The 137824-nt window shown below is 52.0% G+C and overlaps 4 protein-coding genes across 13 annotated transcripts in view; all 4 read left to right on the forward strand.

The window, feature by feature from the left end:
* The first annotated feature begins 804 nt into the window (after window positions 1-804).
* IP6K2 (inositol hexakisphosphate kinase 2) lies at window positions 805-23920 on the forward strand. The gene is made up of 6 exons (XM_055708629.1): window positions 805-915; window positions 16500-16796; window positions 18926-19148; window positions 20025-20200; window positions 21546-21721; window positions 23135-23920. Exons 2-6 carry the CDS (start codon window positions 16595-16597, stop codon window positions 23630-23632), a joined length of 1275 nt encoding a protein of 424 aa, XP_055564604.1. The 5' UTR covers window positions 805-915; window positions 16500-16594; the 3' UTR covers window positions 23633-23920.
* A 6948-nt stretch (window positions 23921-30868) lies between these two features.
* NCKIPSD (NCK interacting protein with SH3 domain) lies at window positions 30869-84990 on the forward strand. 4 transcript variants are annotated; one of them, XM_055707576.1, is made up of 13 exons: window positions 30869-31257; window positions 54959-55071; window positions 55862-56063; window positions 60470-60557; window positions 62822-63450; window positions 68770-68940; window positions 70051-70137; window positions 71598-71736; window positions 77699-77779; window positions 78962-79090; window positions 80997-81089; window positions 82591-82763; window positions 83343-84990. In XM_055707576.1, exons 2-13 carry the CDS (start codon window positions 55025-55027, stop codon window positions 83544-83546), a joined length of 2043 nt encoding a protein of 680 aa, XP_055563551.1. In that variant the 5' UTR covers window positions 30869-31257; window positions 54959-55024; the 3' UTR covers window positions 83547-84990. The 4 variants fall into 4 exon arrangements, with proteins under 4 accessions (XP_055563551.1, XP_055563550.1, XP_055563552.1 ...); XM_055707575.1 differs by lacking the exon at window positions 30869-31257 and adding an exon at window positions 32298-32525; XM_055707577.1 differs by lacking the exon at window positions 30869-31257 and adding an exon at window positions 40973-41612.
* A 5159-nt stretch (window positions 84991-90149) lies between these two features.
* On the forward strand, window positions 90150-132241 carry CELSR3 (cadherin EGF LAG seven-pass G-type receptor 3). 7 transcript variants are annotated; one of them, XM_055708433.1, is made up of 36 exons: window positions 90150-93438; window positions 108728-109360; window positions 110986-111208; window positions 111668-111783; window positions 112582-112670; window positions 113097-113254; window positions 113466-113629; window positions 114099-114224; window positions 114403-114572; window positions 114783-114968; window positions 115116-115226; window positions 115477-115645; window positions 115896-116037; window positions 116216-116336; window positions 116647-116830; window positions 116923-117024; window positions 117647-117661; window positions 119309-119403; window positions 120132-120341; window positions 120825-121008; window positions 121475-121624; window positions 121868-122048; window positions 122354-122521; window positions 122850-122976; window positions 123152-123358; window positions 123466-123640; window positions 124202-124314; window positions 124622-124701; window positions 125347-125473; window positions 126139-126252; window positions 126432-126568; window positions 126663-126769; window positions 127446-127619; window positions 127763-127963; window positions 128141-129218; window positions 129887-132241. In XM_055708433.1, exons 1-36 carry the CDS (start codon window positions 90165-90167, stop codon window positions 129912-129914), a joined length of 9639 nt encoding a protein of 3212 aa, XP_055564408.1. In that variant the 5' UTR covers window positions 90150-90164; the 3' UTR covers window positions 129915-132241. The 7 variants fall into 7 exon arrangements, 3 of the variants coding, with proteins under 3 accessions (XP_055564408.1, XP_027662755.2, XP_055564409.1); XM_027806954.2 differs by lacking the exon at window positions 117647-117661; XR_008731943.1 differs by lacking the exons at window positions 125347-125473; window positions 126663-126769; window positions 127446-127619; ... (1 more) ...; window positions 128141-129218; window positions 129887-132241.
* Window positions 132242-135108: 2867 nt separating this feature from the next.
* The window catches only part of SLC26A6 (solute carrier family 26 member 6), a 5618-nt gene continuing 2902 nt past the window's right edge, over window positions 135109-137824 (forward strand). Inside the window, exons 1-10 of the mRNA XM_027805561.2 lie at window positions 135109-135260; window positions 135581-135720; window positions 135818-135928; window positions 136173-136345; window positions 136440-136604; window positions 136733-136885; window positions 137074-137156; window positions 137252-137399; window positions 137504-137617; window positions 137713-137790. Coding sequence (XP_027661362.1) covers window positions 135133-135260; window positions 135581-135720; window positions 135818-135928; window positions 136173-136345; window positions 136440-136604; window positions 136733-136885; window positions 137074-137156; window positions 137252-137399; window positions 137504-137617; window positions 137713-137790 — 1293 coding nt within the window. The 5' untranslated portion in view covers window positions 135109-135132. The remainder of the gene's footprint in view (window positions 135261-135580; window positions 135721-135817; window positions 135929-136172; window positions 136346-136439; window positions 136605-136732; window positions 136886-137073; window positions 137157-137251; window positions 137400-137503; window positions 137618-137712; window positions 137791-137824) is intronic.

The raw sequence follows: 137824 nt of genomic DNA on the forward strand, positions 1-137824 counted from the left end.
TCAGTTTTTTCCTTACAATGATGGTGGCTCTGTTGTTACAGGCACATTCACAGGCTTGCACGCAAACCCTGACAACTGTGATAGCATTGGAAACATCAGAGCACAGGCTTCGAGAAGTCATTCAAGGTAAAGCTGAGTAGGGGGAGCCTCTGGGACTTTCAGCTGTGTATGCCTGAATGAGGTTTTTGGTGGCATAGAAATAGAAACTCAGAACTAAGGGGTGACCTCAGGCATATGGCCCTGTGGGCCGCCGCTGCACCAAGGACTCGACAGACACTCTTCCTTGGCCTCCTCAGGGGGTGAGTGGCTGGGGCGCAGCGGCCACAGCCAAACTTAACTGTACATCTCACACACGAACGCAGATAAAAAACCCAAGCAGGCCCTGAGACAAACTGATGAGACCCCAACCTAGGGCTGCTGCGGGTCCCGGGGTGACCCCAAAGATTGCCAGGGCGCAGGGAGAGGAGCGCCAGCGTGCCTGCGCCCACAGGGCCGGCGCCAAGCGCAGGGCAGGGTAATGCCCTGTGTTTGTCTCGCAAAACCGAGGCAGGACCCGAGCAGCAGCTGGGAGCCACGGAGGGGCTGCTGGCCCAGGCCCGGGCCCGATGGAGCAGGCCAGCCCGCTGCTGCCGCGGAAGGGGCACAGACCGGCCGGGCTGCGAAGCGACGGCGCGTAGGCCCCGAGGGGCCGCGCGCAGCCCGCACCCCTGCCCCGCGCCCGCTGCGGCTCCCCTAGCAACAGCGGCGCTGGCGACCGCCCAATCAGCACGCGGCGGTGCGGCCCGAGCCAATAGGGAGGCGGGCGGGAGGGCGGGGCCCGTGGGGTGGGGGAGGGCCGGCCACGCGCCGCGCCGCCATTTTGACGTCTGAGGAACAAAAGAGGCGAAGCCGCCGCCGCTGCCGGCCTGACACCAGGTAACGGGCGCGTTCCGCCGCTCTCCCGGGTCGGCCGGCCGGCCCCCTCGGCGCTGCGGGCGCTCGGCGAGCCTGCCGCTGGTCCTCCTCTCCCCCGCGGCAGCTGGCTCTGAGGAGGTGGCCGGGGGCTGCCGCTGGCGTGTAAGGTGCGGCGGAGCCCTGCCTCTGCAGGCCCCAGCCCCGCCCGTCGTGGGAGGCCGGTGCCTGGCCTGAGGGGGGGGGGGGAGGCGGCTGCCCGGCTTCCCGCTAGGGATGCTCGGCGGCAGCCGCGGGCGGGTGGCGGCGGCAGGGGGAGGGACGTTGCCCGGGAAGTGGGGGAGCACTGCCCAGGTTTCCCCCCCGGGGGAGAGGGAGCAGGGTACTGGCCTAGCATCACCCCCGGGAATGCGCGTTCGGTCCGGGATGGAGATGGAGGGATGGAGAGGACGGGCAGAGCGCTCACGGAGCTTCCCCGCTCACACACCGTACCGGCTTCCTGCCCCGCCTCGCCCCCCCTGCGGGGCGGCGGTGGGGACTGCCGGGCGGGGGGCTGTCGGTAGCGGGGGGGCCGCGGTTGTGCGGTCTTACGTGGGTGGGTGACCCCGGCGCTGGTTGTCGCCCCTTGCTGTTACTCAGCAGTTCTCATCTGCCTGAATCATAGGACGTCGGTTTTCCGTTTTGCCTGGGTGAGGCATGTGCCGCAGGTTGGACGAGCGTTTCCTACACTCGGTAATATTACAAAATCAAAAAAGGGTGCTTCGGGATGTGTTGCATAATTGGATGCGCTGCTCACGAATACCCCTTTTTTATATGTAAAACGGAAATAGTGGGTACTGTCTTGTTGTGAGCTGGTTTGAGCATCACAGGTTTGTAATACATAATGTGGCTTGGGGCCCTTAGGCTCTTAAAAACACGGTTCAGAGTTTGGAAGTCGGCATTCAGCTTAAGAAAATAAATGTTATCGTTGATAGAATAACAGCCTGTTGGTAGTTACATCCTGATATGTCCTTGGCCTTAATTCCGCTGTGAAAGGTATGTGTGTTTAACACCAGTATCTTTCCTAGTGTATACTGGAATTTAATTGCCCTCTACTTCTAGCCTGTCTTTCTAATTTTTTGACACAGTGTCGCATATACTCAGGTATTCCAGAAATGCATCCAGTGCCCATGTGATTTTTTTTTTTTTAGACTCATGAACATCTAAGGGGGCAGTTCTGTGTCAAATATTGTTAAATTGGAATCTTGCCCTAATATTTACTTCTGGAGTGTTAAAGCTAACGTAAGCTTGTTTTTAACTTTTCAGTCAGAGTGTGTTATTGGTTGTTACTCAACACAAGGCTGAAGAGCATAACAGTTCAAATTTGATGCTCTAGGTCAGGGTTATTTTGGCTTTTAAGCATCTAAGAATTTGCATCTTTGTTCATAACTTTGCTTATATAAGATAAAAGCTACTTGTAAAATGTGAAATTGTTCTTAAATTGAAATTAATTTGCATATTTTCAGGACTTACGATAACATTAAGGAATGGAAACTGGGTTTCTATATATATGTGCCTACACACACAAATGTGTATTTTTAAAATGGACTGATTAATTTGTTTACATTTGGCCTATTTAGAATCTTTCAGCTTGTTATTATAATTTTTTCTTGGTTAAAGTATATTACTGAATGGGGAAGAATCCAATGATTTAACTGCCAGAATTCAGGAAAATTTCTTCAAAAATAGTAATATTAAGTGCTCAGAAGTGTCTCCTGGTTAAGGATCATGGGAAGGATTTCAGGGAAGGATTATAGCCATTCATATATACTAGTTTGTAGACATTTCAGACCTTAAACTTGACCAGGTAACTTCTAAAATTTATATTAATTGATTTAATTTAACAGTTGTTTTCTTACCTTTTCTGTTGACACCTTTCTGAAATAATTCTCTCTTATCTTGTCTGTGGTATTTTGGTCATAACAAGTAATGTAAGCTTCATGTTGCTGCTTCCTTTTGAGGAAAGGTAGATCAGAACAGAACCATCATAATCTTATGGTAACTTGGGAAGGAGCTGTAAAACTGGATAGTGGTCAGTCATATGAATGCTGGGCCTTGTGCCCTCAAAATTCTTTCCCCACCAGTTGCTTGCAAGGAAGAATTCAGATTTGTCAGGCATGTCATTTTGAAAAAATAGGGTGAGAAAAGATGTTAAAGAAACTCTTTGCTGCCTGTCAGTGGGTGGGCTTCTGGCCAGGTCGCTGGTATGGTCATACTTTAGTTGTTCTCTGATCAGCTGGAGACTGTCAGAGGGTATTTCAAGGATGTTTTTCCTTTTGAAGAGTAGAAGGATGTGAATCTTGAGGCACTAGGAGTGTCTTGTCTGTTGGCTATGGTGCTAAGGACACGTGTCTGCCCTTTTGGTTTAGGAATAGGTGGAGGCAGAGAAGCTTATGCTGTCAGGTTGATGGTGGAAGACATACCTCACTAGTGACATAAATTCCACAAGGATATTGTATCTAAAGGGATAAATAGAAGTCACTCTTAAAAGTCTGTAATTCTTTACTGTCTGAATACTTTCAGTGAATTGGGTTAGATAAAGTCTAGGGAAATTCTGGAGTAACTGGTATTAAATGTCGGTTACTTTCAACAATTCTTATCTGATGGTGTTTGGAAATTGGGAGACAGCTGAAGTGTTTTCTCTAGGTGGTCAGGAGTGCTGCTCCTGCAGCCCAAGTCAGTGCCTGCCCAAGGTCAGGAGCAGTTCCAGATCCAGAATAGGCAAAACAAGTATCTCCTTGGTAATGCTTTTGATGCTGTCCTGCCCCCGGGGAGCTGTGCTTTGGGTGGGGAAGGCTAGGGGCAGGGGTTTTGAAGTGAAGCATTGTTTAATGTGATTTTTAATGCTAAGTCAAGGTGTAGCTTCTTCCTTTTTGATATATTTCATTGGTTTCCTTAATATTTCTGCACTGATGCTTAAACACAGAACTTGTTTAATGGGTAGGAATGTATTCCAAAAGTTCAGATACTGTATCAAAAGATTGAAAGGGCAGAATTGAGTTGTGACTAAAAAAATTGACTTGAATGCATTCTACTGGTCTAGATTTATCCAGAAGTGTGGAGGTAAGTGCACAGTACAGTGGAGTTTGAAGTTTTATTAGGCTGACATTGTACATTCAAAACAATTCTTGTGTATCTCGTGAGCTTGGGCTAGAACCATTATCTGAAAGCTGTCAGGTTTTTACGATGGCGTGTGGAAAAACCTTACTGCCTCTCATTCAGTTCATCCACTTACCAGTTGTTGAATTTGCTGATGCTTAGCTCGTCCCTGTTGGCAAGAAGCTGCGGTTGGTCTCCAGGCAACGCAGGTCGGGCTCAGCATCTCCGTGCCTTGCTTGAAGAGATGAAAATTTTCCATTGCAGGGAGAGGATTTTTCCTCTTGCTAATTCTTTTATCTGGCTTTCTGTCTTGCCCAAGGTTATTGTATCTTTGAAACAATACAGGAATAGCTTTGAAGTATTAAGAGGCTCCATTTTAGAGTTTTGAGGTATAACTGCAGTTGTGCGTTTCTATAGCTTTTGTTAGAAATAGCTTTTTTTAGAAATACCTTATTAGAATGTTATTTTGGGCCTTTCAAAGTAACTATTTTCTTTCAAAATAATTCTTTCTTCCCCACCCCCCCCTTTTTTAAAAAGCTGTACGACACAGTAACATGCTGTAAGTAGCTAGAAATTTCTCCTCCTGCAGAGTCTGAAATACTGGAAGACGTAATGGAAGCAAAATTGCTTGGTCAAATGAAGGTCTAACATTGGTTGTGTTTAACTGAGTGTTTAGGAGCTTGAAATTGTCACTGAAATCTTTTTCAACTACTTGACTTGTGTAGCACTAAGTCTTTGAAGTCCTGATGGTGTTGCAGAAAGATGGGCTGTGTTAGAATAAGGTAATTACAAAGAATAACCTTTGTAATAGGTACAGAAAGTATGCTCTTCGCTCTCTGGTTATCAGATATTTAACCTGCAGTCTTTGACGACCCAGTGTCTGGATTGCTGGTGCATATGGAGGATTGTCTATTGGAGATGGTTGGTTAGTGCCCAATTTTGCATTATTTTACTGTAAAAAGAAAGGCTTGCTTGTAAAATGGTGTTGAGTACTGAGAGTCTTCCTTTATGAAGACAAACCCTGTGCATGTGCTGTGATGAGTGGTTGGGCAGGAGACCCCACAGTGGTGGCTGGTTTGGAGCTGTGTATGTGCTCATCAGCCAGTTAATAGCTGAAACAGAGCAGGAAAGTACTGAATTCATGCAGTAGCCTTTCAACTGTACTGTTTATCTTGGTCCCTGTCTTTTAGCCTGCTGTGTTGACATCTGAAAAGTTGGAAGGAATCTGGGGGGAAAAAAATAAATTTGGATGGCTTGCTGAAATGGTTACATATGCCTCAGGTTGTTGAGATCTATAACGGAGAAGATCAAGGGCAGAAGGTACAATTATTTGTAGCTATTTTTCCTCAGAAAATCAGACTTAGAAGCAGCAAGGGTTTGGGGGGTTTATGTCAGTATCTGCACTAGAGTGAGCACAGCAAAAACATCGATTTTATTTTCTTGGAGCAGAGGGCTTTGAGCATACTCAAATAGCTATGCAGTGCTGTGATGCAGAAATTCTCTACAGTGCCTTAAACGTTATCAGGAATTGTGGGTGCTGCCTGATTTCATGCTTATTGAAGATGACCTCTTTCTTTTAACATTTGCTCTTTTCCTTTTTCATCTCTTTTTCCAGAAGAACAGTAATCTATCTGCCTTGTGTTTTAGATATATGGGGGCAATGTCATGGCAATTGATTTATTTTTTTTTCATGGTGACATCAATTAGATTAGTGTAGTTCCTTGTTACAAAGTTGAGAAATGAAACTGCTGACATGATAGACATTATCTTGATGTCTCTGAGGTGTTAGCTCTTTCAAATGGTTGATTCAATTTAACTGGGATTGTGAGGTTAAATTGATGGGTGGAGGTGTTCATACTGACACAGCTAGCATTGTAACTGGGAATCTGTTCCAGCTAATTTAGGAAAAAATTTGGATCTGACTTAATAGAAGCAGTCAATTTTCTGAAGAGACATCTGAGTATTAAAGTTAAGGGTATACTTCTAGATGGGGAGAGAACAAAATGTTTTGGAGAATCACTTCAGAATTCATGGAAATAAGTAGTCCCTCAAGGATGAGGGTTAAGTGAAGTAAGTGCTGATGGAAGTGTAGTGAGAGGACTGATACAGTTCTGTTGAAACAAAACCTTTCATGTATTTAAATGTAAATGCTGAATGGTGATTTCTTCTTCTAAAGTGCAAATAATGATTTAATATCAGTAGTTCACTTCCAAAAAATAAAATGGTCTTTCATAAGCTTGACTTCTTGAATTTTATTTTTTTTTTCCTGACAGTATGCTGGCTTTTTTAGAAATACGTAATTGGAACATGAGCACAGTGCGGATGGTGATGCTATATTGCAGGGTTTTTTAAGAGGAAAATAGGTTTCTGGCAGTCATCCCGTCTGAGCCTTCCCTTTTTGGTTAGTGATGGTTTCTCGTTGAAAACAGTTGTGCAAACCACACTTGCTTGTGCTGTATGGTCACTGACCGCCATAAAAATTGCCTGTAAAGCAACAGATGTATTTTAAGGGAATAAGACTTGCTATAGTTGTGTCACATTACCTGGGCTAATAAAACTAGCTAGCTCTTTTGCATCACTAAATGTATTTCAGCTTGTGGGGGGAATGAGACCAATACAGCCAAGCTCTTGCAAAAGCTTCCTTTATAGGTTACTGAAATTGGTAAGATTTTTTTTCAGGTGTTTTTGCACTGCTGTTTGAATATGTAAACTGTGTGAGATTAAAATGTATTAATTCTTTGACAGTGATTATTACAGTGAGCCTAATTGGCTCAGATGGTGTACTATGAGATCAATGAAACATGTAATACATAAATGATTTTTTTTAAAAAAGCATTTTTGCAGTACCATCCAGGTGTCCTTGTCCCTTTTACTAGGGAGAAACTGCTTGAAATGATGTTTAAGATGCACGTCTGGGTTGTGTTATCAGATTTCAGATGCATTTTCAGTAGTTTTAAATGTTTTGAAACATCAATACAATATAAAAAGATAATGTTAAATGTACCTCATCAACCTGAGCTGTTCTGGAGCAAAAACTCCATCCTTCGTAATTTCAGAAGTGTGGTGTCTTGGAACATACACTTGAAGAATTACTGTTAAAAATGTGTGTGGGCGTTTCAAGTCTGTCTGTCTCCTGAGGTACTTTTTGACCTTTTTCTGCAAAAAAAGATAAACTTTTTCATTTGAAGTATGTTGATGGTAAAGACGAATATACACATAAATGGGATGCATGAAGCGTAATTGTATTCTGGCCACCATTCTTCCTGTAATAGTTTATTTATAAATGATGCTTGCTTTGTGCTTCTCTGGAAATTTTTGCTCAAGGAGTTGGACTGGTTTGTAGGATTTGGGCATCTTATCTTAAATTTGACAGTTATGTCCTGTGAGCTGCTAGTACTTGGGTTTAAAAAGTATTAGGGATCAGGATTTCTGAAGGGAGTACAGAGAAAAATCTTTGAATAGTTAAGTGAATGTGATCTTTGAGCAGGACTGGACAGTGGTCCTCTTGAGCAACTTCTCAGATGTGGTAAATTGGTCACAACTCAAAGGGCCGGTCACAAAGACACAATGTTCTTTTATTGAGTGTTAGAAATACAGTTCCCAGACTGCTAAATTCATGGTAAGGAGAAAGGCATAGCCTTGGACTTACTTTAATCTTAATGCTGGAATTTCTGGAGGTTTTTGTATCTTGAATAACACTTCCATGTGTGTAATCAGCACAATGTAACTCTTGCTGTCATATTTTCAGAAGATTAAAGGCTGAATGCTATTTTGGTTTCTCCACGACAAAGGGCAGTATTGTCTTTTTATAGCAACTGGTGGTTTTAGCTGCTGGTGCCAGAATACTGTTTTAAGATGGATCAGTTTTTAAATAGGAAGTTTTAAGTAGCTTAGTTTTGGTGGTTCAGGTTTCTTAGTTTCCATGGCATTTTTACTTGGAAAAGAGGCTAGTTCTTAAATTACACAATCCCTGAAAAAAACTGCATGGGTCAGAATTGCATACTCTTTTTCTGGATGAACGTGCTTAGTAACCTGTAACTTAGCTTTTTGTTCTGGGGAGATAAAATAGCTTTACTTGAGAGATAACACTCCGGCATTTCTCCAGAGCTTGGTGTATGTGGTTAAGATTACAGATTACAAACAGTGTGGGGAAAGCTGAAAGCTGTTGCTCTTGGGGATCTTGAAATGTTAGTTGTACTGAGGTTTAAGAAATTGCAGCTGAGGGGCTGCTGTGTATACTTCTCTTAACCAAGAGCTAGAAGCTTGGAGACTGCCTTGGGTACTTGTCTTGCTTTCCCAGACAGAAGGATTGAGGATCTAGTTTTCTCCTAGTGATATAGAGCTGGTTTAAGGAAAATGGGAATAATGATAGTGCATGAAGAACAATAATAGAACATTATGCAACTTCAGAAATTTTTTTTTGTTTGCTGCCTTAATATGTTATGCTTAATGTTCTGTAATTCTTAGTTTCATTTGTTAAGGTTGTATTCAAAAGCCTTTTTGGTATTTGCTGCAGGAGGTGGCTCTGCAGCTGTGGTGTTAAATTTACAGGTGTAAATACATGTCTTAACCTGTGTGGCAGTGTTCATTTCTCATAGTGACTACTGCTGTGTTTGGGTTATATTTAGAGGAAAGCAAAACTAGAACTCCATGTTTAGAGAATAAAAGGAGACAGCATAAATATGTTGCTAGTTTAGAAAAATGTTTTGTGCTGAAAGAGTGTGTCTTTGTATAAATTTTTCAACATCGCAATGCATCATTTTTCATTTCTATACTATAGCCAGAGAATTCTCTGACTATTAAAAAAAAAACCAAACTCTTAAGGGTGCTGGCTTTACCCCCTTCAGAAGTTCATAGCAGAACAGGATCTTGAATGCAGCACTTGGGAGTAACACTTTACTGTTACAGCCAGTGTTGGACTGTCCTCACACTTCTTTCGGTGGAGGGGGGAAAAAAGATCTAGAGGATTAGTACCTTTAGGTGTGACATAACTGACATGAGGTCCTCAGAAGAACCTAAGCCATTTCAGGATGTTTTTCTGCAGTTTTAAACTGCCTAGAGATTTTAAAATTATTTAGTGTTTCTTGAAGGTAGGTTAAACTTAAAACATTTACAAAGATGTTGGAACATGTTTTTTTAAAACTAAATACTATTTTAGCTGTTTGGCTTGTCATGTGCCAGTGATAGGTGAGCTCTGACATAGCGCATAGAATTTTCTTGAGATCTAATGCCAGCGGTTGTTACTCAATTTTATTGTTAAGTTCTTCCAGTAATACAGCAGGAAAAATGTATATAACTTGATACAGGGAGTACCTCTAATTTGTATGGAGGAGGGAAAGGGATGCTGCTTTAATATATTGAACTAATGAATAGATACTTTCCACCCAATAGTTAAGCATCCGTTCTTTTTTGGTGGGAATCTTTTGTTTGCGGCCTAATGCTAAGTATACGATTAGCTTTCTACCTTGATGGGCCAAGACTGCTATCCAGTTAGCTCTGTCATGATTCCAAAGGGTTTTGCAAACATAGCTTGTTGAAAGTTTATATATGAGTTCATGTATAATTCTGGGTTCCTAGATTCAGCACTTTTTGTGTGATTAACTAAAGGATTTTTTTTTTTCCTTTTTATCTGGAGGAGTTCCTTTATTTTTCCAAACTACAGCAATGTGGTGCTGCAGTTACCAGCTATTTAATATGGACAGATTAAAAAAAAAAGAAAACAAAATTAGATTATATCAGTGAGTCTAACAAAAAGGTGGTTTCTTTTACTGGTCTAGTCCAAGCACCCTATGTTGAAGAAGCAGCAGAATTTTCTCTTTTTTTGGCTTTTTGCGTCTGTAGGTGGTTACGATAGACTCATCACTATAGTGCCTGACTCCCATAGCCCTCATGATTTATCAGTGAGGGCTATAGCAAAAGTATTTCTGCTTGGAAATGGAATACACATGTAGTCTCAGTATGTAGGTGTGGAGGAGTTGCATTTTACTCTTGGATTTGCAAGTGTTCCTGCTGAGTATTTTTACAAAACCTCTTGCTTACTCATCTTTGAGCACTAAGTCATGTGGAGATAACTTGATGATTGTTACATTGATTGACTTGCTGCAGAAGAGCTTAAGTAACCTTACTTGCATAGAAATTTACAGCTCAGCATCTTTTTTTTGCTATCACAGCCACTTGGGTTTAAAGTTCTACTTAATGAAGAAGGAGGTTTTTTTTCCCCCTCACTCTAGTCCTTTAAAGTAAGCTCAATGGAGTGGTTTTCTGAAGTATCTTAGAGGTCTGGGTGTTTCCAGACAGTAGCCAAATATGTTAGCAAATGTTGCAAAGACCTACAGCACGTTGCTGCCTTGTGTCATGTTTTCTTCTTGCATTTAGAGAAAACAGAAAATGCCAGCTAAAAAGCAACGTGTTCACCTGTCCGATGTCTTCCACCCCCATGTACACACTTGTTACTGTGGCACTGCTCCTCTTCCCGCGTGAAGTTGAAGGATATTAAATCTGCTGTATTAAATTTGCATTGCTTGCTGTTTAGGGGACAGTGTTTTGGTTTGTTTTTTTTTAGAACAAAAATAAATCTGAGAATTGACAATGTCGATGCACGCTTGTATTGAAGATAAACTTTTTATTTAAAACTAAGTACCAGAATAAGTATTTGCTTCCTGTAATCATGCAGAATAGTTAAGGCTGTTATTAAGGCTTTTCCCAAAACCATAGGATTCATATGAGCACATCATTATGCAGGCTCTGCATTTCAACCCTAATGGGATAAAAGTTCAAAGTTGTAGCTTTTATTGCTTAAACTTGGTTATATTGTTACTATTGAAGATACAAAAGGCTTCAACAGCCATCCTGGTGTGGGACTTGCTTTGTATTTAGAGGTATAGTAAGTCTTCACAGCTAGGAATTTATTAACATTTCTGATGAATGCAGAGGTCTTTTTTTCCATTAAGAATGAAAACATGTATTATAGAGGGTTTGCTCCCTAATCTACATGCAGTTAATCTTTAAAACAGAATCAGAAATATAAAATTACATTTTAAGGCAGCTGACTGAATGCTAGAGGATTTGAGTATCTCCATTCTAATCTGGAGCAGAACACATCAGACAGTAACTTCAATTCCTGGGCCAAGTACAACTAAAGGGAATGTTAGAAGCACTTTCTTACCAGTGTTAGACTAGGCAAATTTGCTAATAAAATAGTGTTATGTGTAGAGGAATGGTATTGGTTTTCATCAAAATGAATCACAAGTTGTGCAAGAACTTTGAGTCTGAGCATGTTTAACATATCTAAGGTTTTTAATACTCTGGTGTTTGTATCTTGTGTTCTTTGATTCAAGGAATGTACCTTGCTATTTGGAATGTACCTTGCTATTTGTAAACGAGCAGAATACTTGGAATATGTAGTTTGGTGGCATAAGGACTTGTAAAATTCCTGTAACTATTCCTGTTTGCTAAGTGTATTGTAGGTTCTTAAAGTGTGTTTATTCTGCTTTAGTTGTGAGGGGCCTTTCTCTTTGAGCATTGTAATGGCTTACCAACTCAGACCTGAGGTAGGTACGTACCTTTTTGGTTTTGTGCATGAAACAATGGGTGCACACAAACCTACTGTACACTTTCCACATGATAGTTGCATTTTCCCATGTCCTTTCTCAGCTGGTACTCGTTTCTTCCTGAGTATTCTTTGAGTTGAAGCAGCTTTCTCTTTGGCTTCTCTAATGGGTCACTAATAACACCTGTCTTTAATAACACCTGTCTTTTTTTTTTTTTGCTTGTTTGCTGGCTGTGCCATTTCTGTTTTCTTGGAACCTTGGGAAGAAGCTTAGTTTTGTCTGGTTCAGTGGGGTTACAGCGTCCTACAGCAGCTCTGCTCTGAAGGTAGCTACCCGGTCAGCTTCCTTCTTTGTGTTACCCAGTGAACTGAGAAAAGGACAGGCAGAAAGCTTTGCTGCCTTGCTATTTCTGTCACTGTAAAGCTGACTTTACAGCTATTTGGATCTGCAGATATCACCCGAAGTAAAAAGTCAGCACTTGAGAGAAACCAGGTTTTAACAGACTGCTTAGGAGGGCAACTCTGCTATTACAAAGTTTTAGGAAGAGGTGTTATTTTTGAGATTGTTATGAAGGAAGGAACTGCTGCATAATTGAGAGCTGTGCTTTCCAGAGGATGTGTGTGTTAGTGCAGTTATGTACGGGACTAAGTCGAGTATCTGTAATGACATGAAATACCTTCCAAAGAATGCTGTCAATTGAGATTAATATTCAAAGCCTGAAAACATGAGTTCATTGCCGTATTCTTTCAGTGGTCATTGTCACAGATGTTTGAGAATAAGATGTGTATATGTCTTCTGTTTTCGAGATCGGGGTTTTAAACATCCTTTGCTGCTTACTGCAGTGACATTGCTCAAGCTATTGTTATTGTGTCTAGACAAGTTTTTATTTGCTTCCTTCAAGTTACGTCAGATTTCTCTTAAATGCTTGACACGTGAAGGAATAGTACATCTGCTTTTTTTGGCTTATGTGTCCTTTGAACAAAAGATCTTAGCCAAAGGCGTTTAAAAGCACATAGAAGGAAAAGGGCAGGGTACTACGCTGAGCCTGCATTTGGTATCTGGGAAAATTGCCTAAAACCAGCTGTTTTGTGCTCTTTCTTGCCCAAAGAGCATTGAAAACAGAGTGTGGAATCAGAGGAAAGGCAGTGAAGAACTATATTGTGCTTTTGCTGGTCAACATTGTTGTCACTTGAAGCTGTTGGTCTTCGCTCAAAGTTTTTATTTTGAAGGAAGTGCAATCAATTTAACATGTTTGTGAGGTTGTTTATGGAAGTAAGATGCTTTGCACTGCTTCATTTGTAAGTATTTCTGATGGGCATTGCAATTGTTCTGCAGGTTCTGTTGTTAATCTGAGTGATAAGATTCCCTATATGAGGTAGAGCCAAAATGACAAACAAATTCTGATTATTTGTAGTGGTAGTGTTAGAGCATGCAGCAGGAAAAAAAACCTTAAGATCTTACTCAAAGGTTTTTTTGCAAATGAATGAAAACAATTTTGGATGAAAACAAACTGAATTTGAGGTAAGCAATGCTTCTTATCTTGAAAGGTTAAAATATATTAGTTGTTCAAAGAGCACACTAAAACCTCTGGATTCATAAAATCTAAAATATGGACAAGATTGTGCGGGCTTGCTGCTGCCGCTTTGAGCACTATTGCTCTGTTCAAATCATACATGCGTTATAGGCTTATAAGAAGTCAGTAAATCGCTTTGTGCAAGTAAGGAGCTTGGTTAAAGTCTTTATAGCAAGGAACTCATTGCTGACACTGTTCAGCAGTCCTTGCATATAGGTTTATACTGCATAGCTCTATCAGTACAATTTTTTTTCAGCAGGGGCACATACTACAAACATCTTGTAGTGGAAACAATATATGGGAGTTGCACTGTGTTTTGGAAGGTAAAAACAGAAGGAGAGCTTACTAATACAGGCACAGTAAACTCATCTTTACTTGTGTGAGTTTACATCTTTGTCCTTTGTCTCTGGTAGATTCACATTTACCTTGTACTCATGCAGACCCGGTACACGGTGTTTGACTATGTATAGATAATTTTAACATATCCTTGGGGGGGGGGGGGGGGGGGGGGGAGAGAAAAAAATCCAAAATGCACAAACAAAAAAAACCCAACCAACAACCCAACCCAACAACCAAACCAGCCCTGCCTAAATATTTCATAACTGATATGCTATTGAAAAACCTTGCTGCTTTGTCCCTCGAATGGGAAGTTACACTGTGTGATGTGCTGCCAGATGTTACTTTTTCAGGAAACGGTGAAGTAGCATGAGTAGTCCTGTCCAATTCTGTGCTTGGCAATTCGTTGCAGAATGAATGTGGTGTGCCATGTGCAGGTTTTGTCCAGACCACTTGGGCATATATATGAAAGTAAACAAGTTGAGCTGGTGCTAATGAGCTCCCTGAAGATGTGCTGGGTAAACAAGGTGTTGTGCATTATTTGTGTTGGAGGTGCTTTTTGCTGGAGAGTGATTTCTGTAAACATCTGCAAGACTTAACTCCTGATGCAACTCTGATGCAGTAGAACTAGGACTAACCAGGTGTTTGAGGTTAAGGGATGTTGTGGGGTACTTTCTCAGTTTGAATCTCTGCAGCTGCCCATCAGTGTCTCTGCGTCGGGGTAATTAGGAAGGTTGCCACAGAATGGCAGTGCTGGCTTGGAAAGAGTGGCTTTTGTAACGCTGATGTACTGTGACACTGTTAAAAGTGGCTGTGCCAAGGTAAAGAAAGCTCTGTCACCGCAAGATCATGTACGTGTCTAACTGTGCTGCCCAGTGAAAACCAGCACTCTTATGGCTTTTCCTGGGAAATTCCAACAGACTGGAGGCATTGTTGGCTCTAGGAGGTCCTGATGAAAACTCTTGAGGCTTGTAAAATTACTGGTGCATTAGACAAACACAGACTGAGGCTTAAAATTTCTCTAATAGAAAATGGAAGTAACTCTCAGTCAGCGCTTACTCAGGAACTAATGTGGCTTGCTGAGTGTGGGTTTGGTGAAAGCTTGAAGTATGTTACACATCTGCTGGTAAGTCAACTTGCAGTCGAGTCTTACGTGAGGAGCAGCGTGGCCCTGCCTGCAGTGAGCGGTGCTGCGGGGAGCCATCGGGCAGGTCTGTGACTCTGAGGCACTAACAGTGCCATCTGACGGCGACAGCTGCCGGGGTGGGTCGGGCTGCCTGGTACTGGAGGTCACACCGGGGTACGCGGCTTTCCACACTGTCTGGGCACCGCGGTGTTGCTCAGCTTGGATGTAGTTAGATAGCTTTTTGGAAGTGGCTCGTGTCCGGTGTGAGACTGAGAGGATTTTACCTGTATGTCTCTAAGTTGTCAAATTGCTGATGCTGAGGTAGATGAGGAACTTCTCTGGGGATGCAGTAGCTGCATTATGGAAAAAAACCCCAAACCACTAGGAAATTAACAGCATACAAATAGAGATGGAAAGCTTACCGGTTTTGCTCTAATCTTAAAGTGTAGAGTGCCAGAGTATTGTTTCTGGTAAAAGATTAAATTTTGCATACTCTTGCAGAGGTGGCCTGAGTTTTGTTTTCTGTATTAAATAATAACATTTTTAAAAAGAAAAATTTTAAGAAATTAAAAAAAAAGTCTGTCAAATAAGGCTTTTGAAAGAAGTGGGGGGGAGCTAGCTGGTGCGTAGCAAGTAAAATTCTATTGATCTGTTTTGTTACCCTTAGGTGCAGGTAAACATTCCAGGAGCTGGGGTTCAATTGATTGATCTGTTGTTTCTTTAAGCGGTTTAGTTTAATTAATGCCCTTATGTACAGGGCATGCTGTAGGCATCTGTAGTTCTGTTGGTGACACTGCTTTAAGCCTGCAGGTCTCTGCTTTTCAAGTTAATGTAAAGCTGCTAAATATCTAAGGAGGACAAATAAAAATAGACCTGTGACCTAGAACACTTTGTAGTCTCTTTGAATTAAATGCATTATTGTTCGTGTAATGATCTTCACACAAAATAAGTAAGAGGCTGTTCTTAGCTGCAAAAAGTTAATCATTAAAGCTCAAGTCTAAAATTAGAGCAACTCGACTTAAAACATCACTGGAAGGTAGATACCAGGACAGTCATGTTTTGGTTTTTAGTTTTGCTCCTTTAATTGCATATTGAAATGCAAGTTGCGTGAAGCTGGGGGCTGGCGGAACGGAGCAGTGTGTGGTCACGGGCAGGGGTGGCAGCTTCTTGGGGTGCAGGTGGCACAGAACACCCTGCCATCCGCTGCGTTTGCGTAAAAATAAGTCATTGGAAAATTGCTTATTAGCATTATGGTTTTTAGCTGAAAAGTTAGCATCTGTGTAATATCTTAAATATCTGACATATTGTGAAATGTGTGTCCAGGCTGGACCTCGGAAGGTATCTGTGATTGCTGTCACTGTCTGGAAGGGAGGAATCGGAAATTTGGGTTTAATTACAAATTTCGGGCTGGCCTGGGGTGTGCGCTGCTAACGTTTGGCGGCGGGTGGGGGGGTGTGTGTGTGTCGTTGGGAGCGGTGATGCGTCTGGCTCTGAACGGGCGCTGGAAGGCTTTAGGCGTAACTTGAAGTAGGGCTCGCCGGGACTTCACATCAATATTTTTTTTTTTATTAAAACGGCAACAACAAAGAGGGCCGGGAGTTTTACCCGCCGCTCGCCCGCTGACGGGCTGCGCATGCGCGACCTGGGCGAGGGCGCCGTGGGGCTGTCCGCCCCGCCCCGCGGAGGCTCCCATTGGCTGCGCGCGCTGAGGGGCGTGCCCGCGGCGTGCCTGCCTGGCTGCGCCCCGCGCCGGCCTGCAGTCGGCCGCCTCCGTCGAGCGAGCGGCACGCGCAGCTCCGCTCCGCGGCGGCGCTCGGCCTTGCTTACCTGGCCTCAGCGTGCGGGGGACTGACGGACCGGCGCTCTCTTGTGCTTGTCTTAACAGACTTGTGAACCGGAATAAACCTTCAAGTCTCGGAGGCTTCTGGCTCTGAACTGCCTTTGCTACTGTCGCCTTCTTCTGTCTAATGTGCTACAAGGATGAGCCCAGCATTTGGAGCTATGGAAGTGGAGCACTATTCCAAGGGAGTTCTGCTCGAGCCTTTTGTCCACCAGGTTGGAGGACACTCCTGTGTCCTCCGGTTTAATGACAAGACCATCTGTAAACCCCTTATTCAGAGGGAACACCAGTTCTATGAGACTCTCCCAACAGAAATGCGTAAATTCACTCCGCAATATGAGGGTAAGTTATCAAACCTTGGGATGGGGTTGGGCTTTCTGTAAATACAAGCGTGCTGTGCTCTCTGTTATCTCTGAAATCTCTTCTGTGTGGAAGAGATTTTAGGGTTTTCTTTTCATGTATTTTGATGTTGTCTGAGGCAGGCTGTGGAGATGCAGGGTGGAAATGCTTGCCAAGTTGGTGTTTGGGCTGACTAACAGCATTAGAGTAGAGCAGCTCTGCTGGTGATAGCCCATATATCTCCCTTAGGCACAGGTAAGTAGCTAACAGCTTGTGAATGTTTTCAGTGATTCTCTGCTGCTTTTTGTGTGGATTTCTGATATTTTTTTTTGCCACTTGTTTCATGTTTGTTTACAGGGATTTTGTAAGATTGGTTGACAGTGTTTTGTGTAAGCTTAGCTGTGGTCTCTTGGTTTTGGATTTCTCCTCTGACTCTCATTATGATTGCAATAAATACATGTCAGTAAGGTGTCTTGTTGAATATTTGCAGTGTTGTTTCTGCCATTAAGGAAATGAAAATTCATGGCATTTAGGTAGGCAAGGATCAAGTAGCCGTGATGAGGCTGAGTCAGATGTTATGTAGGAGTGGAAATTCCAGTTCTCCTAAGAATTGTGCTAGTTAACAGAAACACTTTTCATTCTCTTTGCTATTCCGTCAACTGCTGCCTGGTGATTAATAGATAATGTCTGAAGCACTTTTTAAAATGGAGTTGCTTTTTAAAGCACATTTATTTTAACAACCGTAAGGGTGATCAAGTTTTGCATACTGTTTGTGAAACTGGCAGAAGACTTCAGAGGAGATGTTTCAAAGTTAATACACCCTGCACGCTTACAGAGACTTTTTGATGCATCAGACTACAAGTTCTGTTGGACTGAAAGAAAATGTGATCTTTGAATGACACTTCTCCAAATGTAATAGAAGAATTGTACTAGTGTGTATGGCATTTTGGGGAGCGTGGGGAGGGATTTAGGGGTAATGGGCCTCATTTGGTCCATCTCTGTGATTTTATTCTTTTTCCAGGATAAAGCCAAAGGCCATTTGCTAGCCAATTCCCCCCTTTTTTCCTGTTGTCCTTTCCTTTGTGGCAGCAGGACTGTCAGAGCTGTGCTCCTTGCCCCAGCCTACTGTAGGTCTCAGAGCCGCCTGCCCTGCTCAGAAGTGCTGAGACCTCTCCCCTAGCTAGCGATGAGCTGCAAGAACTGTGCAGACTGATTGATTTGAAAATAAAGAGAGAGGACTGAAGAATAAAATTAAAAGCAATTCAGAAATTGTGGCTTCTTCATTAACCACTGAAACTTGGTAATGTAGCACTGAGTGCATCTGCATCTGTCAGTGTTCCACTAAGGCTCTTAAAATGCAATGCAGTACTCTAGAGACTCTTGAGGGGAGGTTGAGAAAAAAACAATGCTTTCAAGTTTCACCATGTTTCTGTACCAAAAATTTGTTTTGTATTGCATTTTTGTTACTTATTTTACAAGATTTCTGCATACCCAGTATCAATAAAATATATTCCAAAAATGAGAAGAAAATGTGTAATTAAACGTAGTGATTCTAAGTGGAAGCTTTTGGACTAGTTTCTATTGTAATGTGATGTCTTCCTTGTTGTTTTGCTCTACTTGCAAATCTTTCCTTTCCCCTGGGAATCTATTAACCAAATCTTGTTTGGATAAGTGCTTTTTGCTTTGCTGTCATGCAAAACTGAAAGCTTTTGATGGGGGGGGGGTGGGGGGGTGGGTCGTGCAGGTCACTTTTCACAGCAAGATGTTAACAAATGTTCTAAATCTCATTTAGGGTCAGACCAGTCAGGTGTTTTAATAAAAACTTTTATTGATTGAAATTGTGTCCTGTTATTATTTGATTCTTGACTGCATCAGAGAGAGAAAAGAACCTTCTGTATCACTGTTTTGTCAATATGATAAATTGTCTTTTGTGAGGTGTCACTTTTGTCTAGGTCTTTTGATATTTGTTAGGTTGGCAGATGAGGTTTGTCCTGTGGCAAGATAGAAACTAAGGACTGGGGTAAGAGAAAAAACGCAAAAGTTGCTATATTTTTAGTGTAAAATCATGCATTCTAAAAGGCTTCCTTGTCACTTCAGCAATTCAAAGCTGTCTGTGTCCTTTCTCTCTTCAGGTGTGGTGTCGGTGAGCTTTGAAGAGGATGAAGATGGAAACTTGTGTCTAATAGCATATCCATTAAATGGGGACCATGATAACTTAGAAAACTTAGATAATTCTGACTGTGAACCCAAAAGTAAGCTGTTGCGATGGACTAACAAAAAGACAATGTTGTTAGAAAATGAGAAGATATCTAAGGAATGGGTCCGACAGCATAGGAAAGAGGAAAAAATGAAAAGGTAAGTTTGATGGGGGGAACTGGGATGCAGAGTGTTGAAGAGTAAATTTTTTTGCTGTCAGATGAGCATCTGGCCTCTAGAATTCCAGAGAATTCTCCAGAACTTTCTTTGCTTTGCTTGTTCTTTTTGGTTTTCCTGACCTCTTCAGTGCAGTTAGGTTCAGTAGTGAAACTAGTATGTCCTCAGCCCAGTAGTGTGTTGAGTCTTTTCTTCTTCCCCCTGTCACCGGTCAATTGAAAAAGTTTTCCTCAATGTTATTTTTGAAGCTTCCAGGGAAAACCAATGCCAGAACAAAAAAACCCAAAGACCACCAACCCCAAATTCACAAAAAACCAAACCAAAACTCATCTGCAAAAGCCCAGTAGTTGTAAAGAACAAACAAACAAAACCACAAACAACAAACCCCACACAGAAATTTCAGTGTTACTACACATGGCACACTTCCTGTAGGAATCTTGCTTTATCCCTGTTAGTGACACATAAATGAGCAAGGTGAAATGTTAATTGTGCCCACTGTAAACTGTGAGCCATGGTGTATTGTGCTAAAAATGGTGACCTTGGCAAAGGATAAATCTTAAAGCATATTGCTACTCCTTGCGTTACATGCATTGAAGGTCAGGAGTATGGAAGTAGAATTACTGCATGTTTTGTAATGTTTGGCTATATGCTAATTTATATTAATATACAAGTAGCTTTATAGAGGTTGAAATACTACTGATGGGCAGCTTGTCTTCTTGCACAGAGCAGAATAAAGCTCATGCTAGCTGTTAATGAAGGCGAGCAACATAGTTTGTAAAGTTAAATCCACTGACAACCCCTTTAAAGTGCTTATTTTTCTACTTGTCCTCTCATTTGCTGCTTCATTCTGTTTTCTAGTCACAAATTGGAGGAAGAATTTGAGTGGCTGAAGAAATCTGAAGTCTTGTATTACACTGTAGAGAAAAAAGGAAATGTCAGTTCACAGTTTAAACACCATAATCCTTGGAGCATGAAATGTCACCAGCAGCAGTTACAGCGGATGAAGGAAAACGCAAAACACCGGAATCAATATAGTATCCTTTCCTGAAAATACCTCATAACAATGGAATGAGTAGGGCTCTACTTTTTTTATTTCTTCGACATGCCAAATAAAGTACAGAGCAGGCTTAACTGCAGTCTGGAGGGACTCTCTGAAGCCATGAATTATTTGGTGACTTTGAAGGGATTGGCAGAACTTTCCAGAACACAGGCTTTTACAGCATGTAATAAAGTAGCTTTATTGGCTACTAGGAAATTCAGATAATCAATTATACTAACTGTAGATTAGTTAGTAGATGGGTTTTACAACATACTGGTTGGGTTCTTCTACGAAAACAGCTTACTAATGAGAGCTTTCAAAGGAGAAGAGTTCTGTCACTTTCTGTTACTGTTTTGGTATTGATGTTCTTAAAAACTAGGGTCATCTTTCCCTTTTCAGGAACTTCTTAAATATAGGAGATACTCCAGTGCTTGGAGTTGTCTGCTTCTAGTAGTCTCTTTTTAATAAGCCTTTTTGATAAAAGCTGAATAAACTGTCATGTAGGATTGGAACATGAGAAACTAAAAATAGTGACTGAATCCATGAATGCTGAAGCACACTGATTTTGTGCTGTGGAACCACAGGCAAACATCTCCAATCTGTGTGTTCTGTGGAAAAAAAATAGTGCTGTGTGCAGGGTTGGATGCAACTGACACATCCTGCAAAAATATGAATACCTGTGTACTTAGGTAAACAAATTCCTCTTATCTGAGGGCTTTCAGTGTGAATGCATTACCAGAACATCTCTGACTAATAAACTGTTCCAAATGATAGAAAGCATTTCGTGGCTGGTATCATCACTGTTTCACTGTAGATGATGATTAAATTACCAAAGTAGAGGAGTGATCTCTCTGGAGCAGCATTACTACAGATATGCTGTATTCTGAAGTGCTTTTTAATTTCTGTGTTTCAGAGGGTGTTGTGACAATGCCTGACTTGTAGGGTTTTTTTGTGGGTTTTTTTTTTTGGGGGGGGGGGGGGGCGGTGGTGAATGGTAACTGAAGCACACAGAATCTTATTTTTCCACAAAAAATGTCTTGCTAGACAGGAAATACTTCATAATTCTAAGTCAGCTGCCAGATTATATTTCTGTGTGACCCTGGTTACTTTTTTTTGCTCAATGTGGAAATTCACCTGTTTTTAGAGACGAGTGAAAGTGGAGCTGGATATCCCCTCTGCTTTATGCCAAGCTTATGTAACTATTTTATGATAGGCTAGGCTACTATGCACTGGGCATGTTTGGGGTGTGTGTAAAGTTAAGACTGTGGCACTGTAAAATCTGTGATAAGGGCTTTAAAACCTCTGTTCCTTATAGTGTGGATTGTTCCTTAACTAATCAGAATTCATTTTGCTGGAAAACCTAACATCTCGATATGAAGTACCGTGTGTGTTGGACCTTAAGATGGGAACCCGACAGCATGGAGATGATGCATCAGAAGAGAAGAAGGCTAATCAGATTCGCAAGTGTCAGCAGAGTACATCAGCTGTTATTGGAGTACGAGTTTGTGGCATGCAGGTGAGAAGAAAACTGATGATGTGTAGGGCAACAGACTCGCATCCATTTTTGTTAGTGGAGTTTTTGGCTTACGTAGTTGTCCCATGTGTCACTGTCCTTGAGTTGCTGCACTTTTCCTTCAGTGAGGGAATGAGGCCTTCCAGTGTCACTTACTAGTTGAAGGTGGCAGCATGTGCAAGAGCAGTCTGCAGCACGCGTTCCACATTAGTGAGTGCATTCTCTGAGTATAAAAAGTCTCCTGCACAGTAGCAGCAATTCAAAGCTGTGTAGTAAATCACTGGTTCAATTAATGTTTCAAGATAGCGTAGGAAACAGCTGAAAGGGGGTCTGCCAGTACATGCATTGTGAATAAAGCATGTGGAAATTTGGCAGAATGTTAAGTAATCTTCTGTCTTGTAGACTTCGCAAAGCCCCACAGATCTTTGACCACTTTAAGTAGACTTGTTGCAAAGTGCAGATGAGAAGTGGCTTGATAAATGTGATAAGACTCGTGGCCAAATAAGGAGGTAGAGTTCTGTGGACTTTCACCTCAGTTTTTTGTTTACTTGCTTCTGTATTCCTAGAGGGACAAATGGGAAACAACTTGTTTGTATTTGAGGATTTTTCCGAAGCCTCTCTCCTCCCAACCAGTAGATTCCAGGAATGCCAGCAGTGTTTGCTAGGACTTGTTCCACAGCATGACTGTTGGCACATTTGGTGTTCAGTTCACTGTTTAACTTTGGGGAAAAGCACAAGGCAGAAAGGGAAGTGTAGAGGCTGCATTTCTAACCGCAGCGTGCTGGGATTTGAGCGGGGCCTGCTCCTCGTTTGCCTTCCAGTATAGATCTGTGCTGGAAAACAAGAGGAACTTTGGAGGCAGCTGCAATCCTTACTTGACCCAGATGTTTAGGCATTATTGAGCCATGTGTTGTACAGACTGCTCTCCTGTAGGAAGGAATCTTCCTGCAGGAGCACCTCTGACTTTAAATACAGAGGATTATAGGGCACACCTTAGTCTTATATAGGAGTGTTTGCAGTCTCTTAGTTTGGGGTTCTGGGAATCAGCTGGTACGTCTGTGAGCAGAGGCGGGTAGTGAGCTTGGATGAGTGGCAGTGGTACAAGTTGTAGCTTGACTTTGGGAGATCTTGGCCACAGCTTTCCTAATCTCAGTTAATCTCCTCATTCTTACATCCCTGGTGGAGAAGCTCAAGTCTATACTGAAGGAATTTTCCATTTCCTCCGTGCCTCGAGTTTCACAGGCACTGCTGAATCTGCTGTAAGCAGTTTCTGTAACTGTGCAAGAGCAGTTTTGTGTGGTATGTCATCTTGTAAAAGTGTTCTGGAGCATGTCTTCCCTCCTCCCCTGGCTTTGAGTCAGTATTACCAGCAATTGTAACTATTTCTTTTCTCTTGTGTTGTGTTTGTATATGCAGGTCTACCAGGCAGGCACTGGCCAGCTAATGTTCATGAACAAATACCACGGAAGAAAACTCTCAGTCCAAGGATTTAAAGAAGCACTTTACCAGTTCTTTCATAACGGCAAATACCTGCGCAGGGAACTCTTTGAATCTGTCATTAAAAAACTGACTGAACTCAAGGCTGTCCTAGAGAAACAGGAGTCTTACCGCTTCTATTCGAGCTCCTTGCTGATAATTTATGATGGAAAGGAAAGGCAGGAGGTTGCTGTCGACTCAGACCCAGAGGACTTAGAGGACCTTTCAGAGGAGTCTTCAGATGAGTCAGCAGGAGCATATGCCTACAAACCAACTGCTAGTACTGTTGATGTCCGTATGATAGACTTTGCCCATACAACCTGCAAATACTATGGAGAAGATAGTGTGGTGCATGAGGGCCAAGATACGGGTTATGTTTTTGGACTTCAGAATTTAATAGATATTATTAAAGAAATAAGAGACGAAAGTAGCGAATAAACAGTGTTGAATGCACATCAGTAGAAAGCACTATTGCGACTCTTTGTATTCCAGAATTATTGGCCACTTTCTGGTGGTAGGAATCTTTACAGGCTCTGCAGGGATGGTCCTGCCAGAGTCAGACTTGTTCAGAGGGCATTTACTTATATTGGTGCTGGACCTAGCACTGGCAAAACTTGGTATCCTTATTTATTTTAACTTTCTTAAACATTCCATATTTGATTACTCAGATACCTCTGTTATCCCTGTGTGTATACGTTCCAATAAAATTCTTTTTGTTCGTTGTAAGTGATGCTTCTGTTGTTGCTGGTGACTGAGGAAGAGATGAAGCTCAGATCTTTCTGGTGGCGTAACGTGAAGGCAGGGTGTGTGACAGCAATGCTTACTTGCCTTGTGAGACCGTGTGTGGAATAGCACTTCTGTTCTGAGCCTCCTGTCAAGACCAATGAACAAGTCCAACAGAGAGCCACCAAACTGGCGGGGGCTGGAGCAGCTAACCTTTGAGGAGCGACAACAGAGGGCCTGCCTAGATAGGGGGAAAAGATGGCTCAGAGGGACCAAACGGTGGAAGGTTGGATGGGAGACCCCCAGGAGGTCCCTGCTGGCCAGAATGATACGTGAGAAGTTGTCTCCTAAAATCTCCAACAGCCTGTTTCCTGGTTTGGGATCTTGTAAACTAGATCTCATGCTGTGTGACCCCTTTCTAGAGAGCTATTGATGCTTTTGAATCTAAGCTGAGCCAAAATACATGTAGAACTGCAGGATTAGCTGCAATGGCAGCAGCTAGGGGAGAGCTACAGAGCCTGACAGGTATCCTAAGCTGCTTAAAAATCTTACTTGGGACAAATAGTCTGGGAGGGTCAGGGGAAGTGAGAGGACAGCTGACAGACCTGTTTTTAGACAAATGACTTCTCCCCTTGTGAAGCTTGTAAGTCACTGGGATACTGCAAAGGAAAATGGGTGTGGAAGCGCTGCATGCGGGGCTGTTGTTGCCTGTTAAAGTTGCCCAGGGTGAAGCAGCTGGTGTGTGTAGAAGTGAAGAGCCTGAGGCGGCAGGTGATGGCAACAGCATCTTGCTGGCCAATGCTTTGGCTGCTCGTAGGCGTGCTGAGGAGAGGTGGGATGTGACGGGAAAGCTGCGGATCTGCTGGTGGAAGGTCACCCTCTTAACCGGCTGTAGCCCTGCAGCTTTAGATTCATACTCCCCAGCCGTTGCTATCAAGTTTTCCTGATCAAAGTCTCTCTGATGGCTGTCCTGTGCTCTTTTGTACTTTTTCAAGAGTTTTTTTACCTTTGCTCTTACATTAGTTTGTGGTTGCTTGTTTTTTGTTTGTTCCATAGTGTTCAGGCACAAACTGATGTCAGTATGAACACAGGTTATAATTATTTTTAAATCTTACAGTCAGCTCACTATTTTATGCCTGCACATGGAGGATTTCCCTGTGAGGTAGGTTTGTTGATCCTTAACTTACCATTTTTTTTGCTCCTTCAGGAGTCGCCAGTGCTGGGTGCAGCTGACAAGAGCCCCCTGAGCTGCTCCTGGCATTGGCTGTAAAAAATCTTTGGGGAGGGAGGATGGGGCTGTTAATTCTTGGTACTTTCTATTGCAAAATGCTTTGGGCAGTGATCAGCAATGCTTCCTGCCTGCTGTCCCCAAGATGTGCTGTAGGTGTGAGTCAGAGTGGCTGGCACAGATTGATGTCAGGGTCAGGGCTGCAACTGTTCTGCTTGGGATGCGACGACCTCTGCAAAAGAGCTAATGATGATCCTCCTCTTGCTGGTGCTGCGTATGAGTAAGCCTGCCTGTGCAGATTCATCTGATGTACGATTTGACTTTGTAGTCTGAAATTAGCAGGGATAAAGTCCTCTAATGTACTTGTGTTACGTAGGAACTCTGGAGGGAATTCATAAAATCCGATGAGAACAATCGCATTTGCTCTGATGCAAGCTGCCTCCAGAACAAGTCCTCTTTGTGTTGCTGCCTGCGGGCAGGGCCCTGGGTACGGGCAGGGAGCTGCCCCTCTCACACCTGCTGCCAGCAGGGTGGGCTTGGGACCTGGGCTCAGACCAGTACGGTGTCAGCAGCCAGACCCGGAGCACTGGGGGGCACATATAATGATGAAACCCCAGGTGGAATGGGTGTTGCTGTAGGAAGGTAAGGGACAAACCTGTCCCCTGTCGCTTGCGGGCCTTGGCTGGCGCTGCTCAAATCCTTTTGCCAATATTGTCTGAGGATTAGTGGAGACCGTGCCAGCGCCGCGAGGCAGTGAGGGGGCTGGGAGCTTCCCGGGCCTGCAGCAGTGCGAGGCGGGGAGTGGGGGCAGAGATTATTATTTTTTTTTTTAATTACTATTATTGGTTGCTTTAAAAGATGAAAGAGCGAACTGTCAGGAGGAAAAATCTCCCTCACCTGCACTTTGCTCTAAATCACGGGCGTCCTGGTCCAGACTGTGTCCTCGAGGGTTAAAGAGGGGGCGACCCAGGCAGCCAGTCTCTCTTGAATGACATCTTGCAAAGTTCAAGAGCAGGTTTGTTTTCCTTCCATGCTGTGCTGCACAAATCCCTCGGAGCAATTCCTTGTGTTTGTGGAAAGGCGATTGCGTAACTGCCAGCCTGGGACACTGGAGCGGGAGCGGAGCTCCTGCGGCCCCCGCCTGCCAGCAGCCCTGCCGCCCGCCCGTCACCCCTGCGCCTGGGCTGCTCGGGGACAGGAGTGGGACGAGCAGGTTACGGGTCTGGGGAGGGCACGTGCGGGTGCCCGGGGGCTGCCTGCCCGTCAGGGCATGGTGAAGGAGTAACGGGAGAGCAGCAGCCAGGCTGGGAAAGAGGCTGGAAGGCTTTTCCGTCCCTGCTTTTCCTCCAGGCGGCACCAGGCTGACCTTGGAGCAGCAGCTCTGGGGATGTCCCTTCTGGGCCAGGGCTGGCAGTGGAGGGTGATGAAGCAGCCAGTGTCTGCGTTGCTGTGGGAGAGAACCTCCAGCAGGCTCTGGGGTGCGTGTGCCATGGGAAGTTGGTGCTTCTGCCTCTGCAGAAAGCGCTTTCCCCTCCGGGGACAAATCCTGCCCTCACTGCGTGTGCTTTGAGCGCTGCTCCCCGCAGCTCTGGGCCTGCTGGGCAGTAAGCTTCCTGCTGGCGCTGGCGGTGCCCGCAGCGACGCTGGGAGGGGGCAGGGGCTGGCTCCCCACTCTGTCCCAGGGAGCGCTGAGCCCCGGCAGAGGCACCTCCGTGGGGCAGCCCTGCGGGCGGGAGGACGGGGAGCTGGGGCACCCCACGCCCTGGCAGGGACACCCCACTCTGCGGTTGCCGCAGCCTGTGCTGGGTGGAGGATGATGCTGAGCGCACGTCCCTGTTCCTCACGGCTCCCCTGTGTCTGGTCTCCTCCCTGGCTGTTTCCTGATGCTCGGAGGGGACCCACCTTTTCCTGCCAGCCAGGCCCAGCGAGGCCAGCGCCCGGGCGGCTGCAACGCGCTGGCCCTGGCCCCGTGCCGGGGGCTTCACTGGGGCTGGTGAGTGGCAGCACCTGGTCCAGCCTGGCTGGGCCCTGCCCCCCCCAAGGCACCCACATCCCTGCTTCCCCACCCCCTCCCCTGCGTGATGCTGTGCCCTTGGGCTCGAGGGGAGCTCTCCTGATGTAAACAGGTCACTTCTAGCCCAAAACTGGGGTGGCTGTGGGGAATCGCCATGGGTCAGCTGGCCAGAGATGAAACACATTCCTGTGGTTGGTGCCGGCTGCGCCAGTGAATTGAGCTCCGCTTTGATGGTGAGGCACTGGGGACAGGGACGGGGGGCTGAGCGAGGTCCGTGGACCTGCCAGGGCATTTCAGTAGGTGGTCTCCTAAGCATTGGGCTGGGCAGGGCAGAAGCAAGAAGAGGCAAGGGACAGCCCATGCACCCCCAAAGAGGACACCTTCCTTCCTACACTGTCCTTGTCATCTGCTGCTGCCTCTTGAGTAGCTGCTGGACTTCTTCCCCCGAGCCGGGTCCCTGCCAGCAGGGAGGGACACACAAATGGCTTTTATGGAACAAGAGCAAAATATTTCCTTGTGGTCGGGCAGCAGCATCCCCACAGGGCAGCGGCCATATGTTGCTGTGACTCACGCCCAAGGGAGAGCAGCACGCTCACCCCATGGCCCCAGGGCTGTGAAGTGCTTGGGCCCCAGCAAGGCACAGGGCATGTTCCACGGCCCCAAGCCTTGCTGGGGATATGGTGGCTCCCGGCGCACAGGGGTGGAGGGACTCTGTGCCCTCGCGCCTCTATGGTGCCCACTGCCCCAGAGACAGCGGGTGCTGTGTGTGGCTCAGCAGCTGTGCCTGCACCATTTCTAGCGATGCTGAAGTCAAGTTTGTGTAACTGGACAGTAATAAAATGGGTTTTAAGTTATTGCTGTGGTGATGCCATGGCAGAACTGGGGGTGGGTGTCTGTCTGTCCTGCATTCTTGGTGCAGGGCACCGAGGGTCCCAGGCTGCCACTTGAGCAGCTGCAGTGGTGCCCAGCCTGGAGCCATCCAGGGCAGAGGGGACCAGGAATGGCTCGTGTCCCTGGCTGGGAGCTGCCAGGGTGAAGCCACCTTCCCTGAATTGTATGGAAATGAGGGTTGGCTGAGGGGCTCCTGCAGCTGCCTCTTGCCTGGCCTTCGCTTGCAGCCTGTGACTCAGCACGGGCAGAGCAAACCCCAGTGGGGTGCTCGGAGCCAGTCCATGCCATGCCATAGCACCCCGCTCCTCTAGTGGGGATCCCCATCCTAGCACCCCTCACCTGCCCGCCAGGGCACCCACCCACCTGCCCAGGGCTCCCCCTCAGGCAAGGGGTGCAAGCAGGGACACGGTCCCTGTCCCCCAGCCCTGTGGGCAGCAGAGGGTGATGTTGGTAGGCAGCCTCATGCAATTCGGGCTGGCACCCACCTTGCCAGGATGCCAGCTCCAGATGAGGCCACAGGCTTTGTCCTCTTTCTTTCTTTCTTGCACCATACCAATGTCCCCACCAGTCAAGCTGTGACAGGCTGTGCTGGCCCTACAGTATCTTTTCAATCTCTCCTTGAGACAGAAGCAGGGGAGCTCCTCTAGCCCGCAGGGCCAGTATCTGCCACTGCACCCCAGGCAATCCCTCGCTTTGTAGCTCTTCCCCGGCCAACATGTGTGCAACCAGGAAAAGAAGCAAGAAGGGTGGTGTTGGACAACGTGGCATTGGCTTGGTTAGGGATGTAAACCCGAAAGTGCGTCTCCACCCTGGCAGGCCCTGCGATGGGAAGGATGGTGCAGGGAGCCTGCGGTGTGGTGCCACACTGCCATGCACCCTGTGCTCCCACTACCAAGCACCTTAGCCCAGGTGTCCCCCTCTCTTCTCTCACCATGCTGATGCCTTCTGTCTGCACCCCCCAGGTTTATACTACAGGCAAGGTGGGGCAAGGTGCCTGGCTGCTGAGCTGGTGGCAGGAAAAGCAGTATTCCCCTGGCACTGCAGCCTGCAGAGCTGCCCCAGGGGGGAGAGCTGGGAAGGGGCCATGCCAGCAGGCAGTGTGCTGGGCGGCAAGGGGCTCATCGGGTCAGGATGTGAGCAGAGAGCTTAACAAAGAACATGGTGCTGCTTGTGCAGAGCCAAAGAGCTTGTTTTCCCGAAGCAGAGCTGCGGGGCAGGCTGGGCTATGTGCTCTTTGCCTTGCAACTTCCAGCACCTCAGTCCTTTCCCACAGCATTCCCCCAGTCCCCCCACCACCATCCCTCAACTCTCCCGACCTTCTGTCTTCTTCATTTCCAGGAAGCTCAGCTGTTGGCAGGAGCTGGCTGCTCCTTCCTCCCAGCCGCAGGAGGGGCCTGGGCCCCTGCCAGCCCCGCTGCTGGCTTCGTGCAGGACGGGTTGTGCCAGGAGTCCTGTGGACACCTCAGCCTGGTGGGCAGGTGGAGCAGAGCAGGTCCCAGAGCCACCCAACACCCCAACACCTTCAGCTCTTCTGTGCGTTGGACTCAGCCGGCAGAGCAGCTCCTGGCTGGTGTTTTTGGGCTTGGCACGGAGCACCGCGTCCCTGGCTCCTGCCTGGCAGAGCTGCCTCCTTCTGCGGCTGGCATCAGCGCTGGTTTTGGGGCTTCTCCCGTAAGGGACCAGATGTAGCTGAGGGGTGAGGTCTCCTGCAAGCAGTGCTGGTACATGCGCTGTGCAGGCTGGACGTGGGGCTGCGCTCCCCACCGCCAGCCACTCCGGCTTGCTCAGGGCTGTATACGTGGCATGGGGCACAGAGCTGCCCAAACCTGTCCCTGCCTCCCGTGTGCGAGCCCAGCTCCACGTCTCGCTGGGGAGCAGGGATGTGCACGTGTCCTGAGTGCCAGCCACCGTGGCGCAGCCACCCAGTCCTGCGCAGTGCCCAGCTGCCACATGCACTGGGGTCTGGGCTGGCCTGGCCGTGGGCGAGCAGGCAGAGCACAGCCCCATGCCTCATGCAGCTCGCCCTCCTGCTCTGCTGCAGCGGTGCCTCTGGTCCACAGCAGCCTTGGCAGCTCTCCCACCTGCAAACATCCTTCCCAAGAGCAGGTGGCCGGACCAGCTTCCAGCAGAGCTGCAGGAGCTGCTGGCAGTGTCCCTGGAGCAGGTGAGGGCACGTGGCACTGCGGAGGGGCTGGGGCTGCTCCCACCCTGCCAGTTGTGCCATGAGGCAGCAGGAGTGAGACTGGGCCCCTCCTGCCTGTAACGGGCTGGGCACTGTCCCCTCCCCAGGTGGTCCCACTCCACTCAGCACGGTGACAGGGTTGTTGCTGGCAGGGGGGGTGTCTCGACGCATCCTGTTGGAGGGGGGTTCCATCTACAGCCTTTTAATGAGGTTTTCCAGGAAGAAGGGCTGCCAAGGACATTGGGAAATTAGGGCATAGCCAAGAGACATCCCAGTGCCTCCCCATCCCGCTCACGGACACCCCCAGTCCCTGCAGGACATGCTGACGGTGTTGTTCCTGGAGCCACAGGCACAGGGTCCCCACAGCAACCCCTACCCCATATGACTTTTTGCCCAGATAGGGCTGGCGGGAGTACAATAGTATTTGTATACCTAAAAGTAGAACGATTGATCCCGCTGCTGTTTTGCAACATGTTGACAAGCAGGCAGTGCAGAATTATATAAGTCTACGTGGAGCTGGCAAGTTTGTGTTTCAATCATATGAGTGCTGTTGTGCAATGCTTCCCCTCTGCGGCCCCGGAGGAAAGCGGGTGCGTGGGGGGGCTGCCGGCGCTTCGGCAGAGGCTGCCATGCGTGTGCCGAGCCCCTCAAGCACTTACGGTGGTCCTGGTCCCCACGGCTCTGAAGGCAACGGATGCAAACATTATTATCTGAGGTCTCCAGTTCAGCTTTAAAAGTCACCCACAAATGACGCAGCGGGATCCTTGCTCCTTGCCCCTCCCTGTCCACGATAAAGCACCCAGCACTTGCAGTTTGGACCTGATTCCTCAGCAGCAGGAGTCTGTCCTGGGCTCCCAGCACCCTTGGAGACTCTTTGCCCCTGGTGCATCATACGTGGGTGCAGGAGGGTTTGCAGGAGCCCTTGCAGAGGAAATCCGGGCCCCTTCTCGGTCGCCAAGTGGCAGAGCCAGCACGCTGTGCCAGGCAGAGGGAGAGGCCAGGGTGCCACCACCGTTGTGTGGGAGGTAGGTGCCTGCATCCCCACCGCTGCCTCTGCCTGCTGGCACCGCCGGTGCTGAGCACTCCGTGGCATAAAGGGCCGTTATCCCGGCACAGAGAGGAGCTGGGCTGGCGCCGGGGAGCGGGGCTCACCTGGGCAGGGCTCACCTGGGCAGGGCTAGGGCTGCAAGCAGACCCTGAGGCCGGGCAGATGTTGCAGCCGAAGCCGGGGCAGGCTGCGATGCCGGGGGCAGGCGGCGGGGAGAACGCAGCCCCATGGGATCCCGGTAATACCGAGCGATAACCCCACAAGCGAGAGGTTTGCCCCCCGCAGTGCTGCTCCCGGCTGCCCGCCCCTTGCCCGCTGCGAAGCTCACCGTGTGCCGGGAGCGGAGCCTGGCACGGAGGGGCCGCTGGCACACAGGGGCGTTGGGGACGTAACGGCGCTGGCTGGTGACATACGGGACGCGCAGGGGCGGGGGCTGCCCCGGGGCACCCGGCCGGGCTGGGACAGCTTGGGGGCGGGGGCACCGCTGTTCGGCCCGAGCGCGGCGGCCGGGTGGGCCAGCGCCGGGGGGCGCGGCGGGCAGGGGGCGGGAGCGCTGACCCCCGGGAGCCGGCAGGGAGCCGGGCGAGGCCGTGATGGGGAGGAACGGCGGGACGCGGACAGGCGGGCGCTGGGGAGTCGGCGGCGCTCAACGCACCCTGCCGGCGGTCTGTCCCCGCGGGCCCGTCCCGGGGATCTGTCCCCGGGGGTCCCTCCCCGCAGTCCGCCCGGCCCCGGGCCGCCCCGGCCCCCCGCAGGACCCCGCCCCCCGCAGGACCCCGCCGCGGCCGCCCCGGCGACGCTCCGCGGGCCGCTGGTGCCCCCTGCCGCGCGGCTCGCGCGCTCCCGGGAGGCGGCGGGGGGCGGGGCGCGGCGGGGCGGGTCCGGGCCGTCGGGACGGCGGAGGCGACGGGAGCGGCGCCGCCGCTCCGCCAGGGGGCGGTAGGGGGCGGTAGGGGGCGGGGGGGCGCGGCGCGGCGGCGACGACGTCCCGGGGCGGGGTCCCGGCGGGGGCGGGGCTGGGGCTGTGCCGGGCCGTGCCGGGCCGCGGCGGTCGGAGGTGCCGGTGCCGCCGCCATGTACCGGGCCCTGTACAGTTTCCGCTCGGCCGAGCCCAACTCTCTGCCCTTCGCCGCCGGCGAGACCTTCCTGCTGCTGGAGCGCAGCAACCAGCACTGGTGGCTGGTCACCCGCGCCGGCTCCGGCGAGACGGGCTACGCGCCGGCCTCCTACCTCCAGCGGCTGCAGGTGGGCCGGGCCGGGCTGCGGGGCCCGCACCGAGCGGGCTGGCGAGGGGCGGCTGTGCCGGCCGCCGGGTGCGCCGCCGGGGCTGGGGGTCCGCGGGGGCTGGGGGTCCGCCGGGCCTGGGCAGTCAGACCACCCCCGGTGCCGCTCTGCGGGGCGTGATGAGGGGGACCCTCCCCCCGGGAGCCTGCGCGACTGCCGGTGACCCCGGAGTCTCCCCGCCAGCAGCCCCGGCTGGTGCCCGCAGGTGCTGTAGCCATCTCCCGCTGGCCGCGGGGGTTTCCGTTCGCCTGGCACCCCAGGACCGAGGGGGTGACCGTCCCCCCCGCACACCGTGACACCGCCAGCACGCCTGTACCGGCCCGGGCACAGCCGCTGTGGTGGCGGCAGTTACAGCCAACACGGGTAGCGACAGAGAGCCTGAGCCCAGGTGGTGCCAGGAAGCAATTCTGGGGCTGGCCCCCACCTAACGGGAGGCGGGGGGGGGGGGGTCCGGCCATGAGCTCGGGGGAGAGGGGCTGCTCCTGCCTTGTGCAGTGCAGGGGCTGCTCAGTGGAGGCTTCTGAGGGACAGTGTGGCTTCTGAAATTAAAACAGGCCTTTCATATATGGCTAATTCGTGGGGGTCTTATATCCATTCGGGCCTTGGGGTAGCCGTGGGAACAGCATCCTGAGGACTCTTTGCATCAGTGGGTGTGTAAGTGTGTGCAAACGTGGTGAGTGTTACAAACGGCCCTTTTGGACTCTGGCTGGAGATGGTGCTGAACCCCGTTATCCCAGCGTGCTGCCGGTGCTCCTTCCCGTGCCGCCGAACCCCGGCTGAGCAGTAACGGCCGGTAAGGGAGCGCGGGTGCGTGCGGCTCCGTGCGCCTGGCATCGCCTGGGCAGCGCCTGCGTGCCGGTGGCTCTGCCAGCTGCTGGGCTCTGAGCCGGCCTGCCCGCCGGGCTGGGGCTCTCCTGCCACCAGGATGGCCTGGCGGGAGGGGACATCTTGTGCATCACTAAGCCCTTAAGCTGTTTACAGGAGCTGTTTAGTTACAGACCAAAGACCTTATTAAATGACTAGATTTTAAAATGCCACGGTGGCGTCGCTCCAGGCTGCTGCTCATGGGGCTCCTCTCTGCAGTCCCCTGCTTCATTTGCTTGTGTGGCGTGACGTCTTCCCGCTGCTGTGGGTGCGGGAGCCTTCTCCCAGGCTGCTGGGAGACAGAGCAGCCTTCCTGCATCCCTCCACCTTGCTTGCTTGTACCAGTTTTGAGACCTTACAGGAAAAGCATTTCTTCACTGACTTTACATGCATTCCTCCGGTTATCTTTTGCTGCAGCCTGCCAGGCTGACTTTTGACAGTCTGTTAGTAAGGCACTAATATTAAAGCAGCATCGCTGGTGACTTTGTGAGCCCTCTCCTCTAGTTCAGCTGTAACTTTCCTAAATGCCCCTAGACCTCTTCACAGGAAACAGAAGAGCCTTCCCATCCGCTCATCTTTTTTTGGCCATTAGATTTCCGGCACCTGTACTTGCCTAATGATGCATGAGGCAGCAGGATCTAATTTGCTGCTCTGCGGTTGTGGTAATGCTGTGTCTGTGCCTGACTTTCTACTGTTGCGTCCTGCCAGCTCCAAAGAGCTGATCTGAAGTCAAAACCTGCCTTTATTCAAGGGAGGAGGCATCTGCTCACTGAAAGCTTGTTTAAGACCGTTTGCTGAATGTCCAGGATGAGTGCAAACAATGTGTCACCCAGTTTTGGTTTAATAAGGACACTGAGACTAATTAGTGATGGCAGTTTGGGAGGCAATTAATGCTGCCCCAATCACAACAGAGGGAAACCACAGCTAATGATTAGTGTTAGCGTGCTTAGCACGGAGAGAGAGTGGCCAACAGGAGTCACCATTGTAAAAGTAAGCCTTGGGCTTTGTTAGCAGTGCAGTCAGGTTCCAGGTGAGCAATAGGCTGCACAACAGTCGCAGCCAACAGCAGCAAATCTCCCAAAAGCCGCTTGCAGCAGCACTCTGAGAGGATGCTCACAGGAGAGGCTCGGACTGCTGTTGCTACTGCCATCCGCTATTAGGAGCTTCAGCTTTATTCTGAGCTCCTCTTGATTTTCAGGTTTTTTGCTCAGCTTTCATAGATATGGAAAATTCATGCCTTGGCTTTTCTAGAGGAAGAAATAATTCCCATTTATTATTTAAAGCTTATTCTTGGGTGATGGCTTTTTATTGCAGATGTGGCAGAATTTTGTACTGAAATCCTTGTGGCTCAGTGTTGCTACTAAAAGAGGGTTAGTTTGGGGGAGCACGGAGGGGGAACAACCACACAAACACATAATGCCTCTAAGAAACAAGTTAGGGCCAAGCCAGGGCACCGGAACGTGAAGCTGATGTGAAGTTAATTTGGGTCAATTAGAAACGCCTAACTTAAGCCGATTTTGCTCCTCTGTAGTTCCCTTTGAGCTCTGTTGTGGGTTATTAAGAGTGGTTTCAAGTCAAGTGCCATTCTGGGGATAGATGCTGAAGCCATGCAGCGGCGACAAGGAAGGATGGGGCTGCGTGCTGCTGAACGGGGGTAGCTCGTGCGCCGCAGGCAGTGACCTGCTCGCTGAAAAGCCAGCCTCGCACACGCTGGAACCCTGGCTTGGCACACCCGCGGTGGAGGTCTCTGGTGGCAGTGCCGGTAGGCATGGTGGTAGCAAGCAGAGCCGTAACAAACTTGAGGGCTGACAGGTGCTGCTGCTGAGACAAGTGAGAACATGTACCCAGCGCTGCACCGGCCGGTAACAGCACGGCGTGTAGGATAACTGCCTCCAGCTATTGACAGAGCAAGAGGCAAACGCTAATACCTAATGCGAGGCAAATAGTGCTGCAGCGCGGCGAAGCTGTCGGCATGAGCTCCATGGCTTCTGATTGAATGGAAAGGTGCCCATCAGCATGAGGTTGGTCTTTTGTCTCCGGCTGCGTGCTGATGCTTAAGCGATGTATGAGTGGCAGAAATATGTGAAGGTTAAATTGGAGCTAAGGCTGTCCTCTGGAGCCAGCCAGTCACGGAAGGCAGGCCTTTCAAAGCTCTGTGTGGAGCTGTGAAAGACTGAATTCAGAAAGCTGCCTTAGGAGCAGGAGGTTCACTCGGTGTCAGGAAGGGACAAACGCTGAGTCCAGCAAATAATATGGGTCCTTCCTCTGGGTGAGATAGCCTGTATGTTGCTGTCATTAGGATGGGACATGTAATTTTGTAATTGTGTCTGGAGTGATTCCACCTTTGGGTGAAGGTTTGGGGCTGTGCTGCGGCACCACAAGGAGCACGAAGCAAGTGACTATCCTGGAAGATGCCAAACTACAGGTGATGCTTGGCCTGCCAGAAAAGCTTATCTGCTCTGGTCCCAGTGGTTCAGGGATCAGGGCAGGGGCTGAGGTGGTGGTTTGCTTCTGGCTTTGGGACCCGTGTAAGGGAGCAGCAGTCTGCTTGACTGGTCTTGCCTTGTTTCTTGTTTGCGCTGACCCAGGCTGTATTCCCCATCGATGGAATTGTTAATATTACATGCCGAGGAGGGGAATGGCAGCCATAAAATGCTGTATTGGTAGGGGTGTGAAAATAAGTGCTAAGTTGCAGGGAGATGTTTCCTGGTGAAGTGGGAATGGTTTTGCATGCTGGCTGCTGCAAATCAGCTGCTCGGCTGTATTAAGCTGTTAGGATTTAGCTTTGAAATTACTATTAATAGCCTTTTCAAAATGACTTGAAATGTATTTGAAATAACTGAAAAAAAATGTTTGCAACATGGGTTTGGGTTCTCTGCTCTGCTGAGGCCTTTGGTAGGTCAGACTTTCACCTTGTACCTCTGGAGGAGCAGGAAGGGGGCTGTCTGTGTGGGAAGGTGTGTTTGCTGATGGCTGGGAAGCTTTGCACTGTCTGGTGAGAAAACGGACCCAGGTGAGAGTGTAACAAGCATTTTAAGGATGCCTTGGATTGCTGTTTGCTGTGGTTTTTTCTACAAGAATAAGCAGGCATGTGATAAAACTCAGGGACTGCTTTGTGCAGCCTAGCAACAACTTAAAATTCTCCTTCAGCATCACCAAGTGCAGAGTACAGGTAATCCTGGCCAGGCAGGCGCAGAAACGGTGTTTCACCTCCCGAGCTGCAACGAGAGTTTTCCGAAGGAGTGGAATTTGAGTGCTCTGTGTTTGCAGGAAACCCCTTTGTGCTGTAGCATTGACACGGGCTCAGGACTGGAAGTGCTTGGTGCAAGCAAGGTAGCGCAGGAGCTGCCTGTCCATGCAGACCAGGGCTCAAAGCACAGGTCTGGCAGCTTGCACCGTTCCTGGAGCCTGGTCCAGCATCCTACGCCTGGCCCCGTGGTCCAGCCTTTCCCTGTGCCGCCGCTGCTCTTGTCGTCCCTGCTCTCAATTCGTTCAGTTCACCGGCTTGCTGGAAAACTCTTTGTTTCTAACCTGGCTGCTTTTCTGCCAGGATAGCAAATGCGTTATTTCTGTGATGGAGCAGCCTGTGCTGAGGCTGCTGCCAGTGTGGGACCGCTGGGCAAGCAGCGACCTGTGGTAGCTCAGGTACTGTCAGACCTTTCCATGCTAGTGTGGAGATGACGATGATGATGTGGAGCACAAAATCGGTTGCATGGTGTCAGTCAAATGATCAGGTGTTCTGATAGCAAATCTCCAGTCACTGGAAAATGAGCTTTGGCAATTGTGCTTTGCTGTAAGAGTTTCTCCCTCCATCTACATAAAATCCAGCTTTAAGCAGGGTGCTCCTGACCCCTGGCAGAGTTCCTCCTGTTGCTCCAGAGCAGAAGGTGGTATTGTGCAGGCTGTTGTACAGACCATCTCCTGCAGATTTGACAGAGCTTTCAGTGGGCATCAGAGCTTAATCGCAATACTTGCAACAGATCCTGAATAAGTGCTTAGGCTAAAAATAAAGTTTTATTTTGGAGAATAAACAGCTGGTAGTGTTTTGCAGCTGAGGCTGCATTTCTCAACACATGCAAGAAAATGAAATAATGAAGCATTTTTCTCTGGGATGTTGCAGTAACAGAGATGCTATCATGTCAGAGCTGCTAATGCTTTGAGGTGAAGTTTTATTGTTGAGGCTAAATTACACAGTCAGGGGAATTATAACCATTTCTAATTACTGTAGCTGAAGACTTGAAATTTTAGCCAGAAGTTCTGCAGTCTTTCACAGATCAGAATGATTAAAGTAGAAATACGCTAACGATCTTTAGCCTCTATTTTTGCTTGGCTGTGAAGAAATGTTCTTCTCACTTCTACTCTGATTAAAAATAATTAGGCTTTTTGATATCACACAAAATTTGCCTTTGTGATCTGGATGTCCATGTATGGGCAATATTGGCAGCCTGGGCTTATTGCTCCTGCAGCCGCCTAATGGCTGAGCATGGCTGGAGTGACACCGGTGGACATGTGGATGGTCCTGGTGGGTGTGCTTTGGGCTGGAAACGTTAAGCCTGTTTCAGGGTTGAACAACGTGAAGGCTGTCTTGGTCAAAAGTGAGCAAGCAGTAGAGAGACATCTTGAGAGCCCATGTCCGCTTTTGAGCGATGTGTCTGTGGCTCTGCCTTGGAGAAAGCGCAAGGTGAGGGGCCAGACTGGAAAGAAGAAACGTGCCATTTTCTTCTAGGACTTTGGAGAGGCACTTGCCCGGAGCTGATAGACACAGTCTGGTTTCCAGCTTCTCTGTGGGGTTGCAGTGTCTGCCAAGTCATTTGCACCCCTGCTTTCTAGTGCTGGCCTTGCCGTGAGCATTTTGCTGTATTGCACAAACAATTACCTGCTGTTTTTTAATCTTGCAATTTTACTGATCAAATTTGTGACTTTTTTGGGGCTGCCTGCTGTAGTTTTTTTGAATGCTTTCCACCAGGAGAAGATGGCTAGACTTCCTTCCCTGGTTTACATCTGGAAGGTGATCAACTTCTCATTGCAAAGGGAAGAACTGCCAGTTTTGAACTAGAAGCATCTGTTCAAAAAGGCTGGCAAGGTGCTGATGCTGGAGGACAGCAAATGCAGACAGACACCCTTCCTCTTGCCCCATTTGCAGGAAAAAGGCTTTAGTAATAACTGCATTGTGTATTTATTGAGCAAGATGCTTCTGTGATTAACATATGGGCATCTGGATTCTGTTCAAATCTGCCACCAGCTCGCTATGGGACTTCATGTAACTGGCTTTCTTTGCTAGACCTTGTTCCCCTGCCCATAAGTGAGGATACGGGCAAGAGGCCCCACAGGGGGGTTGTGGCTCAGCAGAATTTCTCATTAATGGTGAAATTTAATTGATGCGAACTTAAGCTTATAAACACCAGTTGGCCCACGGGAAAGTAAGTGTTGATGGCTGTCCCGCAGCATCGGTGTGTATCTCTAAAATAACGGTGCTAATCAAGTCAAGCTGGTGGATGTGCAACACAACAGGTCTGCTGGAAGGTGTCCCAGCTTCAGCCATCACTGCATTCCCATCCTCAGAAGATCAGTCTTGTGCTGTCCTCGCCTTGAGCAGGGAGGGCATCAACAGCTCAGCCTCAGCTGCACTGTCGGAGCTGAAGGGGGTCGGCAGATGTGTTTGAACATCTCTGTGCTTGCCGAGCAGCACCTGCTCTGTGTTTGCGCACCTCTGCTCATGATCCCACTCTCGTGGTTCCTTCCAGGATTTCCAGCATCCCATCAGGTGAACTCTTAGTAGGAAAAAAAATAAACAACCCCAAACAAACAGAGGAGAGGCTTGTATTGAAACCAGTAAACCAGAAAGTTCATGGAAGTTAATTAATTTTTTTTTATTTCTTTTTTTGGTGATTGTTGCTCTGTGTGAAGTACAGAGGGAGCAAGACACTGAAGAGCAGGGAGGAATTTGTGTTGCTTGTCCCTGGAGAAAAATGTGCTGGTGTTACTAGTGGTGGGAAAATAATGTGAAGAGTCCTCCTCTGTGCAAGAGAAGGGTAACCTCCTGTACACTAGGGGAGGCTTTGACAAAAGTGTTTTTGAAAAAAAAAAAGCAACACACACCTATATCATGGTTTTGACAAAAGCCTTTTTGAAAAAACCAAGCAACTATATCGTGGTCACTGGCTGACCTAAGAAGATCCTTTGCGAGATCTGGGGCATATTAATGCCTGTGGGGAAGGTCAAACCCCATGGTGTAAACCTGGTATTTACATCTGTCAGTGGCTGAAACATGGAAAACAGCTGAACCCGTCTGTTGAAGTCATTAGGAGAGCTCCGGTTCTGGAACAGAAGCAACCTCCTCTTTTTCTTCCCTTACTTATGTACGTCTGAGCTATACATAAACAAACAGAATTTTTAAGAGCATCCAAGCCTCACTCCCTCATGAACGATTTAAACTTTGTCCTTCCCGGGCAGGGTATGTGTTCAGCATATGAGCTGTCAGTCTGGGCACTGGAAAAAGAATGAATTCCAGAATGGGTTTGTAAGGAGGGAAGTGCAAGCAGCCTTAGCGTGCAACTGTAGCATTAGATAGTCTGCAAGAAAATTAGACTTCACAGATACTGACATCCTACGTAGCCAATGCTATAACCAAAATTTTACAAGCCACAGGTTCTAATAGAGCTCTGTGCGCAGAGATTTTTACATGAAAATGCATGTGCATTGCATTTCTTCCAGAGAGAAAACCTTAAATGGAGGCTTTCTTCTCTGCCACGGCAGTAACGGTTGGCTCAATTTCTTTCACTAAAGAGGTGCATTTGTGTGTGGCCTTGCGAGGGCTGGGAGCATTTGCTGTTGGACCAGGAGATCAGCCCCAGTTCACAGGCTCTTGCAGACCTGCTCTTTTTCCCAGACCTGATCCCTTTCTCACAGTGCGCACCCGGTGCCGTGCTGAGGACGGGGTAGGGCTGCCTGTGCCGGACAGCGTTTGGTGATAGCAAACGTGGTGGGGGCTGCTGCGGTGCCACTGGGGGGAAGTGCTGGTCCCGCTGGGCTGGTGACATGCTGCCACCCAGCCTGGCTGGTGCCACCTTTGCTGAGGTGCTGCGTGCAGACTGCTGTGCTAGTGGGTGCTGACTTCTGGTGGGGAAGGAGATCCTGTTTCCAGGGCCTGTCTCGCGAGTGGAGATGACAAAGCTGTGTCACGAGACCCAGGAAAAATGATTGAGCTCGATGCTGGGGCTGTTCCTGAGTGCTTCTGCTAATGGGCTGCAAGAAGCAGTTTGGTTCCTGTGCTGAGGCAGGTAGAAATGGATGGTGGCACTATTGGAGGACCCCGGGTTGTGGTTTTCCTGTGAGTTGGCATCTGGAGCTGCAGCATGCTTGTTGTATTTAGAGGAAAAATTCTCATTTGAAAAATGAGTCTGTTGAGTTCTACTGGGAATTCTTTCTGTGGACCCTGACTGCCCTCACTGCCTTTGGTCTTGAGTTGCAGCAGGAATTGTGGTGTGACCCGGTCCTGCTTCTGGAGGAGCATCACTTTGCTTCCCCAGCCAGTGGCTCATGAGTAAACTTTTGACCTTTACACGAGGGGCTTGTCAAGCCTAATTTGTCTTTTTTTTTTATCGTGTGGCAAAATATTTGATTTTTTAAAAAAAGGATTTTGAAGCTTTCATGTGAAAAGTGGAACAGAGGACACTACTCATGACTGCGTCTGTTTCTGTCTGCTCCCCTTCACCCTGCATTGCTTTCTTGCCACGGGGATGCTGAGCCCTCTTCTGGTCAAAGCTCCGTTGATGCTAACAGGGAGATAGTGTTGTCCCAAAGTCAAGACCCACCACCCTGCAGCCGGAGAGGAGGGTTACCTTCGTTTTAGCCCTTCTGTGTTCACACCCTGCAAGGCAGAGCCGTTTGCTTGGCTTGCAAGGGAGCAAAGCATTAATACTTGTCCCGTTTTAGCATAAAGCTTAAGCGAGAAGGGGAAGTAAAATTTTGGCAGTGTGGGCTTTTTGGAATGGGGTGGGAAGTTCATGGGTTTGTTTTTCCTGGTTATTTGTTTGCCTGTTGAAGTTGTTAAGAAGCAGTAGTTGTCACTTCCTTCCTCCCTGGAAGCTGCATACTTCCTGATCACTGAGTTGTGGAGTCCGTGTCCTCCCTCCTGTCCATCTGGTACAGCTAAAGGGATGGTGTCACCCAGCTGCGAGTGTGGTGAGCCCGTTCCTCTGACTTGGACTGCCTTTTGTGCTAGCGAGATGTGCTTTTGGATGGGTGTCTGTGCTGTCACGCTGATGGGGTCCCATCTACACTGCTTTGGTCCCTCTTCCCTGCGCTGGCTGGGGTGGTGTGCGTGAAAGCGGGCTGTGAGATGTTGATTTTTGTGCCTGTGATCTGGAAATGCCACCGTAGGCTGATATTTTAGTTTGTTCAGCTGCTCAAGAGATTTAATTTTAAAAAAAAAATAAAAAATCAAGCTGTCATACTAAGCATGGTAGATAATTCCAGGCTGTGGGTCATTCCTTGCTAAATCACTGGCTCCAAATTCAGATTAGATCTCTTCTAATTAATAGCTATTATTTCTTGGATTTTTTTCTGGTACAAGTGGAGACAATGCCTTGTAGTATGGAAACCCGAGGGCAGGCCCCAGCTCCAAACCTGCTATTATATTGAATAAAAACAAAGGGATAACAGAGAAGATGAGGCAATAGCTGCAAAAATAGACCCTCGCCCACAAGGAGGAGGGTATCACCTAGAAGCTGGGATGATGCCTTGATGAAAAGGTCTTGAATGCCTTGTCCATGAGGTTTGTGCCAGGGGCGGTACCTCCACAACTGCTGATGTGGTTGGGGTGTCATCTCCCACTGTTCCTGCTCCAGCTCCACTGCCCTCAAGCTCGCTGGCTGGGGGAGGCTGAGCTCAGCCTCTGAGTTGCATCCTCCTTCTCTGGAGGTGGGAAGAAAGCCTTGATGGACCACCCAGGCAACTTTCACCCCTCGCATGTGGAAGGTGGAAATGGTGATGGACACATTGTCAGGGTGGAGGGCTTTCCATCGGTCGAGTTCAGTGCAGTGTGCTGTGACGGCTGTACAGGGAATGTGAAAGCTCCTGTAAAACCAGATGGCTGCCTAATGAGATCAAGTTGAAGCTCCCCACCAAGCAGACAAACGCAATCTTCCGTGGCCTCTCAGTCTGATGTGGTGACAATTCCTTTTTGTGTAAACTGGGTGAATTCTGTGATTTTCAGGCTGCTTGAAGATACCCTTTTGCCCTCTTTGCCTGAGGAAAGGATATGTGTTTGCAGGCGGATGGAGGGGGTACCATGGTTTGAACATCGAATGTGCTGTGCCCAGGTCATAATTGATCCCAACTGACATGCCAGAAGGCAGGTCCACGGTCCCTTTCCCTCTGTGTCTGGGCTTGGCTGTCCCTGATGAATATTTGGGGAGAAGCTAAAGTATCAGGGCAGCCCATGTTTTTAAGCGTGTAAAAAGAATAATTGTGTGAAAACCCAGTACCTCAAGAATAGTGATCATAAAAATTCATTACCTACTTAGTGCAGAGGCTTAGGGATTTGAGCCTGGCCGAATCAAAGTGTTTGTAGCTGAAGACTTTTTCCGTTTGACATCAAAAAAGCAATGTCCCCTGAAGTGCTGGGTTCTAAGTAATGAAGATTTTGTCTGCCCCAGAATCACCTTTATTGACTTCAACTGAAAAATGCACCCCCTTTAATTTGTTTTTTGAATTGATTTCATGTGTCTGTCTGTCTTTAGCTTGATGAGAAGACGTAGCAGCAGCATTGAAATAATAGTGCAGTTATTACCAAGGGCCTGTACACTAGAATTCTTTGCATCAGGGATGGAAAGAAACTCTTCCAGCATCTGGTTTTGGGAAGCATCATCTTGTCTGTGGTCTCGGGCTTCCTTAAAAGCATTGTCCAGTGATATGGGCTGGATCTGAGACACATGAACAGATGTGACCTGGCTGTATTATTGAGCTGTCATGCACAAGCTTAAGGTCTCAAAATGATGTCGAGCTGTGGTGACTTTAAAAGCTTTTAAACACTATTAGTATACTATAAATGGCTGGGCAAAAAAGTTCTCCCAACAAAACTGCTGTTGGCAATGTTTGGTCTCATGTGACTCTTCAGATGTGGAGGACCATGTAGGAGGAGCAACCCCACGCAGCAGCATGGGCTGGGGCTGACTTGCTGGGGGGCAGCTCTGCAGAGAAGGACCTGGGAGCTCTGGTGGGCAGCAGGTCGCCCATGGGCCAGCAGCGTGGCCTTGGGGGCAAGAAGGCCAGCGGGACCCTGGGGTGCATTGGGAGGAGCATGGCCAGCAGGTCGAGGGGGGTTATTGTCCCCCTCTGCTCTGCCCTGGTGAGGCTGTGTTTGGAGTGCTGTGCCCAGTGCTGGGCTCCCCAGTTCAGGAGAGATGGGGAGCTACTGGAGAGGGGCCAGCGGAGGCTATGGAGATGATGAGGAGGGCTATGGAGGCCATGGAGCATCTCCCTTGTGAGGAAAGGCTGAGAGGGCTGGGGCTGTTCAGCCTGGAGGAGAGAAGGCTGGGGGGGATCTCACCAGCACCTACAAGTGCCTCAAGGGCGAGTGTCAGGAGGACGGGGCCGGGATCCTTTCAGTGGTGCCCAGCGACAGGGCAAGGGGCAGCGGGCACAAGCTGAGACACAGGCAGTCCCATCTGACACAAGGAAGAACTTCTTCACTCCGAGGGTGACCGAGCACCGGCACAGGCTGCCCAGGGAGGCTGCGGGGTCTCCTTCTCTGAGACATTCAAATCCTGCCAGGCTGTGACCCTGAGCAGCCTGCTCTGGGTGAACCTGCTCTGGCAGGGGGCTGGACTAGATCAGCTCCAGCGGTCGCTTCCAACCCCGACCATTCTGTGATTCTGTGACCACCCAAACCTCTCCTAGTTGGGCTGCGGAGAGTTATGAGCAGTGAAGGGTGGTCAGCATCGACCTGGAAGAGTCTGGGGAGGGAAATGAATGTGGGAGCGGGACAGGGAGAGATGGCACACGTGGGCTGTGCAAACCACACAGCTCAAGGGTTACTGTAGCCCCTTACTGTCGGGCAGCTTCCACCCCAGGGTGGCCTTGTGCACTGGATGGGTCCTGCTACAGACCTCCTCCGTGGAGGGACCACCAGCTGGGTCAGGTGGAGGTGAGCTGAGTCAGGTCCATCTCCTTTCCCGTGGGATTTGTCCCACTGGAGATGGGCTGGGAAGTTTTCCTGAAGTGGACCAGTTCGCTCCCACTGATGCTGTTGAGCAAGGTGGGTGCTGGCACAGGTGCATGTGGCACGTGGAGAGGTGGGTGCAAGAAATCGGTACTGTAATAACGCACGTGAGCTGGGCACAAGTTTTGCGTGTGAGAAGTGAACACTTCAACAAATGCAGCTTTTCTCATTTACTGCCTCAGGGATGAGGAAAACAGGATTATGGCTGTTCTGCTGCCTGTAGCACAATGTCCGAAGAGGACATTCCCCTCCTGTTCCCATTTCTTTGTGTTTTCTGGAGGCTCTCTGCCACTCTAAGCTGCAGAGAGAGATGGGATTATAACTTGCAGCTAGAGCGGTAGGCTATTTCTTCCCTGCAGATAGTGCGGGACACTAATGGATTGCTTTTCTTCCATGACTCACCTCTTCCTTATAGGTGAAATGTCAGCAAATCCAGTTGAACCCTTTAATCTTTTCTTAAGGTAAAAAAAGCCCGCTAAACAAACCCCAGAATTTGTTCTTGAACTAAATCTGGAGACAACAGCCAGTTAGCCTCATTCCTCTGACAAACACAGCTAAACTGGCAATTCTCAAGGTACTTTTGTAGGTCAATGGAAACTGTCAGTCTGTCTAAGTTTTGTGGTACAGAAAAATTGTGTGTTGTCCGCTCCTGCTGTTTGCCAGTCAAAAAGCAACTTGGGAGGCTGCAGGGTCTTTAATTCAGTTTTCTGGGGTGGTTTTTTTTTTTTGGCTTGTGCTCTGTGATCACATGCGTAACAGTTGTAGTTGTAAGGCACTGCTGTAGATCTCAATGGTATCTTTATTTATTTTTGGGCATAAGTTAACATTAGCTTTACTGTTGTCCCGATAAAGCTTGGTTGCATTGACTCCCTGGATTTGGTGAGTGGCTGGGTGCTGATTGCTTCAGCAGAAAAATCCACTTTACCAGGAATAAATGTGCTTGCAGGAGCAGCTCCCAGCTAACAAGCACATTGGCATACTTGGATATTTTGTCTATGGGCAATTAGCACGATCTACCTCTTGACAGCACAGCCTGCATGGAGTATTTCAGCCCCTCTGATGCCTCCTGCCTTGCTGCCCTGCACCTGCATTCTCAACAGCAGTTAAATGGCTTTGCAATAATTAGCTGGCACACCTAACTTCATGTAATTTTTGTGTATACTACTAAGCCAAAAGCATGAGTCGCGTTGATAGCACTACTCTGAACGTGTCACAATATATAGCTACTAAAATCCATGGTAGGGGAGCAAGGGCAAAGCCTGTGTTCTTTCAGAAGGAGGTGTTCCTTCTTGCCTTAGCTTTACGACAGCCCACCTGAAAGCAAATGAGCGTTTGAGGGTTATCTTTCACCAGGAGCCTGGCTGTCGTAGTTTTTGTTTAAATCCCTTAATGAATATTTTGTACCTAGGTTAAGGTCATGAAGGCTGCTGGCAGCTGGAAGGAGGCTGCTGGGACTGGACATGCCGTTCTTCTTAGGTGGGAAACTTGTTTGGGATTCCCACGTTGGGAAGTACTTGCCCAGCACAAGGCAGCTCCTCTACACCGTTGGGAGCTGGTCTGTACAGCCTGAAGGCGTTGGGGAAGTGGTTGGGTATCCTGGGGTTTCCTGGTACTGGTATTTCAAATCCTTGTGCCTGTAGCAAAGCAGGGGCTGTGGACACAAGAGAAATTGCTGGTGAGATCCATATGATGGGAACATCGTATAGAAATGAGGTGTGTTTTTTGGGCACCTACTTTGAAGAAACTTCGTAAGTGTGCTTGGTCTCTTGGGTCCCTGGCCTGAAACACCATTAGCAGAAGTCCTCAAGGATCTTGGTCTACCTGATGTGCCTGGGAGTTGTGTGAAGGGATGATGGTAAAAGGACTGTTTGTAAGTGATCCCTCCACCTTGGAGTGAGGTTTGCTCTGTGGGAATGTGGAGTTACTTGAAGCAATTCTACTCCTGGTAACAAGTACTGGTTTTTCCATATGATGGTTTGGGGGTCCCTTTATTTTGGAGTAGACCGCAGATATGATCTGATCGCATCACTGTGATAGGCTGCATTTCAGGTAGGAGGCACAAGTAACTTGAGGAGGAATGCTCATTACAGAGGAAAGGGCTGGGTTTTCTGTACGAGTTAATGCGGTTCCTGGTCCAGCCCTGCTGGCTTTCTTCTTATTTTGGGGTTTGCAGGGGGAGTTGCATCCCTTTACGGCAGAAGGGGCAGCTTTCTCTCTGTACGCAGAGTCTAGGACACAGGAAAATTTTCTCGCCGGGCTGTTAACTGGTCCTGCAGCAAGCAAGCTGCCTTTGATCCTTCTAACTGGAATCATCCTTGTTTGGGGAGAACTTTCCAAGGCCTCTTTGCTCATGGTGATGCCAGGCAGGTTTTCATTGTCGCAGTGACAGCTTTGTGGAAAGGAGCACTAGCTGCACCGGGCCTGGCAGCTCTGATCCCAGTGCTGCTAAAAAGAGCCTGGGGATTTGTGGCTGGTTTACAATTTTGTGCAATTTACATCTGTCCAGGGATAAAACTAGCTGATGACTTGCCTGTGTTTGCCTCGTGAGGATGGAAGCTGTTTTCCCTCATTAATGGCTTAGTGAAGTACATGTGGCTATTCGTACGGCAGGTACCAGAGAGTGACACTTGTTCTCGAATTGCTCATGCTCATGGCCAAGCCCACAGAATCTGCACTGCCTTGGCTGGTGACCTGTCCACCTTCCTTGCCCCTTCTCCACGCCCGGCTGGCGTTCCTGGGTTGTGTGCCTCCCCCCTGCCAGGTCTGCTGTCCCGTGTTCCCTGGGGCTGAGGTGACAGGTCAGTCTTTTTTTCCAGTCTCCCCTTTCCTGTTAAGTCAGAAAGAGACACTTTTTAATTTCTCCATCGTTTTGGGTTTGGACAACACAGTAATTATGTCCAAAGAGCATCATAGCTGCAGTTTTGCCGCCTTCTGTCCCTTGCCAGAAGGTTGGTCACGGGAGAGGGAGGATTTTGGAAGAAAAGCTACTAAACCATAAATTCCCTTGCAAGATGAATCACAAGTTATTACCTCTCTCTCAAACATGCAACTGCATGCTGTTAAATCAGTGCGAGTCTGTGGCATGCAGGAGGAAAATCCCTTCCAGTTAACGCACACGTGCACTTCTCTTGCATCTGTCTGTGCATCAGTTGAATTGCCAACTTGTAGTTTTTCCTGCTTGACCCCTGGTGACTTGACTTACCTGATCCTCACGTGCTGGAAATGTACTCCAGGATGGAGGTGAATGAGAAGGGAGAGAATTCTCTTGAACGTGGCAGAAATTTGAATTGCTTGGTCCTGCCTCTTGTATGACTATCACCTTTCCAGCATTTTGCTACAGTTTCTGCTATGGAAATAGGTTTTGGGGGAAAACTGAACCTTCCTCTTGAATGCCAGAAGAGTTTCCCAGGTTTGTTTCTTCCTCTGGGCTCTGTCCTTTCCCCTCGTCCTGGCAACGTGTGGCAAACCTGATCAACTGCAAAGAGCATTTCTGCAGCTGGGTCTGCAGCCCACATCCATGTTTTTTGCCAATTCAATGAAAACAGAGATGGGCTGAGACTAGCACCTTGTAGTCTGCCCAGCACTTTGGGAGGTTAGAAACTAGTTGCATTTTTTGATCACACTCTAATATAGGGGCTTTCTTATGCCCTTGTGCTAATTGCATGCAAGTGACCTGGGAGCTGTACTGAATCTCAGTGAGTGAAGGGCATCTGCAGCAGTTTTTTTGGGCTACCAGACTGAAGACTGTGCAAAGACTGGCACGGCCCCTTCTGTTGGGCTTTTTTTACAAGTTTTGATGCTAATATGTCAAAAGTCGTAGAATAACTGCTAACACTTCGCTGCAGTGTCTTTCCTTCCATCTTGATATATCCTGGTTTATAATCCTGAGCTTTCATCGAAGTAGCAGCTCTCTGCAGTTTTCTTTTTTGGTGTAGATGGTAGCTCTATATATGTGTGTGTGTGTAATTTATATATACAAATATATAAATAGAAACACAAGTTTTCCCTGCACAGATGCAGTGTTGGATCATGTCTGATAATGACTTGGCTTGACAGTTGTGTGCCAAAAGGATGCTAAACAGGTAACCCTAAAGAGAGGGGCAGCTCTGTCGTCTGGTGGCTGTCCACCTGGGACAGGCTGAGCCAGGGGAGTGCCCTGAAGCACTGAGAGCTGTAAGAATTAAGGCAGCAGAGGATGGTAAGATATGTGAATATGTGTTGACTGCTTTATTTTAAAAACTTCTGTCTCTGCTTTTGTCCTCGTAGAGTGTTTTGGCTTAGAAGACATGATCTGGTTACTGGAGGATGCAGAATTACAAGGGGAAGGACTCGGTGGCTGATTCTGATCATAGTGGCCAGTAAATAGGGTCTGAGCGTGGCTGGAGAGACCCAGGGTGAAGCAGTTCCACCTCAAAGTACGAGTGTGCAGTGGTGGGTTGCGTGTATTTTGTTGTTCCTCAGTGTGTCTCTGCCCGCTTCTCTCTGACCCTGAAGCCACCTGCTCCTGGGAGAGAAATTGATTGAAATTTGGTTGCTGTGCATCCCTCTGCTGCCTTCAGGGTTTTGTTTATTCCAGATGCCACTCATGCCTGCACCATCCCTAGTTTTGCTTCTCTTTTGCCAGCAGCTCTGGGTTTTGCTTTAGCATGATTTGCACAACTTAAGCCCTTTCCCCGATTATCCTTTCTCTTCATTTCTCATTCGTGCAGGCTGTCCGCTCAAGCGGCTGCTGTCGGCACACAGTGGAAAAACACCAATCTGTTAGAAACTCACTATAGCATATCAGCAGGAATTCCAGATCTGTTTCAGGGCTGCCTCTTTGTCAGAAGAGCTCAGCCATGTCTTTGTTCGCTCGCTAGCGAGTCGGAGATGCTGCAGGTTTATTTGGAGCTTTTTCCTCATCTTATTTGCCAGTAACCAGGACAGTAGCCTATTGTTTCACTTGCGGTTTTATCGTGCGTTTTTAAGTGATGCAAGGCACAGTATCTTCATGCTGACAAGAACAAGTTAATGCATATCTCTTAGCCAACAGCCTAGGGACTAAAAATTTCTGATGGAGACTGCAAAAAGGGGAAGAGAAAGGAGCTGAATTTCCCACAACAACGCAAAACCAAAAACTCAGCCTGTGTGTCTGAGCTGTGGTTCAGAAGGGGGAACTCTTATCTGGTACATTACTTCGCCATGGACAAAGGCTGGTTGATTTTTGTAAATTGCTGCCATGATAATTTAAATCTGGAAGGAATACAGTGTGCAGACAGTCTGGTGGTGACTGGGGACGAACGGCATGTGACCTAAGAGGTGGCGTTCGTCTCCGATTTGAGTAACAAAGAACCAGCCTGTGCCTGTGTATGCCAGTGGGATAAATATCCTAATTTCAGCAGTGGTCCATGTCAGTGCAGCTGCGTGAAAACTGAACTGTCACTGGAGACAAAACTTTGTCTGTCTTTTGTTGTCGTGTTGCGAGATCTGGAGCAATGCCATGAGGGTGAAAATCAGCAGCCCCCTGGGCACCCCTATGGCTGCAAAAGCAGCTGCGGGAACGAGGGCACTGGTCCCTGCACACGCAGAAGAGCAAGTGCCTTTGATCACTAAAAACTGGGGAGGCAGGAGGAAAGAAATGCCATGTTTTCTTGGATCAGCCCCCTGCAGAGGCAAAGAAAAGCCTGCCATACATTAATGGGCCACTTTCATAAATGTGGGAGTCTCACACACGCAGAGTGGCTCAGCCTGTCTGTGCTGATGCAGCTGTCAGCCTGTTTGTGTAGAAAATGCTTTTCTGAAAGCTATGATTATTCTAGACTGTTGAGCAAGTTCTTCTGTGTGAGTGCGTTTGAACAACACCGGTGGTACGTGGGGAAGGACTCAAAACTAAGAGGGAGGGGGGCAACAGTTTCGATACCCCCAGGAGGGCGGGCGAGGAGCTCGTGCTGCCTGCATGGCGAGGACACCGATGTTTTGTGAAACACTGGAGTCTCTCCTCAGCCCCTACATGGGAAAGCAGAGGTGTGCAGCTCGTCCTGTGCATGTGTGCTCTGGGGAGACGGCTCTTGGGGCAGTGAGGATGAGAGCAGCGTGAGCTGTGGGGGTGAATGCATTCCTGCCTGTGCGGCTGTGCCCCATGTTGGCCATGCTTAGGTACCCATGGGACATCCTGGAAGGATGCTTCGTAAAAGCCTGACTTTGGCCCTGGGAAAGGCATCTTTCCCTGCCTGTCTTGGGGGCCAGGGGGACATGGAGAGCACCCCAGGACAGCGCAGGGGTCTGGCTTTGTCCTAAACAGGGCGGGAGCCCCCTCCTGCGGATGGGGGCAGGAGGAAATTGGCAGCAGGCTCTGGGGAAACCCTTTGTTTGCTCACGTTATTAGAAAGGAGAGAGGAAGTAATGGTTTATTGATGCTTCTGTGATTCTCCTGCACTGGGCTATAAAGGAAAAAATTCTGTTTCCTGGCTGATATTCCTGGCTCTAATTGAGCTGTAACTTGTCTCTGCAGGGCAGCTCACCTGCAGGGTGCTGATGGTGCCCCTGGTGCCCTGCCGGCCAGCCTAACCCGCGATTGTCAAGGGTCACTGCTCCACTCTTCCCCTGCCTCTTGGTGTAGCCAGGCTGATCGTGACAGGCTGTTGATGGAGCGCAGCATTTCTCCGCTGCAGCGTTTTATTTGATTAAACCAGAAATATCTGATAGAGGGGGTGGCAGCCACTCCTTTCTGGGGTGAGACGCTACGTGAATATGGATCAATACCTCGCCAAAATACCCCTCTCTTTTCACAGTACATTAGGCAGAAGGTGGCGTCTTGTCAATGCCTCTTGTCCACAGCCTGCTGGCTGTGCCACCCCACACCGACCGCGGAGACCCCTGTGCTCACCCCGTAAGGGTGGGAACGCACGGCCGGTACCTTCCACCACCATCATCCCTACTGCCTTCTCCACCTTTTGGGAGATGCTGGCACGGCTGTGCCACTGATGAGCTGCTAACTGGTGAAGGGTATAGCTAACGGCCAGCGTGCTGCAGTGGCTGCTCAGGGCTCTGCCAGCCCCCACCCATGCGGTTACCAGCACAGCTTCAGTAAATCCAGCTGAATTCCAGGGCTTTACTCCGTACGCCTCCTCTGACAGCACTCTGTACAGCAGTGCCCTTTTCATGCGCTCCCCTGCTTCCATGTGAGCCTTAGCTTAGCCTGCGATGAGCAGGGTTTCATCTCTGTATCCTGGAGCGTGGGAAGAGGCAGGATCCCAGTGCAGGGCCCTGCGGGGGCGAGAGCAGGCTGCTGAGCGCCGTCTCGGCTGCCTGAGCACAAAGGCTCTGCTCCCTTACCTTGCTGCTGGTTTGTGACCGCTCTCTTTTGCAGGCTTTAGAGCCGTGCATGGCCAGGATTGCCCACGAGCGTGTGAGAAGGTGTGGGCATGCGCCGCCTGGCCCTGCTGCCCAGGACCTCTGCCTGCCTGCATCCCGGCTGCGAGCATCCTTGGGAGCGGGTGCTGGATGCAGGGAGGATTCCCCTGCCAGTGCTGCGGAGTGACTGGTCTTCCTAAACTGAACGGGGAGAATGGCAAGACATGTGTGTTATCCTGAATTGCTGTGAGCAGGTAATCCCTTGAGTCCCAGAGCAGAGGAGATTGTAGGTGAGACCCTGGCAAACCTGACTTTTGCCCCCTTGCCGCCCATGCTCCTTTTAACTGCAGCATGCCTTTTTGTCCGTCCTTTTCAAACAAAACAATGCCATTTTGGTTAACCCAAGGAGCATGTGGATTGCTTCTAATCACATGATTTATCCAGGATACTGATTTCTACTTTTTACGTTTATAACTGTAGTGCAGGGGATGCCCAGTGCTGAGTGTCCTACAAACCCTGAACATGAAGTGGCCCCTGTGCTGAAGACCCTGCCCCCTGCCCAGCTCGGCTGAGCAAGGGAGATGGAGATGATTTATGAGCACCATCAACCATGTCATAAAGTGCAAGTGGCAAGTTAATGCTGCTTTTTTATTCCAGTCCTTTTGACGGGGCCCTGTTAATAGAGGGTTGGGGAGCGGAAACAAAGGAAAGAGCACAGCAGCTAAAAGCTGGCTGTCACAGCACCCCTGCATTACTGTGAAAATGCTGTGTTTTATCAGAAAAAAGCGCCCTCTCCGTAACAAACGGCATCACACAGTGAGTAGCAGCTCCAGCTTGTGGATTCCTGTGGGCTGTGGATGATGTCGATGTGCCCTCTGGAAGCGGGCAGAGATGTTGAGCCATGCAGTGGATTCAGTGCTCTGTACTGTGATCTTCCCTGGGGAGATGGGGCTGAGAAAGGGTTGAAGGTCGTGTGGGTGAAAGCCTGGTGGGCTGGGGAGGGTGAGGGAAGGCAGCGCCGAGGGGCACGTCTGGTGGAGGGAACAGTTTGGAAGGGGATGGTGGTGAATCTAGAGGGACTGCAAGCAGGGGACCAGGGAGCGTGCCAGTGTTTGGAGGATGTAGCAGGAGCGGTGTTGAATTTTGGGGTAGGAGCGGCACAAGGTGGGTGGGCTGTGCAGAGGGCAGAGGTCTCTGGCACTTGGAGCCGCGCTGGCATTCCCTTGGGAGCAGCAGTGCTGGAGGCTTCTGCACTGTTCGTCTTTCCCAGAGAAAGCATGCAGCTTGCCATAATTTTATCCTCTCAGAAAATGAGATGCGTTCTCTGAAATAACTTGCCTTGCCTTCCAACGCTCCTTTAAATATATTCCAATGCTCTTTGCTCCGTTTCCTTACTTAGATCTGTAGTTAGAGGTGGTGAAAGGCTCCCTAGGCCATATGGGGCTGCTTGGAGGCTTCATCCCAAAGTTGCGTTCTGAGTGTTGGTTTTGTCTTTGATCTGATACTTTAACAAATTTGGTAGATGTATTTTCACATAGCTGGTTTTATTGTTAAAGTTTTCCCCGCTTGCTTTCTTCCCCCTCTCTCTTTCTTGAGAAAACAAACCAACAAAAACCCACCCTCCTAAATTTTTCAAGGCGAGTAGTATTGCAGAGGGGGCCTCTCATCCCCACCTTGTTTGCAGGTGTTTTTTTTTTTCCCCCACAGTCTGTGCTAGCTGTTAATTCACATTTGGTTTAGTAATTAATCAGGATATAAATAATACATAGCATGTTATCAGAAAACTGCATGCCAGTGCTATGGAGGCAGGCACTTTCAGCCCCGGTGGGGAGGGCTTGCCGCCTTCTGCTCTGCAGCCCCCTAAGGCCAATTAAGGTGCATCCTTGATGAGATTCCAGCCGCTTCTTGGCTGCATAAATGGTTGCTCTGATGCAGGGAAGGGGGGTGCAAAGCAAGTGAAGATGAAGGGGGTTTTAGTGTTCAAACAGCTGCAAATGAGTGCTGGGTGCCAAGCACTCCCCTGCGTGCGTGGGCTGAGGCTGCCCGTGGTGGTACCCAGTGGATGGTGCAGGCGCCAGCAGCAGCTTGTGGGAGGCTTAACGGGGCTCTGCTGGATCCAGGGGAAGGCTCAGTAGCATGTCCTTTGCCTTCAGCCGTAGTCCTGTAAAGGTATTTTCTTCTGAAGGATGTCCTTCATCATTGGGATGTCCTAAAGCGTGGCAACCTGCTTTACCTTCCCGTGCCCCTTCACTACAGCTCTCCCAGCCTCTTGCGTAAGCCCAGGCAATGACATCTTTTGGTATTTCTTGTTTCAAGGCTGGTGTTTATTTCAGCTGCAGTAACGAGTGCTAAACTGGCTGGCAGGAGTAATAAATGTTGCTATGACAGTTTGGGTGGAGATTTGGAAAAGGCAATTCAAGTTGCAAAATCGGTATAAGAACCAGCAAGAAAAAAGCGAGCAAAAATGCAAACCCAGAGCCAGTGGACTCTGAAGGACACCAGATTTCGACTCTGTAACATTCACAGCTATGTATTTGCTCCATAGCAGGGCAGCAAGAGCAGAAACGGTTGAGTTTGGGGTAAGTTGGGCTTTGCAGTGGGGTCTCAAAAACTGCGTGCAGCAGGCTGAATAGTCAAGGCTGCTGCATGGCCCTGAAGCTCTGTCCCTGGTCTTCCTGTAGGGATCGTTGGACTTCAGTGCTTGTAACAGGGACTTTCTTCTTCCACCCGTAAACCTTGAATGGCCAGACTCAGTGTGAAGCATGACTTCAAATATGTTTTCCCTGGAGGAAGGAGGGAAAAGTGAGATGTTGCTGAGATGGGGTTCTGGCTCTGGGAGCTGTTTGTTGGCCATTTGGCGTGTGCGGTGCCTGCTCTGGGGGTTTCATATTGTGGTCTCTCCTGCCATAAGCTCTGGTGCAAAAGAACCTCAGCTGGAGTGGTGCAATATCATGTGGGATGTTGTGTTTCTAAGGTGCTGGAGCAAGATGTGGTTCTCCAGTCCATTGACCGTGCCATCGAGGCTGTGCACAACGCGGCCATGAAGAATGGGGGCAAGTACAACCTGGAGCAGAGAGATGTCCTCCAGTAAGTACAACAGATGTCTGGGAGAGCTGGTGGATGGAGGGTGGTCATTGTGTGATGCTTACATCTTTTCAGTTCTTGGGGGTCAAGTTAGACATCGTTGATTTGAGTCCCTGCGCTGCAAAGTGCTGATGCACCAAGAGGGCTTCCCAGCATTCGAGCCGGTAGCCAGTGCTGCTCCTGTCAACCGCGTCCAGCAAAGCAGTGCTTTGGTCTTGCCCCTCTATCCCTGTGTGTGTAAAGAAGAGAAGACTCCCAGCTGCATTGTAGGCTTGGATGAGAAATCAAACCCCTTCCAGATGCATTTTATCCTCTTTACCAGCCAGGAATTGTAGAGGTGGTTGGCACGTGGCACAAGGTCCTTAATATGTTCTCAAATAATTGCTTGCGAGGAGAAATTTTTGTTTTTCTCTGACACCTCGTGCTGCACTGAAGCACGCTGGTTTAATCTCAGTTGAACAGCGATTCTAAAGTGCAGGCAATTTCTGAAGCTTGCGATGCAATATGTGACTCTCCCCCGAGGAAGAGGCATTTTTCTCCAGCGAACTGATGAATAAATCATGGACTCTTACGGAGCCTCTTCCTTCCTCCCCCAGAAGTGCTTCCTTTAGTTGTTAATGAAACATGGAGTTGGAGTTAATGAAACATTCAGAATAATGTAACCCGTTCTGGTGTATATATAGCCCAAATGCAATAAATCATTAAAAAATACGGTATAAAAAAAAAAAAGTTGCAGCATGGTTGCTCCCTTCCTTTATTTAGCTCCGCTGTTTCTGATGTCATTCTCTTTCAGAAAACTGATCCATCACCGGAAGGAGACGGTCTCACGCAAAGGTCACTCTCCCACCCCGCAGGGGATGGTTATGACACAGTCCTCCAGCGATCACCATCTGGATGTGGCACGGCAGCCCAACGGGGTGTGCCGGACAGGGTACGAGCGACACCACAGTCTTCCGAACACTGAGTTTGAGGATGAGGATGAAGGTCTTTATCAGGTAACAGTGGCTCGACACTTTCTAGGTTCCTCCTGTTCAATAAAATGCCTTTGCAGCTGAAGTCACAAATCAAACGTTTGTGCTGCTTACCTGGGATCACTGCAGTGTAAATTGATGCTGTCTCTTCTCTATGTAAGAAGTCTGGAACAGTCCTTCCATTTACACTTGTGATGCTTTTTGGGATCCTTGAGGGTCCATGGTTTTATGGTGACGTGCGAGATCCACTCGTATGTTGTGTGACTATCTCTTGACAGCTTTCTAGAAGAGTTGCGAGTTCCCCAGAGAATACTGGGAAAAGCAGTTTTGACACGAGCAGCAGAACGTCTGAGTGCTCAGCACTGCTTTGTTACATCTGCACAACCAGGTCTTTGGTCCTTAAGAATTTTATCTGCTGTGGCTGCCTATTTTTACTACTTAAAACATAATAACATCCAAAGGCCCTGCTTTGTCTGAATGTTGCTTGTCATGATGAATTAAAGGTAAATTGCAGGAAATATGATTTAAAGCAGAGTTGGTTTTTTTTTTTTTATCTTGGTGGCACAGTTCCAAGGTTACTGTGTGGTGCCAGAGAGACTTCCAAGGAGTAGCTCAGGGTGGATGCAGCAGTTGTTGGGGATGGATGATGTGTCTGATTACACTGTGTAGGTATAGCTGGATGTTGGGGCTAAAGGCACCGTGCAAGGCTGAGCGTGGAGATTTTTTTTTTTCTCCTACAGATGAACATGTGCACTGTAGTTTTTCTTCATCTGTCTGGGATAAGTGTTCGGAGGCAGGCAGTGTTTATAAGGTACTGATACACTGTCATGCCTAGCAGATGAGGCTTGTTTTACACTTGAAGAACTGCGAGTCTGAGAGATGAGAGGTAGCTCTGGCTCATGCAGAACACAGCAACTCCTTCAAACCCCATTTTTCTCCTTGGTATTCATTTTCTGGGCAGCCAAATCAGCTCCATTCTCAAGCCTGTGCATTATGGGCTAGGCAAATGGAGCACCTTACGGCCCATTCTGCGTGCCAGTTCCCTGTCTTTATCTGGTCTGTGGTTTGGTCTCTTTCCAAAAAGGAGCAAGACAGATTCCTTGGCTGACAAAGAACTGTTTCTGTCTGGGTGGCATTGAGGATGCAGTCAAAGGGCTTCCAGCCTAGCCCTGTGCTGAAAGGGCTCCTTGAGATTTTAACAGCTCAGTTGGGGGGATTTCCTGTGTGCTTTGAAAGTACGAAACGGAGGAAGCAGCATGGCTTTCTTCCACTGGTTGTGCAGCTGCCTAAGAGGAGGCTTGCTGAAATCCTAACTTTCTCACTAACTCCAGAGAAGCAGAGGTCTTGGGATGTGCTTTTCACTGCTTGGGATTTTTGGGTGTGTTCTTGTTTGCATCTGGAAACTTAAGCAAAATTTGAGGTGCAAATTTCCTGTTGGTGGCTTTGCTCGCAGGGCTGAACTGGCTGGAGTTCTTGGTGATGACACCTGCGCTGAGCCTCTCCTCAGCTCCTCCATTCTTAGCACAAGGTGGGAAGCTGGAGCAGTTACATGCCAGCTTGCCCGAGGAGGAGGTTGGGCTCTCAGCATGTTTTAGTCAGTCTGCTGCTTTTGTGCATGCTCAGTGGGTTTGTGATGCTCATCTTCAGAACCCTTTGCTTCAGACCAGTGTGTCTGACTTGGCACAGTTTGCCTAGAGGAGGTGGTGGGTGGGGGATTGTTGGTTTATTTTTTTCGTCTTGGTTTTTGTTTGTTTGTTTGTTTAAAAGTTCCTACTATAATAGCGTTATTCCCAGGAGTTGAAGGAGCGGTGGTGCTCTCTGTCTGGCCAGCTGGGAAGGGGATGGAGTGCTGTGATTGAGTCAGCTCACAGGCAGCACAGCCTCTGCTAGCAGTCCCTACAGAATGCAAAAGGAAAGGAAGCACGTGTGTAAAATCCATCGATCTGAGGCAGTTCACAGCCCTCTTGTAGAGGCCTGGAGAAAGGGAGGCTTTTAACACATGTCCAGGTGCTTCTCTCTGGACCCTTGGTAAGGTCCCACCTCTTCTCCTACCCTCTGTCCAGGAGGGATCTGAGCTGCAGGGAGTCCTCCATGGTCACCTTCCCCATGGCAGCTGGACAGAGGATGTTTTCTCCCCTTTCCTTCCTTTCTCTAGGAGGGTTTTGGTGTTGTACATCCTTCTCTTGGCCCCACGCAGCAGCTGAGGTGTGGGGCAGAGGCAAAAGTTGTCCATTGATTATCTCTCGCAACTCCTGACCATGCCAGAGGCTCACAGCTTGGGCACGCGTCAGCACAGGGAAATTCATGTGATGCCTCACGTTCTCATCACAGCTCTTGGACTGTTGCGCGTGGCCATCTAAATGAGGCTGGCAGGGCTCTGAGCTAACATTAGCTGTACATCTATTAATTTAAGCACTAGTCTGTAATAGCTGTGTTAAACTTGCATGGTAAATTTGGAAGGGCTAATGAAGCCATGGAAATACTCTGGAATGACCCAGCCCTAGCTCTATCTCCAAATAATGTCATGTGTTGGCTCTAAGCTCTGAGCCTGCCTGTCTGCTAAATCCCACTGCTTCAGGAATCGTGGCCGTGCCGTGCCAAGCGGCCCCGACTCGTGCTGTTAGCTCCCTCGCTTTGCAGGGAGGGCTCTGCTTTTAGCACAGCTGAGCTTTCCGAATTTGGGACCAGCCTTCCAACCATGCAATGCTGAGACCCCTCCTGATCTGCTTGGCCTCTCAGCTGTGCAGTCTCTTTTTGGACCGACATGGATCATTTTTGAAGCTGTATGGAAGTATCATATAGCTTTTTAACCAGAGAACAATGTGGGATGGATTGACAAGGGCAGAAGAGCTCAGACTGGGTGTCTGCAGCAGTATCTCGGACTAGTCCACCAGCTGAAGGCACTTGTAAAGAAGCGACTTGCGCAGTTTCTTCTTTATGTCAAAACGGCATAGTAAAAGGATGGATGTATTAGGTGTTGGGTGGGAGAAAGGGACCGAGAGATCCCTTTCTAATAGTGTTTGTAAGCCGTGCAAACTGCTGTCTTCACTTGTCTGGTAGGGTCCAGACATGGGCTGTGAGCCCCATATTAACATTAACATGTGAGGTGGTCCCTGAAAGTGTGTCTTGTTTACAGGAATATCTTTGCTCCCATTTCAAAGGAGGCTTCTGCCCTTCCTGGATCCATTCTCCTTGTTCCAAGCTATTTAAGATAGAGACCTTTCAGGGGCCTGTCTCATTTTTTTGCTGCAGGGACTGGCAGTGCTGTGTGTCCTGTGTGGTGTTATAGGGCTGTTCAGCACTGGCAGGTCACAGAAAAACTTCTTTTCCTGTGCTGAACAAACATGGAAAATTGTCACTGTGTGATGGCCTAAATGTCACTGTATATTTCAGCTGGCTTTAGCCTGGGCTACCTGGGACATTCAGGCCATCACCTCCTTTCCCTTTCAATGCAGCCCTTTGGGGTTTTGCTGCAGGCAGTGATTGTAATATCCCATAAAAACAGTCATGCTTCAGGCAGCAGGCTCTGAATCACAGAATTCCTAAGGGACCACAAATCGAGTCTCCTGGCCCTGAGCCGCTGGGATGTGAGGATCAGAGTACTGATGCAATGTGCTCCCACCTAGCCTGGCTGCTGCGTTCAGCGGTGTCCTACTGATCGGGGGTGAACCCTGAGGTTGCACCTCACCGGAGTGATTCTGGGTGAAAGCTATGTCAGTGGTCATAGTGTTTGGATATGGCAGGAAAAGATGAGTGTAGGAATCTGGATCTGGGGCTCGTACGCTGCTGGCTCAGCATGCGTAGCAGAGGAGAATTACAGGAGACCCCAGAGGCAGAGAGTTAATGCAACTCCCTGGCAAAAGCTTTTCCCAGTGGGTCTTGCTATAGGTAGCGTAGGATTGCACAGAGGGTCTAGCCCTATTTTCTCCCTGCATGAGCAGAAATAGCTCTGAAAGCATGGAAAAGGCATTTACTTGTCTCCAGTCCTTGGCTTTGTCGTTCTGCAAGGGTATTTGTAGCTGATGTAATGGATCTCTCCAGAAGAGTGTCTAAATACACACCCTGTTTGCAGCCTCTGTGGAGCTGTTGAGAGTAATGTGGAGACACAGCGAGTGTGTGGGATTGCATTTGGAATAAAGGAGGAGTAAATGCTTGACAGGTCTACACGACGTGTGTGCTGTGTGCTGCTGAAGACAGCAATTAAACAAGGGCTGCTTTGCCTGTCACGGGGAGGGGATGAAGCCGGCTTGAGTCCTGCTTTGTTCTTCTAGGAAGCTGCCTATTAATATCTGTCCTCCTGAGAAAACTTCCCTGAATGATGAAAGAGATGTAAGGACAAATTTACACACGCACGCAAGAAAGAAGGTTTCATAACGGAGAATGTCTTCATTGTCAACCTCCTTTGATTGCTCTGAAATCTTTCCTTATAGATCCCACCACAGCCCCAGCGTGCTGCTCCTATCACCCCCCCACCTCCAGAGAAACGCAAGAACGCACAGATTGCTGCTCCTGTTAAAAGTAAGGACAAACCGCTTTCCAGATCTCGGGCACGAAACAGACACTGGGCGATGTAACAGTCATGGTTTCCGGATGCTCATGCTTTGTGCTTAGAAGATCATCCTTATATATCCTAAATTCCTATGGGTTTTATAGCCTTATAAATATATATATATTCTACATTCCTGTAGGTTTTATGTCTTTTATATATATATATATATATATATATATATATATATATATAAAACATAAATCCTAAATTAGTATAGGCTTTAATGCTAATGGTCATGAGCTGGTGGCCAGTACTCCTTCAAGCCCTCTCTGATCTGGGAGTCTGGGCAGCCTGGCACCTGTGGATGGGTGCCAGGTACAGCATCCTCCCGGTCCTCGGGTGCTGGTGGCTTTGGGAAACGTGGTGCTCTCTGAGGAGCAAACTCCCTGCCTGCCTGTGTGGCTAGTCTGGCCAGTGCACAGCTGCAGTGATTTTAAGATCCTTGTGGGTGTTTTTCTCCCGCAGACACCATGGCCATCTCCCAGCAAGGCAGAGGGAGCCTGCCCAGCAGCGCAGAATGTGGTAGTTGATCACGGGGAGCTCACTGGTAGCACTTTTAGGACAGGCTCAAGTCTTGCTTTTGGCTCCCAGTCTGTCAGGCACTAGAAAGAATTGTGCAGTGCTCAGATGGGATTTCCTTCAGACCACTGGCGGGTGCCTGTAAGGAGCAGTAATAATACCAGGGGCGCAGCTGCCCAAGTGCTGCCCACAGGCAGGGCAGCAGGTGGTCAGGAGCACTTCAAAGCAGGACCATGGGGCTGGGGCAGGAGCTTCTCCATCTCCAGTGCGGTTGGGCTGGCAGAGGCAGTGCTCATCCTGCTGCGTTGCTGTTAGCTTGCCCAAGTGTTCTCCTGTGTTGTGATGGCCATACCATTAGTGACAGGCAGCCCATCTCCAGCCTGCTCTCATCCCCTTGTGAGGAGCAGGGCAGAGCTGTTGACTTGCAGGTAGTTAATTGGAACCTGGGGCTGGCTGGCTTAATGGTGTTTAATGGTACTGAGCCATTTTTCAGTGTGGTAATGGGACTTTGCAAAGGTTAGTTTCCTTCGACTCATTATCTTGATTTAATGAAGCATGGTGGGAGCTATGATTCATGAATGCTCCTCTGTGAGGAGGAGGAGGAAAAAAGAGGGATGCTGAACCCCGGTGGGAAGGAAACTAGTACTAGCTCAGCCTTGGGGTGGAGTGGTGGATGGAGTAGTGGAGGGCTCCCAGGACCAACAGGGCAGGAAGGGTTGGAGTTGCCTGCAGAGGTGCAGTAAAGGTGATATATGTGTCTGTCCCACTGGTCTTTCCTTCGGCGTGGGTGAAAGGGCATTTCCTGGGAGCTGGGCTCCCCATGGGGTGTGCTCCTTCTCTTCCAGCGCTGACATCAGCTGCTCTCGTGAAGCTCTAATGAAGGTAACCCAGTGTTTGCCCAAGTAAATGTTTTCACAGTTGGGAAAGAACTCGGGTATGTAGCTGCCCCCTAGAAATTACTGGTTAAGGTTTCCCAAAACTATATTTTAGGCCAGGTTAAAGGAAAGAGAAATCTTGACATCTCTTTGCTTGTAGTGGATTTTTTTCCTTGGAAGGTGGGACAGCTACCACTGCTAGAGCTAGTCAAAACTAGAGGGGGCGGGGGAGGAGAAATACAGTAGAGCAGATATCGTGGAGGCTTGTGAAAGTGGTGGATGCTAGCAGGGCTGCAGGGCTCGTGATCAAATGGTAGAGAGTGCTGAAAGGAAGCGACTAGAGGTGTTGTCAGCCAAATGTTTCCTTTGCTGTCGATGCTAACCGTGGTTTGCGGTCGGTGAGGTGCATGCAAGGAGGCGGTGCAGGCTGGTGTGCGAAGCCTTTGGTGTCTTGCAGTTCTCAGGCACCGTCATCCAAAAGTGAGGGCTTAGATTCTGAATGCAGAAAAAGGGCCTTGCTAAGCCAGGGGGAGAAGACTTTTCTGTCGCTTAGTCCTGTCCCTCTCTCCCTCCCTTCCCCTGCATAAAACACTAAGCCCTTTGAAGGGTATTCATCTCAATAGAGTAGTTTTTCCCTTTCTAAAGAGGTGATTGTGCAGGAACGCTGTTCCAGAGAGAACTGGTACAATTTTGCTTTGAGATAAGCCAGGCAGGAAGAGGAGTTAAACTGCTCTGGTCGCATGCACAATGAGCCTTTTAATGGACTGCACTGTAGCAATTTGTTTGTTCTTTTTTCCTTTGATGCTGTTGCTAAGGCATTTTTAATTGTTCCCTTTCAGATGCTGTTGAAATTATCCCTGGGTCAGCTTCCAGTGCCTCCTCTATAAGCACGACATCCCTGGATACCTTGTACACTGCTGGTTCTGCATCAAAGACCACTCTCCCGACGGCCACCTCCAGTCCTGCCAACACCCCACCCCCTGTCCCAAGCCGCAGCGTCCACACCACGATAACACGCAATTTGGATGCCGGCTCTGTGGGCCACTCCCGCTACGGGACTTCTCCCAAGGATGGGGCCAGCAAATCGCCCCAGACCAAGAGGGCTGCCCCAGCACCACCAGCTGAAGGGGGGACCCAGAGGTCCCACACTGTGGATGGCGAGAAGACTTCTCAGGTGAAGAAAGGTGCCCCAGCCCCCACTACAAGTCTGGATGCCTTCAACTCCCTCTGCCTGGAGGATAAGAAGGTGGCCGCCGTGGAGCCAGTGCCACCAGAAGCCAGTGCTCTGGTGGCGTCTGTGCCTAAGACGATAGGTGCCGAACTGATCGAGCTGGTGCGCAGGAACACCCACCTCAGCTACGAGCTGTCCCGCGTGGCCATCGGTGTGGTCATCGGCCATATTCAGACCTCCGTCCCGGCAACCAGCAGCATCATGGAGCAGATTCTCATCTCTGTGGTGGAGAGTAAGGTAATGTGGTGCTGGGCCAGGGGGGCTGCTGCAGACCACCTCCTAACCTTGGGCAGGAGGTGTTCCAAGCTCAGTGAGCGCTCCTAACATTTGGTGTGAGAAGTGCAGTGAGATTGTAAAGGAAAGGGGAGAGGTGCAAGGTGGGGGTAGATATCTCACCAAGGGAACCAGGGGTTTGAACCAGAGTCAGAGTACTGGAAGCAGGGATGTGGGAAGCAGGTGAGTTTATTCCCCAAATGAACTGCTGATGTACAACATAACCTTGAATTTGGAGCTGGGGGTGAGAGGGGAAACCAGCTGAGAGGGCCCTTGGTGCTGGAAAGCACTGGTGGACTGCGGCAAAGGGGTGGGTGTCTCGGATAAGACTGTGGTTTGGGGAGAGGGAGGTGGGATGGATGGCAGCGCATTGTAGTGCATGAGCGCATCAGGTGGGAGATGACAACCTTCCAGGTCTCCGGGACGGTGCGGGTGACGAAGCAGCAGTGGGAATGGGTGCAGCAGGACTTGAGTCACACTGAGAAAGCTCTGGTAGGAGTTGTTGACCGCTGATTGTGAAAGCTCAGAGAGTCATTGTGGCAGCATAAAGTCAGAGAAAGAAATGAATAGTGACTTTTTAAAGAGGTGTTTTGTTATGAACATGGCAAATAGAAGCTCAGGAAACTGGAACTTCCGCAATAAGTGCTTCTGTGTAGAAGCCTTTTATAAAATAATACATAAGATTTTCTTCTATGGTGCTGCATGTCATCTGTGTAGATTCAGCATGCCTATGCGTACTGTAAATCTGCACAGATTCTTGTGTCTCTTGGTGGTGGAGCACCCAAAACTTCCTTACGCCTGGCCTGGTCTTTAATCAAAGTGATGAAAACTAGTTTTCCATAGATGCAAACCTCAGATATGCCTCAGCCCTGTTTTGTTACTGTTTTTAAAAGACCACAGAAGATTATTTTTTCAGCCACTGGAGGAAAAGCGTTATCTTGAGCTTGTTCTAAGTAAACCTTATGCCAAAAAGATCATGTATGCCTGCTTCCTCTGCTGCGGACGTGCAAGGAGGGAAATGAAATGATGTTTTTTGCAGCAGTCATTGAAATAGCAAAGTGCATCTGGGCAGCCCTCTGCTTAAGTTGGAGGGATAATAAATTTCAGCTCCCACTTGCTAAATACAACCCTGAGGAGTACACTTCATACAAACATCTAAGATTGGAGTTCCATTGCTAATGGCAAGATTATAATGAACTGTTCAGAGGCATTTGAATATGGAAAACTAATGGCATTCAAATTTTAGATCAAATTATAATCTGTTAACTGTCTGCACTGAATAGAGGGTCCTATAAGCAATCATCAAGGCTCAGTTTGTGGCCATAACCCAATAGTTAATTGCTTCCTACTTCAATAACAATACCGTGTCAATGTACGCTCTACATTCAGCAAAAAAATATAGCTGTTTCAAGCAAATATTCTGGCTCTGACTTGCACGTGAAGAAGTTCAGTTTTCTGTTATTTAGACCTTGGACAAGATTTGAATACTATTTTTATCTTTAATACCTGTTCTTGGGATACAATAAGCTTAATTTCTCAGCAGTCATTTAGTGCCAGGTTTCTGCAGAGGGGATTTGAAAACCTCGGATTCATGCCCATTGCTGCAGACCAGCCTGAAAAAGATGGGAAGAAATTCTGGTGCTGGTGCAGGGACAGGTATGGATCTAGTCGTAACTGATACGGTGTCTGTCATCTAGGACATCTGCGGGACTTTAAAAAATGCCCGGTACTGTATGGAGACACAGCAGAAAGTCCTGTCCCATCTTGTTAGTACCTCATCACACCTCTCCTGAGGGATACTGCTTTCAGAAGGGGAGCCTGGGTGGGCTTGTGCAGTGCTCAGGTGTAGGTGTTGTGGTGCAGCGTGTGTTCTTCCTCAAGGTCCCACACAGAAGATGCAGCTCTGCTGACACGTAGGGGCCCGGTTCCAGATGAGGTTATTCACCTGGTGCAGAAGACCAGCTCTAGCAGCTGGAAGGGCAGTTACGTGTAGTTGTGGGGTGGCTGTACTGTCACAGCATCACTAGCATATTTTAATGGTACAAATTATGCTCTATCTATAAAATTTATATATGTATATAAATTATGTGTGTGTATATATATACACAATAGTACAAATGGTACAAATCACTGACTTTTTATTCGTTATACCAAACAATTCCATGATCTCAGGGGATTCTGTGTAGAATTGTTGCTAAGTCGTCAGTTCAAGGTTTGAGGCTGCCTGTTGTAGTAGCTGCCAAGACGTTTTAGTAAGCAGAGACCTGACCCTGGTGGTGGGAGGGCTGAGAACAGTGCTGAGAGTGCACGGAGATGGTGTGTGGTGCAGTTACACTGGTCGGATTGAAGGCTTGTTAATGGATTGATCTCATCCGAGTCCATTAGGAGCTTGGTGGGGTTGTAAGGGCTGCAGATGAAGGATTAGAGGAAGCAGATTAGTGATAAGAAGCTGAATAGAGTGATCATTAAAACGAGTACTCATTAAAATGCTCATCCAAAAAGACATCCCAGCAGTGGACTGAGGCCGGACCAGCTCTGCCGTGCTCCGGCGAGGAGGATGTGAGTAGTGTACATAAATGGCGAATCCTCTCCCAAGCAGCTGGGGTGCAGGAGGACAGCCGGGTGATGTTGCAATATTGTAGGTCCTCTTAAAGAGAGGAAGAAATGGCAAGACCAAGTGAGTCTCTTAGCTAACATATTTGCCTCTGTAATCGCCATGCAGTGGGAGATTCTCTTGCATTTTGCTCAGCTCCTGAAAGCTGCCAGCCTCTCTCACGGCTGGTTACCTGGTTTTCTGCTAGGCCGTCCACAGCTTCCCAAAATTTTGAGAGTGTACAGAGGCTTGTGCTAAACCAGCACACTGCTTCCTTCGTTACCTGCCTGACAAAAAGTATGTGATGAGCAGTGAGAAGAGTAATTTTTGATTATATAGTTGAAGCGCTGAATTGGGGTTGTAATTAGTTCACACCCCAAATGCCCCAAAACAAATTGCTAAGAATTCTGTCTCTAATAAAGCAGGTGAGACGTTGCTGTTAAAGCTGGAGTGTTTTTTCCAGAAGGGGCTGGAGGGTGGAAGGTGGCCAGGAAGGGGGTGGCTGCTGCGCTTGGCAGTCTTGCATGCTGGTGGTGTGGGTCTGTGACCGCATGTGTGGCCACTGACGCAAAACATGGGCTCATGTCTCCATACAAAAACCCCCTTCTGCTCTACTTGTGGTGTAAAGCCTGCTTAAAGTCTTTCTGCCCCCGGCCTCATAGCCAGTCTGTTGGAAGGGGCTGTACCAAGACAGGACTAAGCCTTCTCTAGGTTTCCAGAAGACACCATGCAGTAGCAGGGTGTCCCGGCTGGTAGCAGTAAAGGCCTTTTCACACTGAACGATCATGACTTGTCGCTTCATGCTGCAAGACAGCTTCATCCAAAAATTGTAAAGGGTTTGGTCTCAGTGAGTGGGGTTTTCCTGTTTGAATTTCTCAGCTGGGTTCTCTTCCACTTCGCTGATCTCCTGCTGCTTGTTGTTGCTGCTGCCAAACCCCTGTGTATATCATTTAAGCTCTTCTGCAGATTAGTCCTTACCTCTCTTAATGGTGCCTGGGCTCATCACCTGTAATCAGCCCAGTTCCACGTGCTGGTCCCTCCTTCTTGCCCTGCTTTCAGGAAACCAGGTAGTTCATATGATATCCTTAGGTCCTAGAGGCTTATCGTAAATCACAGACCACGGCAGCTGTTGGGGCAGGGTAACTGCTGCCTGCCTACTCCTCCCTCTTTCTCAAAGGAGAGGAACATTGTAGGAAAAACAACTGAAGATTGAAGCCTTCGTGGCAAGGGTTATTGTGTGAGGTAGAAGTGGTGGGGGTGCAGGTGCCAGCAGTCCGAGAAAGGAGGACATGCAGTAAGATCTGCTGAGTTAGCCCGCGTCGTAGCTACAAGCTGCAGAGCTGCTGTGAATGGTGGTTGAGCTCTGTTGTTTGGAAGAAAGCAGAACCAAAGCAGCCCAAGATGAACTGGTTCCCACCCTTGTTGCAGAAGATGGCAGACGTAGTACTGAGCAGTTGGCACTTTGGGTACTGTGCAAGCGCTTGGTCAATCCTTGAGTCAAGGATTACAGGAAGATGTGTCTCTTTCAGGCTGGAGGGAGGGGGCAGTGAGGGGAACTTCTCCTTCAGGCAGTTGTGCAGCGGGTTGGTTTGGTGTCCGGGACACATCTGTTTTATTGGGATGAGCCTGGAGCTGTGCTCATCTGCCGCCTGGCAGCAATGCTGGCCCGTGCCACCCTGGTTTGGCTTTCCCCATTCTCAGGATGATTTTCAGTCTATGGCATGTCCCCTGAAGGGCTTCTGGGCACCTGCCTGAGGCCTGCACCTAGAAGGAAACCAGTGTTTTATTTGTTTTGTGCAAGGATAATAAACTGTTCTGGTTCAGTGGGGCTGGGTTGCCCCCTGCTCTTGACATGTGCTGTGCTGCTTTTGTGAAAGATGTGGCGGGTTTTGGCTGCCCCCTGGGAAGGGGGAGCGAGGGTTTAGCTGGCACTGAGCGTAGTACTCTGGCCAGCTTGGGTTTTCCGTGTAAGTGTTACAAAATGTGCAGAGGTCTCTGGTCATCTGAGTTGGCTTCTTGCCTTAAATTCCTCTCTTATAGGAAATGAGCAGGAAATATAGGAAAAAATAAGTAGTTATTTATAGGAAATAATACTTATAGGAAGTAATCCCCTTACTGCAGCATTAACCCTCCCCAGGGCAGGCAGGCAGCCGGTAGTGTTCTGCAGACACCCTGTGGTTTGCTGTGAAGAGAAGTGGGGAAGTTGTAATGCGTACGTGTGCTAAGAGGTTACAATTATGTGATCTAGGAGGGACTTGGGTACAAATTCCCGTGGCTTTGAGAACATTGGCTTTCCTGGATCAGCCTTAGGTTACTAAATGCAATAAGAAAACAGGGTGTAGCTTGCTTTGAGTTGAGGTTTCTTGGGTTCTTTAACATCCTCGGAAGACAGTTAATGCTCCAGCAGAATTGTGGCATCTTGGATTTAAAGATGTTCTGACCATGTACTGGTTCTGGCATCTATCTTGATTCACTCACTACATTAGCTGTGTAAGGAAAGGAGGTGGGTAGAGGCCCCAGAAGTATGAAAGCTGAAATAACACATGTCTGAAACTTGCTGGTTTTTTGCTGGCAGCTCTTGACTGAATGGGGTCAACTGCCAGTCCTTAGACAAAGATTAGAGGAAACAGGCACCCAGACAACAGCTAGCTGTCAGGGCCGCACTAACCAGTGGTTTTGCTATCGTGCAGAATCTGAGTGCGGGGCTGCCCTCAGGACAGATCTGCCACGATGAGCAGCGGCTGGAGGTGATCTTCGCAGATCTGGCCAGGCACAAGGATGATGCTCAGCAGCGCAGCTGGGCACTCTACGAGGATGAGAATGTCATCTGCTGCTACCTGGAGGAGCTGCTTCGCATCCTGGTGAGTCAATTTCTCTTTTCAGGCAGAGCAGACAGCCCTGGTGAAGTTCCTTTTTTTTTCCTGACCTCCTTCGCCCCTGTGTTGCCATCGCATCTGCACTGTTGATATGAAGCTGTGCCCTCCTGTGTGGGGTCTGCAGCGCTCTTGAGCTGCTTTCCACTCTACCTTACAAAGCTGTTCTGAAGATCATTATAGAGCTGTTCTTCATGGCAGCCACGGTATTTACCTATCACAGGAGAATATAAACCCTCACCTCAAAAACACCCCAATGTCCCACTGTGAGGGTTGTTGCACTCCTAGGGCCATGTAAAATATCTTCTGTTTAAAACATCCTGCGGGGTGAGGTCCATTAAATGCAAAGAAAATTCTTTCATTGCCTTGAAGGTGAGCTTTAAAGCTATTTTTGTGAGAAAGTATAAAGTATCTCACTACATCTGTGCGGACGGGAGAGGTGCGTCCCCACAGTGGGCAGCAGTGGGCAATACTGTCCCAGTGCTGTTGCTGCCATGAACAAGCCCACCTGCATACAGGGAGCGTGGTGATACGGGAGCTGCCACTCACTGCAGTGACATGGCCTGCTACGGGTGCCAGTGTGGGGTTTGCTCTGCCACCTATCTTGTACTCCTCTGAGGTTCTGACATAAGCAGAACAGGGGTTTTTTTTTGCGTCATAAATGCCAGTGTCTTTTTTACTCAACATACAGCCTGTGCCGCCTCGCTGTGGACCTGCAGGGCAAGGCAGAGGGTGATTTTGTGCAACTATTTCCTCATAATTTAGAGGCAGGAGGAGATGTACGATATTCTCGGGATGGGAATGGTACTGGAGCTGCCCTGTGTAACTGAGTGATGTGCTCATCAGGGTGCTGCTCGGGTCATGGGTTTTTTGGATTTCAGCTGTATGGCAGAGACGTTTCTCAGGAATTCACTTTGATGCAGAATCTGCAGGGTGGTGGTTCTTGAGCTGTCTTGATGCTCTGCTTTGAGTTTTTGTGAGATGGTTGGGCTGGGACTACTGAGATCTGAAAGCAGCTGGCCTCCCTTGAGGTCCCTGCAGCATGCACCTTGCTGCTTTGATGTGCCACTGGGCTGACCTGTTCATTCCTGCTTCCAGACAGATGCAGACCCAGAAGTTTGCAAGAAAATGTGCAAGAAGAATGAGTTTGAATCCGTCCTGTCCCTTGTGGCATATTATCAGATGGTAAGGTGGCAGAACGCATCAAATACCTCTTTGAGATTTCCCTGAAAATGCAAAAGAGCAGGTGGATCTGATGAGCTTATGTAAGATGTTCCCCCTGGATAGGGCAGTTGTGTGGACGAGGTGGAGTTCCAGCACATCCCTTCTGTGTGCTGGCTAATGTCAATGCTATGCATGCAGGTTGTATGGAAGAGCAGAGGATGCTATAGACTTCGAAGCAGTAGCCGGCACTGTGAAGGGTAAGCTCGCTGCTTTTATTAGCTCAATTGAGGGACAGAACCGACATTGCTAGTATCTAGAGGAAGGGTTTCTGAGGATGCCTTGGGAAAGCTGACAGGCTGTGACTGCTCCTCTTTTAATTGATGCACTCCTGTGCATCAGTAAATAGCTTTGCTTAGGAAAGCAGGTTGTGAGTAGAAGCCTTGGGAGTGAGGACAGAAATCAGTATTCAGAGGAAGAAATGAAAGTTTTGCCTTCAACGCCTGTGTGGTGTTGCTTTGCCCCTCTCCTTGGAACGTGCTGTTGTAGGACTCGGGAGGGTTGGAAACTTGTACCCGTCTTGTCCCCAAGTCCCCAGCTACAGCACATCAAGTCTTGTGGCACTTAGCTTTCATCTGGCACTTCTGTGTCTGAACCCAGAGCTCAGCATCAGGAGGCTGTAGCATATCTGAGAGCAGTGGGAAGGCAGGCAGGGCACACTGGAGCCTGCTGGCTTTCGCTGCCTGCTCTCCTCTGACCAGGATCTCAAGGAAGCCTGACAAGATTGAGAGAAATTGCCTCCTGTCCTGGCTGCTGTTGTGCCCTGTGCCAGGGCCTGGCTCGCTTCTGTTCTCTGAACCCTGGAGTTGCTGGCTGAGGCTGGAGTATGAGGGTTACCCCAGCACCAGAACTCCTGCGTGGGAGCTGCAGGTTGAGTGTCATCTTTGCTGGAATCCCTGCACGTCCCAGAACTTTCTGGTTATGTCCTCTGTTCCCAGCACAAGCCTGTCAGCTTCACAGTGGAGGAGCTGCTCCCATCCTGTTCACTAACCATCACATGCTGAAGAGGGTTTGCAAATATTGTGTTGTCCAGAAACCTCCTTCAGAGCAGCATTCGTGAAACCTCAGTGTGCCCAGAGAATCCTGGCTACTCAACAAATTAAATCCGTTTGCTGGGGTCTGGTTATCTGTTGCTGATTTGTGTCATATTTATTGGATGTAGTGGGACATTTCAGATCTGAGCTCTGGCTGTTGCATGCTCTCTGACCACACATGCCAACGATCTGTATCTAGCTCAGTTGTGAATGTTACTGTAAAATGACTCCCATGCTGCTGTTAAAATCCAGTAGAGCTTCTGGGTTCACTGTCACCCTGGAAGGGTCTGTGGCTTCCCAACAGTGGGAATTTCTAGCCAGTTATATGTCTCTGCCTTAGAGTGAGCTCTCATCTGGGACATCATTTCGTCTAATAAATTGTTTTTGCAGGAACACAGGGTGCCATTACGGCTGCTGCTGTTGAAGTGCTTTGGAGCCATGTGCAACTTGGATGCTGCAGTCATCTCAACACTTGTAAACTCTGTGCTGCCAATGGAGCTGGCCCGGGACATGCAGACTCACACACAAGGTGAGCTAGAGCTGGTGTACCCAGGTCCCCAGGAAAGTGTCTTTCTATTAAATGATTTACAGCAGCACTGGTGGCCCCCCTCTGCCTGACTGCTCTGGGTGCCCAGTGCTCTGGAGAGAATGGTGTCTTTTTTTTTAAAGTTGTTCAGGTTATTACAGCTGTAAGTGGAGAATGCACGGGAGGGGATGTTTCAGTCCAATAGTGCAAGGCCCTCTAGCTCTTGAACATGGCGTTAATGATCTGCATCACTTTTTGTAGGTGTCTTAAAGTTGCTCCGGTTTTGTTTCGTGATGCTGACAAGAGACACTTGCAGATCTCAAGGAAGATCTCTGCAGTTTCTTATAGGCAGTTTTTCTCAGCACTCTTCATCAGATCTTTGCAGAATTTCTTGCTGGTGAATGAGATGTGTGCCGGTTAAAGGAAAGGACCTTCTCTCCACCACTGGGCCAAGGGAGATGGTAGTACTGTTAACAAAGTTGTGGTCCTGGTCCTCTGCAGGATAGTGCCACAGCCCTGCTTTCCCCACCTCTTTGCTTTCCATCCCTAGGTTTTGCCCTCATGTTCCTTTTACTTCATGCTCCTACTCCCTTTGTTGGGATGACCTGTCCCTGCTACTAACAGGAACATCGTTCCTGCCCTCTGAGCTAGACATGCTCAAAAGCGTGGTGGTGGTGGTGGTGTGGTCAGATTTTGCTGATCTTGGTCCCTCAGAGTTCCTGATTAGCCCAGAGTCCTTTATTTCCCAGCAACCAGGAGCAGATGCTGAGGAAGAGCCTGAGAACAAGATGAGCATGTAGTAATACTCCTCTGACGTTACCTTCCAGCTCCCCACGTATGCCTGGCCCTGGGCGGTCACAGCTTTGCTCCCCATTTTGAAGTCAGCCTGTAGGCCACCTGTGCTGGTACTACTTTTTCCCTTGAAGGGATGTTGTAAATCCATTGTTTTGTGGTAATCATGATGCACAACTAAAGTAGCTATTGAGTGACCACAGATCAAATCAGAAGAGCCTCAGTGTCTGGAGCTGTGCTGCCCTGACTGCAGTCTGTAGCCTGTTGGTTTGCTGTGGGCATCATGGAGCTGTGGAGAAGTAGAATTCGGGGATGAGACTGTGTGGGGATTGACAAGTCCACGCAGAACAGGGACAGTCACATCCATTTCATGTGAGCCAAGTAAATGTCCAAGATGACTACCTTAGACATGCATAATAGATGCCACCGTCCCCAGCATCCCACCACGGACACTGCCAACACTGTGTGGTGGACAGGACTAACTGGGCTAATCTGATGTCTGAAAAGGGGTATGAGAGGTGAAAATCAAGCCGGTTGCAGAAGGCTTTGCACGTGTCTTTGCTTAGATGCTTTGAAGTGTGGGCATTTCAAGGGTGGGGAGTGCCTGAGAAATAGTGCTTCATCTCAGGGCAGGGCAAAGCACTGGTGGTGTGGTGCGGGACTGAGATCATTGCTCCTGTGCTGGCTACACTTTCTCAATATGCCACTGCAGCTTATCGACGCTATGCAGTGAACTTGCCGTGCTAGTGGTGGTTTATCTGGTTATGCATGAGAAGCTGCTTTTCTAGGCTGAGGTTCTACTGCCCAAGAAGTAAATAATAGTTGGTTGTGGGACTACGACTTTATTTCTGTGGCAACGTTATTCCTGATTTTGTGCTGCCAAAACCTTACTTTATCGTGCATCCATCACCAATTCATAAAGATTGTTTCCAAGTGAGTGTCTTCTGCACCATGCCCAAACAGGCTTCAGTCTCCTGCTCTGTTCCCCGAGCTGCTTTCGTGCAGGCAGGATGGACTGGTCGCCCTTTTTAGTCCTTGCCTGGTTGCAGCGTTGCTCTCCAGAGAGTTTTGCCAGGGGCTGCATCATCCCAGACAGCGTGGCTAAGCCAGCCTCTTGATATGATGGAGCATCAAGCTCTGACCCAGGTGACTTCTGCACACCTTTGCTGATCTGCACATAGGACTTCTGGTTGAAGCAGACCTGGCTCCCAGCAAGTGTTAGCTCTGCTTTGGGGACCTAAAAAGCCCTGCAGTGGAAGTGGGTGTGTATTGGGTCTGGTTGAGATGGTATTAATCTTCCCCATAGCAGCCTTCATAGTACTGTGCTTTGTGTTGGTAGCTAGAAAGGTGTTGATAACACACCGGTGTTTGGGATGCAGTGCTCACACAGCATCAGGGCTGTCTCTCCAACATTCCCCCCTCACCAGGAGGCTGGAGGTGGGCAAGATCTTGGGAGAGGACAGAGCCAGCACAGCTGACCCAAACTGACCAAAGGGATATTCCATACCATATGACATCTGCTCAGCAATAAAGCTAAGAGAAAGGACGAGGAAGGGGGAGGCATTTGTTATTTATGACGTTTGTCTTCTGCCTCCTGGGAAGTGGCTGGCTACTGCCTGCTGACGGGAAGTAACATCTTTTGTGTTCCTTTGCTTCTGCACTGAACCTTTGCTTTTGCTTTATTAAGCTGCCTCTATCTTGACCCATGAGGGTTTTTTTCCCCATCTTATTTTCTCCCTCTCATCCTGCTGAGGAACGGAGTGACAAAGAGGCTTGGCAGGCACCTGGTGTCCAGCCAAGGTCAATCCACCACAGAGTGCAAAGTGGCTCTGCTCTGTCCTCTGAACTGCCAAGCTGAAGCTCTGCAGCATCTCTTCTTTCCCTAGCTTCATCTCAAGGTGAGGGTTTTTTGTCTCCTCCGTGCTGTAATACGTAGGCAGTACAGTTGAAGGGTGGCAACTGCTCTTACTTTGCTAACAGGCTGCTTTTGGTTACAGGAGCCTCCCAAATCGGTCTCCTGATCCTGTGCTGCCTTGCTTGTGCTAAGCTTATGGCAGGCACTTGCACAGATGTCATCTGGGTGGCATCCAGTCCTCTTAGCCTTCACAGCAGGGCTGCAGAGAAGTAACCATCCTTGACCCAAATGTGTCCGTCCCTCACAGGTGTTTTAGGGCATTAGTAGTTCCCTCCTGCCATTCTGGTGCTTACTGCTCCATGTCCTGACAGCAAATGGCAAGCGGTACCTTGTATGAAAACATGACCTTGAATCCTGGGATGACTTGAGCTTATTTTGGTACTAAAAACTGGGGAATAGCAGCTGATCCGTGACATGCTGTGGAATAGCTAATCCCTTCTGCGGATGGCAGGGACCAGAGCAATCGATGCCAACAATAAGCAACTGGGGAGCATTGAACTGGCTGCAGCAGCACCGTGGGATCCCTCCTGGCTTGTTACAGCCGAGGCAGCAGCTCTGTGTTTGGATGCTGGGTGCCTTTGATGAGAAGGCACTCTACCCTGGGGCTGATACAAGTGTGTTGGCTGCTGGCCAGTTCTTCTGCCAGATGCTTGGGTCTTACTGCTTCTGGACAGCCCCTTCCCTCTGCTGCGCCTGGCCTGTACATCTATCAGTGTTAGAAAAGCTTATAATAAGCCGCAGCAAGATAGAATTAGCCAGAACAATTCCAAAGAAAAGACAGGGATAATGCCATTTGTAATGGGGACTTTCTCCCCTGTTGCAGCTCGGTGTACATGCAAGTGAGCTGTCAGGCTCCTTTCACATAAGTTTTAGACGGTTGTGTCTGCTCTCAGTGCCTGGATTTTGCACTGCTGTGTTTAGAGGTTGGAAGGAAGGTCTTTGAAGGCCTCTGAGAAACATCTTTCAAGCATCTTAGCAGCTTTCTTACTAGTACCTCAGCTGGCTTCAGAAATGCAGGCTGGTGAGCGAACAGGCACATCTCTCCTGCCCTTCACGGCCTCTGGAGTGATGCTTAATCAGTCTGTTGTTGGCAGTGTCCCTCTGCTTCAGGAGAGTTGCTGTTACTATGTATTGTAATGCTGTTTACTTTCTTGAAGCCACTGGTGCTGCTTTGGAAGAAAAAAAATAAAGCTGTGCTTTGACTGGCAGTTACTCTGTTCTTCAGCATGGAAGAGTCTTGGATGACTCTTGCTGCAGCTGGGACACTCCAAAAACTTCTCGAGTCTGTGCTGAGCAAGTGCACCAGGTTGATGTGGATTTGCCCCAAGTTCACCTTTCTGACTGGTTTCAGCATCCTTTGATTTGACATCCTTAGGCAAATATGATTTGTCACATACCAGTGGAGTCTGCTGTCAGCTGAGATGAATGGACATTAGTTCATGGCAGATGGGCCAAGGACATGTAAAACTACCCTCCCCCTTCCCATCTGTAATTAATCTCTTCCTCCATATTTGCTACAACCACATGTTTATCACTGGCTTCTCAGATCATTGTTTCATTGCTCCTAATGTGATGAGAGAGAGTTTTTTTCCTGAAAGTCTTACTAGGAACATGGGAACAGCAGGTCCCTACCTACTGCAGTAACCTGCCTCTGATACCCAACTCCTGAAGCCATGGAGGAAAGAATGAAGGAATTGTGAGGTGAACAGTTTGTCAGATTCTTTCTGCTACAGTGAGCTTTGTCATCACTGACACCTTATAGCTGAGAGCTTCTTAAGTAGAACTCATATAGAAGTCATTGAGCATCCTCCCTCTTTACCAGGAGTAAACAGCCGTTTCCAGCTTTCCTTTGCTGTCACGTGGTCTAGAGTGCTCTCCTACAAACTCTTCATCTTGTTAATGCTGTAGTATCTCTGGTTAAGCCCCAGATGATCTGTTTTTACAAAATAGTATTTGCTATTTGAAAACTCAGGCATCTTGTGGAGCTCCGACAAAGTCTGTGCGTTATTTGTTTATAGAGGCTTTTCTCACAGAGCTGACTTTCCAGGGATGCAAGGCTGGAACGATTACCCATGCGAACAGTAAATCTGAGAGCTGCCAAGTGTTGCAAGTCTTTTGGTCAAGTCCAGGAGTATGCATTGACGGCGAAGGCATCAACCTGTGCAGTGAAAACCAAACTGCGGGGTGCAGGTGCTTAGAGATGGATTAGTTTGTGCATAGAGAAGTGAAATGTCTTGAGGGGTTTGGAGGGAGTTGCTGGAACCAGCACAAATCATGCAGGGAAGCAGTACTGTTGGGAGAAGCATCGTACATTGAAGGGACTCTTTTCTCCTCTAGTGAAAAGTAATTTTGGTCAGTTTTTTAATAAATACACACTCAGTTTCCTTGTAACAAGCAACCCTAGGCTCTTCCTGGCAGATGTAGCTGAACTTTATTTAACCAGTATGTGTGGTAACCTACTTGATAAAAATAATACTCCTTTTCCTATCATCTTCAGGCTTGCTGATGTGGTTGGAGGCTCATTTGATGATGGCACAGATCCTATTCCATGACTTTTTTTTTTTTTCTTTGCAAATATCTGTTGAGGTGTATCCATTAATTAAAATTCAGGAGAGGCACCGGCTGTGGTTCTGTGGAGCGTTCACGTATAGCTGCTGCCAGCAAAAATTGTGTTGGACTAGCAGGCTGGGGGACGTATTAATGCTGGAGACACATGTGGCCTGGGAGGTGGGCAGATGCACAGCCCGAGTCAGGAGCAGTGATCTGGTCTCCCCAGAGACCTTTTATACCTCCAGGCAGAGCTGAGGTAGTGAAAGTAGAGCAGTGCAGAGATGGTAACAAGCAGTGTGGCTGTCCGGGGGTGGTGTTGGTTGGAACAGGCAGTCTTTCAAGGTGGCCAGATGGATGCTTTTTCTGGGTTCAGTAATTACATAACTATGGGATGTGTCCTGGGACTGTGCAGGGGAGTTTTTTAATTATTCAGATCAAGTTTGCTCAGATCCTCTTAAGTGGAGGGGGGAAAAAATCGTGAATTCTTGTTGTGATTATTTTTAAATTGCTTTGGAAACGCATGGCACAGAAGGCGTGTGGTGTGCTTAAACAGGGGGAAAAATGCTTTTATAGCTCAGTAAATACAGGAATGAGGAGCAGTCTAATCAGTGTTAAATGTCTGTATTAAATGTGTGACTTCCCAGCTGCAGCTGGGGAACAGTGTCTCACATCCTCAGAAGAACTAATGGCAGAACCTTTATCTTGCAGATCATCAGAAGATGTGCTACTCTGCACTGGTGTTGGCAATGATGTTCTCCATGGGGGAGCCCCTGCCATATCATCACTATGGTAAGAGCAGCTTATGCTTATGGCTTGGTAGGACAGCAAAGCTGATGGTGGGACATCTGGGGCGTGCTGGCAGATGCAGGGAAGGTACCTTTCCTGGTGGCCGAGGTGAGGACAACTAGCAGAAAGCCCAGCAAGACGGATGCCGTGTTGCAGAAGACGTGGAATTGCCTGCCACTGTGACTAAGTGGCATTTTGTTATACCTATGCCCTGTGTGAGAGCGTGTGCCTCTTGCCTGCCTCAGAGACACTGTGTCTGTTGATGAGGCTGAGAGCGCAGATCGCTCCACGGGCACCCACTAAACTGTCAGCTGCATAACGTGGACTCTGTCTGGTCTCCCTTCTAACAGGACTGTGCAGCCCAGTGTATTTCAAGTTACTGGGGGAAGTGAAGGTGATTAAGGGTATTGCAGTCAATAAAGTAGTACAAACATTGTGCCAGATCTGTTTTCTCCTCTGTCCTCTCATTCCAGCCTTCAACCAGAAAGCCCTGCCTGCCTGCTTCTTCCCCAGGCCATCTTGTGTTTCCCATAGTGGGGAAACTCTGGGCCCGGTTTTCCTAGCAATGCAGTAGACTTTTATAAGCTTCTTTTCAGAAGCATCACTTTAACACCCCAGTAAACGCATACAAGATTTAAGCTGGTGCAGTACAGACTGTGGAATGAGCCTCCACACCACCTCCTTTATCTCTCCTCGTGTAACTGTGGCAATTATTTCCTGCAGGTAGACTTACTTGCATGAGTTCCTGAGCTTTCCTAATAGCTGCATTGAAAAATGGGTTATTGCTAATGATCTGGATGATTACTCTTTTTTAAATAGGTGGATTAAACTAGTGGTCAAGAATACAAACCTTTTCCTACCTGAAGCCTTCTCTGGCAGCAGTGATGCTGCAACAACAGCTAGAGTAGGATTTGGTGTTTTATTTATTCCAAAAAATTGCTAGTGGGGGACCAAATTTCAGAGTTCCCTGCACTGTGAATGTTCTCTGAGCCATTTCTCTCTTGCACAAAGACACTTCAGTGGTCTCTCTAGTTCACTTGCAGCGTAGTTAATTCCCTGGAGGCTGACACTGGCACTCCACCAATGCTTTTTAAGCACAAAAGCACGGAGAAGTGGCTTGCGTGGTCCCTTGTTGCCTGGTTTATTTTCACTGTGCTGTAAATGCCCCTCTTTCTCCTTGTGCAGAACATCTCAACTCTCAGTTTGTGCAGTTCCTGCTGGATGTGATTGAGGATGGGCTGCCCTCGGACACCACCGACCAGCTGCCTGACTTATTTGTCAATGTCCTTCTGGCCTTCAATCTCCACATTCCAGGTTGGTTTGGTGCTGCTCTGCCTTGGCAGGATTTCAGTGGTCTGGCATGAGGGTGTGAAGAATAGAGAGGGAGAGTTGCGGGGTCTTCATGGTGCTATGATAACCTCTCCAGCTCCCTAGCCTCTGGCAAGACACTGTGCTTAAATATTGTACAAAACCTTAGAGGACAAAATGGTCTGAGAGCCCATGTCCAACCAACTGACCCTCTGGGGCACAACAGCTCTGTGACGCCCAGCAGATTTCTCTCTGTGCTTCCACATTGCCCGGATCAAAGCAGTTGCTGGGCTGCACTGGCAGAATGTGAGTGGTGTTAAGTCATAGGCACAGCTGATTTGGGAGAGAAAATGCTTCAGTGGGTGTTTCTTGGTACCAGTTCAGAAAGAAAGCCCTTTGCCTTCTGTAGGTCTTGACAAATCCTCTGCTTACCTGTCTGCAACTCTTGAAGCTCGTTCAGTGCCTGTGTGTTGGGGCCGGGCTCCTCAGTCTCGGCCTGAGCTGTGCTCTCTCCTGATGGCCCTTCTCTGTTCTGCCTCCCCTGCTGATGTCCATGAGAACAGACAACGCATCCGGTCCCTAGAGAAGGGCATTTGCCCTCTCACTGCCTGCAAGTTTTGAAGCCTGTTGTTGGAAGACTGGAGAGTAGTTCCAGGTCCTGCTAAGAGAGGCCACTCCTTACCTCAAAATCTCCTGTTGCTCCAATTGTCTTTAGTCAATTACTTTCCCTTGTTCTGCTTCATGGCTTTATCCTTGGCTTCATGGAGAGAGGGGAGTATAAGGCAGCAAGGACATCGTGTCCACTAATTTACTTGTTATTTTGAGTTGTGCTTCATTAAAATTTATGTGGAAGTTTCTAATTTCATGTAAAAGTTGATTGCACAGAGACTGATTAAGTGTATCTCTGCTGCTTTCATTCATTACCCCTTCTCACACTTACCTATATACTTTCTGGCTGCAGTAATTAGGCAATAATGCATGACAGGCAGCGTGTTTCTGGGGGATTATTGCCCACCTGGGGTGTAGCTGAGAGCAGTGACTTGTTCTTAGCATCAAAGAACATGTTAAATGATGTTCGGGTTGTTTATTAGTGGATTGGATTTTTTTTATTCCTCTGTCTGCAAGATTCATCTATCATACAGTTCAATGGTGCAAATTAGTTCAAAACCTCCTCAAAACATGTTATATTGATGCCCTTCAATGTAGAGGACCCTAAACCACTCTGCAGCCTGTGCAGTGTTTTAGGATTGCCAGCCCTGTGCCACAGAAATAGCCACACCGTGCTGTTTGGATGCTTCTGAGTGTGCGCACTCACACTTATGCATAAGATCTGCTAGGGTGAACATGCTTTAGTTACAACAAATCACCCCCAAAGCAAGCTAGCAGACGTTTCCTGGAAAAAGTCTTCAGCCCCTTGCACAGCCCAGTGCAGAGTGCTGGAAAGAACAACCCTTCCCCTCTGGCATACTCCTGGGACCTGGTCATCCCTTCTTATGAGAGCTTGCAAGGCAATAAATTCCAGCAGGACACTGTTGATATGAAGTAAGAAGATAGCAGGGAGTGGAGCCCTTGGCTTCAGAGGGTTGTGAGCAGAGGTAATGTTTGACAACAGGTAGCCTTTGCAAGGTATTTCACGGTATTTGACTGGCGGGACTGGAGCCCACGTGTGAATCGGATGCATGCAGAGAGCACAAAGTCCCAAGGGTTTCCTGTGGTGTTTCCCGATTTTCACCTTCCCTCTCTCTGCCCACCTGCTTTGTGGGGCTGAAACTTTTTGTAGCCCTGGCAGACTGTGGTTTCACCAAGCTCCCCAGAGCACTGATGCAAAAGAGAAGTCCTCCACTATTTTTTATTAACTGTGGCCTTCAGGAAACAAAGGGATGTGGATGTGCTGAACGGGTTTCTTCCTTAGTTCCAGAACACAGTGTGATCATGACTACAATAAGCAAGCACTCGAACGTCAAGACTTTCACAGAGAAGCTGCTGCTGCTGCTGAACAGGGGAGGTGAGTGGCTGCGGCACCATTGCGTGCCTGGCAGCGGGTGCAGCTCACGGGGACTGAGGGACGAGCCCAGCGCTTGTTAAGGGGTCAGGTGTGTTGGGGATGCAGGTAGCTGAGGAGCTGCCTGCTCAGGCAGGACGTGCTGCTTCCTGGTGAGTTTGTGAGGGTGACAGGCTGCACTGCTGAGGATGGCGCTGCACAAAGAATAAAGTGATGCTGATGGCATCTAGGGAGAGAGGAGGGGCATCTGGCCTGCTGTTTCGATGTACTTCTGGGTCAGATCAGCCCTGTCTTGTAGTGTGGCTGGCTGCAGCATAGGCAAGCTCTTGCCTGGGAGGCAAGCTGGTCCTGGGCCACTTCTGTCCTTGGACAGACAGGACTCCATCAGTGCTGGCACAACCCTCAGCCCGTGCTGGCAATCATCTGCCCTAGGGGACAGATGCAGGGGGAGGTCTTGCCTTACAAAATGCTGCTTAGAGTGGCACTTCCCATTTCAGAATTGCCGGCAGAGGGTTAGCTTTGTGGCTCCTCCAAGCGTAGAGTGAAATCCACTGTACATGTAGAGCTTTTGCAAAGCAGATTGCTAGAAAGCTGGAGATCTCCGCAGGAAGAGCGGTGCCAGGTATCTCTGCCTGTGCTGCATGCCACTATTGTGCTCTTTAATACCTTCTGGAGCACAGGGACTTTGCTGTCTGAGATTCATTTTGCTGATTTGCTGGTAAATAACTCATCCTGTGATGCTCGCAGCACATCTTACTCTGGCTTTAGTTCTCTTTGGGGTTGCAAATCACTGTCTCCACACAGTATCAGCTTGAGAGCAGCCAGCATCTCAGTGCTCTTCTGTCTGGCCTCCTCCCAAAGCCTTTGTTTAGCCCTTTCCCTGCAAGATTCCCTGCAGGGATCACCTTACTGTGAGGGGCCGGGGGAAGAGAGAGGGGGGCTGCAATCTAATGAAGATGCTTCTCTTTTGCCCGCCTTCCTGACAACTGCAGGGGCTACAGTGTCCCAGAGCCCTTCTTGGGGTCTGCAGGGATGTGGTTTTCAAGAGAACAGGATGTGGTGACTCTGGGATATACTAGCTTGGTCTCTGTGGTGAAAGCTCATTTCTGGTACTGGCTCTGATGGGCTTTTCAGAGGGGTCATTGGACCAGACTTAATAAACCGTGGTAGCTGTTGAGGAAAAAGGGGAGGCACTGAGAAGCAGTGTGCTAATGAGCTCTCACCTGGGATGGTAGGTGAAACATAAACAATGATTAATGCTAATGCTAATGAGTTTGGTCTCAGCTTGGTACCCTGCAGAGCTGCCATCCTGATTACACAGCTTTGTGCAAGGCACCAAGGTCTGCCAGCACAAAAGGTAGCCACAGGCAGGGAACGGCAGGCCAAGGGCAGGGACAGCCTCCTCTCTGAAGCCTGCAGGGTCTAATGAAGGGGTATGCACTGGAGATGGAGGAGGGGGCAACCGGGAGCATGTGGCTTAGCATGATGTCTCTGCCTCCCCCAGATGATCCAGTTTGTATCTTCAAGCATCAGCCACAGCCACCACACTCAGTGCTGAAGTTTCTGCAGGACATCTTTGCCAGCAAGGATACAGCCAGCATCTTCTACCACACGGACATGATGGTCCTGATAGACATCCTGGTGCGGCAGATTGCTGATCTCTCCCCAGGAGACAAGGTGCTCACAGTGACCCTTAGGAGTTAGGGAAGGGAGCACAGTCCCAAAGCAATGGTGTTTCTCCTGGCCCTCTGTGGGGCACTTGCTAGTGTAGGCAAGAGTGGAGTCCTGGTGTGGGCATGACATTTCTGGGTGTTCAAATCAACCTTGGGGGCCGAGGAGGAAGGGGAGATTTATCCTGCTCAGCACACAGCAGTAGAAAGGCATGTTTTAAGAAAGATCTGCCAGGCTTCTGGTGGTCTGCACCCTTCTGTTCAGGGACCTTTGGGAACAGGGACCTTCTGAGTAGTAGAAGTAAGAGGGATATCTCTGTTTTGATATTGCAAGAGGCAGAGGATGTGCACATGTTTGAGAGCGGGTGAAGAGCAGCACTGAGTTGCTGTCGGGAAAAGCAGAGTTTTCCATAGCTATTAATGAGCCTTAAAGGAAAAGCAGGTGCCTCTGGAGTCACTTTCTTGGCTGGTGGTGCAGCGGCAGCTGTTCCTGTGCTCATGCTGTAATGGAGGCTGGCCATGCTTGTTTATCTCACTTTAAATCTTTCATTGTGCTCTGTGTTTTGTCTCCCCTCCCACATGGCAGCTGAGGATGGAGTATCTGTCTCTGATGCATGCCATCATCCGTTCCACGCCCTATCTGCAGCACCAGCACCGCCTCTCTGACCTGCAGGGCATCTTGCAGCGCATCCTGGGGGAGGAAGAGGAGGGCCAGCAGTGCCAGATGGACAAACTGATCATCTTGGAGATTTATAAGGAGTTCCCAGAAATCTCTCCTGGTACCAGCTAACCGCACCTCAGCTTGGACTGGAGTTTGAACCACTTGGATCAACGACTTCTCTTGTTGACACTTCCTCCCCATTCCCTTCCAGTACAGCTCATACCTTATACCCCTCCGTGCGAGGCCTAAGGTTGGGACAGCGTTCACCAGCCCTGTAGAAGCGGCAGTGGCAGAAAGGGCATGGGGTGCCCCCAGAGCCTGGTGCTCGGGGGAGGCTGGAGCAGGGTGGGTTGCTGGCATGTGGCTTGCCTGCAAGACTCGGGCAGGAGGCATTTAGGCAGCTGGTGTTAGCGGGGAGGGCAGAGAGCTTGCGAGGGACATAGCGGTGGGGGGCGAGGTGTTTAGCTGCGCTGGTGTCCTGAGGTCCCGAAGAGAAAGGCCTTTGCCTTAGAATATCACTTCTTTTCCATGTGCATCTCTCTCCCTGCAGTGACCAAGTGGAGTCTGCTGGTGCTTGGAAGAAGCTTTTGTAACATCTGTTTTGTTTTCTGCTGCTAGTGCCAATGTGCTGCAGCCCTGCCAAGGGGAGGTAGCTCGCTTGCTGTCTAATGCCTTGTCTAGTGAGCCTTTCACTCCCTCCTGGCCCTCAGCTTTGCCTCTGGGTAGCAACCCACCTAGGGTCATAGAGGTCTTACCCCAGCAGCTGCTTTTTTCAACCTGCTTTCTATAGTGACGTTTAAATCTGAATTTCTTGCACACTGTGGCAGCCTACAAGTAATGACCGTGTGGGTGACATTGCCCTTAGGAAGCCTTTGGCCTGGACCGTGATGCAAAGATGTGTCCTGCCAAGTGAAAGCTGCTGTTTGCCACCTCTCGCAGCGTTGCCCCTGGGCCCCGAGCAGAGGGGCTGCACGTGGGCAGGCGCTCTCCGTTCGTGAAGCGTGTGGATTTCTTGCCTTGAGCTTCGTAGTAGCTCTGCCTCGCTGCCCTCCCTCTCCATGTGGCGGCAGTTGGAGGCAGCGTGAGCCTGGTGTCCAGTAGCTGTTCGTGACTCTGCACGAGTGTGGGGAACCCTTATTTATATTTCCTCTAGGTTTCTAGCAAACGGGATTAACCTGTTTTCCTCTTACAGGTAGTCACACATGCTAACATGGGTCTCTTAGATATTTGTGTGCACAGTCTGGTCACTCCCTGTCCCCAGCTCTTCCTTTGCAATATCTGGTGTAGGAGCTATTGGAAAGTGGAACTGGAAATACTGAGCACTGTATTTGAGGTTTTTGTTGGGGTTTTGTTGTGTTGTTTTTGTTTTTTTTTTTTACCTTGAGGCAATGACACAAGCAGGCCTGGACTCTGGGCACTGGGCAGTGATGCTCAGGAATGGAGGGGGTTAATAACCACCCTCGCAGAGAAACCTATTTTTCCCCTGTAAAAATGTATGAATGTCAAAAGGGATCCTGTATTTTCTTAAACACTAAGTGTAACATGCAGAGGAATAAAAATGTCTTAAACTGGACTTCTGTGAGTGTAGTCCTGCCTGCCCTGTCTTGTTGCGGGGGGACGGACCAAAACAGTTGGGGCAGCTCAGGTGCCTGCTGCCTGCTAAGGCAAAGCAGTGGGTGCTGATAAACAGCAGTAACGCAGTAGTTTTCCCACACCCAGCTGCTCACATTGTGTTTTCCTACCATGTTGCTGGCAACGAGTGTTGGAGGGCAGCAGCCCTTGCTACTAGGGTCACAGCCATCGCTCCCGCAGGCCTGCCCAGCATCGCTGCCCCAGATTAGGGGTTTGGCAGAGCTTGGACTCGGCAGTTTGCTTCCCACAAAGCGCACACAGCCTCAGCTGGCTCCCGGCAGAGCTGCGAGGCAGCAAGCCCGTACAGCAAGGGTGTAATGGTCTGTATCGAGTGCTAATGAATCGCGCTCTGGCTGTGGATATCTGTTCCCAAACCTCGGCCCTGCATGGTGGTGCTTTGGAGGGTGCCTTGGATGGTGGGGGGTGTGTGTGTGTGTGTGCGTGGGGAGAGGGCAGCAGGCGCTTGATAAAGCAGGGAAGCTGGTCTCTGCTCCTGGCTGCGTGCTGGGGGAGCCAGCTGGGCAGGGGGCTGCAGACCTGGCCAAGAGGAGGGGTGTAAATGCCAGGTGCAGGCTGTGCCCCCCACCCCAGACATGGGGGCTGCCTCAAGCACAGCTGCCTGCAGCAATGGGGCCAGGGCTGTGTTCCAGCTCCTGCCTCTTTGGCCAGTGTCTCCCAGGTGCCTGGGCTTGTGGCCTTGCAGTGTGTCAAGCTGCACACCTAGGGGGGAACTGTGATATGTGAGGGCTGCCAGCACTTATGGGTGCCCACCCTGAGCTGGCTCCCCTGTGCCCCATTGCTCTGTGCAGCATATGGTTGCACGTCCCCCTGAGCTAACCTCAGCTTGCTTCTAGGTCCTGCCTGGGCTGGCTGTCAGCTTGTGCCCTGCTGCAGTGGTGGGATGTTGCTGTGCCACTTGCCCTCAGTGACACAGCCCAGGCTTTGCTGGGTCAGGCTGGGGCAAGCCCAGAGCCCAGCAAAAGACCAGAAGCAGGCAGGGCCTGTGGCTCTGCTGGCCAGAAGCACACCCTGGGCAGTGCTGCCTGTGACAGCGCCCTGCCTGCCGTGGGGGGCTGGCAGAGCCCTGGCTGGGCTAACAGGCAGAGCTGGCTGCTCCCTTCAGCACCCCTGAGCTGCTGCCGCTGTCCCTGGGGCTTGCTCGCCTCAGGTCCCAGCTGCAAGCTAAGCATGACCCCCTTTGCACCACCACCATGCCATCCCCGCAGCCAGGGCTGGAAGAGCAGGGGGGGCAGCCTGCTGGGGGGGGTCCCGCTGCCTGGGAAAGGCCTTCACACATTGCAGGGAATCAAACCGCAGCATGGGAACTCCTTATCCCTGAGCCCGCTCAGCAGTTCCTGCTCCATGCACGGGTGACAGGCGCAGATAACACGTTTCCATTAGCTGTAATAGGCCGCTATTAGAGCACTATCTCCTTGTGTTGGTGTGTTTTCAGCGTGGTGCAGCAGTGAGGGGTATTGCGGGGCTGGCACAAGGGAATGATGTGCTGCCTGTGACCTGTGCCTCTGCTTTATTGTCTGGAATGATTCAATTACAATTATTTTGTGGCAGTAATACCCTGATGATTTTTTCCTCCTCCCCTGAGCTGTCAGCTGGGCAATTAGAACAAATAAAGTTGAAAGCCTTCATAATTTTTTTAAAAGTATTGCCTCTCTCCTGATTGGGTTTCTTGATGGCAAATCCCCAGTTTGAGGAGGTGTGATGTATAATCCAGCCGGCGGCGGAGGCTCTTGCAAAGCTCCTGTGACACACGGGTGCTGCGCTGCCCTTTATTAGCTGAGGTTTCTCGGATGAGCTGTGCATGGGGCCGGGGCTTCTCTGGCATTAACCTAATGGCAGCGAGGCGGGGGGGGGGGGGGCCTGGAGGGGCAGAACATAAATCCCCCTGGGGCACCACGTGTGCACGACTGGCATGGCCACAGCCCTGTCAGCGCTGGTGCTGGACCAGCCAAGCTGGAGGCATTTTGTGGTGGCTGAGGAGTTAATTGTAGCAGATTACCAATGTTCAGGAGTCCTACGGAGTTTATAAATTAACACGCCAGCTTCTCCAGAGGCTTAGAAATCCACACCCGCCAGGTGTCAGGCCTCAGCACTGCGTAAGCACCACCAGGACTTCCCTCCAGCACATGCTGAGCCGTGCTAGCCACGGCTTTAGGGCTTGCTTGGTAGTTCCCGTGGTGGTCCCCAAACATTGCTCAGTGCAGGCACTGGGGCAAGGACAAGCCCTGCCTGCTCTGGCCACCCTGCCGCTGCCTGGGTGGCAACCAGGCCTTGGCATGGGAGGTGGTGGTGGAGGGGACGCACCAGCCCCACAGAGAGAGCCACCAGCTGTAAGGATGGTGCAAGGTGGTTTGGGGACCTGCTGGACATGTTGCAGACCCCACTTTGTGTTCTCTTAGTTTCCGCCCAGGGAGTGGGAGCCTGCTTGCAGTCAAACCCCAAATCAGCGGGCAGCGGGCACTCTTCCCACCCCCTCATTTACACTAACGATAATTGATGGGGGACCATCTGTCACATTTGTGGAACCGAAGCTGGGTGAGAGCTGGTGGTGGCCATGGTTGGTGGGGGAATACAGGAACACGGGGCACCAGGCAGAGGCAGAGTGCTGGTGACATTAGGGTTCAGCACTGTGGCAGCAGCACGTGGACCCATCTGCATCTGGTGCAGAGGGCAGTGGCAGCTGGACCCCCTCAAGGTCCCCAGACCTGCTGTGCCCAGGGGTCAACACATCTCCTGTGACCTTCTCCTTGCTGTGCATGTGACTTGTGCTGTCCAAAGCAGTGTGCAGCTCCAAATCAGCCACTTAAATTTCTGCCAAGGGACTGCAGGGCCTTGCACAGTCTCATTAGGTTCCCGCAGGGTGGGAGCGTGTTTGGCTCCCCAGGAGTGTCGGCAAGTGTGCATGGCTCCCGCAGTGCTGGGAGCGAGGGCTGAGCGAGCAGAGGAACCCCATCTCCAGTGTGAATCCATCCCACTGTTAACCCTTGTGTCTTTTGGGTAGAGACTGCACAAGGTGCCCAGCCTCGCTGAGCTGTTGGTAGTATGGGGGTCCCTCTGCTCCCCAGCCTGCCCGCCCGGAACTGCAGCCCGTCCAGCACAGTGGCGTGGGGGGCTCTTGCAGCCCCCTTGGAGCTAGAATGTGCATGGAAGCACTGTGTGTCCTGCATACTCCTTGCTCTTCACTACCCCGTCCTAAATTCCCCCCATCTCCCAAATTCACTCTATTTTTCTCCCCAACACAACTTTCTTCCCTAGCATGCCCCCCAGCCACAATGCTTCAGGCTTCCTTCATCTTCAACAGGACGTGGCCAAGGATGTTTCCCCCGCCGTGGCGCACTGACCGCTAATGAGGATGTAAACCCCTGTTATTCCTAAGCCTATTACAAGCGTCAGTGTATTAGGCTGCGATACTGGTTGATTGAGATCAAACCAATAGCTAAGTTGCAAGGCGGATGCACTAACGAACCAGTCTGATCCAAGGGCTCCAAACTGATTTTTCCTTGAAAAAACAAGTTTATTTTCATGGATGTTGGCAGAAAAAACATGCATCTTTCTCCCCAGTGTTGATGCCTCGCCTGGTGGGTGGGGGTGGCCGAGTCTGCACCGGGCCATAGGAGCTGGCCACCTAAATCCCTGCCACGTGCTTGGGTGCCCAGAGGTGGCAGAGCCAGGCGGCAGGGACCGTGACACCACTGCCTGAGCACCGCCTGGGAGAGCTACTGCCCCGCGGTGTGGGGTGAGGGGAAGCCCTTTCTCACACATGCAGTAACAAACCCATCCCTGAAGGTGACAAACTTGGTGCCGCTTGCATGTGGGCATGGGCAGGTGTTAGGGGTGTAACGGGAGCCATTGGGGCTCCCAAGCATCAGCAGTGCCTCCTGCCAGAGCGCTGGTGTTTTCCTGGGCTAGCAGCGGGGGGCTGACCCTGCCGTCTCTTCTCAGCACCTTGTGGAAGCAGCCCGGCCGTGGGGGTGCCAGCAGTGGCACAAGGGCCGTGCTTACTGCTTGATGCACAGGCAGCACCACGGCAGCGGTGATGGTGGGCGTAAGCAGAGGTGTGGGCTGAGAGCTGACGCCCATGGGCCCCAGCACCGCTGCCTGACAAGCTCTGCTTTTGGCTGGGAGGCTCTGAGACGCCCTGCCTGAGGCGCGGGCAGGTGTCCCTGAGGTGCTAGGCAGGACTAGGGGCTGGCTGGGACACAGCCCCTCAATCGCATCGCGGTGGCCAAGCACCGGCCTGCGCTACGGCATGCCAGGACAAGAGGAGGCCGGGCCGTACCACCGGCAGCCATCACTGGATCTGGCACCACTGGGCTCTGCCTGGAAGGGTGGCCATGGATGGGCGGCTGGGAGCCCGCCGAGGGTGGGCTGTGCCGGCAGGCAGCTGCTCACTGCCCTGCTCTGCGGGCTGGTGGCCCTGCTCCGCGGTGCCCGTGACTCCCGTGAGGGCAGCGTGCCCTGCACGGTGGCCGGCGGGTCTCGCTGGAGGGTGGGTGCACCTCACCGTGGGACAGGGGTGCTGTGCATGGTGGCAGCGGCCCCACACAGCGCCTGGCAGGGCTGGCACCAGGGGACACATCCCTCACACGGGGACTGGCACGTCCTTCACGCAGGGACTGGCGTGTTCACACAAGGGCACGCGTGCCTTGCGTGGGGACCAGCACTGCACTTCCACAGGGACTGGCACGTCCCTTGCACGGGGACTGGCGTATCCACATGCGGGGATGTGTCCCTCATGCAGGGACCGGCACATCCCTCGCAGGAGGCGACTCGTCCCTCGCACGGGGACCGGCACGCTCACACAAGCGGACGCGTCCCTCACACAGGGAGCGCGCTCCTCGCCGCAGGGGATGTATCCTCACAGGGGGCCTGGCACGGCGCCCCTCACGCGGGGACCGACGCGTCCCTCGCAGGGCGCCCGTTACTCCTCTCACCGGGGCCGCGCACGGGGCCCGCCGGGTGGCCGCGGGGAGCCGGCGGTGCCGCTGTACGTCGCTGCCGGCGGCCGCCCGCCCTCTCTCAAGATGGCGGCGGCGGGGCAGGCGGGGGCGAGTGCGGGGGCGGGGCGGGGCGGGGCGGGGCGGGGCGGCGGGAGCCATGTTGGGGCTGCGGGAGGAGCCGCCGCCGCCACCCCCGGCAGCAGCGGCAGCAGCAGCGGCGCGGCGCGGGGGGCGGCCATCGCCGCCGCTTGGCGGGGGCGGCGCCGAGCCCAGCCGCCGTGCGCCCGGGCCGGGCGGCGGCCGCCGAGGCACCATGGCGGCGGAGGAGCCGGCGGCCGCCCCGAGCCGCTGCCGCTGCCGCCACCGCCACCACCGGGGGCCGCCTCCGCTGCTGCTGCCGCCGCTGCTGCTGCTGCTCCCTTTGTTCCCCCCCGGGCTGGGCGCCGCCGCGCCGCCGCCGCCGGGCTGGGGGCCGCCGGCCCGCGGAGGCTGCCCCGCCGCCGCGCCGTGCTGGGCGGCGCCGGTGCCCCCGGGGCTGCCCGCCGCGCCGCGCCGCCGCTCCCCGTCGCGCTGCCCGCCCCGCGCCGCCCCGCCGCGCCCGCCGCCCTTCCTGTCCCCGTCCCCGGGGCGGCGGGGGCGGCGCGCAGCCCCCAACCGCCACCCGCTGTTCCCCCAGTACAACTACCAGGCGGAGGTGGCGGAGAACCAGCCGGCGGGGACGGCGGTGGTGGCGGTGGCGGCCCAGGACCCCGACGGGGGCGAGGCGGGGCGGCTGGTGTACTCCATGGACGCCCTGATGAACAGCCGCTCGCGGGAGCTTTTCAGCATCGACCCGCGGGCCGGGCTCATCACCACCACGCAGGCCCTGGACCGCGAGAGCATGGAGCTGCACTACTTCCGCGTGACGGCCGCCGACCACGGGGCACCCCGGCTCTCCGCCACCACTATGGTGGCCATCGCCGTGGCCGACCGCAACGACCACGACCCCGTCTTCGAGCAGGGCGAGTACCGGGAGACCATCCGGGAGAACGTGGAGGAGGGGTACCCCATCCTGCAGCTGCGGGCCACCGACGTCGACTCCCCGCCCAACGCCAACATCCGCTACCGCTTCGTCAATGAGCGGGCCGCCCACGCCGTCTTCGAGATCGACCCTCGCTCCGGCCTCATCACCACCAGCGGGCCGGTGGACAGGGAGAAGATGGAGCGGTACTCCTTGGTGGTGGAGGCCAATGATCAGGGGAGGGAGCCAGGGCCCCGCTCCGCCACGGTCAAGGTCTACATCACGGTCCTTGACGAGAACGACAACACCCCTCAGTTCAGTGAGAAGCGCTACATCGTCCAGGTGAGGGAAGACATACGGCCACATACCGAGATCCTGCGCGTCACCGCCACTGACCTGGACAAGGACAACAATGCTCTGGTCCACTACAACATCATCAGCGGGAACAGCCGGGGCCAGTTCTCCATCGACAGCGTCACCGGGGAGATACAGGTGGTAGCCCCACTGGATTTTGAGGTGGAGCGGGAGTACGCCCTGAGGATCCGGGCTCAGGACGCGGGGCGCCCTCCCCTCTCTAACAACACTGGCATGGCCAGCATCCAGGTGGTGGACATCAATGACCATGCCCCCATTTTTGTCAGCACCCCTTTCCAAATCTCTGTCCTGGAGAACGCTCCCCTTGGCCACTCCGTCATCCACATCCAGGCCGTGGACGCAGACTACGGCGAGAATTCACGCCTGGAGTACAAACTGACAGGGGTCTCGGCTGACACGCCTTTTGTGGTGAACAGTGCCACGGGGTGGATCACCGTCAGCGGGCCCTTGGACCGAGAGTCAGTCGAGCACTATTTTTTTGGTGTAGAGGCTCGGGACCACGGCTCTCCGTCTTTATCCGCCTCTGCCAGCGTCACCATTACTGTCATGGATGTCAACGACAACCGCCCCGAGTTCACTCAGAAGGAGTACTTCATCCGCCTGAACGAAGATGCAGCTGTGGGGACCAGTGTCCTCAGCGTCACGGCAATTGACCGGGATGTGAACAGTGCCATCACCTACCAGATCACGGGAGGCAACACACGGAACCGCTTCTCCATCAGCACGCAAGGTGGGATGGGGCTCATCACTCTGTCTCTGCCACTGGACTACAAGCAGGAGAGGCGCTATGTGCTGACCGTGACAGCCTCCGATCGCACTCTGCGTGACAACTGCCATGTTCACATCAACATCACCGATGCCAACACGCACCGGCCCGTGTTCCAGAGTGCCCACTACTCTGTGAGTATTAACGAGGACCGGCCCGTGGGTAGCACTGTGGTGGTGATCAGCGCCACAGATGATGATGTGGGAGAAAACGCCCGCATCACATACTACCTAGAAGACAACGTCCCTCAGTTTCGCATCGATCCAGACTCCGGGGCCATCACTCTCCAGGCAGAACTGGACTATGAGGACCAGGTCACGTACACGTTGGCTATTACTGCCAAGGACAACGGGATCCCCCAGAAAGCGGACACTACCTATGTTGAAATCATGGTGAATGACGTTAATGACAATGCCCCCCAGTTTGTCAGCCCTCATTACCAGGGCATGATCTCTGAGGACGCACCACCCTTCACCAGCGTGCTCCAGATCTCTGCCACTGACAGGGATGCCCACACCAACGGGCGAGTGCAGTACACCTTCCAGAACGGGGAGGATGGGGATGGAGACTTCACCATAGAGCCCACCTCGGGGATCATTCGCACTGTCCGCAGGCTGGACCGTGAGAATGTTCCCATCTATGAGTTGACTGCGTACGCTGTGGACAGGGGCATCCCTCCTCAGCGAACTCCTGTCCATATCCAGGTTACCATTCAGGATGTGAACGACAACGCCCCTGTCTTTCCCGCTGAAGAGTTTGAGGTATTGGTAAAGGAGAACAGCATTGTAGGCTCTGTTGTGGCCCAAATCACAGCTGTTGACCCGGATGAGGGACCCAATGCCCAGATCATGTATCAAATTGTGGAAGGCAACATCCCTGAGATATTCCAGATGGACATCTTTTCTGGGGAGCTCACAGCCTTGATAGACCTGGATTATGAGACAAAATCTGAGTACGTGATTGTAGTGCAGGCTACTTCTGCCCCTCTGGTCAGCAGAGCCACGGTCCACATCAAACTCATTGACCAGAATGACAACAGCCCTGTTCTCAAGAACTTTCAGATCCTGTTCAACAACTATGTGTCCAATAAGTCCAACACCTTCCCCTCGGGGGTCATAGGGAAGGTCCCAGCTTATGACCCAGATGTATCCGACCGCCTCTTCTACACCTTCGAGCGGGGAAATGAACTGCACTTGTTGATTGTAAATCAATCGAGCGGGGAGCTAAGGCTGAGCCGTAAGCTGGACAACAACCGTCCGCTCGTGGCTTCGATGCTGGTGACTGTGACAGGTAGGGTGTGAAAATCATTAAATCATTAAACCTTTAGCGCAGCACCTATGTGGAGGGCTCTGCGTGGTCCCCCTCAGGGAGCCCATTCTGCATCAGGGGAGTGCAGGTTGTGGACTGGCAGCAAGATTTGGATTGGGAGTCCCTTCCAAATCGGGGAACGATGCTGGAGGGACTGGGAAGGGTGGCAGTGGAGGGCACGCTGCAGGGAAGCGCTCTGTAAGGGGGCTCTGTAAGGGGACCGAGGCTAGAGGTGGTATGCAAGAACAAAGCGTCGTTACTCAGCTGTGAGGATGGCTGCTAGTGAGACACCTTTGGAGGTGCTGTCACCAGCGAGGCTGTGATGTGCGCTGTAGGGTGCTGGCTAGGCAAGCAGCTGGTTCCTGGGATGGCCAAGCTGCTAGCCCAGTGGCTGGCACGCTGCTTTGCTCCCAAGCCCGGGTGGCTCTTCTCTCTTCTGGGACCAAGTGCTTCCCTGTCTCTGCTCGAGAGGGAGGGATTGAGCTCGATGTGGAGGGAGCCCTCTTAAAAATGAATACCTGTCTGCTGGTAGCAAACAGTTCAGTCCGGATTCTGGCTGTGGCACCAACCAACACCTGCGCTTTGTGGTGTGGCTTCTAAAACCTGATATCACCTTTCTGCAGCCAACTTAGTGTTGCAGGGCACAGCTGTGACAAACCTCAGAGCGCTGTGCTTGAAACTCTCACGTTGTTTGTATCCAAATGCAGATGCTAGTGGTAGCTGCCAAGGGTGGCTTTGGGGAGCGTTGGGGCCCCCTCCAGCTCAGCTGAGGGCAGGGCAAAGAGGGACCTAGGGGCTTGTCTGTGAGCAGGCGGGGTTTGGACCTGGAGCTCCCCACTGCCTGAGCTTTGCCTTCACCATCAGCCTTTCTTTGCTCGCGGATGCATGATCTGAAATGGAGGCATCCAACCATCGCTGAACTGAGGAGCGGCTCTGGGGGAGGGCGGGCAAGAGCCCTCTTTGGAGGGGCCAAGCGCCGAATTACCAAGAGTGCCTGGGGAGCCGTACGTTAAATTGTGATGCTCCCCTGACCCTCGACTACCAGCTGCCCTCCCTTTCTACCTCTCTCTATCCAGCTTATTCAGCGAGGGGAAGATTTCTTTCAAAAGGTGGAGCGAGGGCTTTAAGAGGAGACCTGTTCAAGGCGGTCCTGAATGGCCGGCACCAGCCCATCGGTGGGTTGGGGCTCTTTGGGGCTTAATTGTAACCGCAGGGCTGGCTGAGCGTGGGTGCAGGCACACACATGCCCGTTGCTGGAGATGGGGGGTGGTTTTGACCTTTCCAGCTTCTGCCCGAGTGTGTTTATGCAAGCCCTGCCTCCTCGCACACTTAACCCTGCACAAAGGCAGGAGACAATCACATCCTGAAGTCCTGCGTCAAGCTGCCTCAGCCTCGCGGCCAGGGGGCCCTTGCAATTAGAGTGTCGTCATCTTCCAGCGGGAAGGGAGACTGGGAGAGGTGTGCTCATGAAGGAGGGGAGAAGATGGAAGGGGAAGAGCCGTACTGGGGAGGGAAGCAAGACACTGGAAAATGGGCCTTTTGTTATCTTTGATATTGGCTGTGGAGGTCTGGTTTGGGTTTTCTGTCTTTATTGTTTGAAGTCCCCTGCCCAGCTGGCATCTGTGTTGGCCCCATGCTGTTGCTGTGTGCAGGGGGAGGGTGTGCGGGTGGGTTTGCAGAGCTGGTGGCCAGGACATTCAGACCTGGCTGCATTGTTTGCCAGCGCACAGCACCGTGCTGGAGCACCTTCCTCCTGCAGGAAGGCAACAATAGCACCTAGGTGGGTGCCCTGAGGGTCAGCATCTGAGGAGGGAGCAGCTTCCCTGCCTGCCTGTGAGCTTTATGGTCCCTTTGAGGGAGGCTGGATTCCCCTAAAACACGGGGCAGGGGGCCCTTCCGCCCGCCTGTGAGCTGTGTGTGTTCTCAGCTTACTCCTTTGTAGGAGGCAGGGAAGACTGGGCCACCACAAGCCAGTGCCTTTCATGGGGACTCACAGCCTCAAAACTGACCCCAGCTCCTCGCAGATGGCTGCTAAAAACTGCTTGTGGCTGCTGAGGGTGACAGTGGGGTGGTGGGGCTATGTTCGTGGCCAGCAGCGCAATGTGAAGCCGGGACATCGTAGGAGACTGATGTCGTGTTGACTTTATACCATTCCAGACTGGTTTCACTGGGCCAGGCTGCTGGGCGGGTGGCAAGGGTGGAGGCTCAGCCGTGCCTAGCTGTGGCTGCTGTGTTGCCTCTGTTCCCCTCGAGCTTTGTACACAGCTCCTCAGCCTGTAGCCCAGGAGCTTGCCTTGGTGAGGAGACCCATTTGTCCAAGATACCTCACCAAAAATCCCAGCCTGGCAGGGAAGACCGCCCCTGGAGCACATTTGTCCTGACTCCCATGTCTGAACACATCAGAGCCATCTTTTTCAAGCTGGGCAAGGGTCCAAGGGCTGGCCTTTCACAGCTTGCATGCGTCTCCTCTTTTGAGGAGCCCATTCTCAGGAGCTTTCTCCCCTGTTAGGTCCATCACAGCTAGAGGTGCTGACCACAGAGTTAAGGTGGGAGGCTTAAGGAGTTCAGTTCCTCGTTAGGGAATGGTTTTAGAGTATTCTTGGTTATTTTATTTTAGTTCCCGTCTTTAGAGCTACCGGGAGAGTGACATTCATACTTTCTGCTGGGTAAGTGGAGTCTGGTTTACTTCGGAGATCTCCTTAACCTGTCGAGAATCATGAAAATCTTGAGAGGTCTGCCAAAGCCCTTCAGAAGCGGTGAGGAATGTCCACCTTACCCATACCTGTCTCCTTTCCTGACTTTTCTGTCTGGAGGTGTTTTACTGCTGCTCAGCTGCAAATGTGAAAGTTACCCTTGTCTGCCCCCTGAGCACCCTGGCCATCTCTGGGGTGGCCGCCCAGTGTGTTGCAGTCAGAGTGGTGGCTTTTGCTCTCTTGGACGCTGGCTCTGCTGCTCAGAAGAGGACAGGTGGTGATGCATTGGATCCTGTTTCTGAGTTCTCGGTCCCCCCAAGTGAGGGTCAGGGGTGTATCCCCTTCTGGGTCAGGGAGGCAGTTTGAGCTGCTTTCTTCCCAATCCCTGGAGCTCCTTGGCATGCAGAAGGCCAGAATGTTTGCTGTAGGGGAAAGGGAACCTCTGCTAATGATGCCAAGGCTCTTAGGGTGGGAGTGTTGGTTGGAGCCCATGCCTCGTGCTGCATCGTGGACTGGGGTGCTGCCTGGGGATCCAGAGAGCCTCTGGCAGCACAGGAGGACAGGAGAGATGGGCTCTCACCCTGGCGGACTCAGGAGACCATTGGGCAGCGGTTGGCAGCCCTGCTTCCCCCAAGAGGTTTCCAGTGTGGGTCTGGAGCTCCGTTCCCAGGCTGACAGTGCAGCTCCCTGGGAGGAGTCTGCTGCCCATCCTGCTCTCTGACCGGAGCTGCTCTTTCTATAGCTTTGCTGCTTTTGAAGCTGGTAATTGTCAGTCTTGGAAGTGCAAATATGATGACCTGGTGCTGCCCAGCACAGGGGTAAGAGCCCCTCACATCTGTCTCCCTGCTCCTTTCCCTGTAGGCATGTTTTCAGGGCTCCTGTTCTGCTGCATGAATATTCACCAGGCACCAGCGCTCCAGCCACAGGATTTAATCAGAAAGGCTGAGCAGTCGTGATTAAAATGCCTCCCAGGGGGGTCAGTGCCTCCAGCCAGCTTTGGGCTTTCTTTTGGTAGCTTCCTCCCCCGCTTCCATTTGCAGCAGGTCATTCTCTTAACCATCTGCTTCCCCTTGCATGGAGCCAAGGGGGGAGGCAGCCCTGGGTGTGATGCTGAGGTGGGACAGCATATTATGAGGGAGCTTACTGAGGAGTGCTGGGGGGCCAGGGCTGGCTCCCCGTTGCTGCTGGGAACTGGGAAAAGGGCACTTGGGCTTTCCTGTGGTGAGCTGGGCAACGCCAAAGGTGTTGGGCACCCTGCAGCCCACCTTCTTCCCTGACTGCAGCCTCCTTGCTCCTGGGAGGCGTTGCTGGCCTCTGGCCTGCCCCAGGACTCAGCATCACATCAGCCAAGGCCTAATAACAGCCATAAATCAGGCAGATGTCCACCTGCCTATTGCTGGGCACTGAGCAGCCCTCGGGGAGAGCAAGAGCTGTCCCCTGGGCCTCGTGGCTGCTTCTGGGTGAATCATGAGGCGGAGAGAGGAGAGTGGGATGCAGCTGGGCTTGAAGCAAGCTCATGCTTGCCTTGGCCAGAGAGGCAAACTGCAGAGAGCGGGGCAAAGGGAGAGGAGAGGGAGTGGGGACATGGCACAGCTTCCCACTGAGAAGGGAGCTACTGTCAAACTGGTGGCGTCCTGGGGTGCTGCTCTACCGGGTGGTCTGTCAGAGAGGGATGCCAGGCTGCTGGTGGCTTGGGGAGTGTCTTATGCCAAGTGCGGCTGAGCCAGTCCTGTAGCTTTCCCCTTGCTCCTGCCTCCCCAGGCTGGGTGATCTTGGCAGCCCATTGACGTGCGGAATTAGACTCTATAACTCGAAAGTTATAAAGTAGGTATGTTTATTGCGCGCAGATGCACGGGGGATCGCTCCTCCACAAGCGTGCATACCCGAAGTGACGAACCATCTCACATTTATACAATGAACAAATGAATATTCAATTAACGCCTATACATATTTGTTACCTAAACCCCGCTTCGTATGTTAATTAGCTTATCAGTCCGTTTCCTGGAATGTGGTGGTCTTGCAGGTTTGTAGGTGATTCATGTTCTTGTGACCATCCGATCTTCTTCAGGTGATTCATGTCCTTGTGACCACCCGATCTTTTCCAGCAAGGAGACTTAGCACTCCCTCCCTCTAGATAGCATTTGAATGTCTCTCATCTTTTCTTATTCTCTTTTAAATAGCCCCTTTGTTAGAGGAAGAAGGGCAGGCGTCTCCCCTTTGTTAGAGGAAGAGGGGCAGGCGTCTCCTCAAAACTGTGGTTGTCACCGCACCCATGACTAGTCACCATACCCACATTCCTTAAGCAGACACATACAATCACAATCCATGTCCATTATCCCCATTTCACATTATTTCTCCATATCAATCCCCCCTTTTCTATTAAATTAAGTAAATTCTTTTACTTAAGCAGCCTTCCCGAATGATATAAAGCATCATACATAAGTATTACTCTTTTAAACATTCTCCAAATCCACAAATATAACATAATGGTTAGTATTAAGGAAATTCCTAAACTGATCAATAAGATCACAATGGGGTGTACCATAGTGTTAAGAATTCCTGTTGCAGAGGGTGACCAGCCAAAGAGAGTATCCCACCAATTATGGTTTCCATCCTGTTCTACCTTTTTTAAAACTTTCTTGATCCCCTCTACATCATGATGGATCATAAGAAGAGTTTCATGTCCCTTTTCTTTGGTTTCTTCCAGTATACGTTGTAAATCTGCATGTTTTAATAGTTCTTTTATACTGCTTATATTTAGTCCTATGGGGGTAGGAATTATTATCTGTGATAGGGTAAAACTGGATTTTAAGAATTGATGAGACACTACTGGGGCTGAGTAACTAAAATCGCATCCTGTGATAGTAGTAAAATTACAAATACAATAATTTGAATACTGTGCAGTCTCTTTTACCTCCCCATCTATGGTTATTGTGTTACACTTAGTTCTCAAACACGCACATCCCTTCCCTGCATATATAATTACTGTTTTCAAGTTTGCATTTGGTCGGGCCTTGAAATGACATATTTTCTGATCTGTATCTAAACAAGTATCCTGAGCCATTATAGTATTGCTTTCACAGAGGAAGCCCTGCTGTTCTCGCATAATACAAGATTCTAAATCTACTGTTTGCCACTTGTCGCCTGTCTTTCTGGCCCATGTTCTATGTTCAAAAGGGTATAGGAGCACCCCATTATGGTTAATTCCAAGGGCTACAATGGGGTGTATGGTAATTATTACTGCATTATGTATGGTCAACACAAAAGCTGTGATGGTGTGTGTGTTGGGGTCATAGGTAAAGTTCACCATATTCCACCATGACTGGAGTTTTCTTTCTACCTCCGTAGCACTGTCCCAAACCATCTTTCGAATTTCTGTAGGAAATATGCCTTCCTCTCCTTCTCTTATTATGGATGCAGCTATTGATTGCATCCACATTTGGGCTTGGATGCAACTTAGAGCCAGGGCGACGTCATCCTGTAAACCACCTAATGCCTTAGTGATGAGTTGATGATCTTCCATGTTTATTTGTTCCCACCTGGGGAGTACCTTCGATATCAACCATTGATGTGCCCCTAATGCCAATAATGAAGATTTTAGTGGTTGTTGTAGTTTTGATAGATCGGCCGTGGTGGCGGCTAGTTTATTCATTATCACCTCTGAGTCTATGGAATTTAATACTCAGAGTCCTGTTCCCAACATTCCAGTTACATCTCTCACTATTCTGTTTCGATAAATACTTCCCCTTTTTCTTAACCAAGTTGTCCATCCCTCATAAGAGGTTCGTAAGAAGGGGGAACAGGATGGCTTAACATCAGAAACATTGACTTGTATTTTTAACTCTATTCTTTTGAGAGACCATTCTGGGTTAAACAACATTTGTTGCTGACCTGTATTTCTGATTACATATGGTCCAATTGTATAAATCTTTGGATCTGGTTTAGTTAATTTAAGATCAAGTGTTAATGGGGTTGTTGTAACTGTGGTGGTGGTAGGAACAGTGGTTAGCATGATTGTTATTTTGATCTTATAAGTCAGAGCTGTTCTTGGGGATTCCTTTCCTAGGCATATTATAAAGATGGGCTCGGTTAAGGTAAAATTGTGCCAACATTCCCGTGAATTAAAGCACACGGTTGTATTTAGAAGGGTAAATTCCTTATCTACCTTTCTGACATTAATCTGGGTGTCTCCCGAAATCTTGGTGTTATCCTTTTCATTATATGTTTGACATCCTACTTTTATCTTATCTCCTAATTTTCCCCATAATCGGTCGACTTTGTGTACATCCTCCCGATCCCATTGATTCCTTTGGTACACCTCATTTTCAGAAAAAACCACCATAGCTAGTTTCGTCTTTGAGTCCACCTTTCCCATTATTCCAGTGTGTTTTTTCTGAGCATGATTCCAAGGCCAATTATCAGGCTCTTGGTTGTAGGCAAGAGAGAGGGTACAAAAAAACACAAATGGTTTAAACCCACTATTGATCATTTTAAGAATCTAAACGTTAAAATCTGTTTTGATCAAAAATATCTTTGTTTGAGTTGGGGCTTACTAATAACAAGTTGGGCGAGCCTGGCCACTGGCTCAGTCCCCGACTCTTGTTCTATATTGTTTGTTGTGGTGCCCTTCCCATATGGTGAATCCGCAACTGCTCAGGTTCACTTACTTGCCACCCACATTGTTCCCATTTGTCCGAGTAAATTTGAGTTTCAGTTCTTTTTTATCTGGGGTTACTTTCCAAGAAGTTGCAGGGGCTTTCTTAATCCGGGTATGGTGAATTCAAGAATTCTGTCCCTCAACCTTGATTGCAGTGTAGGTGGTGAGTAGGACTTGAAAAGGTCCGGTCCACTGTGGTTCCAGGGTTTTATCTGCAAAACACTTAACGTATACATAGTCTCCTGGTTGTATATCGTGAACAGGTCCATCCAGACCCCTACTGCGTGTTCCCATCATATGCTTCTCAATTCTTATTAATTGTTTGTTTAGTGCCACCATATAGGAAGTCATTGTTTCTTCACCAATCTGTGAAGACATCCCCTTTTGTACCCCATAGAGTCGTTCATATAAAATTTCAAATGGGCTAAGCCCCTCTTTTGCTCTCGGCCTAGTTCGAATTCGTGTAAGAGCTAATGGCAAAGACTGGGGCCAAGTTAGATTTGTTTCTTGGCCTAACTTGACAATCTGTTGTTTGATTAGATGATTCATCTTTTCCACCTGGCCACTCAATTGTGGTCGGTATGAGGTATGTAATTGCCAATCTATTCCTAGATGGTGGCTGATCTGTTGCACTATTCTGGACACAAAATGTGGTCCTCTATCCGAGGACATTACCGCTGGGACTCCAAGCCTAGGTATTATCTCTTGGAGTAGTATTTTGGTCACTTCGCGGGCTTAAGCAGTTCTGCATGGGAAGGCTTCTGGCCAACCTGAAAAGGTATCCATTAGTACCAATATCGATACCCCCCTTTTCTAGGAAGTTCTGAGAAATCGATCTGCCAATGTTGCCCTAGAACATTCCCTCTGCTAATGTTCCCTAGTTTTATTTTATTTGCTGTATTGGGATTATTGCGTAAACACATTTCACATTGCTGAGTCACCTGTTTTATTACAGTATACAAGTTTCACCCTTTCAATTTCTGATTTAGACTTTTATATAAAGTATCAGCTCCCCAATGCGTCTTATTAATAATAGGGCTGTGGTCCATATTAAATTGGATGGTACCACTATACAACCATCCCTTAAATAAGTCCACTTACTTAATTTTATTTTATAATTCATGTCCTGAATTACCTTTAAGTTTTCTTTAGAATAGTTTGGCTCTCGATCTGTACTTACAGTTTGGATTTTATCATCTGGTATTAAGGATAATTCCTCTTTTCCTACCTCCTCTGTTACTCGTCTGGCCTCATGGTCGGCCAGGCGGTTTCCAATTTCCAAATCAGTGCCTCAGAGTGGGCCATGCCTCACATCAAGGTCTGGCATGGCATTTGTTCCCACCGCTCAACGCCTGCTGGGTTGCAGCCAACAGCGGAGCTCAAGATTCTTCTTGGTGGCAAACACAGAGGCCAACCCAGTCTTGCCCTTGACTATGGTAGGAGGCACCTGACCAACCTTATTCCTTGTACTTCATTGTCAATGCAGTTTCATCTGCACATCCCATAACAAGTCACTGTCATGGCAAAACACACAGATTTACATTAGTAGAACTACTACAGAGTGTATTTTATTTCAGTTTTTCTGCCAATATCCCCACAGCCTTGCTGACCAAGGGATATTGTTTTTATCTGAACTGGGCAAGCCTCCCCCTTATCATTTTACTGTAACAGGTAAAGCATTTTTCACCTTTCCTGGAATTTATTTTCAGATACACCTGGTTAAAAATTTCTTTTACTTCAGGGAGGTCCTCTTTTCTGTTGAATTAAAGATAAGCTCAATATTTCAATTACTTGATCATATTTAACTTTTAATTTCATTTCCCCTTCTTTAAACGTCTAGATGTTCTAATAAATCTCATCCCAACAAAGATTTTAGTGAATTTGGCATTCTTATTTGTTTTTTTTTTTTTAGTTTGTACTTTAAAGGTTTCAGGATGTTTTCCTGGTGGCCAGCAGCTCCCACAACTGTAACAATTTTTTTTTTTTTTTTTTTTTTTTTTTACTGAAGTTTAACAAGTAAGTTGGTTTTGTATTCACTAAAATTCCACCTCATACCCATTCCCTGCCCTAGAGGGGCCGTTACCGGTCCTGTTGTACTGCAAATGCTGCAGCAATTGGGGTGACATTGTCAGGTCCTTCTGCTCAATTGTCAGCAAGAGCAACCCCTCCTCCTCACCAGCAGAAGGGTTCGGGGCAGGAGATGCTGTTCCTGCTCTGCAGGTTACACAAGCCTGCCTCTGCAGCAGCACTTCTGTTTTAACTCTTTCTTACCCTGAATGCAAATCTGCTACTTGTTGCTTTAAGTCTGTTGTTATTACGTATCATGCCGTTGCAGGCAAACAGAAAACATCCTGCCATGCATTCCAGCATGATTCAGTCGCACCTTCGAGGGGGTACAGGGGTTTGTACAAACTCACCCCAATACTTCAACACTTTCACAGGGTCTTTGATTCTTCACACACACACGCATGCCTCAGGTTTTACATACATCAGTACAAGTTTTTATATCTTACAACGTGTTTCATTCTGGTTGCTCCACAGAAGGAACCGCAACCTGAGCTTTTTAACACAAAAATTTCAACAAGAACATCCTTTTCTAGAGCCACAATCAAAGATCAGGTGATGTTAATCCCGCACTCTTTCTAGTGCTAGTACCATAGGATCCCGAGGGGGTACTAATCCACAGTCCTTTTGCCACTCAGGTTTGTCCTGGAGGACAAAGAACATGTCTGCATATAATACTTCATCCCATTTTCCCTCTGTCCTCAGAAACAACATTAATTGAAGGAGAGTGTTATAATCTAACGTTCCTCCCTCCTGAGGCCATTTCGCATCGCTCTCCAATTTATACAAAGGCCACCACTGATTACAATATTTAACCAATTTCCTTCTATTTTCGGTACCACCCTGTCCTACGATATCACTCCAATGTTTTAATATACAACCCAAAGGCGATTTTTCACAGGGCTTACTCCTTCCATTTCCCATTTTGCAATTTTAATTACTTTGTTTTTCTCCGGCCGCCTTAGCCACCCAAGGTTGGAAACGCGGATAGAGCTTTTTACTCGTTTTGCACTCAAACGCCTGTCTCAAGCACTCTTGCACTCACACTTAGTCAAAATAATTAAGCTATACACGGAAAATCAAAATGCGCATCTCAATCACACCATTCACACTCTCCGGGCAGCCCGCAGTCACACAAGCAGTATGTTATACGGTACCGTGCACTTATGTACAAACTCTTAGGAACACTAACAGTTCACAAAGTATGCATTTCAATGAACAATTGCCAAAAAACAAACAACAAACAAAAACCAATTTTTCCTGGTCTTAAGCAGAGTGTTAAGTTTTCCGCTATTTGCCACAAATTACCAGAATGTTAATATTTTTTCAACATACATTTCATAACTCCGAGTTTTGAACATATAACAAGACAACACATAGAACAAACAAGACACAGAGCGCTATTTCAGTTGTTACATTCCAGGAATTCCCCAATTCTTAAGACAACCTAAAGGAAGTTTTTAGCTTCCTCTTTTTCCTACGCAAAAGTTTCCCTTTTACTTTTGCTGTGAGGTCCCTCTTGTTCCTGTGAGATTCCGCCTTATTCCGTCCCGCCCCCCGCTTTCCGTCACGAGGCCTCCGGGCTTTTAGGAATGGCAGTCACCTCGGGTTTGCTCGATCTGCCCTCAAGATCGCTAGCGGCCACCCCTTGGTCAGCAAACCCCCTCCCAAGGTACCTTTCCTCCTGGGGACTACGCTGCGCGCCGGACGTCTCCGTGCGTCTCACCAGCCGCCCCGTTACTAAACATACCGTTTTATCCGTGGATCCAGGGGTTTCTTTTCTGCTCCCGGGTGAACAGCTGAGAAGAGGAGGCTCCTCCGAGGAAATCTCCCGGGGCGCGCCTAGGAGCGTCCGCTCCGCAGCTGGTCCCTCAGCCGAGCAGAAATCCTCCTGCCTGGCTCGCCAAACTGACGTGCGGAATTAGACTCTATAACTCGAAAGTTATAAAGTAGGTATGTTTATTGCGCGCAGATGCACGGGGGATCGCTCCTCCACAAGCGTGCATACCCGAAGTGACGAACCATCTCACATTTATACAATGAACAAATGAATATTCAATTAACGCCTATACATATTTGTTACCTAAACCCCGCTTCGTATGTTAATTAGCTTATCAGTCCGTTTCCTGGAATGTGGTGGTCTTGCAGGTTTGTAGGTGATTCATGTTCTTGTGACCATCCGATCTTCTTCAGGTGATTCATGTCCTTGTGACCACCCGATCTTTTCCAGCAAGGAGACTTAGCACTCCCTCCCTCTAGATAGCATTTGAATGTCTCTCATCTTTTCTTATTCTCTTTTAAATAGCCCCTTTGTTAGAGGAAGAAGGGCAGGCGTCTCCCCTTTGTTAGAGGAAGAGGGGCAGGCGTCTCCTCAAAACTGTGGTTGTCACCGCACCCATGACTAGTCACCATACCCACATTCCTTAAGCAGACACATACAATCACAATCCATGTCCATTATCCCCATTTCACATTATTTCTCCATATCACCATGAGCCTCTTGCAGAGACAAGGTGCCTCGGAGGATGCAGGTGACAATGCCAGTGCCTTGCACTGAGCCCAGGCAGGCCTACATCCCCTGGCACGTCCAGCCAGGTGCTTCATGGAGCTGTTTGGTAACCGTTGCTTGTGCTGCTCTCTATGTCAGAGCTGTTAGGGTGTCACACAGAGGGGTGATTTTTCACCTTGCTTCCATGTGGGGCAGAAGCACTTTGATTTCAGAGAGAAGCAGCCCCCCCTTCCTCCGGGAGATTAGCTCCTGGGTGACTGTACTGGCACCGCTGCTCCCCCAGCCCAGTGGGAGCCTTATCTCCAGAGCACCAGCCCAGCATGCAGGCTGGTGCTTGCACAGGAATTTGCAGGGTCGCCGGGAAGCTTTCACCTTCTGAAGAGTATGAGAGAGAGAGAGGAGGGAAAAAGGGAGGCATTTCAATCTTTAAATCCTTGTGCACTGCAAACTTCAAACAGGGCTGAGGGAAATCAAAAGGCTTTGCAGCGCAGCAGCCATGGGAAGAGAGGAACAGTAAAGGCAGCTCTGCACGAGGCTTGCACTGGGGCATGGGCAGGGAGTGGGGGGAGCTGGCATTTGCACCCCTGGTCCTCACTGAGGAACTGTCAAGAGTGGTTCCAAAGAATGTTTATCAATATGGTGATAGGCACTTTGTGTATATATATGTATTTCCAGGTGCCGGGAAGCCTGCTGCCCCTTGTGCTACCTTGCACTGGGTCACTGCTGAGCAGGGTCTGGCTGAGCCTCCCAGGCTTGTTTCACATGTGGCCTCGGCATGGGCTGGCCAGGGCTTCCTGGTGGCAATGGTCTGGTCCATTAGCCTGTCCTGTGCATCCTGGTAGCAGCTCTCGTTTTAGCAGCTGCCCAGGTTACCTCTGCGTGCGGGCAGTGTGCCACGCAGTTACGTCTGGCTTGGAAGGGCGGTCAGGGGAGCTGTGGCAGCACAGGGCTGTGCTGTGCCTTTACACCACTGAGGACAGTATCACCTTGGAGATTGTGGGTCCCCTCCCTGCTCTGAACAGCACAGGGTGGTGTCATACCCAGGTTGAGAGAGGGGCAGAGATGACAGTCTATGAGTAGGTGAGCAGCTCTCCTGTGTACACACCAGTAATGCACCGTGGTTCCTCCAGGGCCACTGCGTGCTACACCCGACCATCGCACCTTTGGTGCAGGGCCCTTCTGACAGGGTGGTCACGCCAGTGTGCTTCGTTATAACCCACATGGCTGCTCCCTGGGAGCTGCTGAGGACCCAGCAGCCCAGAGCTGCTGAGGGCTCGTCCTTCAGCTCTCTGGCCGCGAGGTGAAGGGGCAGGGCATGAGCAGCCCAGCCCTGGGTGCCAGGTTTGCCCATGCCAGCATGTGCTGGGGAACAGCTGAGGGCTGGGCTGAGGGAGAGGAGGGGCTGTTCTCGACGGTGTTAGGCGCATCTTTGCTTTAGTTGCTCTTCCCCTGAAGTGAGATCCACCCTCCTTGCCTACCTTTTCACAAGCCCGTCTCCCGTGTCAGTGTTTAAATTAGGGCCCAGAGTGTTGAACCTGAGACAGGGCACAGGAGGGGATGCACGAGGCTGTCTCCACGGAGCTGATTTACCTGCCAAGGTCAGCATGGCAGACAGGGAAAGAGAAGTGTCCTGGAAAACTCCTTGCCCATCGTTCTGGGGACCTTGCCTGCAGAGATGCACAGGCAGCTGAACCCAAAGTCCCCAGGGGAAGGGGGTGGCTTGCGTTTGCCACTTGTTGGTCACGTGTAGGGGATGTTACAGCAAAACTCAGCACCCAGGGATAGTCCTGGGAGTCACCATTGAGATGTGCTGATGTAAATGTTGTCTCGGCGTGATGGTGGAGAGCCAGGTTTCCAAGGAAACATGGGGCTTTGGGGGTGTCAGGTGAATGTGGGGTGGGAGATGGGAGCAGCAGGTGATAGACAAATGAAGTAGTAGGTGGGCTTCTCCCTGTTGGGTGCCACAGCCAAGGCCGCTAGCAAAGGTGCCTGGGGTGGCCTGAGCGAGGGGGACATTGGCAGGCTGCTTTGTGGGATAACTCCTGGCAAAGCCACTGACTGGAGTCACATGGAAAGGAGAGTTAATGACTGAAAAATAAAACCACTGCCCAAACTTCTGCTTGGGCAGAGAGGGGGAAGAGCAAAAGCCCCAGCAAAGAGCCAGGCAGTTAGCATTTGGGCAGTGTCAAGCCTGGGGAATGGGCTGGGAACAATCGTGCTGTGGAAGGGACTGGTGGGAGTTTTATCTGAGCCAGGTGTGGGGCTTGCTGCCTGGTAGGTCCCCAGCTGGGATAATTATAGTCTCTGTCTTGCAGAGAGGGGTGCTGCGTGCCTGTGCTTGTAGCAGGGTTTCCTGGAGGAATTAGGAATATGGTCACATCTGTCTGTCTGTCCTGCTCCCAGCTTGGCCAGTATTTCCTAATTTGCAGCAGAGTATGACCTGCTGCAAAGCGGGATCCAATGGGTTTCTGGGAGCTGGGTAGGTGGGGCGAGGCAGGGGTCCCCAAACTGCATAGCTGCTGGGGTGGGTGCTGCGCTGGGAGCTGTGCCATTGCCTGTCCGGGCTGGTGCTGTGCTGCCTGCACCCCTGCAGCCTGAGCTGCTGGCCTGCGAGTGTGCCTGACATGGGGGTGAGATGCTGCTGATGGCCAAGGTCCTGGGAGAGAGCAGGCGGGCACGCTCTTGAGTGTGTGCGCGTGGTCCTGTGTTCACACTCGGGAGATTGCTCGCGTGGTGTGGGATCCCAAGGGGAGGGAGTTTGTTTCCAAGGAAAATAAAGATTAAAGAGAATTAAACAAACCAGAGATGGGCCAAGGGAGGAAGAGATGTGGAGCAGATGGTAAGAAGGGGGGAAGGAGGGAGACTGGCACAAAAGCCTTGAAGACCCTGGAGGAGAGAGGAAGGAAATGGCAGGAGGAGAATGCAGGGAAAGGCAGCGTGGGGGAGGCAGACAGAGCACAGTGGGGGAGCAAAACACCCCAGGCCCTGGCATCGGCTCCTGTGTTTGCCCAGCCTCCTGCTGGGACTTCCTTCTGCCTGATTCTCACAAGCATCTTTGTTCCTGAGAGCTCAGTTTGCTGCTGAGATCCCATACAGGGAGGAAACGTGGGAGTTAGCTCAGGGGAGAGCCTGGTGGGAGGGATAAGATGCAGCCACACCAACCGCTCCCCCTCAAGCCCCGGTGGCACCCTGCTAGCCCCTGGGGCTGCGGCTCCAAGCTTCCTTAGCCAAGGACTCAGGCCTTTTGGGGACAGCAGTGGGGTGCAAGACTCTGCCCAGGGGTGGGAGGGAAGAGACCCTGCAAGCATCAGGCAAAGACCTGCAGCATGTCCCCGTTCCTTCCCACAGATGGGATCCACAGCGTGACAGCCCAGTGTGTCCTGCGGGTGCTCATCATCACGGAGGACATGTTGGCCAACAGCATCACGGTGCGGCTGGAGAACATGTGGCAGGAGCGCTTCCTCTCCCCGCTGCTGGCCACCTTCCTGGAAGGGGTGGCCACCGTGCTCGCAACGCCCAAGGAGGACATCTTCATCTTCAACATCCAGAATGACACAGATGTGGGTGGCACAGTGCTCAACGTCAGCTTCTCGGCCCTGGCGCCGCGAGGTGGGCGCTACTTCAGCTCGGAGGAGCTGCAGGAGCAGCTGTACATGAAGCGCATGGCGCTGACGGGCGCCTCCATGCTGGAGGTGCTACCCTTCGATGACAACGTCTGCCTGCGGGAGCCCTGCCAGAACTACATGAAGTGCATCTCCGTCCTCAAGTTCGACAGCTCAGCCCCCTTCATTGCCTCCCCCTCCACCCTCTTTCGGCCCATCCACCCCATCACCGGCCTGCGATGCCGCTGCCCACAGGGCTTCACTGGGGACTACTGTGAAACAGAGATCAACCTCTGCTACTCCAACCCCTGCCTGAACGGTGGGATCTGCACCCGCAAGGAGGGGGGATACACGTGTGTTTGCCGCCAGCACTTCAGTGGTGAGTGCCTGGGGCAGGGGGCTGTGGGAAGGTGGGTGAGCAGGTCCCTTGGTATTGCTGTCACCATGGCGGGGTGCTCTTCCCAGCAGGGTGGCGGGTGTCAGAGCCCCTTTTTGCCCACAGAGGTCCAGCTCTGCTCCTGACTCCCTGTGTTTCCATGGTGCTGGATGTGCAGGGCTGAGGTTGCCATAGAAATCTGTCTTGTAGGGAGATGGCACGGAGGGCTCCTGGGGACCCTGGCCACCACCTCCTAGCCTTTTTCACAGAGTAGGAGGCCAAGCTGGACTGTACCAGGCTGGGGCACAGAAAGCCCCATGCCAGTGGGGTGGGTGGGCTCTGGGGCTGTTGGAGGTGCTGGTTTCAGCCTGTGCCAGTCTTCAGCTGGTCCGCAGAGATGCAGGGCCCATGCTAGCCCCATGTGCAGTGGGTGAGCTGCTGCCTGCCCAAAAACAGAAGGGGAAGCTGGGCCTAGCTGCGCCACCGGGCAGGACCCGATCCAGGCAGATCTGGTTCTGGCTATGGGGGGAATCCCTGGGCCAGCCAGTGTCTCATTGCCACAAGTCCCGAACGGGCTGTGGAGACAGTGACCGGCCACTGGCAACCTGGGGGTGAGGGAAGGTGGCCTGTGGTTACTGGTGCAGGAGGCACTGCCTTGCCCTCGCTGCCGGGAGGGAGCACAGCAGCAGATGGCTGCCTTGGAGCAGCTCTCCTGTCGGTGGCTCCTGGTGAGATAAGCAGAGTCACTGGTAATTAACCCCCAGCATTTGAAGCGTGAACAGCCATTAGCAGAAGGGTTAATGAGCTCGTTTCCCTGTCACTTCATGCTGTCTCCTCATCCTTGCATGCCATGGAGCAAATAATGGGAGTAGGGCCCAGGACCTAGGGCTGCAGCTGAGCAGTTCCCTGCATGCTGCAGGGACAGCATGGGAAAAGGGGCTGGCCAGACCCCCTGCCCCGCACTGCTGAGGGGGCTTGGGGCATCCCCGTTATTGATGCCAGCAAGGTGCAAGTGTATTTGGTGTCCCTCATCTGACTGGTTTCCACTTGGCTTTTGCTCCTACATCAGAGCCTGCATGCAGGGTTAGGAGGTTCCTCGTCCTGTGGGTGAGTCTTTCGTAGCTATTGGCAGGGGAGCTCAGTGGCGTTGGGCAGTCCCCATACCCCAGAGGCAGGACTGCAACGCCTGTCCCAGGTCTGTGCGGTGGCAGCACCTAAGGAGGCACTCCGAGGAGACACTCTCAGCATCGCTACGACTTCCCTGGCTCTCCGTCCTTAGAACTGTGCAGCCCAGCTGTGATCAGTCCCCTCCTGTCTTATTCCCATGCCACCCTGGGTCAAAATTTGCCCCTTCAGATGGAGCTGGCATCCCATCCTGCCAGTGGCTTGTGCTGCAGGGCTGGCAGTGGTAGCTAGCTTGCTGGCTACCGTGGGGAACCCCTGGGTGACGCCTGGGTTCTCACATCCTTTGCTGGCCCCCAGCTGTCCCAGACTCCTGCCCCTTGGCTACCCTGCCCCAAACCTGGGCGGATGCTTGCACTCCCAGGGCAAGGGGTGGATGGGTGGCTGCTCTGTGTGTGCTCCCCAGCTGGGTTCTGTCCCAAGCCTCTCGTCTTACTCCCCCTTAGGCGAGAACTGTGAAGTGGACAGCCGCTCAGGGCGCTGCGTACCCGGCGTGTGCCGCAATGGCGGCACCTGCACCAACAGTGCCGATGGGGGCTTCCACTGCCAGTGCCCGGCAGGTGGCTTCGAGATGCCCTTCTGCGAGGTGTCCACACGCTCCTTCCCACCACGATCCTTCGTCATGTTCCGGGGCCTGCGCCAGCGCTTCCACCTCACCCTTGCCCTCTCGTGAGTGCTCTCATTCCTCTGCTGGACGTCAGCACCCACCAGTTCACCTGGCCCTGCTCTGGTGGCTCTTGTGCACCCTGGGCCTGCCCAGGGTCTTGCTGATGCTCTCCAGACCCCTGTGTTACTGGCTTTGCCTCGCCGTGAGGCTGCCCTGTTGCCTTTAGCCAAAGGGCTCTGAATTTGCACTGGCATGTGTCCCCTGGCATCACCTCATCCCTTCCTTCAGTACCTCTGCCCTTCCTGGCTGCCAACTCTCTGCCTCCATGCCAGGCCCCCATGCTCCCAAAGCATCCCCTGGATCAAGCTCCCAGCCCCTTCCCAGCTGGGCTTGCACCCAGGGCCAGGCCTGGGTCTCACCCTGTCCCAGTGCTGGGACACTGGTGCCATGCCACAGGAGAGCGAGGATCTCTGCATGCTCCTTGCGCACGCCCTGCCCTCCTGCTTCCTCCCTTGCCCCAGGTTCAGCACCGTGGAGCCCAGCGGCCTCCTGCTCTACAACGGGCGCCTGAATGAGAGGCACGACTTCCTGGCGGTGGAGATCATCCAGGGGCAGGTCCAGCTGAAATACTCCACAGGTAGGCTTGGCCTTGCCTGTCGTGGGATTTGTGGGAAGCTGTGAGAAGACCTGTGCTGAGTGGAGAGAGTGGGTTGCTGCCTGGATGGAGCCTGTATGTAGGGAGACAGGGTTGAGAGAGGTGCTGGTGAGTGTCAGTGCATGGCAGAGGGGGTGGGTGTGTGTCTCAGGACCCTCCCTAGGCTTAGGAGTGCAAGTGCAGCAGCGGGGCTGTGAGTACAATCCAGGATAAACCCTTATGGGGCCTCTGCTGCTGTTCTGCCCTGTTACGAGCTGTGAGCTTCACCTCCTGCCTTGCTATGAACCAGTCTGGAGAGGAGGACCCTCCCTGGAGGGTGTTTGCTGTCCTGTTGGTCTCATCCCAGCTGCCTTGTGCTGTTGCTGTGCCCATCCTGTCTGCCCCGAAGGGTGTCAGGAGCAGCTCCTCCCCCCTCCCCTCCACACAGTGCCTGATGGCCATCCTGCTACTGCTCTAGTTGCACTGGTCTCCTCAGAGCAAGGTCCAGCAGTGAGCAGCTGGCAAGGGGCGAGATGCCATGGTGCCAGGGCACCCTGGTAGTCAGCCTAGACAGAGGAGCCATCCTGGGGTGCTGGCTGTAGCCCCAGGGCTGTGATTCCCCCTGTCCTGCTGCAAACCACAGCAGGCAGAGGCTGGTTTGCTGAGCTTGTCTCCCTGAAGCCCTTCTCCAACCCTGCGCGAGGCCATCGGCAGCGCAGTGGGCTTGGTGCCTGCAGGAGAGGTAGGCGCATCCAAGGGCTGTCCGGCTTTCCTCAGCGTGCCATCATCCCTGTCCTGCAGGGGAGTCCAGCACGGTGGTGAGCCCCTACCTGCCGGGGGGGGTGAGTGATGGGCAGTGGCACACGCTGCAGCTCCACTACTACAACAAGGTACGTGTGTCCCAGCTGTCCCCCTACACGTGTGGGTGTCTCTCCCTGTGAGGCATCAACGAGTGGCTCTGGCTGTCCTGTTTTCTGGCTTTGCCCCATGGGGGAGGCTGTGGAGAGAAGGTAGAGGTGGTTTTCAGCCCTTGGGGATGGGTGCAGTGGAGCAGACAGCCAGGTGCAGGGGAAGACTGACCCTCAGGACCACACTTGGAGGCTGCAGGAATGCACTCCATGCGGTGTTCGTGCCCATGCCTGTCTCTGGCGCTGCTTGCTGGGCTCAGCCAGAGACGTCCCTCCTGCTTGGCTCACACCTCCAGCAGCGCAGCAGTGCCTGGGCCACACTCAGGCCCTTTCCTTGCTGCCATGTGGGCCCTTGGGTGCCTGAGTCTGGGGGCCTGTGTGCTGCTAATGCCCTGTGTTTGGTTTCAGCCCAAGGTCAACACCCTAGGGGTGGTGCAGGGCCCCTCCAAGGACAAGGTGGCCATCTTGACAGTGGACGAATGTGACGCCTCAGTGGCCCTGCAGTTTGGCAGTGAGATCGGGAACTACTCCTGTGCTGCAGAGGGTGTGCAGACCAGCTCGAAGAAGTGAGTTCCTCAGGGAGTGCTGGGCTCTGCTGCAGTGCGGAGAGGAGCAGGGCGCTTGGGTGTCCTGTGGAGTCAGCCCTTCACATCTGGGACCTTGGCTGTGTGTGCCTGTCCCTGAGGATGTCTGCTTCCCAGCCTCTTGATCTGAGGAGCCAGCTGACCAGTCTGAGGTCGCTGTGGTTCTTAAAGCACTGGGCTTCTGTCCTTGTAGGTCCCTGGACCTCACAGGTCCCTTGCTCCTTGGAGGGGTCCCCAACCTGCCGGAAAATTTCCCTGTCACTCACCGGGATTTTGTGGGATGCATGAGAGACCTCTACATTGACAGCAAACGCATTGACCTGGCCTCCTACATCGCCAACAATGGAACTGCTGCAGGTACCAGTGTACCAGTGCCTTTGCTCCTGCCAGCCCCTGCCCTGGGAATTGCCTCTCCTGCTCACCCGTCAGCACTGCTGGGCTGTAACAGCGTCATGGCAGCACAGCTGGAGCTGAGCAGCTTCCCATCGGAGAATGGGGCCTCCAGATCCCCCTAAATGAGCCGGTCCCCAGCTAATGTTCTGGAAATGTCCCCTGATCCCAAGTGCAGAGCCTGCAGAGCTGGCCTTGTCTGGGAGATGCTAGGTAGTCAGTCCAGCTCTGCAGTGTCTTTCTTCTGGCATAAGGAGCAGCGACAGCCTTGACCCTCATCCCTGAGCACGCAGGGCCTGTGCGGAGAGGCTGAATGGCTGGGATTGCCCCTCTGGCAGCCAGGGGAAGGGCTGGTGGGCAGTGGTGCCTCTCTGTGTGGGCTGCAGGGAGGTGGTGAGGAGGTCAAGGCTGATGTGGGTGACTTTGATGCCTGCAGGCTGCCATGCCAAGCACACGTTCTGCGACTCCAGCCCCTGCAAGAACGGCGGCACCTGCTCTGTCAGCTGGGGGACCTACTCCTGCCTCTGTCCTGTTGGCTTCGGGGGCAAGGACTGCCGCCATCGTGAGTGAGCGGGTGCTGCTGGGCATGGGCAGGGTGGGTATGTGCCAGGCTGTGCTGGGGTTGCTGTGGAAACAGAGTAGGGGAGGTCCATGTCAGATGGAGCAGCTCTGTTGTCCCTGCATCTCATGCTCCCTGTGTAGTGCCCGTCCCTTCTCCTCACCTCCACTTTCCTTTCCAGCCATGCACCATGCCCACTATTTCCAGGGCAACAGCGTCCTGACCTGGGACTTCAAGACAGATGTGAAGATCTCGGTGCCGTGGTACCTGGGGCTAGCCTTTCGGACACGCCAGCCTGACGGGGTACTTCTGCAAGCCCATGCTGGCCAGTACACCACCCTGCTTTGCCAGGTAGGGCCACAGCCCCAGCCACAGCACCATGTCCCCAGCCTCTGCTGCTGTCTGCCTCAGGAGAGCAGGAGGACCCTGCCCTCCATATTGACTCGAGCTCCAGCAGAGGCTGGTTGCAGGGAGAGATGTTTAGCGGGAGGGTAGGCTGGAGGCAGGTGGGATTGGCCAGGTCTTTGCTCACTGCTGCCATTGCTGGCTCCCTCTCTGCAGCTGGCTGGGGGCCTGCTCTCCTTCATGGTGAGCAGGGGGTCCGGGCGCAGCACCAGCCTCCTCTTGGACCAGCTGCGGCTCAGTGATGGGAGATGGCATGACCTCCAGCTGGAGCTGCGGGATGTCCGCAGCGGGCGAGACTCACGCTATGTCATCACCCTCACCCTGGACTTTGGGCTCTACCAGGTAGGTGCTGCTGGAGACCCTGGCATCAGGACAGGAGCTATGGGGAATGCTTGGCATACACCGGCCAGGCTGGGCCTCTGCACCCTCAGAGAGAGTTGGAGCAGAGCTGATGCCAGTTGCCCCATGTTACTCTGTTTCCTTCTGCAGGATACGGTGGTTGTTGGAAATGAACTGCATGGCCTGAAGGTGAAACACCTGCATGTGGGGGGAGTCCTGGGCTCTGGCGAAGTGCAGAATGGGCTGAGGGGCTGCATACAGGTGAGTCCATTGCTCTGAACCTTCCCTTTCCAGCACGTCTGTTACATGGAGGGGTGGAAACACAGGCCTGGCAGCTGCTGATGACACTCGCGCCCTGAGCACTCAAGGCTCTGAGGTGCTGTGGGGCAGCTGTAAATCAACGCAGCAAGGGTGATGGGGGTCGGCTGCCCCGGGGGGGTTGTGGGAGGGCAGGACTGGAGCCTCGCACATCTGTCCTAGCTTCGCTCTGAATTTGTCGCCTGCATTGCAGGGTGTGCGACTGGGTGACAGCGTCACTGGGACTGTGCTGCCCAAGCCCAGCCATGCCCTGCGGGTGGAGGCTGGCTGCAGTGTGCCAAGTCCCTGCGACTCCAGCCCCTGCCCAGCCAACAGCGTCTGCAAAGACGAGTGGCAGAGCTACTCCTGTGTCTGCCAGCCAGGTGGGTCCTGTGGCACTCTGCCACACCTTCTTTTGCCATGTCTGTCTTCTTTTCCCCCTATGGCTCCTTCCTGGCCTGCGACTGCTTTCCTGTCTATCCCTTGGGCAAGTCGCATCCCTGTTATACACTGTCATTAATTTTTCTGGAGGGCAGAATCCCTCCTGAGCCCTCTAAATCCAGTCCATGGTGCTCTGGCACCTCTCGGGGGGAACATGCTTGGTTTACACTGTGCTTTCTGTCCACACCTCAGGGTACTATGGAGGGGACTGCGTGGATGTGTGTCACCTCAACCCCTGCAAGAACAAGTCAGCGTGTCGCCGCAAGCCAGGCTCACCCCTGGGCTACGTGTGCGAGTGTGGAGGGAACTTTTTCGGGCAGTACTGTGAGCACAGGTGAGATGCAGGGCCATGGCCCCGTGCCTGGCTCTGTGCTACCCTCACATCCTGACTATGTGACCAGGGACTTCTCAGTGCCACCTAGCTCCTTGGAGCAGCTGAGCTTTTGGGCTGGTGGGAGGAGAAGGCTCAGGGACTTTGGTGGTTGTAACAGCAGAGGTATTTCTCTCCCTAGGATGGACCAGCAGTGTCCGAAGGGCTGGTGGGGGAACCCCACCTGCGGGCCCTGTAACTGTGATGTGAACAAGGGCTTCGACCCCGACTGCAATAAGACCAACGGGCAGTGCCACTGCAAGGTGAGGGGCAGCTGTGCCCATGGGGACATGGTCCGTGGCTTGCCTGGAGCTCTGCCTGTCCTTGATGCTGTTCCTTGTCCTCCTGCAAAGACCTGGCAGCTGCCTGGGCCCTGCTTTGTGTGCCCGTTTCTGGGCTGGATCCCTGCTCAGCTCTTCTGTGCAGCCCTCCTGCCCCGGCACAGTGAGAATGGGGGCAATGGGGGTGCTTGAAAATCAGGAGCCTGGCCTTTCTCTTCCCTGGCTCCAGCGGTTCCCCAGGCACCAGCCTTGGCTGCTGTCCTGTCTGATGGCTGTCCCTGTCTCCTCCCAGGACTTCCACTACCGCCCCAAAGGCAGCGACACCTGCCTGCCTTGTGACTGCTACCCGGTGGGCTCCACCTCACGCTCCTGTGACAAGGAGACTGGCCGGTGCCACTGCCGGCCTGGGGTCATCGGGCGCCAGTGCAACAGCTGTGACAGCCCCTTTGCTGAGGTGACGCCCAGCGGCTGCGAGGGTGAGTGTGAGCACGGTGGGGGGCTGGTGCCTGGGGCTTGGCATCAGTGGCCTCCCCCTGTGACCGGTCCCCTGGGGCGTGTGTCTCTACAGTGCTCTATGACGGCTGTCCCAAAAGCCTGAAGGCGGGTGTGTGGTGGCCCCAGACCAAGTTTGGCTTCTCAGCTGCGGTGCTGTGTCCCAAAGGCTCCTTGGGTGAGTGGGGGATGCGATGGGGAGGGGACAGCCTGGCTGTCCTGCGGGGGCTGTAGCAGCCCCAACAGTATCACTCTGTTCTTGTGCTGTCGCAGTCCCGTTTAGCTGGGCTTGAGGGCTGGGAGAAGGAAGTTGGAGAAAATGCCACAGCCTGGGGGAGAGCAGAGGGGTCTGGCCGTGGGGCTGGGAACAGGCTGAGCGGTCCGGGCCCATCACCCAGCCCCAGGGCTGTGCTGTTCCCTCAGCCTTGGTCCCCACCTTCTCCCCGCTGCTTTTTGGTTTCAGTGGGCTTGAGGCTGGGGTCAGGCCTGGCCTGGCAGCTCAGCACCCACAGCACCTTGCTGTGGCTCCACTGGCCCTGTCCTCAGTGTGTGCCGCGAGGGGAGCGGGGCACAGTGTGCCATTAGGTGAGTGTTGGGTAGGAGTCAATGTCCTGAGCTGGAAGAGGCTGTCCTTGGTGACAGCAAAGGCATGAGAAGGGTGTCTGGGACTGTAGGGCAACACAAGCCCCAGGGGACAATACAAACCCTGTCCTTCTCCAGCCGTTCGCCCCAGGAGGAGGCAGGTTCTGCTCCTAACTGTTGTCGCTTCTCTCCCCGGTTCTCTCGCCCTCCGTGCTCAGGCTTGAGGGGTGCAGGTAAGGTTGTTCCCATCTCCTTCTCCCTGTGCTATAAGGGCCGCGCCACATGGCTTTCCCTCCCTGCTCCCTGCCTGGCACCCTGCACACCCCTGCGCTTTTCCCACTGCTTCTGGAGCTGCCGAGTGTCTTCCCAATGCTTTGCCTGGCCTCAGCACTCCTACACGCTCTTCCCTGCTCCCAGCACACAAACCGGTGCAAACGTGGCTGCAGCTGCATGCAGCCCCTGCCACCCGCAGTCCTGAGCCTGCAGTGTTGGCTCCGGGCAGGTCTGTGCTCTGCTGCCTGGCTGAGATGGATGCTGGCTCTCCTGGATGGGTCCCTGCTTGCTTGGGCTGGAAGGGGAAGGAGCTGGTGATAAGCGATGCCAGTGAAGCCATGGAGGAATGGCTGTGGGGTGGAGGAAGGGGACAGTTGTTTGAGCCGGGGGCAGTAGGATGGGGGTAGGTAATGATGGCACGCACAGCACAAGGTCCTGGTCCATCTGCCCGGCTGGTAGGAGGAGGTAGAGGGACCCAGGCACCGAATCCTGCACAGATCTGCAGCTGAGCTGATCTCTGTTCTCTGCCAGCGGGAGGTCAGCAGTGTGGAGGTTTCTTTGTTCTCCCTGCTCCCAGCTGCAATGGCACTGGTCCCTGTGCCTCTGCAGCTGGGGGAAAGGTGGTTGGGGAGGACAGGTAGGAGCTGGACATGGTGGGAGGGGGCATTCTAGTCACTGGGGCTTTTCTGAGCAGCGACTGCACTCTGCTGCAGGCTCCCTCTCCCTGCCCCGGCCATGCTGCTGCCCTCTCCCAGCCATGGGCACCTGGGTGGGCTGTGCCCTGGTGCTGCCCCCAGGAGGGCCTGGTCCACAGTCCTGCCAGGTACACTGGGGCCGGGTGGGTTCCTCTAGCTCAGAGTGTGCACGGTGACACTCCCAGCCCAGGATGCTGCTGTCCGTGTTGGCTTTGGCAGCACTTTTGGTGGTAGTTCCAGAATGATCCCATTCATTGCTGGTACTCCCGTTGCTGTGCAGTACTGCTTGGGCCCCAGCCAGGGACTGGGGTCTTGCGCTGGGTACTGAACCCACGCTGCTGGATGGAGAGTCCTCCATCCCACTGGACCTGCAGGGGCTCATCTCTTGCAGCAGGTTTGCCAGCCCCACAGCAGCTGGGTTGTCCTGTGGTGACTTTGCCCTGTAGAGAGAGACAGGACCTCAGCAGGCATTGCAGGCTGTGAGCCAGGGGATGCCTAGAGCTGCGTGGGCTTCAGGAGTCTGGGGTCAGATGAGCCCTGAGGGCACAGCCGCGTCTCCATCAGGAACCAGGGGCTTCTCCAGCCCAGTCCCTGCCAAGTCACTTATTCCTCTTTGCAATTCATGTGTGATGGCACCTGGTGTGATGCAGCCCAGAAGCACACATAGGAACCCAGCTCCTGGAGGGTGGCGGGGTGGCAGCAGCTTGCTGACATGACGCGGACCAAGGGTGGAATGGGCTGCACTGGTGCAAAGCAGGAGGATGGTCCTGGGGTGTTACAGGCCTTCCCTGTCACTTGCTGGTGCTGCTCTTTGGGATTAGCTGGTGCAGAGGGTCCCTGCTGAGGAGGGATGCAGCAGGGAGCCATTTATCCTGTGCTGAATTTCAGACATCCCCTTCCTTCTGGTTTTAGGTGCAGCCGTCAGACACTGTGATGAGGAGAAGGGCTGGCTGGAGCCAGATCTCTTCAACTGCACTTCACCTGCCTTCAAGGAGCTCTCCATGCTGGTAATCCTCTCTCAGCTCTGCAGCCTTGACAGAGCAGGAGCCATATGAACAAGGGCTCACAAACAGGTTTCAAAGAGCTGAGCTCTCCATGGGCACCTAGAGTAGGAGAGGGCCTTGCCGCGGTGCTCAGCACATTTCTCATCTCCTGCCCCCAAACCCATCCTGTGGGAGCACTGATGGGAGCTGAAGTTCACTTGGCTTCATCTAATGTGAAAATAATGAAAATTCCCCATCAGAAATGACCTGTGTCCTGCCCCAGTGTTTGAGAGGAAAACAAATAACCCTGAGCGGGGCTGGACGGTTTGAAGCTGGCGGGATGTCTGCTCCACGGGACATCTGTAGCCCCCCAGACTTTGCCAGTGACAAATCCCTTTGAAATATCCAGGCAAGTTTATTGAACACTTGCATCTCACCTAGGCTGAGTTGTAACTGAAGCCAGGGATGTTTCCAGCAAAGTATCACTAGGTGCTTGCCCTGCCCTTTCATCTCCTTGGCCTCTGTCATGTATGGCACTGGCTTGGCTGGGCCAGTGCAACCCCTGGTGTGTTGCTGGAGGCTGGCTGGCTGCCAGAGATGCTCCCTATTCTAGTGACCACCACTGTGAATGTCCGTGGCATGCGCCATGGTTTCAAAAATAATCTCTGGGTCTAGCAGGGCCTGCAGCATCCGAGTTTCCCAGTGAGGTACCTGCTTAATTGTTTAATCCCCTCCTTTCTCCCCACTGGCAGCTGGAGGGCTTGGAGAGGAACGAGACTGAGCTTAACACAATTGAAGCAAAGAAGCTGGCCCACCGGCTCCGGGCTGTGACAGACCACATGGACCACTACTTTGGCAATGACGTGCACATCACTTTCCGCCTGCTATCCCGCCTCATGGCCTTTGAGAGCCGGCAGCATGGCTTTGGCCTGACAGCCACACAGGATGCTCACTTTAATGAGGTGAGTCCTTCCCCCAGATCAGGGTGGCTTCTGATGCTGCTCCTTTATCAGCCACCCTGAGCCTGGGTCTCTGAGGGGATCGAGGATGTTGTGAGACCACATCAGGGGCATTGGGCTCCCCAGTGCCACACAGACATTGGCCCACAGGAGCGAGACCCGTGGAGGTCACCTGCGTGGCTGCGGCTGGGGCACAGAGTGGATGACGAGAGGCAGAGAGCTGGGTTTGTTCAGGCTGGGAAGGCAAAGGGAGGTCTTACTGCTGCCTGCAAATCCCTCGTGGTGGGGGTGCAGGGAAGATGCCTCTGTAGGACACCGGTTGATGAGCATTGTGGTTGGGGGCCTGTTGTAGCAGAAAGTACTGCTCTTCCCCAAGCCCTTATGCAGCAAGCTGGGCAGAGAGCACACTGCTCCAGCCTCGGCTGGTCGGGACAAGGGCCAAAGGCAGTGCTTCCTCACCCCTGTCCCCGTGTCTCTCCCATGCAGAACCTCCTGCGTGCAGGCAGCTCTGTGCTGGCACCTGAGAACCGGGAGCACTGGGCCATGCTGCCACACAGTGAGCATGGCAGTGCCAGCCTCATGGAGCAGCTGAGGGACTACTCTGGCACACTGGCCAGCAACATGAAACTCACCTACCTCAACCCTGTTGGCGTCGTCACCCCCAACATCAGTGAGTAGGAGCTGGCTGGTGGTGGGTGCTGGCTGGGGTGGTGCCGAGCCATTCCTCCACCTCACCCTGTCCCCTTCTCCTCATCTCACTTCACCTCAGCAAGGGTGCTGATAACGTCCTTGGTGGCTCCCTCAGACATGGGGAGGTGTTTGTGAGAAGCACTGGAGTAGCTGACACGCCATCAAGAGTCAGCAGAGCCAGGAGTATGGTGCCTGCTCCCAGTTACCTCTCAGTCTCTAGTGAAAAAACTGCTGGCCTCAGTGGCAGAAGTAGTCTGTCCTGTGGCAGAGCAAGGATCTGGGCTGGGAAGGAGCGCATCATGCCCAAACACGGGACATATCCACCACCCAGCCTGTGGCTCATATGGTCTCTTTGCCAGTGACTTCAAACCTGGGGTGCCCTGGAGCATGGTTGCTCTCCAGGTGGCCACCCTAGAGCTGACTTTCACTCCCTTGCTCCTCTGCAGTGCTGAGCATCGATCGCATGGAGAATCACTCCCACATCCGCCGGCGCTACCCTCGCTACCACAGCAGCCTCTTCCGTGGCCAGCCCGCCTGGGACCCCCACACCCACGTTGTGCTGCCGCTGTCAGTGCTGAGCCCCCCGAAAGCTGAAGGTAAGCATGTGAGCATCGCTCAAGGAACACTGTGGGTGGGCATGGCTGGCAGGAAATATGTAGAACCATAGAATGGTTTGGGTTGGAAGGGACCTTTAAAGGTCATCGAGTCTGCATATGCCCCTGCTGAGGCCTGGCTCTGTCAGAGGTCCGCGAGTCACCCCTGAGAGCTCAGAGCTTACACATCACAAGTTGCCTTCAGGGAGCATGTGTGTGTTCTCACCACCCCCTTGTATGCCTCAGCTGCTCCCACGGCAGTGCCCACACTGGCTGGCGGTGAAGGAAACTACACTGTGGAGAACTCCTCCCCGAGGCAGGCGCTGCCAGAGCCTGAGCCCGCTCTCAGTGTGATCATCCTCATCATGTACCGCACCCTGGGGGGCCTGCTGCCTGCACGCTACCAGGTGGATCGACGCAGTGTCAGGTACATCCCCCACCCCTTTGCCCTCCACAAGCACCAGTAGACGGAGGCTGGCTGGACTCGGCTCTGCTCCCTCCAGCCGTTGCTGAGTCTGTCTGCAGTGGCTTCAGTTTGGTTCCCACCCAGACGATCCTGCATTGCTCTGCCTGTTCCCCACCTTGTCGTTGCTCTGCCCCAGTTTCCTGACCTCTTGATGTGGGCTGGGCAGAAATATTTCTTCTGAGACATCAGTGCAGGGCATTTGGGAAGGTCCCAGGGGGCTGCAGCTGCCAGGCATGGTGACAATAGAGCTCCATTGCTCCTTGCAGGCTCCCCAAGAACCCCGTGATGAACTCCCCCATCGTAAGTGTGTCTGTGTTCAGCAATCACACCTTCCTGCGGGGGCCCCTGGACACCCCCCTCGTGTTGGAATTTCACCTGCTGGAGACTGCCAACAGGAGCAAACCTCTCTGCGTCCAGTGGAACCACTCCAACCCGTGAGTCAAGCACAGCTGGGCTGCTCTCTTTGGGCTGCTTTTCCCAGGCACCCTCTTGTTCCCCGAGTTTCCCTGGCTATGACAGGCTGTGTACCTGGGCATCACTGGGACATGGGGGTTTCCCCCTTCTCCCAGGAGGTCCATTCCTGCTGGGAGGGTACAGCAGGGTCCCTGCAGCGCTCTGGCTCCAGTACTTCAGCTGTAGGAGTGCAGTTGTATCAGCTGGTAGAAGCCTTGGCCATCACCCCTCTTCTCTGCAGCTCCTTCCCCACACACCACATTCATCTGTCTTCTCTCCTAAGTGCACTCTACTTTTTGGTGGCTGCAGGACCAACCCCTCCGGCTTCTGGACAGCCAAGGACTGTGAGCTCGTGTACCGAAACACCACACACGTCCACTGCCAGTGCTCCCAGTTCGGCACCTTTGGAGTTCTGATGGACAGCTCGCACCGAGAGGTAATCTCGGTCTGCAGGGCTGTGGGAGGTGGTGGGGGCTGTTAGCCGCTGGGTGCCAGAATAAACAAGCACAGGCAGAAAATCACCTGTGGGACACAAGCAGAGTTTGAGAGCTCAGCAAGCTTCGTGTCTCCCCCTAACATCGCCATTTGCCTTTGGTTCTCTGCTGCTGCAGCAACTGGAAGGTGACCTGGAGACCTTGGCAATTGTCACTTATTCCTTGGTGTCTCTCTCCTTGGTGGCTCTGCTGCTGACCTTCTCCTTCCTGACCTGCCTCAAAGGCCTCAAATCCAACACACGTGGCATCCACTCCAACATATCAGTCACCCTCTTCTTCTCTGAGCTGCTTTTTCTCCTGGGCATTAACCGCACTGAGAACCAGGTCTGTGGGCTTGCACAGGGCTTGAACAGGGGGCGGGGGTGAGGTGTGGGTGATGCAGTTAGCCTTGGCGCAGTGGGACCATCTCGGAGTGGCTTTTGTCTCCCCAGTTTCTTTGCACTGTGATTGCCATCCTCCTCCACTGCTTCTTCCTCTCCACCTTCGCCTGGCTCTTCGTCCAGGGCCTTCACATCTACCGCATGCAGACTGAAGCCCGCAATATTAACTTTGGGGCCATGCGTTTCTACTATGCCATTGGCTGGGGAGTGCCTGCCATCATCACCGGTAAGAGCTGCTTGTCCTGCAGCCATGCCCAAAGCACTGCTTCCCAGCAGCCTCCTGGTCCCCTGGTGTTGCCCGGCTCACTTACCCGATGGGGAGAGCTGAGGGTGGACTTGCCACGGCCAGCAGCGCTGGCAGCAGGCAGTACTGTGATGGTCAGCTGGGGACCGCATACCAAGGGCTGTCATCTTGCCTTCTGGGAAAAAGTAATTCCTCAGCCCATCTCCCCGTGGCTTGTTTGATGGGCACAGGGCTGCTGCACTCCCAGGGCTTGTGGTTAAGGTCTCCTGATTTCCCAGACTTGCATGCTTGGGTGACCTGATGCTGGCAGTGAATGCCTGCTGGGTTGGGCTGTTCCAGGGACGCCTGGAGAAGAGGAAATAAAGGCCCTGATGCTGTGGCTCACGGTCCTGGCCCTTTCCCCTGTGGTGGGGAGACCCGTGCACAGAGCAAGGAGCAGGGAGAGAGTCCTTCCGTGGCCTTCAGTGCTGGAATGGGATCGACATGGCTTGGACGAGTCCAAGGCTGCTAGGTCTGGACCTGACCTCTTGCCTCCTCCTGCAGGTCTGGCCGTTGGCCTGGATCCTGAGGGCTATGGGAACCCTGACTTCTGCTGGATTTCCATTCATGATAAGCTGGTCTGGAGCTTTGCAGGCCCCATTACTGTCGTCATTGTGGTAAAACCCTGTCCTGTTTCACCCAGAGCCCTCTCCTGCCTCCCTTCACACCATGGGCACTCGCCCCTTCCTCGGCTGCCCACTGCCTGCCCCGTTCTCTGTACTTTCTTTCCTCAGTTAGAGACCCTCTCTTTGTCCCTCGTTGCTCCAGCCAACCCTGGGGGAGGCCACGGCTCGGGCGTGAAGGGGAAAGGAGGGGACACTCGCATGGGCCTGGCAGACCTGGAGTCTGCCCACGCTCTGCCCTGGGGATGTCAGGTCGGAGTTGGCCCTTGGCACAGCTTCTAATATGTGCCAACACTTTCAGATGAATGGGGTCATGTTCCTGCTTGTGGCCAAGATGTCCTGTTCCCCAGGCCAAAAGGAGACTAAGAAGAAATCGGTTCTGTGAGTATTAGTGGCCAAACTCCCAGCAGAGCTTCTGTGGCTCATGGGTTTTAGCATTTTCAGTGACCATCCTCCCTCTTCCACCATTGCAGAGTGCTCCTCTGTGCATCAGTATTAGCCTTGCAGCCACTCTCCTCTCCCATAAACTGCCAGCCATGTTAATCCTTCCTAAACTTTGTCCTTCCCTCTTGTTCCTACATCCCTAGCTCCACACCGTCCCACCAGCCTGTCCCCCTTCACTACCTGCCCTCACAGCCACCCCTTGTGTCTGCTTGGATTCAACACTCAGCCCTTGTCAGCTCTCAGCATCTGCTTCTTCCTCTTGTATACGCTCCTGAGAGCTTTCCCCGCTCCCTCCTGGGCCAGCCCTGGAGCTTGGCTCTGCTCGGTGGCTCCAAATGACCTGTGTTGTTTGGGCCCCTGTGTTTTGCCATGTGTGATCCAGAAGGGAAGGCCCGGGAGTTGTGGGGAGCTGAACCATGTGCAGAGACATGCCTGCAGTGCTGGGCTGAGTAGGGAGGGCTGGGCAGGAGCACGCTTTCCCCTCTGCATCTCTGTCTGTGAGCACTAGACTGTAGATTAACAATACGCACTAACCTCTCCGTGTGTGCCTGTCTGTCTGTCTGTCTCTCTCTCTCTCTCCAGCATGACGTTACGGAGCTCCTTTGTTCTGCTTCTAGTTATTAGCACTACCTGGCTGTTTGGCCTCTTGGCTGTCAACAACAGTGTCCTGGCTTTCCACTACCTCTACACTGTCCTCTGCAGCCTCCAGGTAACTGCCCGGCCTCTGCCAGGGGAGGGCACGGGTCAGCCCAGGAGAGCATCCCTGTGGTCCCCACACCATCTGTGAAGAGTGGGTGCCTTGCACTGAGCCCCCAGCATCCTGCTGGGCTCCCTGTCTCTTCTGCTGTCACCACTGTGGCAGCAGGTGACTCCTTCCAGTCCTCGCTGCTGTGCCTGTGATGAGCAATAGCGTGGAGCAGGAGGTGGCTGCAAGGCACTTGGTTCAGAGGTGACATCCAAGGGGCAGCAAGGACCATCTCTAGAGGGAAGGGGACTGCCTCCATGCTCTCAGAGGGCAGAGCAAGAGAGTAGCCTACAACAGAGGTGTTGGACACCCCAAATATGACCCATGGCAGCACCCCACAGACCTCCTGCCACCACCGTGGCCGGTGTTGCTGCAGGGGACCCTGCTAGCCATTCCTTGGCCGCTGCCAGCCAGGAGGACACCCCACCCTTCTCTCCCTCACCTGTGCCCACCATGAGGGTTAGCACTGATCGGCGTTGGGGGGCTCTTTAGTGCATCGCAGTCCTGGTGGCCATCGGGGCAGACGCGCTGGGCTCTGGAGGAGCCAGGGACTGTCCCAGCACTGGTGCTGTGGGTGAGCGGGTCGGCTGGCAACCAGGGTCTGTCTCTCATGATGTGTCTCCTCACAGGGCCTGGCTGTGCTGGTCCTGTTCTGCGTGCTGAATGAGGAGGTGCAGGAGGCTTGGAAGCTGGCCTGTCTCAGCAAGAAGGGCCAGAGCGAGGAGGCCACAAGGAGCACACAGGTGGGTGATGGCAGGAGCAGCCAGGCGTCTGGGGACAGGCTGCCTGCCTGGGACTGGAGCCGATGGCAGCATTCTCACTTCCCCAGGGGGATGGCAGGTGTGCATGGGAAGGGCATCCCTTGGGCTGCTGCAGCACCTCCTTAACAGGGCACGTGCCTTCTCTCTGTCTGCCTCACCAGGGCCCCAATGCCTACAACAACACAGCGCTGTTTGAGGAGAGCGGGCTCATCCGCATCACCCTGGGGGCCTCCACCATCTCGTCAGTGAGCAGCGTGCGCTCTGCCCGCACCCACTCCAGCCAGCGGGCTTACCTCCGGTAGGGACCTGCGCGGGGCTCCGGGGTGCCAACAGTGCTGGGCAGAGCTGGGGGCTCCTGCTGCTGTGACCGTTCGGGTCCTCCTGTCTTTCAGAGACAACGTGACAGCACGTCAGGGCTCGGCCCTAGATCACAGCCTGCTGGCTCACGCTGGCCCCACGGACATTGATGTGGCCATGTTCCACCGCGATGCTGGGGGAGGTAAGGCTTGGCCCTGTGCCTGGGCTTGGGGCTAACCGCATGCATCCTGAATTAACTCCTGGCTTAAGGGAATTCTTCCTAGTGCAGGTTCTGGCTGTATGGTTATGTCCCCCACCCCCTGTTCAGCTGTGGATTTCAAACATGCTGCAGATAGGAGGGAGAGGCAGCAACTGTGTCACTTAGCACAGCCCCCTCCTGGACAGATGGCAAAGGAGCTAGAAATGGACAAGGAAGCAAGAGAGGGGCCACAGGCTGTCACAGGGTCCCTGGGGACACTGGGCTCCCCAGTACAGCACAGACATTTGACTTGCTGGAGTAAGACTGGTAGGGGCCACCCTCGTGGCTGGGGCTGGGCTGTGGGACAGGTGAGCAGAGGCTGAGGGAGGTGGGTTTGCTCAGCCTGGAGGAAGAGGAGGCAAAGGGGTTCTTATGGCTATTTGCAACTTCCCTTATGGGGAGGTGCAGCTTGACAGAGCCAGGCTCCTCTTGCGGGCACTGGTGATAGGGCCAAGGGAGCAGGCACAAGCTGCTGTCAAGGGAAGAGCAGTGTGGGGTAAGGCAGACTTGTCCTCATGAGGGTGGTCATTCCTGAGGTGGTTCTACCTTCCTGGCCCTGCCACCTGGAGCCTCTCCTACCTTCATTCCAAATGTCTCCCCAACACACGTGTCCCTACAGACCAGGACTCGGACTCGGACAGTGACCTGTCTCTGGATGAAGAGCGCAGCCTCTCCATCCCATCCTCGGAGAGTGAGGAGAACGTACGCCTGCGGTGCCGCTTCCAGCGCCAGTTCAAGCGGGCAGCGCACAGCGAGCGCCTCCTCACTAACCCTGCCAACACCACTCCCAAAGGCAAGTCCCAGGGGCTCTGGCAGGGGAAGGGGTGAGCTCAAGTCCCTGGGGGTCAGGCTGTGTCTTGTGATGGCTTTGATTGCTGCTCACACAAACACTCTCTCCCTCTTCCCTGGGGCCTGTTTTGCCATGTCCTTCGCCAGATGTGGATGGCAATGACCTCATGTCATACTGGCCAGCTCTGGGCGAGTGCGAGGTTCACCCCTGCTCCCTGCAGAAGTGGGGCTCTGAGCGGAAGCTGGGCTTTGACATCAACAAGGATGCAGCCAACAATAATCAGCCAGACCTGGCCTTGACCAGTGGAGATGAGAACTCCCTCACCCAGACACAACGGCAAAGAAAAGGTAATGGGCTGGAGCAAGCAGGCAAGGGTGGCCTTGCCTGTCTTAGGCTGACGTGGCCGTGAAGGCTCAGCATCAGATCCATCTTGTGTCCTTGGGGAGGTATGGCTTATCTCCCCTGGCTTTCATGCTTTTTTCACTGTTATGCGAAGATTTGACTTCTCTTTCTGTCCAATGCAGGGATTTTGAAGAACCGCCTCCAGTACCCTCCAACTCTCCAAGGCCTGCCATCCGTTGGCAGGATGACCAATGAGCTGACGTGGTACAAGACCTCCACGCTGGGTCACAGGGCTGTCCCTGCTGCCTCCTACGGCAGGATCTACTCTGGGGCAGGCAGTCTGTCACAGCCAGCCAGCCGGTACTCGTCACGGGAGCAGCTTGACATGCTGATGAGGAGACAGATGTCCCGGGAGCAGCTGAGCAGACACAACTCAGGAGAGTGCTTGGAAGCTGTGCCCAGCCGACATGGGTCCAGGGAGGAGCTGGGCACTATTCCCAGCAGGCATGGGTCTACTGAACACCTGGAAAGTATTCCAAGCAGACATGGGTCTAGGGAAAACTTGGATCTACTCGCTGCTAGGCCCAGTCAGAGAGATCATGGGAACACACTGCCCCGGAGGCAGGGCTCCAGAGACCACCTTGACACTTTACCCTGCAGATTTGGGTCAAGAGAGCAGCTAGACTGTGGGCCAGTGAGAGAGGTCTCTAGAGAGTGGCTAAACACATTGCCAAGTAGGCAAGTGTCCAGAGACCGAATAGACACATTGCCAAGTCGAGATACTTCTCGAGAACAACTGGATTTGCTTTCTAGAAGACAGCCTTCAAGGGACCAGCTAGCATCAGCTAGACAGACTTCAAGGGAGCAGCTGGACTTTCTGTCCAGAAGATCTAATTCCAGAGAGCCTCTGGACACAGTGCCTAGCAGGCATCCCTCACAGGACAACCTGGGGAGTCTCTCTAGGAGGCAGCTGTCTAGGGAAAGCCTAGAGCCGCTGTCGAGGAGACAGCCTTCTAGAGAGAACCTGGAGGCCATTCCCAGCCGACATCCTTCTACTGAACAGTTAGATATCCTTTCTTCCATCCTTGCTTCTTTTAACTCCTCTGTCCTGTCCTCGGTGCAATCTTCTAGCACGCCTTCAGGCCCCCAGACCACTGCCACCCCCTCTGCCGTGCAGACCTCAACGCCCTCTGCAATGTGCCCCTCGACACCTCGCTCTGCCACCTCCCACAGCATTTCGGAGCTGTCGCCAGACTCGGAGTAAGTGTGTCCCTTCCTCAGCCAGGCCTTGTTCAGCTGGGCTTGTGCACTGTTCACCTGCCTGGCTTCCCAAAGGGAGTTTGGGAGGAGAGGGCTGTGTAATGATGAGCCCCTGGAGTGAGTGGCAGGTGTTTCCTGGTTCTGAATAGTCACTGGGCAGGGAGAACCCTCAGATGCAACAGTTCTTGGTGCGTGCAGTGCAGTGCAAGGAGAAACATCAGTGTACCTGGGTCTGCCTGCTCTGCCAGAAGTGGTGGTCCTCACTTGTGGCCTGTGGGAGCTCAGGGAAGATGCTCTGTGCAGCCAGGCTGGCCTCATGGCTGGTCCCCTTGCTCAGTGCCAGCTGTAAGTCCCAAAGAGCAGATGTGTGTGATGGCCAGGCTGGCTGGAAAGGAGGATGGAGTCCAAGTGCTACAGGAGCCCTGCCTGCTTCAGCCACATTTCTTCCCCCGGTCCCTGTCTCAGTGTGTCACTTTTTCCCTTCCGGCTCTGCTCCCTGCTAGTACTGCTCCCATCCCATCCCTCCTTTCCTCTTCCCTGACATCGGGGACTTGGAGACAGTTGTTCCTGCCCTGATCCAGGAGGGGGTTTCTGGCATAGCTGGGGGAGGCGGCTGGAGCCCAGGGGAGATGCTATGACTTAACACTGTTTTTCTTTCCTCCGAGAAGAATAACAAGAAACGAGGGCCATTCCTGAGGGGCTGAAGCTGTCCACAAGAGAGACAGAAGAAGCAGGGCCCTTCGCCTAGCCAGGTGCTGCCAGCTGAGGTTTGGTGTCCCCAGGGGGCAGGGGCCAGAACTGATGGTGGTCAGAGGCCCAAAACCAACCCTGCCTTCCCCTGCCCTCTGGGCTGAGGGGCCGGCAGCCTGCATCACCCACCAGCTGCCACTGTGCTCCTCATCATTGCCTGCCTGGTGTGACAGGTAAGGCAGGAGCCTGCTTGGGCGAGGGTGGCATCTCCAACCCCCTGGGGCCGAGCTCTTCCTCTGCGAGCTGTTTGTCTGCAGGGTGTGCGTGTGTGTGTGCGGAAGGTGAGCAGGGGCAGGGGGATGGAAACAGAGCCCAGGATATGGGGGCAGGGGAGGGTTTTCTACCTTTTTGTATCTTTGTAATCAGAGAGAAGAGAAATTTCTATGGTTATTTTTACGGATGGTCTGTTCCCAGGACCTGGAGCATTTGTTTCACCCAACAGCCCTTTGCCAGCTTCCCTGGGGGTACCAGGGACTGTGATCCTAGTGGACTGGAGAGACAGTGCCAGGCAGCTCTTATGGCTTTGCCAGCACTGCTTTGTCCCATTCCCATTGCAGGGCAGCTGGCCCCGCTGCCCCTCGCCCTCCCACCATGTAGCTCCGCACACGTGTCAGCACCATCCTCCTGCCTGGCATCCCTCAGCCCCCTGCAGCCATGCTGGCCCTGCAGCCAGGCCCCCCCTCTGCCTTCCCATGGGACCCCCCTTGGGGCTGCCCACCACCCGTGAGCCAGGGCTGCGTGCTAGCGAGAGCACAAGAAGGTGGGGCAGCAAGTTCAGTGCTAGGGACCTCCACTGGGGGGGAAACAAGCTTTGCTGTTCAACCTTATCCTGTACCAGGATGGTCCCGCTCCTATAAGCGCTCGTTTCCTCCGCTCAGCAAATGAACACTGTGGTTTTTACCCACTATATGTTTTGCTCTTTAACCTGCATGTTATAGAGCAAACCTCTGTTGGTTTGTGGGTCCAGACAAGGAGCTAGATGACCCTAGCTGTGCTCAGCAGCAGGCTCGGTTGTTCCCAGAGCTGATGCTAGCCCTGCGAAGGGTTAGCATCTGTCTGAACATGATGTGGCTCCAGTCTTGGGGCCCAGCATTGCCTACAACAATTGTATCTAGCTGGTTCCCTGTGGGCTCTGTGTACGTACACACATGTCCCTGTGTTCTCTGGCTGGCAGAAGACCCCAGCTCAGAGTGGCCTGGATTTTGGGAGACGGAGATAAACAGCACTTTGCCCTCTCTGAAAATTCAGGCCAACCTGGTGGTTTCTCTGCTTGACGAGGAGCCTGGTCCCGGGCTTTTTACTGGCCCTGCCATGAGGTGACACTCCTCTGTGCCTGCCCCAGCCTTGGGCCAGGGGAGCTGGCTCAGGGGGCCAGCACGTGCCCTTTCACCTGCTGAGCGTGGTGCCTCTGCTCAGCTGCCCCCGTGGTGCTCTTGGGGCTGCGTGACAGCATGCTCCTTACTGCCTTACTACCACACTGCCGTAGCATCTTACTGGATGTGTTTACAGGAGGGGACTTACGCTGCTGTCCTCTGGGACCTCTCGCCTACATCCTCGAGTCAGCGGGGAGAGCGTGGAGGGAACAGAAGGGCTGGGTGATGGGGGTGCCGTGGGCCTGGTGGGGGCTGCCTGCCCCCAGCACAGCCCTGATGAGGCAGGCTTGCTGCCGCCCTTCTCCCAGGGATGGGGAGGGAAGGGACTGCTGACATGTTTACATGCCACTGGGGACTGGCGTGTGGAGGGAAAGCCTGCCGGCCCCCCACGCCGGGAACAGCTGGGCCCCTCTGTGTTGCCCATCTTCGCCTTCGGGAACAAGCTCGTTTACATGTTTCTCTCCCGCTGTGCAGCGCCAGTCCCAGAGTCCTGGGCTCCTGTCCCCGCCGTGCTGTAGGGCCCATATTTCTGCCAGTTTGGGCACAGGGGCTCTTTGTGCTGGTGCCAAAGGGAGAGCAAGTGACAAGTGCCAAAAAGAAGAGAGCAGCAGAGCTGGTGGCTGTCCCCGCAGAGCTGGGCCGGTCAGGAAGCGGGAGTCAGTCTGCGGCTTGGTCCCCGATTGTAGTGCTGTGGCCTGGGCTCTGGGAGCATCCTCCTTGGGTTTGGGTTTGTTTCTTTGGGGGGTTTGGTGGCTTTCTTTTTTTCCTTTCTCCATCTTCAGATTCTGTGGGCAGGGAGCAGGGAGATGCCTGTGCCCCGCCCCCCCTCTCCCCGCCCCTGGCTGTGTAAAAGTGTATCATGGAAGCGCCAGATTTGGAAATAAAAGTCTATAAAATGGTGGTGGCCTCTCTGCTGTCTCTCCCTGCGCTCGGGGTCTGTGGCTGTGGGTGCAGCACCTGGGCTTAAGGTGATGCTGGGAGGGGGCTTGGGCAGGAGCTCGCAGCCACCTCCTGGGCTGAAGGGAGGGTCCCTGTGGCCTGAGGTGAGGTGACCAGGTGACGGGGACTTCAGGTGCTGCCAGTTGCTTGGACTTGGCTGTGTCCAGGCTGGTTCACCCAGGGGTGGAGTCAGCTGTGGTGGGGTCCAGTGGCCCCAGCCTTGGCTGGCAGGTCTGCGGTGCTGCAGTGGCTGTGGTTAGCCATGGGGCCCATGCCTGGCGGCAGCCAGCAACCTGAATGCCACCAAGGGGGGAAAATCCACTGTCCGAAGGCAGCGTGACCTCAGCTGGGATGATCTGGGCTGTGGGCAAGGAGAGGGAAGTGTGAGGAGGAGACGCCATCTGTGATCCTGGTGCCCTCCATCCCTCCCTCCCTTGCTGCTGGAGAGGAAAGAGCAGGTGAGCAAAGGGCAGTATTGATCCGCGGCGCCCTGAGCAAGGGTTGCCATCAATCATCATCCCTCAGTCCCTCATGGGCTCCGTCCTTATCGCTGGCCTGAGCCTGACCCAGCCCAGGGCGGCCCCTGAGCTCGGGGGGCTGGTCTCACAGCAGCCCCCGGGGAGTTGCATTGGCACTGGGAGCTGCGGTCCCGTCCTGCAGCCCACCCGAGGCTGGCCTGGGGGTGAGGGGCCAGGGAGAGCTGGGGGGGGGGGGGGGGGGCGGGGGGGCCGAGGGGGAGCCACAGGCAGAGTGGCTGGCCCAGGGAGCAGGTTGGGGCTGGAGGCTGGGGCACAGGAGGCAGCGGCACAGGGTGGGGACAGGTAGCAGCGATAAGGAGGTAGTAAATGGCACCCAGCGCTATCAGCTGCTTCTGAGCAGGAGCCCTGTGATGGCCTCGGCTTCTGTGCCAGGCGAGCAGATAAACAGCGGGGAGGCAACAGCTGCTGTTGGCATCGATGTGCCGCTACTCAGCCAAGGTGGGACTGATGGGCCTGGGGGTGGGACAGCGGGGGAGCCGAGGATGTGGGAGAAGCTGAGGGGAGCAGGTGATGAGCCTGCCTGTGGGCTGCTGCCAGACCTGGGTCGTGCCAACCACGTGGAGAGCCAGGGTGGCCGTGGTTCGTTCCCAACCCAGCCAGCAGGGATGGGAACAAGCCACTCTGACCCTAGAGAGTGTGGTCCCAGGTGTCACGACTCATGCTACTCATCAGCCCCATCCCACCACCCAGGGCACCCAGGACTCCCTGGCTCCTGCCCTGCTCTGCCCCCTGGCTTCACCCCGCACCACCCTGGCACCAGTCAGCCCAGCCCACAGGTGCCTGGATTTCCGTTACCGTATCCCCATGGGCCTGGGCCAAGCATGACTCAGAAATGCTCCAAAACCAATGGCAGTACCAGGTCGTGGTGGAGTGCAGGAAGGTGTGCTGGGTTCAGCAGGACTCTGGTGCCCGGTGGGGACCTTTGGAACAAGATAACGGCTGGGTCTGTGCATGCTGCGGGAGAGCGAGGCGATCCACAGGGCTTAGCACCCCCATTTCCAGCAGGTAAGCAGGGACCAGAGCCTGTGGAAAATACCCCAGACGCCACAGCTGGAGGCTGCGGGTAACCCTCCTTGCTTGCCCCGGACACAGCTCCTGCTCCAGGACATGCGGTGGGGAGGGGATGCCCATGGGAACCCTGGGGACACATGATGGTGATGGTGGGACCCTGAGCAGTGCCCCGGGGAGGTGAGTGCCTGGTAGCTGTTGGCAGGGACTTGGCACCAAGATGTGCCCAGCAGCCAGAAGACCCCTGACTTGCACCCGACGGGTGCTGAAGCACAGCAGCATCCCATATGGGGCCGTGGGCCAGGAGCTGAGACTGGCCAGGGCAGTGCCCAGGATGGGATGGCCCTGGGGACAGTGGTGACGGCCCTGGGCCCACCACAGCTGGGGATCCCAGCACAACAGGGCACTGGGGGAACACGGCAGGTGCTGTGCAGCAGTGGGGCTGGGAAGTGCGCAGTTCTTCAGCAGGGCAGGAGGCAGGGAGCAGCGTCTCAAAGATCACGGACTGGTATTAAAACTTAGGAGGGAGCAGAGCGTGCACCTGGCTGGCGACACCTGACCGGCCTGGGCACAGCAGGTAGGAGGGCTGGGGGCAACACAGGGACTTGGGCTGGCACAGCCCTGGCACCCCACAAGTGGTTCGCGGGTCCGTCCGGGTGCAAGTGGGTGAGCATCTCAGGACCAGCCAGGGCTACTGGCTGGGCGAGCCTGGTAGGATGGTAGCACTCTCAGCTGGAGCCCTTAGCAAGGCCAGGCTGTGCATCCATACGGAGATACCTTGGGCCCACCAGCTCAGCCCCACTCCTCCATGCACATGGGCTCAGCGTGGCTGGGGAGGGCGCTGGCGGAGAGATAGTGAGCCAGTGACCGGGGGTTGACATTCCTTCTCCCTTCATGTGTAAAGGGACAAAGTCTGTGGACAGGTTCGCAGTGTGGCTTTGCTGGCCCACTGCCCTGGCTGCGCTGTGGTACGCGGAGGAGAAGGGTGGTTGGCAGAGCTGGTGTGGGGCAGGAGCGGGCAGCACTGGTCGCTGAGGCCTTGGTTCCCTCTCTGCCCACGCACCCTCTGCCTGCTGCTCTCTGTTGCGAGCTGCTGCCGCTGCACCAGGACTGCCAAAACTCAGCTCAGCCCCGGCCTCGGGGCCAGTCCTGCATGCCTGGCTGGGATGGGATGGCTCCGTGGGACCAGCGTGGCTGCATGAGGGGCTGCAGGGTGGGTAGGGTGCCAGGTGCTCCTGGCTGTAGGGACATGGCTGAGCTCTTGTCTCCCCACAGTGGGCTGGCACGCAGGAGGGCCAGGCGGCCATGGAGGGGGAAATGACGCTGAGCCACCGGGCGCCCTGCAAGGTGCTGAGCGAGGCCGACCTGGAGGAGGTGGTGCAGCGGAAACCTCCCACTGAGCCCTCATTGCGTGGCTGTCTCCACAAGACCAGGTAGGACCATGCTGGCCGGGAGGGATGTGCCTGGACCCTGCCAGGCACTGTGCACCCCAGCCCCACCGCCACGGAGAGCATGGCGCTGGCTGTCCTAGTCCCTGTGGCAGACACAGCGCAGACCTGGGGGTTGGTTCCCCCATGCCCAAATTCCTGTGTCCCCACTTTGTCCTTCTGTCTGGAGGGACACCTGGCTCCAGTGGATGGAGCTGGGAGTCCCATGGGATCCATTGCTTCCCATGGGGCCCCATCCACCCTCAGTGATGTCCCCAAGCCCCTCAGCTTGTGCTCAGCCCTGGCTCTTGCTCCTTCCCCACCAGATGTTCAGCCTCCACTGCCAAGTCCCTGCTCTTTCGCTTCCTGCCCTTCCTGCACTGGCTGCCCCGCTACCCATTCAAGGACTGGCTCCTGGGTGACATTGCCTCGGGGTTCAGTGTGGGCATCATGCACCTGCCCCAGGGTGAGTGATGCCATGCCCAGGCTGCTGGGGGCTCCCTGCAGGTGCGGGGCCAGGCCTCGGCCATCTGTGATGTGTCTCCCCGTTCCATTATGTCCAGGGCTTGCCTACGCGCTGCTGGCCGGGCTGCCACCTGTCACTGGTCTCTATTCCTCCTTTTACCCCGTCTTCCTCTACTTCTTCTTCGGGACGTCCAGGCACAACTCTGTGGGTGAGCTGAGGGACCACGTGCTCCCACAGGGATGGTGGGGGAGGGAGTGAGGATGAGGGGGGTGAGCCACATCAGAGGTTGGGGGGGGACCTTTCTTGCCTTTACTTTGCACCACCAAGAAGCTGGTTGGCCAAAGCACAGTGGGTGCACTTTGAGCCTGGTCCAAGGGGACAGATGCCTGTAGACCTCAGAGAGGTGCTGGTGCTGACCTTGGGCTCCCTGCCCACACCCTGCCTGTCCCCAGGCCCCTTCGCTGTCATCTCCGTCATGATCGGGAGCTTGACAGACTCTCTGCTGCCCAGCGAGAAATTCCTGGAATCTGTCAATGGCAGCAACATGACAGTCAATGAGGCACAGCGGGATGCTGCCAGGGTGGAGCTGGTGGCCACCATCACTGTCCTGACAGGCATCTTCCAGGTAAGGGGGCTCCAGCCTAGACTGGCAGGGAATGGGGGGCCGTGATGCACCAGGGCTGCAAGCGGTGGGTCACTTTTGCCGCCTCTCTTCCCAGGTGGCCCTGGGCCTCCTGCAGTTTGGTTTCGTGGTGACCTACCTCTCAGACCCACTGGTGCGCGGCTACACCACTGCTGCCTCTGTGCATGTCCTCGTCTCCCAGCTCAAGAATGTCTTCGGGGTCTCTGTCGGGGAGCACTCAGGGCCGCTCTCAATGTTCATGGTGAGCGGGGGCTCACTGCTGACTGGGACCTCCTAGGTGCTCATCTGTGGAGCACACAGAGGCTCCAAAAAAACTACTGTGGAGGCATCTGCTTTCCTGAGCCAGTTCCCTCCTTCTGTGTCCTCTAGACCTTCATCGAGATCTGCCAGAAGCTGCCAGAGACCAACGTGGGCACCCTGGTGACAGCCATCATTGCCATGGTGGCCATCTTCATCGTGAAAGAGCTCAACCACAAGCTGGCTTCCAAGCTGCCCATGCCCATCCCCATCGAGCTTATCACGGTACCCAGAGCTGCTTTAGCTCCCTGTGGGGATGAAGCCATGGGTGGCCCTGTCCCCTCCAGGGTGGGGAGGAGTGGGATGGGGTGCCTTGGCGAGTGCAGTTCTAGGGCACGAGTTCCTTCCTCCTCTTCCTCCACTATGGTCCCTGTGCAGGAAGGCCCTGCCTCACTCCAGCCATCCTCCCTCAGATCATCATCTCCACTGGCATCTCCTACGGCGTCAACCTGAATGCCAAGTTTGGCATCTCTGTGGTGGGCAACATTCCCAGCGGGTGAGCAGGGCCAGGCAGTGAGGGTGGCTGTGCCGGGGCACCGTGCCGCCCACGGGACCCCCTGTTTCAGCCCCGTTTCCCTGTTTTGGCTGTAGGTTGAAGCCACCTGTGGCCCCTAATGTCAGCTACTTTGGGCAGGTGGTGGGCAATGCCTTCGCCATTGCTGTGGTGGGCTATGCCATCTGCATCTCCCTGGGCAAGATCTTTGCCCTGAAGCACGGCTACAAAGTGGACAGCAACCAGGTGATGCTCCAACACGCAGGGTCCTTTCCCTGGGTGAAAACCAAGCTTGTACTTGCAGCCAGGGGAAGGCATGATGCTCCCTCACCACTGCTCTGTCCCTGCAGGAGCTGATTGCGCTGGGCCTCTGCAACTTCCTAGGTGGCTTCTTCCAGTGTTTTGCCATCAGCTGCTCCATGTCACGGAGCCTGGTACAGGAGAGCACAGGGGGCAATAGCCAGGTGGGTCTGGGCAGCACTGCCTCCCTCTGTGGGGGCAAGAAGCACAGCGAGTGGTGGTGGACTCACCCCTCGCCTCCCGTTTTCCTTCTGTGCAGGTAGCTGGTGTCATCGCATCACTGGTCATCCTGGTGACCATCCTGAAGGTTGGAGAGCTCTTCCGGGACCTGCCCAAGGTACACCTGATTCCACAGCCTCCATGCCACGTCC

Source organism: Falco cherrug, chromosome 4 (genome assembly GCF_023634085.1).
Source record: "Falco cherrug isolate bFalChe1 chromosome 4, bFalChe1.pri, whole genome shotgun sequence".
NCBI classification, from domain to species: Eukaryota; Metazoa; Chordata; class Aves; order Falconiformes; family Falconidae; genus Falco; species Falco cherrug.

Excerpts from the sequence above, each read along its gene's own strand:
- IP6K2 (XM_055708629.1), top strand. The coding sequence starts at position 16,595 with ATGAGCCCAGCATTTGGAGCTATGGAAGTGGAGCACTATTCCAAGGGA. Across the intron at positions 19,149-20,024 it reads AAAGAGGAAAAAATGAAAAG|TCACAAATTGGAGGAAGAAT; the intron begins GTAAGTTTGATG and ends TCTGTTTTCTAG. Across the intron at positions 20,201-21,545 it reads AAAACACCGGAATCAATATA|AATTCATTTTGCTGGAAAAC; the intron begins GTATCCTTTCCT and ends TTAACTAATCAG.
- NCKIPSD (XM_055707575.1), top strand. The coding sequence starts at position 32,355 with ATGTACCGGGCCCTGTACAGTTTCCGCTCGGCCGAGCCCAACTCTCTG. Across the intron at positions 63,451-68,769 it reads TCTCTGTGGTGGAGAGTAAG|AATCTGAGTGCGGGGCTGCC; the intron begins GTAATGTGGTGC and ends GCTATCGTGCAG. Across the intron at positions 82,764-83,342 it reads ATCTCTCCCCAGGAGACAAG|CTGAGGATGGAGTATCTGTC; the intron begins GTGCTCACAGTG and ends CCCACATGGCAG.
- CELSR3 (XM_055708433.1), top strand. The coding sequence starts at position 90,165 with ATGTTGGGGCTGCGGGAGGAGCCGCCGCCGCCACCCCCGGCAGCAGCG. Across the intron at positions 111,209-111,667 it reads CACCTCACCCTTGCCCTCTC|GTTCAGCACCGTGGAGCCCA; the intron begins GTGAGTGCTCTC and ends CCCTTGCCCCAG. Across the intron at positions 127,620-127,762 it reads TGCCAACACCACTCCCAAAG|ATGTGGATGGCAATGACCTC; the intron begins GCAAGTCCCAGG and ends GTCCTTCGCCAG.